A 126,891-nucleotide genomic window follows, 5' to 3' on the forward strand; every position below is an offset into this window, starting at 1 on the left:
TGCTTCACTCTAGGGTGGTATGTAAAGCAATTCCAAGTATGCTTAGTTTTCCAGCAGTCATTTGTAACCCTATAATCAATAAAAGATTTCATAAGTATGAGCGTTCAGCTAGATGTATATGTTTTCATGGTGGCTAGATGGAGAGTTAAAATGAGGAGTGGAGCAGTCACTAGCTTAGTGACATGGATACGTATATTCCAGAAGTTACTAGGCACTTCCAGCAAATGACAGCTGCTCTGGGACGTCTCTTACTATCACCAGTCCATTCCCACTGATTTGCCACCAGGCAGCTGTCATTAACAACCTAAAAAGGCAGGACAGGTGGGTTTACCCATTGCACTAGGGGTGTCTTCTAATATTTTAATTCTAACTACAACTGTTCACTTTGTGTGGAACGTCAACTTATGCAAGGGGGAGCAGCTTGTTGATTTCCCAGTAATATACCATAGTTTGGCACAGACAACTCTAGTCAAAGCAGGTCTAGGCTTTAGTGTGTGCTCAAGTTAAACCCCTTTTCTTCTCTGCTTGTGTGCCATTCCAGAGGACTGGACCATTTCATTGAGATCTATAAATAACTGAGAGGGAGGCTTCATGCCAAGAGACTGCTAAGGAACAGAAGTTTGATTTCAGAGAAGAGGGGACACAGAAGAAAAGAAAGGAGTTCATACTTCCAACTATAAGGTATGCTTATGAAGTGATATGAAGCAGTAAGAGAATGAGATTGTCTTATTTTATATTTTACTTTGTGATTTCTTTGTGATAGGCTAACTGAAGGGCTAGAAAAATGGAGTTGGCATTTATATTCTGATTATGTTATTGTTTTGATTTTTTATGCAATCAAATTGATTTAAAACATATTGATCTGTTGAAGCTCACAAGTGTTTTCCACACCCATGTAGATTTTGTCATTTTACAGCAATTAAGTATGACAGTGTAATATTCAGTATTAGTAAGGGCACCCTGGGCAGCAGATCCAACAGACAGGAAAGTCAGTTCACAGATGTGTTAATAGGTTTTATTTGTCCACACCCTTGCTGCCCAAAGTTGCCTCATGAGGAAACTTCAGGCTACTTTGGAAAACTGATGCGAAGCATCTTCCATCCCACAGACGATTCACATTCTTGGGAGGGCATTTCGGGGAGATTAGTTGCCCAAAGTTGAGAAGATTTGCGGCCAACTAATCTTCCATTGTGCCACCAGCCAGGGTGAAGACACACGGAGCTACTAGTAGCACCTACTTGTCACGGCTACAAAAATAGACAATGCTGATCATTTACTGATAATTGTCTCTAGGTGTTGTTTAGCCGAGGCAGTTCTCAGTATTGTCTATGGCAGGGTATTTTCTGGCCTTTAGTAGAAATGAAAAAGTAGCTGCTACTAAGTAGCTCAGTGTGTCTTCACCGTTAATATTACTTGTTTTCAATTTACCACTTACTGAGATGGGGAAGGAAATTTCCCTTGTATTTACCACTTTCATGTGTGTTCTCTGCTGATAAAGCACATACACTATAGCATTGCTTAAAAAGTAAAAATAAAAGTGTGGGTAAGCTTATGTGGATATAGCTGCATAAATACACATGCAATTCCCTACTCATTTTTTTACTTTTACTTTTTTTTTAAGGTTTTTTTCTTCTTTTCTTCTTACTTCCTACAGGTAATACTAAATAAAAAAAAAAATGTAATTGATTTATTTTTTACAGTTGTCTAAAGTTTTAAGAAAGGAAGGTATGCAGCACATCATAGAGCTAATTAATCCCCTTGTAATGCAGGTTTATCTCCATTGTTTAGTCTCTGCTCTTTCTATGGAGGAGGGGAGTGCAAAGTGAAATTTCAGTGCCATGACTCTGTAACAGGTGACAGTAACACATGTCCCACCATAAGCAGATTGCACTCTATATATGGACGTGAGACACCCAGGCTGATAGACACAACTGTTAAGTGCCACGTGGGAACTTTAAGGGGGTAGAAAACATAGAAAACAGATCACTTAAATCTCATGTTCTTATCTCTGTATACTCAACTGTGCAGTTTTCTGCTGGTGTTTTTCTGAAAAACAGCTTGCTTCTTTAATCAATTAATGACATTTGTTGCCTGTTGTAGTGCTAAAATAAACACACACACACACGCATATTCAGTTTACTAAATAGCATTGAAGCTGTGAATTAGCAAATGTATGCCTACTGTATAGCCTGTAAAGTCTTTGTTGTTTTTATAGTTGCACATATTATATGTGCTAACTTTTAGCCAATTATTCAGGTGGCTGCATTTGTATAAATATAGCTGCATTTGTAAAATATATATTTTTGGATTTAATTGTGACTTCTAAAAAATATACGCATGGTACAAATTAGTCTCAGGCTGTATACACAATTAGCAAGGGCTGTTGATGTCATTTAGCCTGGGTAAACATATTTTGTTGGACCTTATTATTTATTAGAGACCCTGGGGGTGTCAGGCTTTTAGGGAAATCCCCCTTCCCAGTGAATTTAATGGTGAAAGTGGGACCCTTGGCGGGCGATCCTTTTCACTAAAAAAAACACCTTTTGTTTCTTCTCAGCTGTTCCTTTAGTGTCTGGAGACTACGCATTCACAGTAGAGTACATTTCCAATTTTACTGTACAATACATGCACACTGTCCTGGGTAGCTGCAAGGGGCTGCTGGGAAAAAACAGAGGTTGGTAGATGGCACCCCTGGCATAAGCCCCAAGTAGGTGCAATCCAAGGTTAGCAATTGTATTCATTGGGGGTTTCAGTTTCCCTGTCCTTTAAAGTCACATGTCTTTAAATGTTCGCATTGAGCTCTGCTAAACATTAAGCATTTGATTTAAAAAAAAAAAAACAATCCCAAAGAGAATCTTGGATTTGCTGAATACCAGTTATTTATGACCTGTAGTTGTTGTTAAACTATAACTCCCAGAACCCCCTGACATGCATCAGCTGTGGGTGACACAGATAACAGGGTTTCCTTTTAAGACATTAAACTACTGTATTCATACATTACATATAATGCATATAATGTAATATGTAATTTATCATTTCTATTAATGTACATTATTTTTAATCCTAATGTTATGTTGTAATTGTAGGACCATCTTTTTTTCTTAATCAAAAACAATGAAATTTAACAGATTTCCCTCTAAACATTGTTATGCTAAGCAGCCTTATATACATATATATAATGTGTTTTTCTGCAGATGGAAGACCCAGTGCAGCTAAAGGAAGAGGGGAATAAGTATTTCCAATCTAATGAATATGGCCAAGCTATTCAGTGTTACAGCAAAGCCTTGAAGCTTATAACTGATAAGAAGATGCAGGCTGTACTCTATCGGAACAGGTCTGCTTGTTACCTAAAGCAGGTAAGGGAGAAAGCATTGCTGAATATTCACCTTCATGCAAAATACCCTGAAGTAGTAATTTGTATCTGGCCATAGAACATATAACATGGTTATAGAAGATTTCGCAATTGCAAAAGTCGGCACTTTATGCACTACTGGTTTGGCCTAATGGTTAGCACAAAGCACTTTATCTACCAACTATACTATATTAAGTTGTATGTACAATTTTCTCATTTTAATTATTTTTATAGAATTAACTTGACAAACAACTTGACAACCATCACTGCAGTGTTTAGCAGTGAAGATATGGAGTTGATTGTTGCTTCACAGTGAAGCCTGTCAAATGGCTACATAAACACAGACACATACTTATAATATACGTTTGAGGTGTACTGTAGTTCCAGTACAGATTTTACGCTGTTATTCTATGTAAGTTCCAGCGGAAGAAAAAATTCTTTAAAAAATTTTGTTTTAGGCAGTGAAGTCTGCAGATGTGTGCGAATGTTGTTGACGTTTTTTACACAGCATAATAAATAGACCCTTTCATTCTCTTTATAATGTACCATTAATTTTTCACAGAGCTCAACTACATTAAAAGTAGCAAACAGTAGAAAGATTACTCTTTTTTGCATAAACCCAACTGATATTTCTATAGCAAATTTGTGTTTAAACCCTAGAATTCATCTTGCTTACGTGTGTCTTGTTTGTTCTAACAGGATAACTATGTACAAGCAGCTGCAGATGCATCAAAAGGTTAGTTCATAAGAAAATAATTATCTCTTTTGTGAGAATGTCATGCAAAATCTGTCAACTTTTTGTAGTCCCACCCCCACCAAATGCCAAGTACCTGGAGATGTGCAGACATCAGACACTGGGCTTTTGCATATTGTCTACCAGCATGTAGGACTACTCCTGAGATAGTAACATGAAAAATGAGCTGGAGATGCTGTGTGAAACAAGATTTTTTTAATGATTTAGCATTTTCACATCAGTAGGATTTCTTAGAACACCATAAAGTTTTATTGTTTTTTTTTTTACATTTAATTTGTTAATTGAATATTTTCATATATTTTTTCCCTATTTGTAAAGGAAATTGCAATTGAAAGCAGTTTATGTGTCTCCTGTGCCATTATACAGTAATATTTTTGGGCCCATCTCGCCTTGCAGCCAACATCTGTTGTGATTACTGACACAGTACCCTGGTGTTTGTTAGCATGTAAATGAGATGCTTTGGGTGAGCAGTTGGAGACTCCCTCCTGGTGTTTATTTAGGTGCAGAGATTCTTTTGTGCTCAGGCCCTCCTTTTTGTGAATGTGAACCAATGTTTCTTTGGGACATCCCCTTTTCTTATAATAGGGTTCCAGATATATGTTACATTTCATAATAGTCATTCTTTATTGAATGACTATTGTAAATCATGTCCTGCTTGTTTTTGATCTCACTGAAGTCAACGCACTTGTTGTATGACACTAACTATTTTTTTTTTATGTAGCTATCGATGTGGATGCATCAGACATTAAAGCCCTTTTCAGGCGCTGCCAGGCTTTAGAGAAACTGGGCAAGCTGGACCAGGCCTATAAAGATGTTCAGAGATGTGCAACCCTTGAGCCAAAAAACCGAACATTCTTGGAGACGTTACACCGACTAGGCACAAATATCCAAGAAAAGGTTAAGATTATGAAACATTTCTTTCTACGGAATTTCCAGCAGTTGCATTCTATTCTGTGTTTTGTGTTAGTAATGGCACGCAGAATAAGCACAATGTAAAGCCTTTAACCTTAGTAGCCAAATTATTTTAGTAGAAACTCAGCAATAACATTGTATTTAGTTATGTAAGAAGGTTAGGTAAATAGTTATACATGAAAATGTACAGGTAATTTAAAGTCATTGCATACCTCATTTATGGTTTTCTGTTATACCAGAACTATTCCTCTCACTGATTACATTATTACTAATTCATATAGCAGGGCCACAGCACTGTACAACAGCAATACTAGCCAAATAACCACTTAACCACCATGCCACTCAGCAATCTCATTTATTACATGGTCTTACATCTTATTGCTTTAGAGCAATGACACATAAAGGGTGTTGTGTAGATAAAATCTAGAACGTCATAGAGAGATCTGCTTGGTTTTTGTCACTACATAAAACAGCAGTTATCATTTTTAAAATTAGTGGCATAAACTAAAGCAAAATAAAACCATTTCTGTCTGTTTTTTAATGTTTCCTACTCTGCTTCACTCTCCAACAGCTACATGTTCAGTTCTCCACGGACTCCCGGGTTCATAAAATGTTCGAGATCCTATTAGATAAGAACAGTGAAAAAGAAAAGAGAGAGAAGGTAAAATTAAAATGCACTTGTCACAGATTTTAAAAAACCAACTAATAACAAGTAGAAAAAATACACAAAAGTACTATCCAGCTGCCACAGGGTGTCAGTGTGAGAGGAAAAAGCTTGGCGATTCATTTATACTCACAAGGCAACCCTGTAATAAAAGAAAAGTGAAATAAACATTTTAATATTCCAAATGCACAGATTTTTTTCATATCAGAACAATGATGATGCTTACCGAAAACACACAATTTCAAGTACTGTATTTTATACATTTCATGTTGATTCAGGAATGACCCCTGAAATGCTCAAATAAGGAAACAATATACTGCAGTGTAAGATGAGGGATTATCACATTAATAAAGATTCCATAATATATTATGGCACATTTTTTCGTACAGTGTTTTAATAACCATACTTTACTGCATTACTGCTATGGTATTAACTTCATTTTTTCATCTAAAAGTGTAACCTGTCTTGGCTTTATTTGGAAACAAAAACAAGCTTTATTCATTTCACTGTGGCCAATTTCAAGGTGTATCCCTGAAGGTGGAGACACGTCCATGACTTAAACCACCAAAATAATTCTAGGAAGGCAGTGATACTTTGTTTTAATTGAGAAGGGATAACTCTGTAAATGAGTAAGTTGAATCTGTTTTGATGCTGTTTTAATATTCTGCTTGTAGGCAGCAAACAACTTGATAGTTTTGGGCCGAGAGGATGCAGGAGCTGAACAGATCTTTCAGAACAATGGTGTAAATCTTCTTATGCAGCTAATTGAATCGAAGGATCCAGAAATGATCCTCTCAGCAATCAGAACTCTCTCTGGCATGTGCACTGGGCACAGAGCACGGGTAAATCTTTTATGTGCAACCGTACTACCTGTCTTTAGGGCGTTTGTCATTTTTAATAATAGGTTATTTACATGCAGTGGATTTTGGCACATGAATGCATACTTACATGTTTCCCTGCCAATAATTCTCTCTCTCTGTGTCTTCAATCAGGCTGATGCAGTGGCATTCTGTGAATACAGGAGCCAGTGTAGACAAGCAGCTGATTTTTTGCCTTTGTTTTTTATTAAGCTGAAAAATCAGCCCTGTCTGGCATTAGCTTAAGGGTGTTTTAGTTGTCCAACTAATCCCTGCAACAAGAGAAAACAAACAGAACAGAACATAAACTTTACTTGTAAACATCATATGCTTTCCCTTGTCAGTCACATGATTTATTTAATGATAACACATTTCCAACACATATTAAAATGTGTACCCTTGTTAGCATATTCAACTATACAGGTAATCCAGGGTTGCATTTTCACATCCACTCTCTTTAGTAATTACCATTCCAAATATATTCTTATATGTAAACACAGATAGAAAGAATGGTAACTTTGGTAATTTTATTATACCTGTAGTAACAATAATGCCAGTTGCAAGCAAGCTTATGGAGTCTAATACAATTCTTTCTCTGTTATAGGCAACGGCTATTGTGCACCTTGTGGGTATCAATAAGATCTGCAGTATCATGGCAGTAGACAATGAAGAAATTGCTCTAGCAGCATGTAACCTGTTGCAAAACATTGTGGACTCTTTAACCGGAGAGGATAAGAAAGCACATGGGAAACAGGAAGCTCTTGTACTGGGTAAGAATAATGTGTGCTATACTGCATGCGATGCTTTTAGAAGGTTATTTATATTAGGAATCAGAATTTAATCTGCTCTGAACTGCTGTAAACACATGATAAATGGTATTTATTTTGTGGTGGTACATGGGATGTGCAATGCAATACCGGACTGCAATCAGAAGTACAAAAAGTAGCCCTTGAACTACAATAGTCACCCAAGTATGGGGTGTTTCTCTACACAAATGCCCTAACCTTCCACCTCATCTGATACATAAAAATGTATGGATATATAAATGTATATATTTATAAAAATGTGAGATTAGAGATCACTACAGAAAAAAATCACATATTTTCTGGAATTTTTAGAAGCACATTTGTCAATGGGTGAAAGTTAGAGTTCACCATTTGATAAATACACTCCTAACATCCCATAGGAATGAATAGAAATTGGATGCCTTGGTGTGCCTAATGCCCAAACATTCACCCCCCCTTAAAAAAATCAACACAATGCATTTAAAAGTTTTATAAATTGTGTTATTTGAAATTAACATTCATTCTTCATTACCTCTCATTAAATGTATATGTATAGTGATATTTGCCGAGAAGTCAGAATTTAAGTTAGAGGTAGTTTTTAGCATGTTTTCCACCTCCTATTTACAGATACCAAAAAGGATCTGAAGATAATTACCACTCATTTGTTGGATATGCTGGTTAGTAAGAAGGTATCTGGTCACGGCAGGGACCAGGCACTTAATCTGCTGAATAAAAACATCCCACGTTATGATCTTAAGAATAAAGATAACTCCAAGTCTCTCTTTGTGGTGGATGCAGGTGAGTGCAAGTAGAACTTTGTGTGTATCTAGATAATACAAGATTAAAAGCTACTAAGAATTGCCCTCCCCTTAGCTTAAAGGGGTTGTTCACTTTAAGTATCATGTAGAGAGTAATATTTTGAGATAATTTGCAATATGTCTTTATTTTTTATTTGTAGTTTTTCTTAGTTATTTTACTTTTTATTCAGCAGCTCTCTAGTTTGGAATTTCAGTAGGTATCTGGTTGCTAGGATCCAAATTACCTTAGCAACCAGGGTGTGGTTTGAATAAGAGATTGGTATATTAAAAGGAGAAGACTTGAACAGAATAATAAGTTATAAAACGCAACAACAATAAAACTGCAACCTCACTTGGCAATAGCTCTTCACTTGCTGGGGTCAGTGACCCCCATTTGAAAGCTGGAAAGAGTCAGTAGAAGAAGGCAAATAATTAAAAAAAAACACAAAAATAAATCATGACCAACTTAAAAATTGCTTAGAACTGGTCATTCTATAACATACGAAAAGTTAACTTAAAGGTGAAGCACCCCTTTAATGCAAAATAATGGCTGACCAATTAAAATCCTTGCTTGGTCATCTCATAGAAAAACTGTATTTTTACAGATACACATTACTCTTTTAAATTGTAGTTTTTCTTAAAATACAAGCTTAGTTTCTACAATTTTAGAAGAACATGATTTCATGTTTTTATACCATGTTTAACAATAGCTGATCTTCTTTCAACTAGGGCTGAAAAAAATATTAAAGGTTTTAGGACAGGTCCCGGAGCTGCCAAATTGCCTCCCCTTGACACCAAACACACGTTTAAATGCCTCAGTTCTGGTGAATAAACTTTACGATGATTTGCGCTGTGACCCAGAAAGAGACAATTTCAGGATAATCTGTGAAGAATATATCACGTAAGTATTTTTTATCAAGCATTGTACTTTGTATTAAATGATGTACATCTCATCTATTTTACATGAATGACGTCCTGCCTTGAGCCTTTCCCAATCTGACTTGAACATTACTGAAGGCCCCTACATATTTGTTTACCTTAATTCTAATAGGGAAAGCTGCCAGTAATATAAGGATGTTGCTGCATGTCTGCAGTTACTGCCACTTCAAACATCGGAGTGCCAGATCTTTCGCACTAAGAAATACATGCTTGTGATATACCAAAGTTTGTGCTAACTTACATCAATAAATTGTGCACAAGTTGCAGTGCCCCATTTGGCAAAGCACCTCATGCTTATTCTTTAGTTATTCCTTAATTAACTTTTCCAACCAAGTCCCAAATGACAAGGCCCTAGAGTTGTCAGGTCATGCTATTTACAGCCATAAGCACAGTTCTTAATGGAACTTTAGTTACATGAGCATAAACCTAACACATTTTATTTATTGTTAGTTACCATTTTACATGTGCAATGTAATCCTTTTTTTTTACCAGTGGCAGTTTTGACCCTAAGGATATGGAAAAGAATCTGCATGCCATACAGACAGTTTCTGGCATCTTGCAAGGGCCATTTGATCTTGGCAACAAACTCCTTAGCTTACAGGGGGTGATGGAAATGATGGTTGCTTTGACTGGATCAGAGAATGAGGTCGATCAGCTGGTGGCTGTGGAAGCTCTGATTCATGCATCTACAAAGCTTAGTCGGGCATCCTTTATTATTACAAATGGAGTGTCTTTATTAAAAGATATATACAAGAAAACCAAGAATGAGAAAATAAAGATTCGTGCACTTGTGGTAAGCACATTTATAGTTTCCTTTTCAATTAGCATGAAAAACACTTTTAGTATGATGTAGTTAATTACCTCTTTACTGTACAGAACAAGATTTATACCGATTCTGAAACTAGTAGTCATTGTTTTAAAACAAAAATTTTATACTGTTAGCCAGTAGATCACAGATCAACACTAAAGCGGCATTAATGCAATAACTGTAATGGCTAACTATGTAAGTATGATACAAAGCAAGCTTTCTGGAAGTTCCCTTCTATTTTAATTTTAAAACTGTTCCTGTTTTTTGGTCATTATTTTCTATAGTTTGACATTGCTTTAAATGCAACAGTTTATATATGAGCCATCCATTATTTCTAGGCTGTAACTATTATAGAGGTTTTCCTTTTGAGATCCCTATAAAAGAGCTCTTCATTCTGCCCTCACATAAAGGGCTGACGGCAAATTCCAAGTCACTGAAGAATAAAGCAGATTGTTGGGCAGTTTGAATTCTAATGGCCTTTCAGCCTGACCATCATTGTATCTCTGGCCCCCTCTGGAGGCAGTTTTGATAGTCCTTTGATCAGACAGCAGTCTTTCCACTTCTAGTCTTTGACATTGACTGTTTTTGATGATAAGGGCACATCTCCCTCCTTTCAGATCAATGTAGTTTGGCCAGATCAGACAAGATGCAATTTTTTGGACTGCAGGTCAAAATGGGACTTTGGCAACCTTTGGTAGAACATGGCTATAACCTAGTCTGTTTGTCTTTTGCTTTATAGGGTCTGTGTAAACTAGGATCTGCTGGTGGCACAGATTATGCTTTAAGGCAATTTGCAGAGGGATCTACTGATAAACTAGCAAAGCAATGTAGAAAGTAAGTATTAATAAATACAGTGGAATTGGGTGTAAAGATATAATATCCTCAGATGATACAGTAGCTTACCATTTGTAGCATACCTGAAGTGTTTGTGACAGTGTTTGACCTTTCTAAAACCCTGTTCCATACAGCAACATTTGTGGCTGTACAGGTCATAAACAGTACCCCAAAGTCTGGTCATGTATAAGAAGATCTGTCCTATGTATTTTAACAGGTGGCTGTGTAACCCCAGTCTCGACATACAGACCAGGAAATGGGCAGTGGAGGGCTTGGCTTATCTGACACTTGATGCTGACGTAAAAGATGAATTTGTAGAAGATGAGCAATCATTGAAGGCCATGTTTGAGTTATCCAAGGTACACCATGCAGCATGTAACTTGGTATATTGGAGGTGCAAATATCTTCTAGAATGACCAAATTAATACTTTGTAGTACATACCACCATTACAGAAACTCTGGATGGACAATTTAGTGATCAATAAAGAGTGTCCGATAGGTCTTACAGATAAACCATTGTCTGAGGACTGAGGTGTCCAGGACCCCACCAGGGGCCACCACCTTAATGCCCCATCATCCCAGTGGAAGGCCCAGCTACCCAGACCATTGAGGACCCCATCCCTGTTGCAAACATCTCCCACCCAGCCCACTGCCCAGCACTGACAACAACGCAGATCCCTCCACCACAGTCCTGAGTAGGCATAGCCCAACACTGAGATAAACCCAGGAACAGACTTTTCAGTAATCTTTTTTACCAGTTCTTCACTTGTCACAATAGCAGCAATTTTATTAAACAGCAGCAGAAGTTCACAGTACACAATATTGCTCTTCAGACAACCTAAACAACCACTTACTTCCCCATATAAACCTATTCATGCAATCTCCCTCCTTCCTACTTCCAAAACCTTTTAGAGCAGTAGTCCCCAACCTTTTTTGCACCAAGGACTGGTTTCAAGCAAGACAATTTTTCCAAGGACCGGCGGGGGTGGAAGCACATTTCAGGCGCATAATGAAACACAATAAACTAATCAGTGCATAGTATATAAGTATTACACATATAATTATTTTATATTATGCACTTTAGTTAATAAAGTGATTCACATCATGTGCGCGGCGTGTGATCCATGTCATTACTTACGCAACACGTTCGCTCGTGTCAGTATGGATGCAACACGTTCATTTGCTTCATTATGTGTGCATTGTGTTCATTTGTGCCTTTATGTGCGCAATGATTCGTTCGTGACGTCATTGGCACAATTTATAACCACCACAGCAGGGATCAGAGGTGGCCTGGAGCAAAGAGGGCTTTCCCTAGCCTACATTGCCAGATATTTTTTGTGCTTGTCAAATGTTGGGAGGTATGCATATAGACCTGGCACTATACTAAGAAACTTAAACATACCTACAAAACTAGAGAGGAAGAATAAAATAATACAGTGTTTCATTTTATTACGCTAATGCTTATATAAATAGTAAACCACTTCTAACCAAATGCTGTGTTAAAAAGGAATAACTTGATGCAACTGATCAATTGTATTTTGAAAATATTTTTAATGTAGACCTTTTTTATGCTATATAACACTTGAATTCAACTTAGTTTGACATGCTAATGAATTTGACATGGATTGCTTTTAGACAAGTGATAAGACCATCCTTTACTCTGTGGCTACCACACTGGTAAACTGCACAAACAGCTACGATGTTAAAGAAGTCATTCCTGAAATGGTGCAGCTGGCAAAATTCTCCAAGCAGCATGTTCCAGAGCAACATCCTAAGGTAAGGAAATATTTGGGGAACTAAGTGCCCAGTAGAAAAGCATAGGACCTTGTAGCATTTAACCAAAAAAAAACAAAAAAAGATTGGTTTCTGATTTCGTTTACTGACAATATACTCTATTTTGTTTAAAGATTTTGCCCTTTGAAACAAAATGTTCTAATGTTCAAAATGGTCAGTTCTGTGCACATCCTTGTATGTAATAGAAATATTTGTCATACATGAATAATGTCCAAGATGTCTGTTGGTGAGATTGAATTTCTGAGATTGTGGCCTCTATACTGGAAAGTACATGACTGCAGCAAAATTTGTGTCTCACATAGCAATAATTTTTATGACTGATATCAGTGTCTCTTATGTGAAGAGTTACAAAAGGAAGGCAAATATTTAAAAAACTATAAAAAATGGAGACCAATTGGAAAGTTGCTAAGATAAAAAATTGAAGACCAATTGAAAAGTTGCTAAGAATAGGTCAATCTATAACATACTAAAGTAAAAATGAAGGTAAATTAGCCTTTTAAGGTTGAGAACAGTAACTGAATGTCCATAGCAATTTTATTCCTTTCTTCCATATACTGACGTATATGTATAAATTATTATTTTCATTTAGGATAAAAAGGACTTTGTGGAGAAACGTGTCAAGAGGTTGCTAAAGGCAGATGTTATATCTGCTCTATCCTGCATGGTGAAAGCTGATAACTCCATTCTTACAGACCAAACCAAAGAACAATTATCAAGGTGCGTAAATAAAAGAGTACAAGAAATCTTACGTCATTCCACAAATTAACTGATAGTGTAATAAAAACGTAACATTGCCAAGCAGTATGTATTACATGTGTTAGTTACATGTGTAAGTATTATATGTATTGTATATATTAATTCAGATGACTGAATTCAGCTCAAATGTATAGTCATTGGTTTAACCTCTAGTCAGTTTGTAGGACAATTGCCATATGGCCATACAATATGTAGCCAGTATTTTACCAAAACAAACTAAAATCTTCCCAGATAATGTGACAATTGAATGGGACAATAATTTTGCTCAAGACTGAATTAACATATGCATGCAAATGAGGGTTCACATTCAGACAAATCTTTTGTAGAGGATTCAGTATCCAAAATATTATGGATTTGACATATCCAAGCTGAGGGCAACTGAAGGCGCCAGTCTGTCAAACTAGGCGCTATACTGCAAAGAGCCCAGGAAGTATACAATTCATTAGAATGCGACTTATTTTGTTATAAAGGTGACTAGTGATAAACAGCAGTGAGAAAAATATATATTTAAAGAGGCTGGTTTGTCTGTGTTTAGACATAATTATATGAGGCACATTTTCCATAGATTTTTTATACTGATTAGTACAGGGAATTGCAGCAAAAAAAGGTAAAGCCCTAAAGGGTATCTACTGCATTACATACATTTATCCATTTACGTGTTTGCTTGAATTATTTGTACTGAACTAACTTGACTTTTAAACAAACATTACTTCTCACACTATTTTATTACACTGAATTGCCAGTATTTATCTTGCTTTCTGATGAAGTTTTACTGATATTTTACTGATCATTTATTCTGTTTTCATAGAGTTTTCCTGGCACTCTGCGAAGACCCTAAGGATCGAGGTATCATTGTTGCACAAGGAGGAGGCAAGGTAACTGTCCTTTGAATTTTAATTCTAACTTCTGAATCACAATCAGATCAAACATACTAAAGAAGACATTATTTCCAGTATGTACATTTTTATTTATGTGGCTTTACTTTTATACTCATCACTTTACATTAATACATTATTACAACAGACAGGGAACAATAACAAGTAGGTGTTGAGACACAAGTGGAAGGAGGCCCCATCAATGCACATTGCCTGTTCCCATATGTTGTTACTAATTCATTCTTTGTGCATTCATTTTCTATAAGAGATCTTTGTCACAAAATTATTGTCATAAAATGACTAAGCTACCATACCTGTGTCAAGTTAACTGCGTATGCTCTTTCTAGCTATTTACTGCAGTGATATTATTCATAGACTGGCACTCCTTCACAGGTGTCATTATATTAGGAGAATAGAGAGTGTTTCCTGATCAGCAGACTGATCCGCCTCCACTGTAGTTTTTATAGGAGTGAGCTCACCTCGGCCCACACACAGTTTTAAAGGCATAAGACCACCATTAAATGACCAAGTTTGTGGATGCTACAACCACAGTGACAGTTTTCCTGCATGGTAATTTTAAGAAACACAAAGCAATTGTGGGAGCGCTCATTGGAGCTTTCCCAAAAACCTTATATCAAAATCAGATCAAGCCAAAAAGAAATATATCTGAGGAATTTCATTTAAATAGTATTTTGTCTTTTTGCCTAGGCTATGATCCCTCTTGCACTGGAAGGAACAGATGTTGGCAAAATAAAGGCTTCTCATGGGCTGGCTAAAATTGCAGCTGTATCAAATCCTGATATTGCATTTCCTGGAGAGAGGGTAAATAGTCATGATTAATGGCCTACATGATATATGTTGTTCAAGACATGATTATTTTATCATTCAAGGGACCGCAATCAATCAAGTACCAGATAAAAGCACAATGTATTAACTGGTATTTTTTCTCTTTACAGGTGTATGAAGTGGTGCGTCCGCTTGTCAGTCTATTAAATACAGAACGGGATGGAATTCAAAACTTTGAAGCCCTCCTTGCTTTGACCAATCTATCTGGAAAGAACGACAAATTGAGGTTTGTTTTTTCAAAAACAAAAACTATCATTGCTTACAGTGACTTGTACTTTATAAACAGATGAATATTACAATATATGACAGTTACGTCTGGTTCACCAATTCTTTTTATAGGTATAAGGTGCAAAATGCACAAATGCAAAAAAAACATTCACCATATTGTTTTCTTACCTTTTAATGTGATGTGGAGATATACGCTAAATTACCAGTTTCAGAGAGCTATAAGTTATTGAATTTTTTAAACTGTATGAAGCACTTTAGGGAGTAACAGTTTATAAAGGAGGTAATGATTAACCTTATGGATATTCTAGAGAGCCTAACAGATAGTGTTAGAAAGGAGAGTCTCCTCCCAAAAGCAGTTTTTTTTTTTTTGTTTTTTTTTTGCAAAATCATAGAAAATGCATTTACATTACATATACATTTACATTAATTAAAAATATTCAGTGGTTTCACAGTTATTTGTAAATGTAATGGGTATTAAAAGCAGAATCTGAGAGTTCATATTCTCTAAATTATTGCTTCTGACTCCTGAACATTTTAGATACCTGTCAATTAAAAACAATGTAAAATATCTATTTTGAGGGCGCCAGCAATGGCAAGACATGCTATACCACCAGTACCACACTGATGGTCTTGTTAGTGAATAACTGGTTGAATTTTTATTGGTGATAAATACAAATGGGAGTACGTATAATATCTTTTGTAACATATCTACTATTCATTGTTCATTTTGTCTTATTCCAACAGACAAAAAATTATTAAGGAGAAAGCTCTGCCTGAAATTGAAAACTACATGTTTGAAAATCACGAACAGATCAGGCAAGCAGCCACAGAATGTATGTGTAACTTAGCGCTCAACAAAGAGGTAAGAGAAAATACTGACCTACATAATAATCATTTTAAATGTGCACTTGTTCAGTCTAAAAATGATGTGGCATTAAAACAGAAAAAAATATTCTTATGTCTCCAACACTCCAAGTCTACAGAGTCTAACGTGGCATGCTAACATGTAGTTGCTACATTATTACATATAAGTTTTAAATATCATTTGAAATAACACATGACTTTATTCGGCGTTAGCATTCTCTATAACACTTCATGTGGCTTGAATTTATGCAGGTCAAGGAGAGGTTTATGGCAGAGGGCAATGACCGTCTAAAACTGATAATACTGCTTTGCGGTGAGGAAGATGAGGTGAAGCTGCAGAGGGCAGCTGCTGGGACATTAGCAATGTTGACTGGTGCTGAGAAGAAGCTTTGTCACAAGATGACAGAAGTGGTAAGTGTATTTAAATAGTAGATCCAGTGTTAAACATGTAAGCAAAATTCAGTCACAGGCCTCACCATTTTTGTCTGAGAACTGGAGGAAGAACCAACTAATATGAGATAAATGTGATATGCCTCACCTACTATTATTTGCTTCATTAATAATTCAGGTGCCCAATAGGGTGCCACATTACAAGGGTCTGAAACAGAATAGCTGTGCATAGCTAGTATTATTCCATAATACTATTATCATTTACTTTATTAAGCCCGCTCAGTAAACTGCAGTTTAATCTGTAGTTCTCAGTAACTGTGGATAGAAATTAGAAAAACACATTATTTATCATAAAGTGCTATGAAATTTTGCTTAAAACTTTTTCTTCCATACCTGCTGCCACAGCTTGCTATTTCTATGTCTAGGTAAGATAGCAAAATGTCAGTGCTAAGTATGTGGGCAGTGCATTGCTGTGTGGTGACATGAAAATAGTGCTTTTAGACTGGAGATCCAGCTTGCAGAAGTTCAGCCTATGAGAGCCCCTTACCAAGCCCAGACTAGTATTAATCAGTAAAGCACCGCACACAGTGGACTGAAGTTTTGATACTTGATATAAAAATATTTTGCATATGTAACATTTCCACTGTTGAGCAATATTCATCAGTGGTATCCTCTAATCTCCTCAGTAACAATACTGAGCAATGTATTTGTCTTCCTTTTTTAAAGACAACTCAGTGGATGGAGATTCTGCAGAGGCTGTGCCTGAGTGAGGACCTGCAAGTTCAGCATCGTGGAGTCGTGATTGCATATAACCTTATTAACGCAGACAAAGAATTGGCTAAGAAACTGGTGGAATCGGAGATGCTAGAGATCTTAACAGTCATTGGAAAGCAGGCAGATGTTCCCAACAAGCAGCACATCATTAATGCGGCTAGGGAAGCCCTGGTTAAATGCCTAGATTATGGTTTTATCAAGACAGTTTCGTGAATGGTGATAGTGACTCTTATAATGGCTTCTGTCTTGTGCTATGGATCACGTGCATTCCCTTTCATTTGCATTCGTGGTTGCCCGATTATGTATGCATTGGAAAAATAATAATAAGAATATTGTATGAAAAATGTAAATTGAAGACTTTTGTCATGAAGATGAAATTTAAAACTTGTTTCTTTTGACAAAAATGATTTTATTTAGTTTCTGTGATTAAACTTGGTTGATTTAACTTTTTCATACCTGTACCTTTAAAACTGCTTCTCCTTTAACCATTACTGGCATAAAGATGCCACCACCCGAGCCAAATTTTACTTGCAGAAGCCCTACCACTACTAAAAACCCATATTGGTATATATCTAATTGCTGTCAGATTACAGATTACAGGTAGTTTAAGGTAATTCCCATGTTAGTGCCAACAGAACCTCTAACGTATCCCAGTTGATAATAAAATACATTACAGGCTACATTGGAGTTCTGTTAACTTAAGAAAAGGAATGGGTTCCTGTTCTTAAGAAGGATATTAATGAGCTGGAGACAGTGCAGAGACATGCAACTAAACTGGTAAAGGGGATAGAACAATTACACCATGGGGAAAGGTCGTCAAGGTTGGGGTTGTTTTCTCTGTAGAAAAGGTGCTTGCAGGGGGTGTAATTACTATTTACAAGTACATTAGAGGCAATTATAGACAGAAGCAGGGTTTGGAACTGCTTTTCCTAAACGTTATCCTCAAAAGGATGGGGGGGAGCTTTGCCCTCATCATATACAGCAAGGGTCAGATTTATGGAAGTGTGAGATTAGAGCTCAGATTTGGTTTGGCATTCGGCCGAATCTTTCACGAAGGATTCAGTGGGGCTCATTTATCAATGCATCGCAGCACACAAACCGACGCAATTATGATTATGCGCCATTTTGTGGGCACACGCAATTGCATATGCGTTACATTGCGTCGGTTCATTTATTTTTCCGCCAGTTCTTTTTATGCGCATGACGCAAATACTGGACAATAATGTCGCAAACAATGACATGTTTTTTTGGGGTGTGGCTAGGGGCGTGTATTAAATGCTCAATTTTTGCGAGAGTGCGCCCTTTGCGCCTATATATGTGCTATTTGCGCATATATAGGGGCAGATTTGCGCAGGCACGGCTGCATTGAAAGCTTTACGCCTGTTCATTTGTGGCGTATTTCTGACTGCGCGTTCTTCAACATTTGCGCTACAATAAACTGACTAGGTTGTTAGGAAGCATGTAGTTGGTATGGGTTTATTAGAGCATTAGCTTGCGCCATCTATGCACACAATTTATGACAAGTTTTGCGTCGTCATGTGTGCAGTTTTGCGGCATCATATGTGCATGTTTGTATGGCGCAGCAGTTTGCGTCAACACTAGCGCATGAAACTTTAAGTGACCGTGTTTGCACTATACTGTTAAATATGCTTATGCGCAGGGCAAAAGTTTTGCCTCTGCGACTGTTATAGCGCTGCAATGCGTTGGTAAATGAGCCCCAGTGTTCGGCCAAATCTCAAAGTGGATTCGGTGCATCAGTGATGCACCAAATCAGGGTTCAGTTCGGGATTCGCCCAAGATTCTGCCTTTTTCAGCAGGATTTGGATTCAGCAGAATCCACCTGCCTGGCTGAACCTAATCCAAATCCTTAAAATCATGTGACTTTTCGTCATATAAACAGTTTAAAATTTGTAACCATGTGCTGCTCTTGCTGTTCTCGTTAATGCTTCCTTAGGTATTCGGCCTAATCTTTTATGAAGGATGTGGGGTTTTCCCCGTATCCCAAAATATAAAAGCATCAGACCATTGATCCACCTCCACCAAAAAATAAAAAATGTCATTCTGGTGGTGTTCTAATATTCACCTAACCTACAATAATTCCTCTGTTTGCAGTTGTTAAAGGTTCTTCTAGCCCAGTGATCCCCAACCAGTGGCTCAAGAACAACATGTTGCTCACTGCCCCCATTGATGTAACTCTGTGTCCTCAAAGTTGGTTCTTTTTTTTAAATCTCTGGCTTGGGGGCAAGTTTTGGAAGCACAGAAACACAGTTTTACTCCAAGAAGAGCCTCCTGCAGCCCAGCAGTTTTAACACCCCCAAAGAACTTTTTTCATGCTTTTTTTTGTGGCTCCCCAAAGCTTTTTACATCGGAGTGTGGCTCACGAGTAAAAAAACAAGTTGTCTAGAATCTAGACAGATAATACATTGTTCCAGAAAACCAGTGATCCAGAGTTAAATGGTGGCAACATTTGTACATTAACTGTAGCTGCTCCGTAAACAGAAAATAACTTTGACAAGAAACTTGGGATGTAGATTTCTTGTCATTAGAGTTATCCTACTGAGAAAATGGGATTTCAGAAGGCATTTTATGATACTTTTGATCATAAAGGATTTATGAATTATTATTTATGAATGCATGTGCAATGAAAACATCTAGGTCAGACACTAAATTGAATGCAAATAAAAGGGGTCAAGAGTAAAGCGACACAGTGAACTGTGTATGAATTTAACATAGATGCAGAACAGTGGAAACCTGACCATGTTTATAATTATTTAAAAAAATATTACATATATATATATATATTTATATATACTATATATACATACATACATACATATATATACATACATATATACAAAATACAGAGTGAAGAGCACACCAAAATTAAATAGCGATACCTGGGTACCCGAGCAGCAAAATTGAAATACAAATAAAAAGTGTCGGCACTCACAGGATTCTCACGATAGTATTCATGGACGAAAAGTCGTAGGTAGATGCAATAAGGTGAGGTTTTTATTGATCCAACGTTTCAGTTCTTTACTAGAACCTTCGTCTGGGAAGCAAATGTGTATACAAAACACAGTTTAAATGCAGTCTTTGGCGCCAAACGTGTTGCCAGGCAACCATACAGTAAACAGACAGACTCAGAGTGGTGAAACAAAGTAAAAAAGAATAAAGGAAATTTATTTACAAACCTATGCGTGGTGTCATTATTGTGCCCGAAGTCCCACATATTTGTCTTAGCGTTTGCTGTTTATAGTGCGCCCGTGTGTGCGAGTGTATCCTGCAGACAGACCTGTCCATCAAGCGGAGGCGCCACCCACGTAACCCCCTCAGTGTGCTCCTTAGCAACAGCGCGTTTGCCACTGTGCGTATTATCCCTGTGCAGGGAGCCCTTCATGGCACATGTCTTGTGCCGATTCAGGATAAACCCCTTCTCCTGCCGGTGCAGTATGGAACGATAGGTGCTGGCGGCATCGGTCAGGCATCGCTGGTTTTACCCAGGGACGTCGGCCAGCCGCACAAGCACCATGGAGGGGTATCCGTGAGGGTCTGTTAGTAGCACATAGTGGGGCACATATGGAGTATAACGGGAGTGGGTACGCACACGCCCCCCGCGGGGCTGCCCTGCATAAATAAATGCTCGCCACAGACTGTCACATAGGAAATAGTGTTCGTCTTTGCGCAGGCAACACAACAGGTTGTACAGCAGGTCTGGTTGGGGTACGCCTGCTGCCCCTTCAATGCGGAGCGAGTTAGGGTACACCTGCTACCCTTCTCTCCGTCACCAAGGCGGGTGTAATTGGCAAGGGTGATAAACTGGCAAATGAGCACCAAAGGCAGGGAGGTTTGGAAGAGGAACTTGATACTTTGTATACTTGTATATATGTATATATTCTTTCCCCTATACTCTCCCTGCTTTCTCTTCCAAACCTCCCTGCCTTTGGTGCTCATTTGCCAGTTTATCACCCTTGCCAATTACACCCGCCTTGGTGACGGAGACAAGGGTAGCAGGTGTACCCTAACTCGCTCCGCATTGAAGGGGCAGCAGGCGTACCCCAACCAGACCTGCTGTACAACCCGTTGTGTTGCCTGCGCAAAGACGAACACTATTTCCTATGTGACAGTCCGTGGCGAGCATTTATTTATGCAGGGCAGCCCCGCGGGGGGCGTGTGCCACGAAGGGCTCCCTGCACAGGGATAATACGCACAGTGGCAAACGCGCTGTTGCTAAGGAGCACACTGAGGGGGTTACGTGGGTGGCGCCTCCACTTGACGGACAGGTCTGTCTGCAGGATACACTCGCACACACGGGCGCACTATAAACAGCAAACGCTAAGACATATATGTGGGACTTCGGGCACAATAATGACACCACGCATAGGTTTATAAATAAATTTCCTTTATTCTTTTTTACTTTGTTTCACCACTCTGAGTCTGTCTGTTTACTGTATGGTTGCCTAGCAACACGCCGTTTGGCGCCAAAGACTGCATTTAAACTCTGTTTTGTATACACATTTGCTTCCCTGACGAAGGTTCTAGTAAAGAACCGAAGCGTTGGATCAATAAAAACCTCACCTTATTGCATCCAACTACGACTTTTCGTCCATGAATACTATCGTGAGAATCCTGTGAGTGCCGACACTTTTTATTTGTATACATACATTCGGCTACTTCAGTAGCCTTTTTCAAAGTGACTCACACAGCTAAACCAGTGTCTAATTAACATTCAGTGGTGGGAAAAGTGGGGAATGATATCAACACACGTCAATCATTGGGGAAAACATCAAAGTTGTGAATAAACAAAAGAATTTGCAAAAAAGTAAAAATAAAAGGGAATATATACACAGAAAATACGGCATATAACAACTATATACAGGAGATTCTGAAGCACTTGTGTCTCAGGAAAGTGCAACATTGTATGCTGTTAAATGTAACAAAACAGCTCAACTGGTGAAAAAAAACATCAGCTACATCATCATAGATTTGTTGCAAAGTTAATTCAAGTACCTTAGAGTCACTGTTTTGTTACATTTAACAGTATACAATGTTGCGCTTTCCTGAGACACAAGTGCTTCAGAATCTCCTGTATATAGTTGTTATATGCCGTATTTTCTGTGTATATATTCCCTTTTATTTTTACTTTTTTGCAAATTCTTTTGTTTATTCACAACTTTGGTGTTTTCCCCAATGATTGACGTGTGTTGATATCATTCCCCACTTTTCCCGCCCCTGAATGTTAATTAGACACTGGTTTAGCTGTGTGAGTCACTTTGAAAAAGGCTACTGAAGCAGCCGAAACGTTAGTCTTCTCAATAAACACCAGATTAATTCTAAAAGTCCTGTGAGTGCGGATCTCTTCGCTGCTGTATCTAATTCTTCACTTGGACCTGCACCCAGGCTCTTGTGACTCAATTGACGTGAGTGCCGGCTCTCTCCTGATGCATATATATATTATATTTTTGCACATAAGTCCTGTGAGTGCGGATTCCTCGTTGGATGATTTTGGTCTAAATAATTCTTAAGGACTGCACCCAGGCAGCTTAGTTAACTTTATTGTGAGTGCAGACTTTTTATATTTATATATTTAATTATGCCAAAGAAGAGAAAAAGAAGAGAAAAAAAATATCAACCTACGGCAGCTAAACAAAGAATATCCAAGCATTGAAGACCATTTCTCTTTTTTCTTAGTTTTCATTAGGTACCCTGATTTTTTATGGCGGCATATGGATATAATATGTACATTTAGATATATTAATGAAGTGAAAATGCAAAGGATCTGTTTCCAACACAGTTTTTACTAACATTTATTTGATTTGCCATAAAATTAGCAGCAGTGAGTCACAGCAGTATCAATGTCAAATACTTCCTTTTAACACAAAAGGAAATGTACAGGAGGAACTTTACAAGTCACACTTAGAATACAACACTAAATTTGTTATTGCTGTATTGTAAGAAAGCACAATACTTCCAAAACCCTTAGCATCATTCTAAGGTTAAATATAATGTATGTCCACGTTCTCAGTGTAATACTTTTCAATCACTCAACACTCAATTTCTCTAAAACGTTTAACAATTACTATTACAGAATAGTACAAATACTATTACAGAACCACCAAGAGGTGGTTAGGCTCTCTTGCATAAAATGAGATTAGATTTTAATTATCCTTTAAAAAATTGTTTTGTTTTTATCAAATATTATGTGGCACTGGAAAATTATTTTTTTCAGGTTATCATATCACATGAAAAATCAGAGGGACATCTAAAAAATTAGTTACTAGGCTATATTGATTGTGTTTAAATTAAATAAAACCAGAGTAGCCCTCCTACTTGGGTCCCTGGTTTGGTCTGCCAACCTTACATTATATGTCTACAGAGAATATTAGATCTCATTTATCAACATAGGAGTTTAGCTGTAGTTAGCAATAGCTACCAACCAACAACTGGTTTTGATACAAGTTAAAATCAAAGCAAAGATCTGAGTAGCCGCTAAGGGTAACAGCATTAATTATGTTTCTGTTTATGATTTTGTTGTAACCAGTCACATGCATTGTCTTGCAAGTGTGTTCACATTAGAAGCAATGTTCTTTGAATTCATATAAAGCAAATATACTTGATAACAGCGGTCAGTCAAAGCAATGTATTGAAATGCTTCATTGCCAATAAGCTGTTACACATAAAAAAATGTATTTGTATGTTTATGGGTACGAGTATAGAGTGGTGTTTGGTCCAATCTAGTACCACATTATATATCTATAAGTATATTTCTTGCACTTCTGTGCTCTGGTGTCATAACATGCATATAAGCAAATTAAGTCTACAAATAAGAAGAAGCATCGCTTCTGTGATAACCATAGTGAGATACCAGTGAATATACAGTCCAATTTCTAGAATGCACTAAATAACTGCAGTTTTTTTCATAAAAGGTGGATGCCTCACCAGAAGTTAAATATTCTTTAGAGAAAAACTTACAAAAGTCTAGAATTTTTCCTTATGATCACAAAAGTTTGGCAAAACTGGCTTCGAATTCTAGCAGCAACAAAATATTGAAGGGGGATATATACCCCAAACAGAAGAATTCCTTTATGCACATTTCAATTTATATAAAATTTCTAACTTTAGTGGCATCTGAGATATAAACAGATTTAGACTACTAACAAGCTTTTAGCTCAACATATTTTAGAACCACTGTGTCAATGACCCAAAGGTTAATGGACTGTACAGAAAAGAAGATAGGAAACCCCCCTCCCCCAGTCAGCATACCCTCTCTAATTTTCTCTCCTAGTCAAGAATTAATTTCTGGCAGCATTTTAAATGTGAGTATGATTAAACTATAGCCTATAATTCATTAAACACTATTGGTAATTCATAAAATTACATAAAAAGGCTCAATAAAATCATATATTATACTCCAGGCAGGGATCAGTGGCTATTTGAGCAGCACACATGCTGTCTCAGATTATTGGGTCATATAATTTCACTTGCCAAATATTTTTAGACACTTTTTAAATAACAGTACTTTTCAACTGCTATTCCCCAAGATCCTAATAAAGCTTTTATGCAAAATTTTAATCCATATAAATGATATGATATACCCAGCATCCATCCTTTGGTGTATCATTTAATGTGGTTAATAACAAATAATAATAAAAGTTCTAAAAGGCTGTATTTCAAAGATAAATACGTTGAGCTATTGGTTGAAGCAGCAAGTTTACTTGGCTGATGTCCCTGGTGAGGTGTTGGTTTTCCATCTCTTAGGGATAACAACTTTGTGCACAGTTATGTGCTCTTGAGCACACTATTATCATTTTTAGTAAACTCTATAGTTAACCGACTATGCTGGTAGTTCATAATCAGGTTAGCCTATCATTAGCAGTCTATAACTGTCGATATCTCAGAAAACAATAATAAGAAAATTACCTTCAGCTGCAGAGAAACACTGCACTCTACATTTGCATTAATTTAGCATTTCGATTTAGGCTAATGCCAGACGAGGCGTAGGGCGGATATTTTTGGCAAGCGGAAAAGCGCTTGCTGAAAATACCACCCTACGCCTCCTACATGTGCCTGCGCCCAAATGAATGGAATAAGCTCGGGTTACACATGTAGCCGAAATACGCATAAAAATGCAAGACTTTCAAACTCTTGCGTTTTTATGCGTATTTTCGCTACATGTGCCTGCACCCGAGCGTATTCCATTCATTCGGGTGCAGGCACAAGTAGGAGGCTTAGGGTGGAATTTTCGGTAAGCGTTTTTCCGCTTGCTGAAAATATCCGCCCTACACCTTGGCATTGCCTTAGATCCACTTTAACACAATTCAGGCAATCAAACAGGTTAACATGTCCAAGCTGTTTTAGCAATAAAACACTGCAGGCAAATGTCTTCCTTCCTCAGATAGATCTGTGTGTCCCAGTGCTACCTCAGTCTTCCGATCCATTAGATGTAGGCTTAGTGAATGGGAATTCTGCATTGGTTAAGGGTTTGGCTACAGGCTAACCATCAGGTGTATACAGTTTGATAAGATGCTGAAGTTCTGTAGGATAACCACTCACAGGACATCGTTGGTGAGTCTTCACATAGTAATAAGCACAGCGGTAACAGAACACATAGCCTGAGGTGCCCAGTGCTGTATCATTTACCCGCACTTTTCGGCAAAGTGGGCACACTGTCCTTAACTTGGGTAGCAGTGGAGAATAGGTTTCTAGATCAAAATGGATTGGGGGAGGAGGCACAGGCAAGTTACTCAAGGATTTTAGGGTCTCCTGATTTTCTGCTGAATACCACCAATCTAGAAACTGTAGGAAAAAAACCCCAAGTGATAAGCTGGAGGACACGGATAGGGCAACAGCACCAAGAGCTTTCTTCAGGATATCCCTTATGCGATGGCTGATGCTGTAAGAGATAAAGTCTCTGATTATAATCGTACAATTTCATATATACCACTTGCCACCCAGGCACACACTAGACCACACTTTAGGCATTACACAGAAAGTATTTTTTTAAACGGATCAATAAATCAAAAAACTAATTAATGGGAATATTTCTTTTCATAACAGCACTAAACATGATTTGTTCAAAGCCGTAGTTGGAACTATTAATTCTGCTTTGTGTCAGAACAGCATCTGAGTCCTGACCACTTGAACAAAAATATCCACAAGCAAAATCTTCAGGCTCAAAGGATCAAAATATTTTCTGTATTAGGTAAACTCATCATAGCACTGTATGTGATTTCTTTTTTTTTTACCGCTTTGGTGCTCTGTGGTAGTCAAATAACTTATTTTTCCTAAAAAAAAAAATCACATGTAATACTGTGGGGCGGGCATGCTATGTCAGATGAGAGCCGCCAAGCTGCGAGCAGCGGCGGCGCTGCCAGCATTGGATGATCTGACATGCGAGCTGCGTGTCATCCAATGCTGCGTGTCAGCATTGGATGATCTGACATGCGAGCTGCGTGCTGCCAGCATCATCCGATGCTGGCAGCGCCGCCGCTGCTCGCAGCTCGGCGGCTCTCATCTGACATATCATGCCGGCCCCACAGCATTACATGTGATTTTTTTTGGGGGAAAAATAAGCTATTTGTAAGTAAATGGAAACGAATTACAAAAATATTTATGTCTGACAATAGCAAATGCTAACTATGTCAGAAAAGGATTCTTATGAAATGTACAAGGAAACATTCCTGTGCATTACCTCATTTGATGTCGCTAGATTTTTTTTATTACATTTTCCTTTCTTCTGATTGAATAGCAACAGCCGGCAAAGGCCATCATTTTGACAATCACACAGCTCCCCAAAAGAACCACAGAGGTGAAAATATTCTGACATACCACAGGCTTAAAACTTAATTTTAACATAAACTTCCTCTTTAACTCTTTTGAATACTCCCTGCCCTCTGCAAAATAGCCGCCTCTCCTCTTACATCCCCTGTTCATGCCAACTAACAGCAGACTATTACATTTTTCAGACAGCTTGTTTCAAACCAAGTCTGCCACTACCTATTGTGCCCTGCAAATCCTGTCCATACAAGGATAATAGAGGCCTACTGACTGAAAATATACTCTCAGTTTCCTCTCTCCTTCTCACTTCAATTCTAATTCAATGCTTTATTTTTTTTCTAATTTTATTTTTCCCATCTACCCTTCTATTACATGTCCATGGCCTATAACGGAATACTTTTTCTTGTGTCCAACTCCCGCATACACTCTACATGGGGGGGTCATTTCACCAAACTCTAAGGGGCACATTTACTAATCCATGAACGTCCGAAAAGCGCTCGAATGAGTTTTTTTTCGTAATGATCGGTATTTTGTGACTTTTTCGTAAATTGTCGCAACTTTTTTGTAGCCGTTACGACTTTTTCGTAAATTGTCGCGACTTTTTCGTAGCCGTTGCGCCGAGTATGAAAGTTTCGGATTCATTCAAGCTTCAGTATCGTGACTTTCCTTGGGCCAGGTTGGAGCTGCAGAGTGCCATTGAGTCCTATGGTAGGCTTCCAAAATCATGCAAAGTCTGAAAGTTTTGCCCGCCGTTTACGAGCGCTCAATACGAAAAAGTCGCGACAATATACGAGCAAATCATAACGGCTACGAAAAAGTTGCGACAATTCGCGCAAGTCGTAACAGCTACGAAAAAGTTGTGACAATTTACGAAAAAGTCGTAACAGCGGCATAAAAAAATCGCAAAAAATACGAAAAAGTCGCAAAATGTTCGTTTCCAATCTGAATTTTTCCCATTCGGATTCGTGGATTAGTAAATGTGCCCCTATGAATACCCGATATTGGCACTGCAGTTGAGCTTTCCTGTCCAGTAACAGAACTGTGCATTTTTTGTAAGTAGTTTAGAAACAACTTTAGTCCATGACAAAATCTAGAAAATTGTTGATAACCAATGGCATTAATACTGGTCTAGGAGATATTCCAGAAGGAAAAAAGCATCCAATTTACTTTAAATAAATGCAGCTGCTGGGTTTCACTTACTGAATTTTAATAAATTGAAATCAGTGCAGCTCTTCTAACTCAATTTTCTAGAAGTATCCATAATTTTTATCATGTTCTGGTAACCTTAATCTAGTAAGCTTGGTGTATATTGAAAATATATAGTGTCTCTTACCCCTTGACCAAAACTCACCTCACCGCATTAGATACAGTGTTTGTCATCTCTTGTTGTTTCTCCATGGCACGCAGGTCTTCCATAGTTAATCGATTTAGCTGCACCCCAGCTAACCCAAGCAGTGGAGAGTGATGCTTTCCATTCCCGAGGATATACTTCAGCTGGTAAAAGAGAAACCAAGCTTCCCAGCCTAGTTTCACAAAGGGGTAGGATGCCAGGATAGCTTTGTAGCATCTTTTGTGAAATGAGGTTGGATTTTGTATGGAATAATCTTCCTCCTCTCGTAACCTGCTCACTAGTTTCTCTAGTTTAATCCGCAAATAAGGTACAAGCACAAGCAGCAGCAGGGACTTCCAGTATTCTTTTCTTGGCAGGTTTTGTTGCCCCCCTTTCCTCCCCAATGTCACACGTTTTAGTCCATAAAAGTTCTCAGAGAAAGAGGCGCTGGCCCATGACAAAGAGTGCTGTTGCAGAAGCCAATCCAGCAAGGTGTAAAGTTCATCAAACCACCTCCACAAAGTGCCATAGCGAGCAGGATTAGACTCCGCAAGGACCTGTCAGATAAATATATCAATATAAAAGAGGAGATATGCTCTAAATCAGACATTAGCATATAATTTATACATATAACTAAAAGGGGTAGTACATCTTTTTGGCAAAGTCCTACCAAAGTGGTATTTAAATTACAGTGAAGCACTTAACAAATTCCTTTGGTAATGCGTTTATGCAGGGATGGCCACCAGTGATAGATGGTGTCAAAGTAGAGTTAGGGTGGGACTTTTGAAATAACAAAGAGAAATGGAATGTGATAAACAAAAAGAAAATGTTTTAGGGCAGTGCTGTCCAACTTCTGTGGCACCAAGGGCCGGAATTTTTCTTGCCTACATGGTGGAGGGCCGATAATGGAAGCCAGTTTTGACCACTCCCCTTTTTTAAACCACACCCACTTCAAACTACACCCATGCTATCACAAGAGCTTTTAAGACCATCCCCACATTAATGGTGGCAACACAGCAAAAACCCAATGGTTGGTGCTCACTGAAGGGATATCACCCTTCATTTATATATGAAAGAATTATATTATGTCATACACTTAAATCGATATGCCTCCTCCCTTTCTGTGGATAGCACAGCAACCCCCCAGCATATAATTACACCCCTTGGGGACCATATAATGGCTATTTCCAAATGCCAAACTCCAGGAACAAACCGCTGCCAGGTTCACCTTCCACAGGCAGCATAGGGCAGGGAGAGTATGGCACACACAGGCAGCATAGGGAAGGCAGAGTATGGCACACACAGGCAGCATAGGGGAGGCATAGAGCAGGCAGAGTACTGCTTGCCCTACCCCTCCTGTGTGTGCCATACTATGCTTGCCCTCCCCTGCCTATGTGTGCCATACTATGCTTGCCCTCCCCTTCCTATGTGTGCCATACTATGCTTGCCCTCCCCTGCCTATGTGTGCCATACTATGCTTGCCCTCCCCTTCCTATGTGTGCCATACTATGCTTGCCCTCCCCTGCCTATGTGTGCCATACTATGCCTGCCCCCCCGCCTATGTGTGCCATACTATTCCTGCCCACCCCTGCCTATGTGTGCCATACTATTCCTGCCCTCCCCTGCCTATGTGTGCCATACTATTCCTGCCCACCCCTGCCTATGTGTGCCATACTATTCCTGCCCTCCCCTGCCTATGTGTGCCATACTATTCCTGCCCACCCCTGCCTATGTGTGCCATACTATGCCTGCCCTATTGCACACACAGGCAGCATACAGTGACACAATGCTGGATGTGTCAGAGGGAATGTCTGAGGTGTGAACAGGGGAACAATGGGGGTGATTACAGCCAGAGCCTGAGGTGTGAACACTGCAGGGGGAAAACAATGAAGGCATTAAAAGGTGTGAACAGTACAGGGGATTACATGATTAAACAATACTGGGGGATTACAGCCTGAATCTGAGGTGTGAGCAATGCAGGGGGGCAGTTAATCTCAGTACTGATACCATTTAAAGGTAATACACAAAGGTAAGCCATCAAAGCAGTCAGACAGGTGGGGGGCCACACAGAGGGGGGCCGCCAGTTGGACAGCCCTGTTTTAGGGGAATGGCATATTGGGTATTTTGTCACCTGGTCACAAGCAGCAAATCATGTGGGTCACAAAACACCCAGTGTGTTTTTTTTTTTTTCTTAAAGTAGAAGTGAGTCGTTAGAAATGCTCTTATAAAAAGAAGATTACTGCCAAGAGTGAATCAGCTGTCTAAGAACATATAGGTACCTATATTGCAGGGATACTATTACCACCAATTTTTTTTACCCACATCCGAATAGAAATATGTGAATTAGTGTAGCTTTCTTCTTGTTACTCGTGTTTGCACTTCCTTCTTTATCTAAGAAAATTCTAGATAAACAATTATAGCACCTTTCTCAAAAAACAGAGAGCAAGGTCCATTGTTTCTCAAAGGCTGCAGAGGCAGCTGAAACGTTAGATGTGGATTGAATAAACACCTTTTATTTCACCTAAGACCTGTGAGTGTGGGACATCTTCACTTGCTATTATTCCTAAATTCATTGGGACTGCACCCAGGCATCGCTACTCTTTCAGTGACGTGATTGCCTGTCTACAAGCCAAATATATATATATATATACACAAATATAGTTTGAGTGTGTAGATGAAAAGCGTTAGGTATGAATGAGGGTATTAGGTAAAAAAAAATGTGTAATGGTTAAATAAACAATTCAGAAACTTTAGAATGAGTTGAGAAAAAGCTGAATTAAAAGATGGGGAGAAATATCCACTAAAGCATTAATGCTGTTTTTTATACCTAAACATTCTTGTTCTTTTGTATTCTGTCAAATGTGACTCCCCAAATAAGGGACTTGACATTTACTATATTCAAGTAGGGATCTTATCTGGAGAGTTGTATTATACTTTTACTCTCTCCTGTATATTGTCACATGACTGTGTACTTTAGTTAATATTTGTAATTATGCATGTATCTGTATTTTTAAGCCATTTGTAAGGTCTGAGGCAAGTTAAGTGTTATTCCCTATTGACTTCCAGACTATGCAATTAGAAGCTCAGTGTACTGGCACCCCTTTAGACTGCAAATTAATTGATTGTGTTCTCTGTTGAACGGAAGCTTTGTTTCAGTGAACCATTTTATACAAAGAAGCAAAGCACATTTAAATGCCACTGCTAGCCTAATGCTAATTTTATCCTTTTTAACATGAACCCCATGTTGTACAATATAGTGATTCACTGCATGCTGCTAGGCATCTGGATTTAAAGTTGACTATATCCCTGCTGATGCCTAGATTTAATGGTACGGTGTTAAATGAGGTGTTAAATATGTAAATATTTTATTTGCTCTGTTAATATTTAATTATCTACTCAGATGTGGTTTTACACATATAAACCTCTACATTTCTTACCATAAGGATATTAATACTGGGTGGTAACTTTATTATATGGTTGTCACTAGGGATGCACTGAATCCAATATTTTGGTATTTAGCCAAACCCCGAGTCGTTCGTGAAACATTTGGCTGAATACCAAACTGAATCTGAATTCGGATTTGCAAATGAAAATTAGGCTATGAAAGATTCCTGTTAAATCTTGGCAGAATACCAAACTGAATCCTGGATATGGTGCATCCCTAGTTTTCATTTAATTATTTTATTATGCATTTTACATTATTGCTAACTACATTGAAGTCCTCACTTTTTCTAGCAGTAATATAAAAGATATTTTTTGCACAGTTAATTACAATATAAATTGTGCAAAAAAGATCTTACAATCTATTTGAGGTGTTCCTGACTCTTTTCTTCTTTAGTTTACACTACTAGCAGGCTCACAAAAGGGTTGTGTGGGACAGCCATTTACAGGCAGCTAAAATGGCATTGAATAGCCAGATAAAAAAATCCACTATTGCAGGTTTACATAATAAACATTTTTTTAAACAATATAAAGAAAAAAATAAAGCCGGAAAATTGACAATATAAACAATCACAACTATACAGCAACGAAGCTGCAGGAAAAACACAAAGCTGTAAAATCAGACAAAACAAATATGAAATACTTAATTTACTTAAATGTGTAGTTAAAAAGCAATGTAACAATAGAGATTAGTGTTTCCAGTCTGCACTCACCTTCACAATATGGTGCAAAGCAGGCCTCACAGCTGCCATCAAACTCTCCTGAGCCACCACCTCAAAAATACTGGGCCGGTCATCAGACAGCGAAGTGGTGGTAATATGGGCCCCCCGCTCTGCCATTATGGAGGTTTAGTTCCGCTGCCAATATGAAAACTATTGCTGACTGCACCTTTAACCTTTTCCAGAATGTACCTGTTTAATCCAAGAAGACCACAATGTACAGTTACAATGCATTTGGGAAAAGAGGGAATTAGCATTCTTTACACCAGTGATCCCCAACCAGTGGCTCGGGGGCAACATGTTGCTCACCAACCCAGTGCTCCCAAACCAGGTAGTTATTTTTGAATTGCTGACTTGGGGGCAAGTTTTGGTTGAATAAAAACAAGATTTACTACCAAATAAAGCCCCCTGTAAGCTGATAGTGTGCACAGAGGCTACCTAATAGCCAATCTTAGCCCTTATTTGGCACCTCCATTAACTTTTATGTGTTGCTCCCCAAGCTTTTTTACATTTGACTGTGGCTCACGCGTAAGAAAGGTTGGGGATCCCTGCTTTACACAATAGACCAAGTGGAGCTGCATAACGTATGTCAAGCTTTGTGCTTACAAATACAATGTATGTACTTTGACATATATAAACTTAATGCACACTTCGGCAGGTATATAGCAAATATCGAGCAAACCAAAACAACCGAGCGGAGGAGTTCTAGGTTATCTATACCTGTCCCCCACGGCAGGCGATAAAGCAGTAACCGGGCCAAAGCTTGGAGGCCCCTACCATATATCTCTGTGCTCTACAAGAACCTGCATTACTGAGGTGAAAGATCGTATGTGCACACGTGTGCCCGTGCATGCGTTCCAGAGCCCTGCAGCGCACCCTTCTCTTATTGAGCAAACACTGGGAATTGTGCCCCGACCAAAACAATTACCATCTTGTGTGTATGAGAGATTCTGCTCAGTCCGGAGTACTTAATGTTCGAAACCGTCCCGTGGATCAGCCTCTAATAAATCCAATCCCCGCAACGCCAATCACAACATCGCATTCTCAACCTCGCAATTTCACAACCTGGAACGCAAAGTGACAGCAGGGATCACATCTTATTCCGGTTGTTGAGACGCCTTTCGCATTTCCGGTGTATGGAACGCAGATGGTAGTAGCTGTGTGTGAGAGCTGTGCTAGATTTCCGGGGCAGCGACCCGCACAGCGCCTTCTCCTCTCCCTGGGTTTCTCTTCATTCGGACATTTATCTCTCTCGTTCCTAAGCAAGTCTGTATTTTTCTGTACGTTATCGGTAAGTCGAAGCAATAAATCGGTGCTTGCCTTATCTAATAGAATAGCGGTAGAGATAGGGATGGGCAGGGCGCAGGGAGCCGCCTGGCTGCTGTAGGGTGCCTGCTTCGTGAGAATTCTTGTGTTGGGAGGTATGGTTATCGCAGGCATTTACTGCACACATAGAAGGTTGTTAATTCCAGGAGATCCATGAACACGTTTTGATTTCTATAAGCCACGATTTAATTAGCCTAAGTGATCACACGAAGATGATAATGACAATTCCTTGTCATAAAGCAAAATGACGCCTGATTTAATGTGTAAATAAAACAATAAAAGGCCATGTTTTTATCAAAGTCCTTTATTTCTCCATGGCCTTGACAGATCACACAAAATCACTTAAGTCAGACAGTTAAAAAATGCAAGGTTTATGTCAAGTTGCTTGGAATTGTAACTTTAGAATGACCACCTACGTTGCTGTCCGCTTCCCCTTAATGTCACCTACACTCAAGTGAGCATTGTTTGCTTCAGGATTCCCAAATAAAATGTCTTAGTTGTCATTAAGGAGGTGCCAAGTCCACTCTGGCAGAGCCAGATCACACCAAGCCTTCAATAACTTTGGTGGTGGCTTAGTTGATTTGCCTCCTGTGCCAAGCCTGTGCTCCACATGCCCCCCCCCCCCCCCCCCCAGCACTTATTTATGTTGTAATATAGTAGCTTGCCATGACTGGCTCCAATTACATCTTATTGTGTCATGTCACTCTTCTAAAAAATATATTAAATATATAACTGCCAATGTTATTGCCATTGCTCTGCAGGAATGTGAATTAGTATTGGAACATTGCTTTCATTCAAATTCGTTGCTTTTTGTACTGGTCTGAGATAATTGCTGGCTGTATGTGTTGCTGCTCCATAGGAAAATTACACTTGCTATCTGAATTCTCCCAAAGTCATTGGAGAATCCTTTGAAAGACACATTGAAATGAATTATATACTTGCAAGTACAAAACATTCAATATACTCTCTTATTTAACGTAACTTTAATCTTTTAAAGATATATATATATATTTTGTTAAATTTAAATTTTTTATTGATTTTTATAGCATAACAAACCATGACAGCACATACAGGTTAAAGTCATTTCTGACAGTAAAAGAGGATCAGGTTATACAGTATCTGTGTGGATATCAGTCTTAACCAGGTAGCAGTACATGAAAAACTTAAGCTCTTGTTTCAGTATTCAAGAGTTCCCTTTGTAAAGGGCCGTTCCTCGGCCCTGCGATACTGGTGCTACTTCCTGGGTCCCTTTCACCTGTTGTCACATTAAGTATTGATAGTGGCGTGCTGTCCGGTATTATTTAAACAATCAAAGTTAAAAATAGGTATATATAGAAAAAGGGTTTGAGGTAGAGAGGTAGTAGAGCATAGTAACTGGGACAGTAACTGGGTGAGAGAGAAATGGGGGGGGTGGGAGGGATAGGAAGGTCATTCTGCTCAGGAATTCTATGTTATAGTCCATTATTATTCTTTGGTCTCGTTGCTTTGGTACGGATAGGAGCCATCCGGCTACGATTAGTGAAGCTCGTTCTTTCTGTTTGTTGACGCCGGTCCAGGAGGTGTTGACTGTGAAGTTGTTGCTGGTGGAGATTCCCGCATCCCCGGTGCGGCCGTCGGAGGCCGGGGGGGGGGGCCCCGGGTCAGTGTAGTACAGGCTGTGATTGATTTTCATAATAATTTAAGAATCATAGGGGTCTATGCCTGAAGGAGTGGTTCAGGTGCAGAATCTTAGGCTGCAGCTAATTCTAAATATTGCTCTGAGTGTTTGAATTGGTTCCAATAGAACCATTTCTGTGTAAATTTTCTTAACTCTTTTTCAGATGTGGGTTTCAGCTCCTCAAATCTATAGATTTCCGACAGTTTATACAGCCAATCTTTTATCCTAGGGGGTTCAGTTTGGCGCCATTTGGTTGGGATTAGTAACTTGGCTGCATCTAACATAACTGGGAAGTAATTTTCCCATTTATTTTTAAAGCCATCTGAAGGGTTTGGGGATAGGTTTAGAAGGCATTTATAGAGAAGAGAGATTGTTCTAGTTGGTGTTTTTTGTTGATTCCAGATCTGTTCTATTTCTGTGAGGGTAGGTCTGGGAGATTGCATTTGGGCAAGGCTGGAGGAAGTGGCGTATCTGACGGTATCTGAACCTGTCCAAGTCTGTTATAGTACGGTTTGGTATCAGGTCTTCTATTGGTTTGATTTGTTGGCCTGTGTAGAAATAGTTTGCTCCGGAGTGTAATTGTAGTTTCCAGCCTTTAAAGTTGTCCAGATCTAATCCGGGGGGGGAAGTCTGGATTTCCAAAGACTGGGGTGAGTGGGGTAGGTGTATTTTGCCATTTGCCTGTGTTGGTTAAGTTATCCCATATGTTAAGCGTGTATTTTAGTTTACTATCTGATTTGTCTTTAGAGCTGGGCGGTATGACCAAAAATTTATATCACGGTATTTGTCAAAATTATATCGGTGTCACGGTATTTGATGGTATTTTTTTTTTCCATGCATGATTAGGTGTTACCCCAATTCCTAATAAATTAGAGAATAATTACTGCAGTATTGAAAATCAGAGTCAGGCAAGCGAAGGATCGGCAACATAAAGTCGTAAGGTAAATCAGGCAGGCTTAGTTTCCCAGGCAAGGCCGCAGACAACATAGCACAGGAGGAGGCGTTTGATAGCTTTAAATACCCCCCACGCATGCGCAGAACTGGCGCCATCAGCGCGTCGCGGACGTGCACACTTTGACATATACGTGCGCTTTGACGGACGCGTGTGTGCAACGTCCCGCGGACAATGGGACGCACGCGAGACCGGGCTGCGCGGGTGTGTACCCTGACACCCCGGTATTGCGGTATCTGAAAAATGAATATACCGTATATACTAGAGTATAAGCCGAGTTTTTCAGCACCAATAATGTGCTTAAAAAGGCACCCTCGGCGTATACTCGAGTATATACGGTAATGCGGGCTGCGCTCACCCCGTTGATGTGCATTCAGCGCTCAGGCGTTCAGGAGTACGCGCGCAACCACCACTCACCCCCTGCGCCGCTGCGCCAGCACGCACACATGCCGTGCCTTTCGTGTGTGCGCCAACGTTAAGGCTGGAGCAGTGCACCAAGGGGGAATGTCCGTGGCCAGCTCGCACACACGCCATGCCTTTTTGGTGCGTGTCAGGTTTGAGGCTGGAGCAGTGCATCGAGGAGGAATGTCTGTGGCCGGCTCGCACACACGCCGTGCCTTTCCCATGCATGTCAGGTTTGAGGCTGGAGCAGTGCAACGAGGGGGAATGTCCACGGGTCGCGGCTATAGGAGAGCAGGTTTTTAAATGTTATTCTAGTCTGGAATATGGATCAATAAAGGCATCTCATCAAATTATAACTGATGGATCGGTGCCCTTAGCTATATGACTTGGCTGCCTGATCTGTTTTGTAATAACTACTACAGTATATATTGCAGGTGATTCAGACTCTCAGCGCTCCAGTGTCATAAATGCAATATTTGGTTATTTACAGGGACGCACCATTCTCTATGGGGGATGGCCTTTCCGTAATTTGGAGCTAATAATGTTTTTTTCAGATAATGGATTCCATACCTGTATGTCAACTTGGGACAATAACTAAAATAGCTTGGTGATGCAGTAACTAAAGCAGCCTTGTGGATCTTTATCTAAAGCAACTTGGTGGGCAAATGCCTAAAGTAGCTTGGCCATGCAGTATCTCTTTATGATCCAAATCATAATCAGTTTGTTCTGTGCAGAGGAGAATAATTAATAGCAAATTGTTCTAGAATTAAACTTGTCTGAAATATCTCAATAATAGTAGTATGTTTACTAGATCATGTTGTGAGTGAACATTGTACTGTAGTTGCTCTCAATTTACTGCAGACAGCTTGGTTAGAAAACAACCATTTTTACAATTTAGCAATGTAATCGCTTTAAGTCATCAGCAATGTCACCTTACAGTGCCTACATGAAAGTGCCTGGTGCTGAAGAGAGCATCCTATGGGAATATCTGGGCAGACCACATAGATACTGCGCGCAGGTGTGTTAAAAGAAATGAATGCCTAGGCTTATACTCGAGTCAATAAGTTTTTCCAGTTTTCTTAGGTAAAATTAGGTACCTCGGCTTATATCCGGATCGGCTTATACTCGAGTATATACGGTAGTTTAAAAAAAAAAAAAAAACACCGGTATTCGGTATTAAACGGTATATTGCCCAGCCCTATTTGTCTTTATATTCTCTTTTGGTGTTTGGTAGCCACAGGCTGGCCCATAGTGGGGTTACAAGTGATTCTTGTTCAATTCTGATCCAGAGTTTGGTTTGTCTGTGGAAGGACCAGTCTAGACATCTAGTTAATATGGCCGATTTGTGGTATGCTTCCCAGTTTGGCAATCCTAGTCCTCCCTTTTTCGTTGCGGAGAGTTTAATTCGTGCAATTCTGGGGTTTTTGTTAACCCAAACAAATTTGCTTGTAAGGTTATTTAGGTTCTGAAATGTTTTTTGTGGGGGTGGGTATGGAATTGTTTGGGCCAGATATAGAAAGCGTGGTAATGTGTTCATTTTGAGGACATTTATTCTGCCTATCCATGGTATTGTTGGTTTTGCCCATGTGTGTAGATCTAGTTTGAACGTGTTTATGAGGTCGGTATAGTTTCTGTCTACAGTTTGTTTTAGTTCCGGGAAGATTTTTATTCCTAGGTAGGTGAGATGGGAATGTGAGGGTTTAATGGGGAAGTTCTGCATGATGTCGTTAAAATCTGTCGGTGGGATGGATATGTTCAGTGCTACTGATTTTGTGAGGTTTACTTTGAAGTGGCTAATCTTTTGAAATTCCTGTAATTCTAGAAGCAAATTCGGTAGGGTTATTCTGGGGTTTCTTATAAAAAATAGTAAATCGTCAGCGTTTGCTGCCGTAAAGATATTTTTTAAAAGGGTGTTTATTCACCTGTATGCCATAAAGTTATATTCAATATTCTTCGGTGCCAAGAGTCAAAAAGTATAATTCTTACAATAAAGGCTGTATGCATATATAGTTTGCTTTTATTGCTATTGTCAGTTGTAGAAGAAGATTTTACAGTGCTAAAAGGGTTTACAGAGACTCACTTTCGTTTTACATGGGATGTCATATCGGGGAGATTAGCCGCCCGCAACAAGGGAGATTTGTCACGGCCGACTAATCTCCCTATGTACCAGAGCCCTTACAGATAAACATGAATAAGTTAATGGCTTGCCAAGATTCAGCAAACCATTTGCTGTCAAAGGCAGACAAAATGGATTAAACCTGCCGAAATGACTTCCTTGAAACTAAAGACTTATGAGTTCACTGTAACAATAATTTTTTTGGTATTGTATATGTTGAATATATATATGGGATGGCGCCGTGTATGCCATCCCACCGGCGATTTACATACTCGCCGGTGGGATGGTATTTCGGGGAGATTAGTCGCCTGCAACAAATCTCCCCGTGTGCCACAGCCCTTAGATTGTAGGGCAATGTTTGTGAACCATTCTTTTCGTTAAAATATTTGGTGTGCAGGATAAAGCACTAATGGGTTTTACATAAGGTGATTGATCTTATATTAAGTAAGTTATTGAGCAGAATATCCTGTTAATGTTGATATTGTTTCACAGCTTTGGTAGTAAATTTGAAGTAGGGTGCCAATGGCAGTCTGGGCAGGTTTGCCTTTTCTGCTGGTTTTATCTATGTATGGGCATCTTCAGAGCAGCTTTCAAAGGTAGTTCAGCAATCTTTGTTGAAAGAAAATTTAATCTGCTTGTATTTATTCATTGGATGCCACACCTTTTTAGAAGCTGAACATTATATTTATATCTGCTCTTTAGAACATCTGCCAATCAAGTAGATCAGTGCTATTCACTATTTATTGAGGGACAATCTGAACAATATTCATTTTATTAGACTACAGCCCAGTGTTCGCTAACGTGGTTAATTTGAGTTAAATAAGTCCCTCAAGTTTAAACCAATTCAAATGAACTGCAGTGTATACACATATACACATACCTAACTATACACACATTTATAAAACTATATACACATAGCTTTACTAAAGTAATTACCACCTACACTGCTTCAAATGAAAGTTCTATTCCTTTAATCTAAAGGGGCAGACCTCTGGTGCTGTGATGATTGTTTTGGGAAAAAAATCCTATCTGTAATCCCCTCTAATGTACTTGTACAGAGCAATCGTGCCATTGAAAGCACCTTTTTTCCAGAAGAAAACCGGAAAAAGGAATTAGGCCTTGCACTAAGGTTTCGTGACTAAATTTTTTAGGTCTTCTTGTCATGTAAAGTCCTTAAAAAGGTAAAATATGGGATTTGGCTTAGACACAGGTTGTTGGCTTAGACACAGGTTGCCAAGCTGAATTATTCCAGTACTGGGCTTTCCCAGTTGCTGCTTGTGGCACTTTTGCTATTGATGTGAAGTAACCCAGAAATAATGTGCTTTTACTCCTTAACTAAAAGTCTTAATTGTCTTTATTATCCAACAACAGCTTGAGGTTCACAGGTAAGATATTTCTGGTGTAATCAATTAACAAAAATGTGTGAGGTTTTGATAAGTTACATTATAGTATGTACACAGTGTTCCAGTATATTTATTTTTTTATCTCAGAATTATATGTCATAGGCTTTACCTGACTGTATGTAATGTTAATATTGAAATAAATATAATGATTTTAACCAATTTTTTAAAAAAATGTATTTTAGTGTAATCGAAGTTGAAAAGAAACATGACGGATTCAAAGTATTTTACAACTAACAAAAAAGGTACTGTTATTGTGCATTTGATCTTGAATATATATTTCTCTGTGTATCCACGTATGTAGGTGCCATGCCAAGAAATGCACAGAAATCATTCTTCAAAAGTATGCACTTTTCCTACAATAGCTCCAATTAGTAATGTCTCTTTTTCAGACTTTCATACTAGCACCACCTTAAGCACTGTTCCTATAGTCAATGTAGCTGGATGTTGGGAAATTGGGCTTCCTTGGCATTTACATATATGATACCTTAGCATACTGTAATGTAATGAAGGATATTAATTCTGTATGTTTTTTTTTATCTTGTGTTTAAATAGTTTTCATAAAAAGCTTGAGATAATATTAAGAAATGCATCATTTTTTTTTTATACAGGCAGTAGAATTATTGTTAAGCTGAACATTGGCCAGTGTTTCTTTTGAAAAAAATTGTGCGTATGCCCACTTAAAGTTTCCACTTGTTTTTAGGGGAGATCTTTGAGCTGAAAGCTGAACTTAACAATGAGAAGAAAGAGAAACGGAAGGAAGCTGTGAAGAAGGTTATTGCTGCAATGACCGTGGGCAAAGATGTCAGGTATAGTTACGTAGGGTTGAAAAAAGACCTATTTAGTATCATCAGCAAAAATTGGTACAGTACCTTCTATGCCCCCAGGTCATTAATTAGCAAGTTAAAAAGCAAAGGACGAAGGACAGACCCCTGTGGTACTCCCACAACAGCACTGGCACAATTAGAAAATGTCCCATTTACTACCACTCTCTGTAATCCATCCTTCAAGTACAAATATTATGTTCCAAGCCAATATTCCTATATTTTATCATTAACTTTCTGTACAGTACTGGGTCAAATACTTCGGAAAAGTCCAAGTAGATGACATCCACTGCCATTCCATCATCAAGATACATGCTCACCTGATCATAAAAGCAACTAAATTAGTCTGGCATGAAATTCTGGTCTGAGGTCATGAACATCCTAGCAGACAAATTAGAGTTCCCTAGGTTGCTAATGCCCCAAGTGTGTATACTGGGAGTCATAGATAAACTAATAAGTACCAACCATGCCAGAACCAGATACAGATCTCTCTTATACTATGCAAGGAAACTCATTGCAATGATTTGAATGGGACCCAAACCCCCCACAATTCAAAGCTGGATTACTCTGGTAAATCAAACCCTGCCCCTCATTAAGCTCACCCTATTAACCAGAGGTTCCCAAAAGAAATTTGAAAAAATCTGGAGCCCATGGTGGGAGGCAGGTCTAGGTGGACAAGGCTCCTTGATGTAAAAGGTGATGCCCCATCCAGCATATACTGATGACCTTAATCTCCTAAGCAGACCCTTGGCGTAGTAACTGCCTAACTCTAATACTGCTGTATCACCTATAAGACCTACTATAATTGAATAGAAACTGAATAATTGCAATCACAGTCACAGTCGTACCAACCAGATTTACTTTATTACGGCTACAATCAAACTGTAAATATCACCAAAACCAAACAAGTACCTAATTTCACCGCAGACCGGTATTCTGTTTTACTTCTCTTATGTTAATTTTGTTCTTTTGTTTTTGATTTGATGTATTTCGTTTAAAAACAATAAAACATTACCTATTAAAAAAAAAAATTAGTCTGGCATGATCTGTTGCGCATAAAACCATGCTGGCACAAACTTATAGTATTGTGGTTTGCAATGTTTTCAAGTATCCTGTCCCTTATTACCACCTGCCAAAAGCTTCCCTACCACTGATGTTGGACTAACAGGCCTGTAGTTTTCTGGCTGAGAACAGGATTCCTTTTTGAATAACAGAACTACATTAGCAATTCACCAGTCTGTTGGCACCATGCCAGACTTCAATGAATCCTGGAAAATTAATGAAGAGGTTTGCCAATCACAGAGCTACATGTTCAAGTCTCTTTTGAACTTCCTCCAATGCATCAGTAGTTATATTACTAGAATCGGGTCTATTAAAATGGAAGTCTTGATTAGCTGTCTCCTCAGTTGTGCAGGCCTATGAAAATTCAAAGAGTTCAAATTGAATGGATTAAATACATTCATCACCTATAACCTGTGTTTTGCAGAATTGTTTGTTAAATATAGAATTCTGCAGTCTAGTCTGATTTATTGTCACTTCTAATTAAAAGACTGATTTGATGCTAACTAAAATTGGTTAGTACTTTTTTGACTGTTATCTCAGAGTTTGGATTACCACTTTTTAGTAGCAATGATAAAAAGGCATGTTGTCACTTGATTCAGTCAATTTTAGTACTTAAATGTAAATTGATGCATACATCATAGACCCCCTTCACTGGCTCCTCTGCCGAACCACACCTCTAACACTCCCCAGTACAACCTGGCTCCCCCATACCTGGGGCAGCATATCACTACACTATTGTGTAGTGTGGGTTGCATGGTTCAGGACAGGTGCACCATATGATGAATGCGCCATGTTCTTTGCCCTTTAAACCAAAAAAAAAGAAAAGAAAAAATCCTTATTTGAAAGACAATAGAGGAACTAAAGTTCCTTGGACCATGGTGCGCAGTTTGTTACAGGGTCCTGTTGTTATCCCATATCTACAATCACCAACACTTCTTTTAATCCCACCCTTCAACCAGTCATTAATTTCCCTACAAATTACAAATGAGATTGTGCTTTGGCACCTTTACTAGATTATTTGTTTTCTTCTGCCTTAAAAAACATTTCCCTTGATCCCCCCCTTTGGTCCTGGTGCCTGTGTGGTTGCTTCACATGTTATATCCTTAGTTAACATCTAGATTGTAAAAATGCAAACGTGATATTATATGGTGAACAGAACATTTAAAAATTTCCATGTACACCATAGTGAATGTCATAAGTCAAGCACGCTGTGTTTGCTATGAGCTCCACTATTAAAGGTCTTTGCCTTTAGCCTCCTTAAAAAATGAAACCTATTATAAGTGTGAATTGCCCACCTATGCTTATATGTAGTCCCCATTTGTGGTTTTATTTTATTATTGAGTTGGATATACGGTAGTTTAGTTACACTTTGCAGACTGAGAACAGCTAACTGAAATGCCTTTAATGCAGAACTTTAATTCAGTCCTGTGAAAATGATAGACCGGCCTCATACAAAGCACTTCCGTGTATTCTAACTAATTTGTCCCTTTCCCCTTTTCTTTAAAATCCACAGCTCCCTGTTTCCAGATGTGGTGAACTGCATGCAAACAGACAATCTGGAACTGAAGAAACTTGTTTACCTTTACCTGATGAACTATGCTAAAAGCCAACCAGACATGGCAATCATGGCTGTTAACAGCTTTGTCAAGGTGGCTATCATTTTATCCGTCTTGGTTTTTATATGCTATGCTATGATATGGTGTTGATATATTGCTATTAAACAGGATCTTGTACATTTTAATTTAATTTAAAACAGAAATGCGTAGTCAGGTATACTTAAGTGTATTATTAGCCAAGAAGCATGAACAATAGAGTGTATTTATTGTGTAGTGTACTTGGGAAGAGGTTATCCCATATAATATACTGTTATTAGTCTGTCTTACATATTTTGTTTTATATATCAAGTTTTACACGTTAGACTTGGAATTCAGTAGGCCTTGTGACTTACAGTATTATGTAGCTGTAATTAAATGTTGTTTTACTTAGGACTGTGAGGATCCAAACCCTCTGATCCGAGCCCTGGCAGTGCGTACCATGGGTTGTATCCGAGTTGATAAAATCACAGAGTACCTTTGTGAGCCTTTGCGGAAGTGCCTGAAGGATGAGGACCCATACGTGCGCAAGACAGCAGCAGTGTGTGTGGCCAAACTCCATGATATCAATGCCCAGATGGTGGAAGATCAGGGCTTCTTAGATTCACTGAGGGATCTGATTGCTGATTCCAACCCAATGGTAAGATATACAGAATAAAAAGTTGGACTTAAGACTTTTAAATTATATTCTACTTTAAACAGAGAAGCTGGAGTAAAGAAAGCTAACCATGCATTTTTATTAATAAGTACAAACTTTGTAAGAACATTAAGATATCTGACAACACATTCATTAGCAGGTAGAATGTTTCCTTGTTCATTTCCCACAGGAGGAAAAATTTTATTGCGGAAGATAACTTGAGATAGCAGCTGTGATTGGAATATGCAATACAGTATAGCTTATGACTGGTGCTGCCATCACAAAAATCTTTTTTTCCATCAAAATCTCAAAAAAAAAAAAATAATAAACCTTAAACATATTGCATTTGGGGTAATGGCAAACAGGGCGATTTTAAGTATTTTGTTGCACAATCGTTTTTTAGCTGCATAGGAGGGCAGTGTGCCCTTTTTTTCAACATGAGTTCCGTCAATAGGTCTTGTACTGAGTAAAATCTGAAACTGAACGTAAAGTCACATTATACTCGAGGTTCTTCCAAGCACAATTAAAACATATCCATATCCACGAAGAAGCCTCTGTGTAAACAATCCCCTTCTTTACTCTAGCTGCAGCCTTTGTGATATGGAGCAGGTAATTATACAGGAATTTAATGGTGGTTCACGCATTATCAATTTTCTTCCTTTTTATTCTATACAGATATGTAAGCATTTTTCATTACGTGCTTATTTCATTTTTCATTTTCATTTGGCTGCATTTTTATAAAAAATAAGGAGCACATCTAAGAGCCTGTCAGTTTCATGTATGTACCCATGGTCTCTGGTGGAGGAAACAGTTTTTATTTTATAGATGTCTTTTAATCTGGATAAAATCACAAAAATTAGCTTGAAAAAAACAGCAAGTTGCAGCATTATTTTGGATTGTCTCATTATACACCTGTTTACTGTTTTAAATGGATATAAAATGTAATTTAATATTAACATACTGAGAGCTCTTGAGCAATTTTAATTTATTTTTATATTTTCTGTCCTTTCAAAATCATAAAGGAAAATATATACTGAATAAAAACTGAATATGCTGATTGCATCTCCAGTGAGACACTGCTCATATGCAGTCTGCTCTCACTGGACAAAGTGCTAGGTTTTCTTCGTGGTGTTGATATGATAAGAGATGGGGGAAAGAGCCAAAGACTATACACAGGCTCAATTTTAGATGGTGTTGATTCATCCAAGTAGATAGAGCTAGCAATAATGTATCTAAATTTTAAAGTTTAGTAAAGGAGTGGCTAAATATATTTGGATATCATCAGCATACACACTGTAGTAAGGGCAAGGTCACATGGAGCATAGATCCGCTTTTTTTAGTCCTGCATTTTTCAGTCAGGCTGAGAGAAGCAGATCCGCTTCCTACACAGCTCCGAAAACTACAATATCCACCTCAGTGCAGGCACACACAGTGGAATAGATCAGAGATTGGCCTTTAAAAAAAGCCTGCTTTTGTTGGGGGCTTAGGAAAGAGCACATTGTTTGTGTATATGATGGGCATCTGCTTCTGGATGGAATCTTTGTTTTTTAAGTCTGCAAATTCCTGTGTAAGACTGAGGGATGTAGCATTGTGGATTGGATTTATTATTAGATATTATGTTGTTGTTTTAGTGTGCCATAGTAACCTGGCTTGGCCTTAGTAAGGGCAGAATTGAGTAATGACAGCAGACTGTCATGATTTTTATGATATACTTTTCATTTCTAAATTATACTGTTTACATAGAAAATAATTCACTCTACCATTTAACATTTTATTCTTGAACCAACAAATGTATTTTTTTTAGTTGTAATATTGGTGTGTAGGCAGCCATCTCAGTGCATTGTGCCTGATTCGGAGCTTTCAGAAAGAGCCAGCGCTACACTTTACAACCGCTTTTAGGTAACCTATTGTTTCTCCTACTCCCATGTAACTTGAGGAGTTCCAAGCCGGACTTGGATTTCTTACTATTGAGTGCTGTATTGATATCTACTGGGAGCTGCTAACTTGCTACCTTCCTATTGTTCAGCTGATCGGCTGCTGGGGGGTGGAAGGGAGAGGGGAGATATCACTCCAACATGATTGTGGCACCCAGGGAAATGAAGAAAATGGCTAGCCCCATGTGAAATTTTAAAATTAAATATAAAAAAATATGTTTGCTATCTTGAAAAACAGATTTCAATGCAGGGTTCTGCTGGAGAAGCTCTATTAACTGATTTGTTTCGAAAATAAAAATGTTTTTTCTATAACAGTATTCCTTTAACGTGAATGAAGTAATTTTGTGCATCACATATTTTAATAGTCTACAGGTGGTGTACAGCAATACAAGGATTCTTGGCTGTAAACGTGCTGGAATTCTGAAAGTGAACATGGGACAATGGCGGAGGAAAGAGTTTAGTTATGGTCTATGACTAGCATATTGGGATCAGTGAAATACAGGTATAGGACCTGTTACCCAGAATGCTCAGGACCAAGGGTATTCTGGATAAGGGGTCTTTCTGTAAATTGGATCACCATACCTTAGGTCTACTAAAAAATCAATAAAACATTAATTAAGCTCAATAGGATTGTTTTGCATCAAAGGATTATTTATATCTTAGTTGGAGTCAAATATAAGGTACTGTTTTATTACTACAGAGATAAAGGAAATCAGTTTTAAAATTCTGTATTATTTTATTAAAATGGAGTCTATGGGAGATGGGCTTTCCGTAATTCTGAGCTTTCTGGATAATGGGTTTCCGGATAAGGGATCCCATACCTGTACCTTATTTTTAAAATGGGCTTATTCTGGTGGGTGCATGTACAAAGTTGTATAAACAGTTTTTGAGGTTCCAGAAAAAAATATAAATCCTTGCACAAACATTCCCAATTCTACAAATTGAAAAGAAACTATTTCATAGAAGAAATTCTGTTTTTCTAGGGAAGTAAAAAAAAATCTCCTATACCCAAGATAGTTGTTATATCATTATTGGTCCATATTTCTGAACTACAGCTGCCTGACAATTGCGTCCATTAGTAGTTGACATAGCCGATACCATTGACCTGGTAGTAGTTAAACACTCTAATGGGGTTAGGCGGTGGACTTCGGGCGACTTTGGGTGACTTCGCAAATCCCAGCGACGGGTATGCCATCCCACCGGCGATTTACATTCTTGCCGGTGGGATGACATTGCGGGGAGATTAGTCACCTGCAGCAACGAAGATTTGTCGCGGGGAGACTAATCTCCCTGTCTGCCACTGCCCTGTGTAACCAGGGCTGTGGAGTTGGTTTGTAAATTCTTCAACTCCAACTTAGTGCGTAAACTTCAGGTACCCAAAATTGCTTTCAACTTTACAACATTGACTCCACATCTCTGGGCTTTGAATTCTGTGCATAAATCCTTTGATTCTGACTTCTTAGTTTATGGTACCAAGTACGCACTATTGCTCCCGACTCCACAGCTCTGTTAGTAACCCATATCAACCAATCAGCAGGTAGCATTTACTGGTCAGCTGTTTAAAACAGATACCTGATTTGTTGCTATGGGTTATTAGATGAGGACAAACTTAAGACTTTTTATTACATTACCCTATAAGTTTGCCCAGGTTCAGTAACCCATAAAAGCAATTATCTAAATTGGTTGCTATGGGTTACTGTATATGGACAAACATGCCTTTATATAATGGAGGTAAGTGCTCTAGACTGTAGATTCAATGCTGCTGGTCATAAATGCTAAACTGCATGCATGATAGTTTTTTTATGTTTTTTCAGCACACAGTATGGAGAATCAAGTTGAGTCCAATGGTACTCAAATGTTTAAATGTTAAACTGGAAGATAACTGAAAAAAGAACTAGAAAGGGAATTTTGAGAACAAACTTCATGTTGGTTTGAAAAACATGAAGTCACTGAATGAAATCTGATCTGTTGTTGGCTGCACCCAGTTTTTCTAAACTTGGATCACAGTTATATAGTAAAAACCACTGTGCAAAGTTTGGGGACCCTGGTTTTTCCCCACTGAAAGTCATTGAGTGACATATGATTGTCGGTTGGTGGCTCCGCTCACTTTTTCCAACCTAAAACTGCAATTACCCAGTGCAAAATTTAGGGACCCTAGGATTAATAGTTAAAGAACGGCAGCAGTTTAACTTTAAACCAATAAAAGTCAATAGGTGAATTGTGGTTGGTGGGTGTGCGCCCTTTTTATCACCTTGAGTCGAAGTCACCCAGTGACAAACTGCAAAGTTTGGGCACACTGGCATAAATAGTGTGAGAATGACAGCATTTTATATTTAAGGCAATGAAATTCAATGGTTGAAATCTGATTAGAAGCTGTTAGTGGCCCAACCCACTTTTTTTATTTTTGGCGACTCAGGCGTAAAATTGTGGGACTGACAGCAGTTTACATTTCAGCATTGAAAGTAAATAAGGGAATGTGATTGGCTGTTGGGGGCTCTGCCCACTATTTCTAAATTTAAACCGCCGATACCCAATGACTAACTTTGCAAAGTTTAACAACATTAGAATTAATACTTAATGGCATCAGTTTAAATATAAGCCAATGACATTTTATGGGTGGAAATGGATTGGCTGTTGGTGGCTCCATCGACTTTTCCTTACCTTTAACCTTTGTCCCCCAGTGACCAGCTGTGAAAAGTTTGGTGACACTGGCATTAAACGTGTGAGTATGGCGGCAGTTAAAATTTCCCCACTGAAATCAATTAAAGAAATGTGATTGGCTGTTTGTGGCTCCGCCCACTTTTTCTAACCCTGAATAACGTAGTCAGCCAGTGACTGACTGTGCAAATTTTGGGAACCCAGGCATAAATAGTGTGAGACAGGTAGCATTTTAAATTTAAACCAAAAAATCAACAGGTAAAATCTGATTGGCTGTTGGTGGCTCTGCCTACTTTTTAAAAACTAAAAATGCAGTCCCCTAGTGACTCTGGCAATAATACTGTGATAATAGCAGCAGGTTGAATTTCCCCATTAAAAGTCTATAGGTAAAATCTGATTGGCTGTTGGTGGCTCCACCCACTTTTTCTAACTGTGACCGCAGTTACCTGGTGACTAAAGTTTGGTGCATAACTCTGCAAAGTTTGGGGCCCCCGGCGTTATTACTGTGAGAATGGCAGCAGGTTGAATTTCCCGCATTGAATGTCAATAGGTAAAATCTGATTGGCTGTTCACAGCTCCGCCCACTTCTGGGCATCCAACAATTATCATATTTTTATTCAGGCTGACGCCATGACTATGTGATTCAAGTTTGGTGAGTTCGCGGACAGAACAGTAACCCTGCAAGATTTGTGTTGATTTGCATGCAGGAGCAGCAGGTTGCCATAGCAACTTTTTGGTCCCATCTCTGGCAGGCTTTGTGTGAAGTGATGATCTGGATGAGTGCAGTGTTTGTTGGTTGCTATGCAACCTGACCTGTCTTTCTTGGTTCATCCTAGGGTGTTCTGCTCAGATTCTAGTTTCTGATAAAGGAGTTATTACATGTAACTAAGTTTTTTTTTCTTTTGAGATTTCCAAAGTGATTTGATAGAATATTAAATTTCTACTTGCAGAAGTTTTAGCAATGCCCTTTTTATTGTTATTTCTACTTTGTATCATTTTCCAGTCTCTCGTTCAAGCCACTGCCTGGTTGCAGGAATGTTGGACTCTATTAACCAGTTGGCTGCTGAAAATTTGAACTGCGGAGCTGATGAACAAATAGCTAAATAATTTAAAAATAATAATCTAAGGACCAACTGCAAATTGTCCCAGAAAATCACTGTCTACTTCATACTAAAAGTCAAGTTAAAGTTGAATTACCCCTTTAAATGTATGTTTTTGTTCCTCTGGAAAGCTTTTGCTTGCCTTTCAGGATCCAGATTCCTTCTTATTGTAGCCTGTCCTGATGCTTACCAGTAGTAAATTATATAAAACACAAGGAAGGTCATGCTAACCTGAAACATGTGTAAATAAAGCACTGATGCAGTAAATCTGCTTGGTCCAACTTTCTTGTGCTTTATATGATTTAATCTGTGTGCCATTAGAAGTTGGGTTCCCAAATAGTGCAACAATTCAGTGGAACCAATGTAGGGTGCTGCAAACCAACACCTTTGCATGTGTATATTTCACTAAATAATCCCTGGCTGTTTACTACAATAAAGTCAAGTGAAGAAAATATGCAACTCATATAGAGAAAATTATACATGCGTTTGCTCTGTCTGCATAACATAATGAAATCACAAAGCTTTTAGTGTATTATATTTTTGAGCCACAAGGGGGCATTCTAGCACTTGAACATGTTCATTTATTTTGCTACAGATTTTTCACTGGCCAGAAACTAACGTGCTCTTTGTTTCCTTGGTGATGTGTGTGTAGAAACAGTGGAACAAGCATTTTGATGTAATCTTTCTTTGATGACTTTAAAGTAAGCAAGTGGTGTATTCATCCAGTGAGAAGAGCAAACAGAGTATATTGTACAGGGAGAAGTATTAGTCCTAGAAACTAAGGTCTTGTATATTGACGCTTTCTGAAACAGGAACTGAAATTATACATGGCTATGTAACAAAAATCAGTAAAGTTCTGAGACCATAAAGTGAACAAAAATGTGTATATTTATTTCTTATCACATCAACATTTATAAAAGATTTAAATATATTTTATAAAGTTATATTCTCAATGTCATTTACTGTCCAGGCGGCATTGGGTCCAACTGTTCAGTAATAGCATTTGTCCATCCCTGTGTATGGTCAGTCGTGTTTAGCCACTGGATGATCGGTCAGGTAACAAGATCAGTTGTTGTATTACCATCTTGTCCTTGAGAAATTTTGAATTCTGCTCCTATTGAAAAAATGGGAATTATCTTAGTATGTTTATCTCCCTGTCATATTTAACTAAGGAAAGCCTTTCTTACTCCATCTTCTAACCATGAATATGGGCTTAGGTGTCTCATCTATCATGCAGTTATTTTGTGATAGCTGCCGTTTATATTGTTAAGGGTGCAGTGCTCATTTCTTGGGATCAGATTCAGCATTTGCCCCCAGACCTTTCATTTTGATTCTCAGCCTCCTCCCTTATATGTACACCCCCACCTACACCGCTATTGATAATGTCTTAATAGGTTGGTAAGTGGAAGATTCCTATTAATCAGAAGCGCATTACACCTCATTAGCTGCATTACACACTCAGTTAATTTCCCAATTACCCTCTGACAGTAACAAAGCAGTCTGAGGCCCAGCTCTTATTCATGTTGCTGTCTCAGCTCTCCTTACCAGTGCTTGCCTCGTAGGCTCATTCCGGTCTCCCGCAGAGTACAGTCAGGACCAGCATCTGATGAATGAAGGAAATGAAGAATAATTGGAAATGTAGAAGTTGCCGAATCAATACCCACTCTGTGCCCTCTCTCCATTTTATAACCGAGCAGAAGTTTAGATTACAGATATGCCTTGATAAAAATGATCATTGCAATTCCTTTGTGGTTTGCTGAAATAAATGCCTATGACTTTTTGTCTGCTTTTTCTTTTCTTGATTAGACATAGTGTGAATATTTTGAATTTCCCTTGTTCCCTTTGAGAAATACGGACTACAAAGCTCCAATCCGAGAATGTTCTGTCCAATTTTGTATTTGAAGCTTGAAGGGATTGATCCAGTATGTTGTTCTTGATTGAAGCATACTGATCTTAAACTCGGCGGCTGATTTGATGAATTATAACTCCTTTGCATTTGTTATGCTGTAAAGATTCAAATGTTACTGAGGCAATGGACCTAATTTACTCTTTTAGAACATCTATTCGGTCTTCCTTTTGTCACACCAGCAGTCAGCTTTAGAGACATCGCCTGGCTAGACCAGGAATTTGGGAGCATTTAATAGATACATCAATTACTATCTGCTTTTATGAGCTGATAGCTTCTTTGCAAGTTTAATTGAAATGTTAATTTACAGTTCATATATTAATTTTTTACTGTTTATTAAGTGTCATTTCCGAACGAGTGCTTGTCAAAGTACTTCTTTGCATTCTTGAACTGAGGTTGTATGCTGCAAAACCTACCTACTCAGTATAAACAGACATGTACTGACTTGGCTGTGTTGGGCCAGAGCAGAGCAGATGCCAAATAAAGCTAAATGAGTTGGAAATTGTTTCTAGAACGCAATAAAATATATGGGTTTTTTTTCCTACAAAGAATTCTTGAGCAAGGATAGCATTAGCTTATGAAACTTACCCAGGTGTACATGTCTGAATTGTTTGATTCCACCAGAAATTGTATTTCTTGCCTTGCTGTAACATACTGTGTTTACACATCTACCAGTCAGAACCCACTCTCCAAATCCTGTATAACTGCAGTTTTTAACAATTATTTGACAGACTTGTTATCTATATATGTTTGACCACAACCCTAATCCTTCAAAAACAAACAGTTATACTGTCAGTACTAAACGCAATTCTCTAGAGGTTTAACCTAGTGTGATGGCATCACAGATGGTGTGAGTACATGACCAATAGGAAGGTAATCTTAATTTTGGCCCATCACCCATTAGAATCTGTTTTTGGCCCAGTCCACCAGTAACTAGTAACTACTAAATCTCCTTCAGACAAGTTCCAGACAAGTAGTGTTTTATTTTTCGCTAACTGTAAGCACCCCTTCTCCTTAGCTTATTTTGCTTTATTTTTATAACATTATAGACAATAAGGCTAGAATGCATCCAACACAAGAAGGCAAAACTGCAAATGGCTCTAGCCACCCAGACTTCAAGAACATGTGATCAGGTGTCGGGCAGGTTTCAAATCTCCACAGGGGCTGTTAGCAGACTCCCAAATTATTCTCAGTTATGCCTGTATAGGACTGTTTACATAAGTTCTTTTTCTTTTCTGAAAATGTTATACAGTGGATTGTGTCCTCAAGTTAATTTATTAATCTTACTTATCACTTGCAATAATGCTTCTAATTTTTTCCTTGCTGTCAGGTGGTAGCCAATGCAGTAGCTGCACTGTCAGAGATCAGCGAGTCACACCCAAACAGTAATCTGTTGGACCTGAATCCCCAGAACATCAACAAACTGCTGACTGCTCTGAATGAATGCACTGAGTGGGGCCAGATCTTCATCTTGGACTGTTTATCTAATTATAATCCTAAGGATGAGAGGGAGGCGCAGAGGTATGTATCATCCCCTCTGGCATATGGATGAATTTGCCCACTCATCGTAGTTTCAGTGGGACTGTCTCTCATGTACCCCCTGACTGCGTTGTCCCCTTTTTTTAAAAAAAAAAAAAAAAGGCTTGACAAAAGATCTGTTAAAAGAATAGGAGCACCATGTCCTAGGTTAGTGATCAAAATCACTAGATGCGTACCTAACAAATTCCAACCCTCCACTGATCTTGGGTTTAATTCTTCTTTTAAAGGCCAGTTTACATTTTTACTATTTCCATAGTTCACTATATATTTGTTACTCAATATAAAATAAATAGTGTTTTAATAAAATGACCCTGTATTTACTGTCTCATTTTTTTTTGCATTTCTTTATTGTTCCTTTTAACTTTTGTTTATGCAGTATCTGTGAACGTGTCACTCCTCGGTTGTCTCATGCCAACTCTGCTGTGGTGCTGTCTGCTGTCAAAGTCTTAATGAAATTCCTAGAGTTGCTGCCTAAAGACTCTGATTACTATACTATGCTGTTGAAAAAACTGGCTCCCCCTTTGGTTACTTTGCTGTCTGGCGAGCCTGAGGTGCAGTATGTAGCACTTCGGAACATCAACCTTATTGTACAGAAAAGGTAAATTTTAGGGAAATACTCTTTCTTATTTATTTTTATTACTCATATAACATAAAGTACATATTTGAAACTGCTATTGATTTTTTAGCAAAAGAAGAATGCCCTTACTGACTATGCCATTCAGGTATCATTTGAGTAAAGTATTAGTGATAAACAGGAGACAATGGAGTAAATCTATTAAGAATCATGGATGAAATTAGTTAAGTATGTAAGGTGTCCAAACAGCATATCAACAAAGCAGTTGTTGTGGTCATATATATTTAATTAGCATATAGACCTTCATGACAGGTGAATATTGTTTTATCAAGTGTACTATGTCCTTATAGACAATTTAATTGTGGGGCAACATTGATTGTTTTTTCTTATCTGCCCAATGAGCTAGGTGGAGGAAAAGTTCAAAATTGCCTGTGTGCCATTGCTCCATTCAGCAATTGTATCCACAAATTTTTCAGATGGCTGACCTGGGAAGCATGCACATGTAACATACTGGGGCTTGGATGGGATACATTTTGACAGAGCTGAGCTATACACGTAGTTTTACTCCTTTCTGTACAATTTACCTTGATAACTGTTTCTTTTTAAGCTGCACTGCTAACCTGTTACTGACATTTTATTCTGCAACATTTCCCCTTCTGCAAGGTCTGTTAGCATTAATCTGCCATCATAAACTAGAAAAGCAAGGGTTGCAGTGTTTAATTTACTTAAATCATGGATTATTAAACAGGCATAATAGTAAGTGACAATAAAGCATCTCTGACATTTGAAAATATCTAGGGAGGGGGCAGTGTATTTTAAATATGCTGCTAAGTCTCAGCCTTCCTGCCATCTGTTTATATTGGAAAACAGAATAATGGCCTGCAAAATGATTACAAACCATAGGCCTGCATGCTAAGCATTATGTCGTTAGCAAAATGAAAAGCAGTGTGATGTTGACTAAAAATACAGTACAGTTATGTATGTTTAATTTAGCTGTGGTGTTAAGAAATCACAAATAGTATTTAAAGCTAAAAAGTATATTTTATGAGAAAGATATCCTTAAAAGATCATTATTTCATACTACTTATACACCAAAGGTAGACTTTTGACCTTAAGCTGTGAGTCAATATTCAGATCAGTCCCTGTCCCAATGAAGCTTAGTACAGTGGCTTGCAAAAGTATTCGGCCCCCTTGAACTTTTCCACATTTTGTCACATTACAGCCACAAACATGAATCAATTTTATTGGAATTCCACGTGAAAGACCAATACAAAGTGGTGTACATGTGAGAAGTGGAACGAAAATCATACATATTTCCAAACATTTTTTACAAATAAATAACTGCAAAGTGGTGTGTGCATAATTATTCAGCCCCCTGAGTCAATACTTAGTAGAACCACCTTTTGCTGCAATTACAGCTGCCAGGCTTTTAGGGTATGTCTCTACCAGCTTTGCACATCTACAGACTGAAATCCTTGCCCATTCTTCTTTGCAAAACAGCTCCAGCTCAGTCAGATTAGATGGACAGCGTTTGTGAACAGCAGTTTTCAGATCTTGCCACAGATTCTCCATTGGATTTAGATCTGGACTTTGCCTGGGCCATTCTAACACATGGATATGTTTTGTTTTAAACCATTCCATTGTTGCCCTGGCTTTATGTTTAGGGTTGTTGTCCTGCTGGAAGGTGAACCTCCGCCCCAGTCTCAAGTCTTTTGCAGACTCCAAGAGGTTTTCTTCCAAGATTGCCCTGTATTTGGCTCCATCCATCTTCCCATCAACTCTGACCAGCTTCCCTGTCCCTGCTGAAGAGAAGCTCCCCCAGAGCATGATGCTGCCACCACCATATTTGACAGTGGGGATGGTGTGTTCAGAGTGATGTGCAGTGTTAGTTTTCCGCCACACATAGCGTTTTGCATTTTGGCCAAAAAGTTCCATTTTGGTCTCATCTGACCAGAGCACCTTCTTCCACATGTTTGCTGTGTCCCCCACATGGCTTGTGGCAAACTGCAAACGGGACTTCTTATGGTTTTCTGTTAACAATGGCTTTCTTCTTGCCACTCTTCCATAAAGGCCAACTTTGTGCAGTGCACGACTAATAGTTGTCCTATGGACAGATTCCCCCACCTGAGCTGTAGATCTCTGCAGCTCGTCCAGAGTCACCATGGGCCTCTTGGCTGCATTTCTGATCATCGCTCTCCTTGTTCGGCCTGTGAGTTTAGGTGGACGGCCTTGTCTTGGTAGGTTTACAGTTGTGCCATACTCCTTCCATTTCTGAATGATCGCTTGAACAGTGCTCCGTGGGATGTTCAAGGCTTTGGAAATCTTTTTGTAGCCTTAGCCTGCTTTAAATTTCTCAATAACTTTATCCCTGACCTGTCTGGTGTGTTCTTTGGACTTCATGGTGTTGTTGCTCCCAATATTCTCTTAGACAACCTCTGAGGCCGTCACAGAGCAGCTGTATTTGTACTGACATTAGATTACACACAGGTGCACTCTATTTAGTCATTAGCACTCATCAGGCAATGTCTATGGGCAACTGACTGCACTCAGACCAAAGGGGGCTGAATAATTACGCACACCCCACTTTGCAGTTATTTATTTGTAAAAAATGTTCGGAATCATGTATGATTTTCATTCCACTTCTCACGCGTACACCACTTTGTATTGGTCTTTCACATGGAATTCCAATAAAATTGATTCATGTTTGTGGCTGTAATGTGACAAAATGTGGAAAAGTTCATGGGGGCCGAATACTTTTGCAAGCCACTGTATAAGTAACTATAAAGAGCCAGTTAATTTAATGTTTTTTGAGTGAGGGAGGAAACCCAGGCAGACACGAGAACATTCAAACCCTTTGGAGATAGAGCAAGACGATTCAAACTCCAACTAAACATAGTTATTCCTACATATACAGTGAAACTGTACCATCTCCTAAATACCAGTACATGCTTATTCATACACTACATGCTGTTTCACTTTCATGTATATTGTCTCCTCATATAAGACACTGAAACACCCCTTACCTGCATCCTAACTGCTTACTATGATCCATATTAGTCACTTAGAATGGTCTCACACATGCTATAGTAGCTGGCCAATTTATTAACAAAGTGAGTTTGCCAACCATCATGTTTCTTGTCTGCCTAACTGTAATGGCCCACTTTTTGTCCTGCTTAAAGCAAAGAGACCAATAACGATTTGGATCGGGTAATAGGGTTTTATATATGTATAATAGACGTAATCTACAATAATATTGTGAACCCAGTTCCAAACAGATTAACCCTAGTGCATAAATTCACACGAAAGTCAAAGCAGACATGTATGGCATGTGAGCTTCATCTTAACCCAGACTTGTGGGGGCCCCATGGGAATATATGATTATATTTTTTACATAAAATGGAGCAACAAATGAAGTGTGAATTGGCCAAATATAGAGTTGAGTAGTATGTATGTAAGCAAAATAAACAATCTATGACTGTGTTGGTCCCTGGATCATATGATGTACATGGGCTCTTGGGTCCTTTTGCATTTGTGTATATAAATTGTTAAAGGGACATTATACACACCTATTCACCATGACCTTAATGAATAGTACATGTTCTGAACATATTTTTCCCTATTGTTTTAATTAAGAAATATCTATGGTTTCTGGGTTGTTTTTTTTTGGCAAAACAAAAATATGAAGCCAGTTTCACTTTAGCACTTTTTCAGTTTAGCACTTCCTGTGACTTACTATTACTTCCTGATCCCAAAGAACTTCAGAGGAGCTGATAAAACTAATTATAAAGCTGGCCATACACGTGGCGATCCGACGATGTTTCGTACGACCATCGGTCGCACGAAACATCGTCAGATCCGCCACACACCATTCAGGGCTGAATCGGCAGGTAAGGAGGTAGAAACAATAGGATTTCTACCTCCTTCTGCCGATTCAGCTCTGAAGGGAGAATTTTGGTCAGGCGCCTTCTATGGCGCCCGATCAAAATTTTCTAACCTGGCCGATCGACAAGCCGACCGATTTCAGCAGCTTCCTGCGACATCGGTCGGCTCGCTGACATACCATACACGCACCGATTATCGTACGAAACGAGGTTTCGTACGATAATATCGGTGCGTGTATGGCCACCTTTAGTCCACTAAGAAGCCCCTGATAATGAAATGTTGGAATGCTGCTGCTTAGAAAAGGGAGGGGGTTGTTTGTTAGATAGTTAGGGAACTCTGAACAAATTGCCCTGTTTATGAAGGAAGGGGTGAAAATAGCCCAACTTTACAATGACAAAAAATAGTTAGTCCTGATTAGTCCTGATCCCTGGTAGAGAAGCTCACAGCTGGGTGGGGGACTCCCCACCCCAAGTCTGACACTGCTGAAGGAGAAAATGCTCACCTGCACCCTGTTCAGTAGCCATTGACTACTATACTAGCATAGATGGGATACTAGCATTCACACAGGTCCACAGTTTTTACCTGCCATCCATTCTTTAACTTGTACTATGATGTTTGTGCTTTTGGTAAGTGCACCTATGAGTTAATTTTGTGAATCTCCTAATGGTGTGTACTTGCTTTTATATACATTATATATGTAAAGGTAAGCTGGGTTCTGGTTAACCATGTGCACTGCCTCTTTCTACAGACCTGAAATTCTAAAACAAGAAATTAAAGTTTTCTTTGTAAAGTACAATGATCCGATTTATGTCAAACTGGAGAAACTGGATATAATGATTCGCCTGGCATCACAGGCTAACATTGCTCAGGTCAGTAGCTTGTGCTTTATGATCCTTTTTATGAAACTAAATATGTTTTCTGAACCTGTTGCCATTTCTTAAAAATATTTTAGGGTTTTTAAAACCTGACATTTGACACCATATGTATATTTGTTTGTCATTTTTCTTTCATGTTGTAGGTCTTGGCTGAGCTGAAGGAATATGCCACAGAGGTGGATGTTGATTTTGTTAGAAAGGCTGTTCGTGCCATAGGACGCTGTGCCATTAAAGTTGAGGTGAGATTATTTAGTGAGAATGGATCAGCTGAAGTTTTGTGAAGTCTTTAGAGGATGTTTATTTATATGGTGGCTTTAAAGGGATACTAACACCAGAAATGAACCCTTTTTTACATCTTTCATAACACTGTCTTTTGCATTTTATTTATAATTTTGCCATAAGTATTTGTCAGATGCTTTGACATTCCCTATCTGATCCCCCATGTTCCTCTATGAGGGGGCGGCCATATTTGTGCAGCAGTAGGCCGTTAGCATTAGAAGCTATAACTGACAGGCTGAGAAGGGACAGTCAGGTTGGCAAAACAGTCAGGTTTAGGAACTTCAAGTAACAATTACTTACAGAAGCAGGTCTATCAGCAACAAATGGTCAACATGAACTATAGGGAACTTTTTATGTAGATTCATATTTTAAAAAGTAGTTTTTTTGTGTTAGTATCACTATCAGTAAAATTACTCTAAACACCCTCCAGAATTACCTACCTTTGTCCCAGCATTCTGTCTGACCTGGTTCCTCAGTTAGACTCTAATCCTTTCCTTTGCTTCCTTTTGCAGAGTGAAGCCCTGCCCCCACTTCCCGTTCAGTTCTCTCTTCAATTCAACAACGTTGTCGGAGTGAAGAGCCTTCTGCGCATACCTGGAGGCAGCAGGAGCCAGTCTGTGCATTAGCAAAGGTTTTTTTTTTTTTTTTTCATGAGAGACCTGAACAGGAAGTGGGGGCGGGGCTTCACTCTGCACAAGGAAGCAAAGGAAAGGATTAAAGTCTAACTGAGGAACCAGGTCAGACAGAATGCTGGGACAAAGGTAGGTAATTCTGGAGGCTGTTTAGAGTAATTTTTTTAAATGTTATGCTTCCTATTAGTATTATTTGCCCAGAGTGGCATTTTCTGCTATTACAACTTCATTATTGTGTTCTCTTTTTCAATATCAGGTGAGCACTTAATCCACTTTACTTTATTCTGTGCATCCCTAGTATATATTATTTAGGCAATCCTAAAGGACAGTGCGTATCCCTGAGGCTACTTATTTCTTAAGTGAATACATCAATTTATGCACACACCAGTCATGGATGCAATGCATTTCAATTAATGTTTTAATCGTTCAACTTTTATTGAATCAGCATAAAATGCTAAAAACATGTCCATACAAAAAGTGCATAGTACATAGTAACATAGAGCTGATAATACTGTTAAAGGAACAGTAACACCAAAAATTGAAAGTGTATAAAAGTAATAACAATATAATGTACTGTTGCCCTGCATTGCTACAACTGATGTGTTTGCCTCAGAAAGACTACTATGGTTTATATAAGTATGCTACTGTGTAGCCATGGGGGCAGCCATTCAAAGGAGAAAAGGCACAGGTTACTTAGCAGATAACAGATAAACCCCCATAATATGGGGCTTAGCTACTAGTTATCTGCTATGTAACCTGTGCCTTTTCTCCTTTTTTCCACCCTGAATGGCTGCCCCCATGGCTACACAGCAGATTATTTATATAGTAGCTTTTCTGTAGCAAAAACACCAGTTTTTTGCAGAGCAACAGCACATTATATTTTAATTACTTTAATTTTTTGATGTTACTGTTCCTTTAAGTGGTGCCTTTGTCTTTTGTGTTTCTGGAAAATTAGCAATCTGCAGAGCGCTGTGTGAGCACTCTCTTGGACCTCATCCAGACCAAGGTTAACTACGTTGTTCAAGAAGCCATTGTTGTCATCAGAGACATCTTCCGCAAGTATCCTAACAAGTAGGTGTTCTATCCATCTTGTAAAAATATTACTTCTTGCCTTCTGACAGTACAGATCCCAGGAACACACCTTACAGATACAATTGAACATGCTCAATAAACAGTGTCAGTAAATGTTGCTGACATTATCTTCAGATGACCCACAAGGATTTTAATTGACATTAAGTGAAAGGTTTGCCCATCAGTATTTTCTAATTGATTTTATAAAACTGTTTTGCTGATATTAGCATTTCAAGCACTGCCAGGTACATTACTTATGTACCTAAAAGTGTGCAGTTACAACATTCCATAATATGGGTGCTGGGGTTTGCTTAAAGTGTTTCCCTTTTTACAAATGACTTCCACTGAAATTAAGAACCTTCCTTAAAAATTTCCTTAAAATTAAGGACCTTGAAATGCTACCTTATCTATGTTTTTCCCAGGTATGAAAGTATAATTGCCACACTGTGTGAGAATCTGGATTCCTTGGATGAGCCAGATGCCCGTGGTGCCATGATCTGGATTGTTGGTGAATATGCAGAACGTATTGACAATGCTGATGAACTACTGGAGAGCTTCTTGGAGGGATTTCACGATGAGAGTACACAGGTAATTTTTGGGGGCTGGCCATTTAAAGCCCTAGTGGCCAAATATGATTTTTCTAAGGTGAGACTGCTTCTATGGAGGGTAATACTGTAGATGCTATGGTTCAAGACAATTTTAACTCAGGCATCTAATTATTACTATTGCATTTTTATCACTAAATCCATGATCTTTAGATTTGCCAAATAAAAAATTAAAAGTTCAGTTGTTTGCTTTTTTCCCCCTCTAAGTTTATTATATCGGTAACAGGTGAGATACGGTTGGGTTACTGGGGCATATTTATTAACACTGGGCAGATTTGGCTGGGGGCAGTAACCTTTAGCAACCAGTCAGCGATTGGCTTTTTTTTTAGCCAGCTGCAGGTAAAACAATGAACCCAACATTTTGATTGGTTGCCATGGGTTACTGCCAATGGGCAAATTTGCCCAGTGTTGATAAATGACCCCTAACGATCTTTGTTTCTGTTGCTACTCAGCCCAGTAGGATTTAACAACAAACTTACTTTTAAAAGAAACATGAGGAAAAGTACTATGGCAAACATGACACTGTTGTAGTGGCGTTTTCAGCCCTTAAATGGCCCCTAAAGTGCTTTTTGGCTGAAAACCACCATTACCAAAGCTGTCATATAGTTCCCATTAAAATGTTATCATTTTTAGGCCTATGGCACATGTAAAATATGCTCTTTGGTCATATTCAGTTTCTAGTCCTGTCAGTGTGCACAGATGTGGAGGGAGTCAGTGTTCTTTACACCAGTGGAGAAAAAGTCCTTATGGCCCTCTGCCCAGTATGTGTGTGCACTGCCAATGTACATACAGAAGTTTTCAGCTAGAAAATGCTCATGTGTGCATATTGTGCCCAAGGTCTGTTCTGTGTGCAGTAACAGTCAGAATCCTTGCTATTCACACACATAAGGGGTAAAGGGGCACTGAATCGTCAAAATGCCATGCAGAGAAAATCCCATATGTGCCATAAGCTTTTAAACAAGAGGATGGTTAATGATCAGTGCTGGAGGTACTTTCAGAATAGGTTTTATTAAATGCCTGTACATCTTCCAAATGCAATGCACAATAATACAATTGTTTCAGATTAGATTGTGTGCAAGAAAAGGATTATGGCTTGTCGTGGGAGTAATTTAACTGTAAGTTAGTGAAGCAGATCATAACAGAGATTTATTAGTCAGCCCTTTCTGCTTCATCATTAGAACGCAATTGACATGATTGTTCAAGCAGTCATGGAAATGAAGATGTGATTTATTAAGTGGTAATAAGCTATGCAGAGGCAATTTAATAAGAGATCTCTAACAGTTTTGAACTGTACTGTATTAATGCAATGATTCCTTTCCTATGAAGGATAACATATGGTTCATATAACTTTGGTGTAAAAAAAAAAAAAAAAAAAACATTTGGATTGGGTGCTAAACTGTACTTACAGTAGGGCCTGAATACCTCTATAGGGTTGTTATGAAGTATGCACTATTTACTGCATGTCATTGGGGTAAATTAATTTCATGTTTGTCATAAGGATCAGTATTGGTTTTAGGTGCTGAAGTTTAAACTAAAATCGCTCCTCAGCATTTTGGTGCACAGGAATTTTCTTCTTAAAAAGTCAACACACTGGGGGTCATTTGTCAACATTGGTTAATCACTGATTGGTTGGTATGGGTAACTCAAACGTGCAAATTTGCCCAGTATTGATAAATGGCTTCTAGTACTGTTAGCATCTTTTAAAAGATGTAAGGGTTAAATAAACCCAGTAGGATTGTTTTGCTTCTATCGAGGATTAATCACATCTTAGTTTAGAACAAGGAATTGTTTTATTATTACAGAGAAAAAGGAAATCATTTTTAAAAATTGTAATTATTTGATTAAAATGGAGTCTATTGGCGGTGGCCTTCCCGTAATTTGGAGCTTTCTGGATAACACATTTCCAGGTTAGGGATCCCATACCTGTATTTAAAATATAGATGTTCAAAAACTGTACTCATGTTTATTCTCATTTATATGTTTTCCTTCTTTGGCTTTTAGGTTCAACTTACTCTACTTACGGCTATTGTCAAACTCTTTCTGAAGAAGCCATCAGAAACCCAAGAGCTGGTTCAACAAGTTCTCAGCCTGGCTACACAGGTATTGATAAGTTAACATTGGAAAATAGGAATATAGTTGTTAGCCCTTTTTTTAAAAAAATATCTGCTTCATACTGCTTCCAGTAGGCTTTCTAGTCTCTTGTATTATCCAACTTCTCCAGCAGAATCCTGCATTTAAATTCGTTTTTCAGAAACTGATTTTTTTTATATTTAAAATTTCACATGGTGCTAGCCATATTCTTCATTTTCCAGGGTCCCAGATATGTGACCTGTGCTCTGACTTCAGTCACACTTTGCTGCTGAGCTGCAAGTTGGAGTGATATCAACCTCTCCCTGTAATGACAATAAAGTTGAATCTAATATAATCTAATGTATTCTCCCAAACCATGAAATAGATTATTTTGACCCATCCTTTTTTAGTTTGGCAACAGTCTTGCGATAATCAACTTTGTACACAGTTGTAAATTAATTGGAGATATAGACACAATACCTAATTAGAAGTTTCTTCCAAAGGAAGTTTGCTAGAACATCTTTTACTCGCTGAACTTTGGGCGATTCGTCTGCTTGTACAGAATCAGCCTGTCAGGCACACACACACAGCGTGCACAAAAATAGATACTTTGCCGTCTCTGCAGCAAAATTTGCTCTGTCAGACACATGTCTGTTAGTTCTACTAAGGTTCTACTGCAGGGGAAAATAGCAATGGCTATAATGGGCACCCTTTCTGTGTGCCTGTGTGTGGATTTGTTTATTAGTACTTTTTATTCTAAAAATCACACTAGGACTCATTTACCAAGCTGGGCAAAAATCCATGCCAACCAATCAAATGTTTGCTTTCATTGTTTAACTTGCCACTAGATGGAAACATTGGTTTTGCTATGGGTTACTGTCCAGGTGCACATTTGTCCAGTGTTAATAAATGAGTCCCACTGTGTTTCACAAAACCATTTTAGTGTTTTTCTTTACTTTGAATTTGGGGCTTTTGAGACACTATCAAGAATTTTCTACAACTGGGTCACTTTAATCTGTTGTCAGTAACAGAACATAGAATAAGTCTATTGTCAGAGGCTAGACAGTGACATATTCAGAACAAAGCAGATTGTGTTTAAGTATTCCTAGAAGTGCTGTTTTTTATTATTATTTATGAAAAAAATCCATTCACAAAGCTCAGTGCTAGCTTCCTGAGGACTATAATGTATACTTTCAAATGTCATGGTTATATTTAAGGGTTGAAGAATATTTTAAGTGACTTTTTGTGTTCATAAATTTTTCTTCCATCTTACAGGATTCTGATAACCCAGACCTGCGAGACAGAGGCTATATTTACTGGCGATTGCTCTCTACTGATCCAGTAACTGCCAAAGAAGTTGTGCTTTCAGAGAAGCCACTGATATCTGAAGAGACAGACCTAATTGAACCCACTCTTCTGGATGAATTAATTTGCCATATTGGCTCACTGGCGTCGGTCTACCACAAGCCACCTAACGCCTTTGTGGAAGGGAGTCATGGAGTGCATCGCAAGCACCTTCCAATTCAGCATGGAAGGTGAGCATAATTTATTTATTTATTTATATACATGTCTTCCGCCACCATTTTTGTGGTGTTCGCAACTAAAGGCCAATGTCTTTTGATTTAACCTAGTTAAAGCAATTTGTTGACACGCTAACCTTAAACCTTTTCTTTTGTTGTACCTAGTACAGGTGGCTGAATATTGTTGGCATGCTTAGGATATAAGCCTGCTTTGTATCTTTCCAAAGTTATACACATATACACATAGTGGTGAAAATGTGTCTGTATTTCAAGGTCTATTAGGACTGTAGGGACACTAGGGGGGTAACTTGGGGGGCCTGTTCCCTTGCACAAGATTACGGCAGGTACACCACTGAGGGAAAAGTGGCATAGCAGATACCAGATACGCTGTTTGTTATATAGTGGTTTTAATACTGTAGTCCTACACTTGTAAAATAATATATTCATAATATATAAATCAGGTATTTACATTTTTCACCCATTGGGCCCCATTTTTACTAGACAGTCGCAACAAAGGGTGAGGGGGGTTGTATATTTGTATTCTAAATTAGTAGTTTCCCTATTTGCTCTATTTAGTGGAATAATTCATAAAAAAAACACATTTATGTTGAATACTGCATTTTTAGGCTGACAAAACACATATACTTGTTTATCAAAAGGTGAAACTGGTAGTTAGTTTTTTTCATCTGCTAATGTACAATTTCTGTCCAAGATATGACCGGTAAGTTGCTGATTCAGAAGACTATATGAACACATCAGTGGCCACCTCATTGGTATCCCTTAATTGCCAATGCCATGTGTAGGAGGTAACTAACCAAAATGTGTATATATATATATATATATATATATATATATATACAGAAAAGAACAGAGCACACCCTAATAATAATCAAATGCCCCGGGTGCTTGCAAGAACCATGTGTATAGCAAAACAATGAGCCGCACACACAGGGACTTTGTTAGAAAACAAAAAAATATTTAATGAAAAAGATCCAACGTTTCGAGCACCAACTGTGCTCCTCCTCAGGGACAAACCAAAAGACAGTGTAAACCTTATTTATTTATATATATATATATATATATATATATATATATATATATATATATATATATATATATATATATATATATATATATGACAATGAGCCGCACACACAGGGACTTTGTTAGAAAACAAAAAAATATTTAATGAAAAAGATCCAACGTTTCGAGCACCAACTGTGCTCTGTTCAGGATTTCCTTGTAAAGCTGAATTACACACACTGTGCATCCAGTTTATCAATTTCATTAGAACATTCCTATTATAGTGAACAATAGTGGTTGGATACTAGGATATGAGTGACTGTTTTGGATGTTAAATGCAATGTTCTATGACCTCTATTTTTTATGGTAAAATGGTATGGTATGGAAACTGACCCTAAACTATGCCCTTATGTTTTCGGAATTACTAGCTTTAGTTTTAATTTGAAGCTACACTGGATGCAGAATGAGTTTGCATTTTTGCCGAGAATCTTCTTAGATCATAAGAAATGTATTTTTACACTGGAGGTTCTACTTGTTAAATAGGGTTTCTAGTTTTAGGTCATTGTATAGGTGAAGCTGTCTATTATCCTCCCCACAGGAAACCGTGACATTAGTCAACAAGAAATTGTAACCCTTTATATATAATACAGTTAAAGGAACAGTAACACCAAAAAGAAATTCCAATATAATGTACTGTTGCCCTGCACTGGTACAACTGGTGTGTTTGCCTCAGAAACACTACTATGGTTTATATAAAGAATGCAGCTGTGTAGCCATGGGGGCAGCCATTCAAAGGAGAAAAGACACAGGCACTTAGCAGATAACAGATAAAACACTATTGTATTCTACAGAGCTTATCTGTTATCTGCTATGTAACCTGTGCCTTTTCTCCTTTTTTCCAGCTTGAATGGCTGCCCCGGGGCTACACAGCAGCTTATTATATATAAACTATAGTAGTGTTACTGTAGCAAACACACAACTTTTACCAGTGCAAGGCAACAGTTCATTATATTTAATTTACTGTTCCTTTAAGTAGTAAACTTAACTATGAAAGAAAGATGCCTTCATTTTGGTTAGATACCTAGTGGTTGTGCACTGATGATGTTAATGTATGTAAAAAAGGAAAATCTGCTCTTCAAGCTAAGCTGCTTAGGGGAGCAAAGTGTCAGCACTTTGATAAAATCAGAAGCCTCATGCCTTGTGGTGTCCTTATTTGACAGCACTATCAAAATACTAAGGTAATCCTTTCACCACTAATATTACTATATCACTTATCTGTATGAAAAGGCTATGTAACTTTGTATTAATATAATTGGGTTACTCTCAACTGGTTAATTCATATAAGCTACCAGTTCACTGTAAAAATGATGTTACACTGTGTATCAGCATGTTTCATAGGATTTAAAACCAGTTATTCACCATAGATCTCTGGGATTTTTCATTTTGAAGAATGATTTTGAAGATCCAATTGCAGTAATTTTTGTAAAGGGGAGGTGAACTCCCACGCTTGTGTTTTTTCTCCCCCACTTAGATGTTCCCCTGTTGTGCCTCAAATTACTGCAAAGCTGTGCAGTAGTGTTGGCAGCTCCATCACTTCAGTTTACAGCCTTGGTCTCAGTGATGCCTGTTAACCAGAATGGAAACTGAATGTACACCTACATTATTATTATTACTATTATTATTATTATTAGAAAGGGGAACTCCACCCAAACACAACACAAGCCTTTTGAAAAGTAAACATACTTTCAAGAAGCTTTACAATATACATGGATTCAAATATATGGAGACTTTTCATAATAATAATTTTTTATGTAATAATATGGTTTGGAACAATTACCTAAGCCTGGCCCCCTGTTCTCCTGCTGATCTGGCTGACTCAAATAACATTTAACAGTAAGTTATATGTTACTAAGTATGATAGGGGCTTCTGTGTCGTGTTGGTTCGGAAGCCAGAGTTCCCCTTTAATAAAGAAATATCAGCTCACGTTTTAAGTATACAGGTTTGGAATCCATTATACAGAAACCCATTGTTTAGAAAGATCTAAATTAAGGGAAGGCCATCATACATAGACTCCATTTAATCAAATAAGTCAAACTTTAAAAACTGATTTCCTTTTTCTCTGTAATAATAAAACAATACCATGTACTTGATCACAGATATAATATAATTAATCAGAACAATCCTATTGGGTTAAATTAATGTTTATTACTGGAAAACCCCAGGTCTCAAACATTCTTACATTCTCTTTCAAACCAATGCCTGATTTGCCAAGCTGTTTTTTACTATACCATGAATGTGTTAGTATTACTTACTTGCCTAATTACTCCCACTCAAATGAAGATAAACTAGAGTCACTTTATGACATTACGTTCATCATCGTATCAGCTCAGTTAATATTTGCACAACACTTTACTACCTCACCTGATTATAGTTAATATATTCTGTACCTAGCATTGATATTGGAGACAGCCCTGTTGGTCCCACTCCATCTGCTGGGCTCGAACAGCCCCAGGTTATTCCATCACAAGGTGACCTCCTTGGAGATCTTCTTAATCTCGATCTGGGCCCTCCAGGAAATGTGCCACAAGTGTCCACCATGCAGATGGGAGCAGTGGACCTTCTTGGTGGAGGTCTGGATAGCTTGGTAAGTAAATTATTTTCCAAACCATTATCACTAAATAAACTTAAGCTAGTGGAGACTGAAGAAAACATTGCTTATGTGTTTTTAACTGGTCAACCTTTGACTGAGTACTGAGGATGTGCTAAAGGCTATTATGTTCCGATCCCTTTTTTTTCTGTAATTGGTCTGTTGGGGGTAATGTAGTAAAAGGCACTAAGTTTGCTCAGGTGAAGTAAACTATAGCAGTCAATGAGCAGGTAGCATTTACAGGTCACCTGTTTAACAGCAAACATCTTATTGGTTGCCATGGGTTACTGTATGTGGGCAAACTTAGTGCCTTTAATTACATTTGTCTGCAGTTTGGTGACAAAGGACACTCTGCTTATGTACAGAGTAACCTTTTCCCAGCTGTCAAGGTTATATTGCTTGTATTTAATTAAACATCAGTCTTCCTCTGTTTATATATGAGCAATTTTACTCAAGTCCTCATTGGCTGACCTTATTAATCAACCCCAAGGCCTCTAGAGACTGTTTGTAGTCATCATAAATTGTATACGGTTGAATGGTCTTGTATTTTGTATTAGTCAGAATCATAACCGAGAAAGCAGGCAGATGGGTATTTTGCCATTTTACAACAGATTCTTGCACACTGCTTAAAATAACCTTCCCAGGCAGATCGTTCTCCCATTCACTACATGGTCTTTTAAGAGGTAGAATGCTTTATTGTTTGAGCCCACATGGGGTCTCCAAGGCTGAAGAAGTTAAACAATGATTTTTGCAACCTGCTATGTCATAAGACATTTCTTGCTTTTTTTGTGCCTGGAACATCCTGTTCTCACCCAAACACTATAAGCAGCACTCACGCTGATGTGATGAGCACAGCAACTACTTGTTTGCAGTTGGTAATTGTCAGGCTTGGAAGAATAACTGTTGTAGGCACTGACTTTGTTTTCTATAGTTGAGCTGTCTCTGACAGTAACCTCTCTGCTTCTTTCCTTCTGCGTCCCGCCTACCCCTGCAGATGGGAGAGGATACGCAATGGGTAACTGGTTCTCACTCAGTAGTTTTGTGATTGACTCATGATATTTTTTACTTCCCCCTTCATTACAGAGCCACTATTCTCATCAGGTGGCCTCCGTGCATGGTCATTAACATCTAGATATGAACATTGGTTTATAAACATCCAGTTCTACTTTGTGAATGAGAGCAAATTCCTTCCCTTGTTCAGTTCCTGTCAGTTGGGCAGCGTGCTCGACCATTCTTCCTTTGTTACCCCAGAGTGCTAGATCTAAACATGCCATTTACTTTGTATGTTAAATGTTTATTATGGAGTTCCATATAGCGCAGCCTTTAGGCCCAGTTATTTCCCTGCTGACTACTGAGTGTTCCATTGAATCATAATAAGACCAGTTAAGAGGAGAGCTTTTCATTCTGACTTTCCAAAGTGCACCCTCTGTGTTTCTCTAATGATGGCTCCTTCCTAGCTGCTTTGAAATCTATCATTAGCTAAGTTTAGTATAGCTTTAATGCTGCTATCTATGCTGTGTTTAAAAATAGCTGGGAAATCATGTTTAAGCAAGCACTTACTTACACAAAAACATAGTTTGTTTTCTACTTTATACTGTGGTCTGTTTTGCTCTTTGTTTTTAGCAGGCTATAAGGGATCATCTTTGCCAGGTTCTGTGCTTTTTCTGACTATGCTCACTTATCAAGTGAAAATGTACAATGAGGATTGTGTGAATAGTTGGCAACCACAGCTGCTTATAAAGCCCACACTCTTTATATCCTGTCCCATCATTAATTACAGTGTAATTTGGTCAGGCATATTCAGCCTGAGGCTTTCCAAATTTTTTTTTTTTAACTACAACACCAAGCATCCCACCAACAGCTGGTTAGGGAGGGATTCCTAGAGTTGCAGTTCATATACCCTCTTTAAATTTCAGTTTACTTTGATTTTATCAGTGAAACACGTTGGCACAACTTATTCAGGACAAAGAGACTAAACTGCATGTTTTTGTTTATTTGTATGACTGAAAGCTCCCCTACTTGTTCTGATGTAGTAGCAGTATCCAATAACAATAATGAAATCTGTTAGTGAAGTGGAGAGAAGCAATACCAAGATGGTAGTTTTGAAGGAAAAACCGAGAAGAATATATACAGATTTTTGGACGTTTTGGGGATGAGAAATTTGATTTTTAAGCAGTGTTCTTACACCTGAATTTTACTTTAGGATCAAAAAGTGGTAGGAAGTAGGTGCTGCAGGTATTTCTCTTTTTTCCTAAATTCCCTGGGAGGGTTATTGGAGAAGTATGATGAAAACCACAGTCAAAAAGAAATTTGTTTTCATTATTTTGTTATGATTACATACAAGCTAGACATTATGTTCTGGCAGTACAGCCAGGAGAGCCCACTATATGGTACAGTACAGGTTTAGTTTTTCACAACTATTACATATTATGCATAGTGTTTTGCTGTGCACTTTCCAAGAGAACTGTGGGTAGAAACATACATGAAAGGAATTTTGGTAGATTGATATGGGGCTTCATTTACTAACACCGGGCAGAATTATCCCAGTATTAGCAATTGGCTTAGGTTAGTTTGGTAGAAGGTAGAAGATGAAAACTTATATCTATTTATACCCAATGCTATCTTGAATACTGCGATATCTACCCAATATTATAAATTGTGTCGGGATCTGACTTCTCTATGTAAAGTCTCTTCCTGAGGGTCAGCTATAATATATTTTTCCTTTAAGATACACCAGTATGGGACCCGTTATCCAGAATGTTCGGAACCTGGGGTTTTCCAAATAAGGGGTCTTTCCATAATTTGGATCTCCATACCTTAAGTCTACTCAAAACTCATTTAAACATTATATGAACCCAAGAGGGTTGTTTGCATCTGATGAGGATTAATTATATCTTAGTTGGGATCAAGTACAAGGTCCTGTTTTATTATTACAGAGGAAATAATTTCTAAAAACTGACAACGGTCCCTTACCTGTACCACAATATGCCTTTATAACCAACTGTTTGCACTTTTGGATTCTCCCATCCCAATTAAAACCATTTTTAATAAGCAAGACATTAGAGTGCAGCTGGCCATGGGGGTGGTGGAGCTTGGGCTACTTCATAATGGATGTAATGGATGTAATGGAAATAGCAATTTAGAAGGCATGAGAGATGCACTTTTGCAGCTATAAATAAATTGACACTTGTCCCTCTACTGAGATAGAGATTTATATGTAGCACTATGCTAATTTACACAGTCCTTAACTGGTCTTTCTTCTCTATTCTGGTGGGTATCCTCTCCACCCCTTCTCAATATCACATTTGAAATGTTATTGGAACCGACAACTTGTACAATAAAGCCAAAGCTAAATAGATTTATGGTAAACGGAACTAAATGATTGTGTCAGTCAAAAGGTAAATTGTTGCAGACAACTGAATTATACCTTGTGCTTTACTCTGAACTGGATGTTTATACTGAGGCAAGGATGTGCCATTATTATGTTGAATGTAAATAAAGTAATTATAGCAGCTTGTAGTACTGATATGCTGTATAGGCAATACATACACAGGATACAAAAGACAAAGATGTCATCGCTGAATAAGAGGAATAGACAGCATGATAAATATCCTTTTAAAGGCATCACTGCTCATCTATACAGATTGGTACACAATAATAAAATACAGAGAACTTGAACTCCTCTTTTTATATTGCAGAACTAATAATTGAATTTGCACCTTTCTTCATCATTCATTTGCAGATATTATGCAAGTTAAGACTTCACCTGACGAAATATTAAATATAGCATTTAAAGGAAAAATAATGGATCAATGGAAAAAACTAATTCTGTAGGCTATTATGAACAGTATATTGTGCTGGTTTAACTTTGGGCTTAAACTGAATGAGTCGGCAAAAATGGCCACTGGGAACTCCCTATAGATCCTATCAGGTCTCTGGCCCTGTTTCAAATGAAGGGTGGGTGCGTCCTAACAGTCCCTGCCAGAAGCACAGCAGGAGGGGGATAGCCAATCACAGCCTTGCACTCACAAAAGCAAAGACAGGCTTCAGTTCCCTATCAGGTCTGCCTAGTTGCTGATTGGTTCCTATCCTACAGTGCCGTGAACTGAGAGCCGCCGGCTCCCCTGCAATTCAGCCAGCAGGAAGTGGAACAGATGGGTGGGACTTGAAAGATTTTGGTGGAATTTCTCAATAAATAAGTCCAAAACACAACTTTTTTTTAAGCACAATCCTTCTATATTTAGAGGAGTATAATTCACTGGTATATTCTTAATTTTTATATGATATGTCTCCTTTAAAAACTTAAGCGGCTTAAAGTGAAAGGGTTTTTATTGGTAGCTCATCACATATTTTGACAACTATTACTGCACAGACAGTTAATCTGGGCTGCGCCTTGTTCATGAAATATATCTTTTATGAAAGTTGTCAGTAGCTTAGGAATAGGCAGGTAAAGACCTAGGCTTTAAACTGATGTTTCCCTAAAATGTAGAATGATTTGTTGAGCCTTTTGCCTTCAGAGCTCTCGGGGTGTGCTTCACAGTTGCCCACTGCACATTATTCTACAAGTATTGTCAATGACTTTACTGTCTTTTCTGGGAAGGAAACCGTTAACTAAATGTCAGTGGGTTGCTCAGTATGGAGCCATAATATTTTATATTTCTCTTTCCTTATTTGTTGCATTCCCTCCAAGCAGTGCGCGTAACAGCAGTGTACACAAACACTTGTCAACCACACAGAAAACTTTGTATGCAGGCTCACAGTACTCACTGCTCTGCACACACAGTTTTAAAATTCACACAGAAATTGATTTTTGCACTTAGGTGGCACATGAAATGAGAATAAATGCTTCTCTGGGGGATTTAGGTACAGAATCCCTGGCTGTCTTAAGAATTGGTTGTATTTAGAATTAATGTATGCTGATTCTGTTTGTGTTTTTTTCCTAGCTGGGAAGTGACCTTGGTGGCGGCATTGGTGGGAGTCCAGCGGTAAGTGCATTTAAAATGCATGGTCACACAGTACTTATGCCTCCATGTTCCCTTCAATACAAATTTGATGTCAGGAACAGTTGTACAGAATGTCAAAGAAACCACAGTATGTACAGGAAAGCAAGAACAAACAGGAAAATCTAAAAGTGCCATAGTAATTTGATCATTGTATAAATATAGAACATATATTAAACAGAACAGGACTAATGCTTCTAAGTTAAATTCCTTAGATCACAGAGCATTATTATATTGGTTCCCCATTTGTAGGTCCATTCCAGCTTGGGTTTTTGTTTTAATGTAGAATAACACTAAGTAACCGTGGCCAGAAGTACAGACAAGTAAGCACTAAACTAGAATACTGCACAGAAAATGTATTAAAATTGCAAGGACTAACGTTGCCCTTAAATTATAGGAAGGCCATATAACTCAGCAGGTTACAGCATGTGTCAGTATACCTTACTACTGTCCATGACCACCTCAACTCTCCCTTGTAAGAGCTTTCCAGTGGAGAACAATGGTTTACTTAAAGTGCTGCCTAGAAAGCATTGCTATTCATATAAACGAGTTGCTAAAAGGAAGGTATCTGTTCTGCAGGTAAAAAGATGAGGCATTAAACTGTACAGAGCTATTTGCAATTCTTTGAACTGAAAAAAATATAAACTCCCTGAGGTTCATTTAGTTATATTATAACGTAGTTGGAGCAGAGTTAAAGTAAACTTTAACTCAAAAAATGTTCATTCTTTGTATTTGTAAGTAACCGCACAGCGCATGAGAAAGCTGTAATCTACACCCAATTGGCAGTTATAAGGTTGTTTTGCTATTTTGTTGTATCCCAGGTTGGGCAAACCTTCATTCCCTCCTCCGTTCCAGCAACATTTGCTCCGTCCCCTACACCAGCGGTGGTTAGCAGTGGACTGAATGATTTGTTTGAACTGTCTTCTGGTATTGGGATGGCGCCTGGAGGATATGTATCACAAAAAGCTGTATGTTGGTTCTATACATTTATTTCTGTAGACTGTTACTGAGCAGTATTGTTATTGGCTGTATAGCAAATAAACATGCAATCTAACTAGATGAAGCTGCCCAGTTGTATTCCCTCTCTGCCTCAGTACATTTCTCATTCCAGAAACCTGTTTTCCAATGCCTACCAATCTTTCCCAGTCCCCAGCTGATCACACTCCTATTTACTTTTGTTCCTCCTTATACTTTGCTACAGTCTTAGCTGTCAGACCAGAATAGTTAAGGCTAATGCCAAAAGGGCCTGATTCTCAACCTGTGGAAAAACACAGGCCTAGAATCAGCCCCTACACTGGCATCAATTTTTCCCTGTGCCTCCACCGGGAAGCCGACATTATGTTTATCCACAGGCCAAGAATTGGCCCTGTGTGGCATTAGCCTTAGATATAAACATAAAGTGGCGGTGGTGGTAAAACCAGTAAAATTCTGCATTTGGTTTATAATCTGCTTTGAAAAAAGTTTTTTTATAAATAAGCCCACACTTTCATAGAATATAACAAGAAAATTCTTTATGACAAAATTATTTTGGTACTGTCATTATGCTTTCTGTAAAACACTGGGAATCTTCAGATGTACTGAAGCACATAAAAGCAGGTTGTATTGTATATTTGCAAATTCACAGGCCTACACTTATTTCAAAGCAGTCTGAGCTAATTTAAAGTGCATTTAACTACCTTCTGAGTGCAGATCTATGTTGTATGGCTGTGTATTTTTGGAAGAAATAAATTCTAATTATATTTATTGAATTGCAGTTAATGCATTTACAGCTATTGGTACACACTGCTGGTAAATGTATGAGGGTTTATGAACTTGTGATGTAAATAATACCTCTTAAAACTCATGGTTCCCTGGAATTTTTCTCCCAGGTCTGGTTACCTGCTGTAAAAGCCAAAGGCTTGGAGATCTCTGGTACATTCTCCCACAGGCAAGCACACATCTACATGGATATGAGTTTCACCAACAAAGCTTTGCAGCACATGACTGACTTTGCAATACAGTTTAATAAGAACAGGTAAGACACTTAGAATTTTTTATTATCTGTTATGTATATAGGGCTACCATGTTTATGCAGTGCTTTACACGGATTGTTTGTCATTCATATCTGTCCCTGCCCCTGTGTATAAGCTTATAGCCTACGGTCCCTCATCACATTCACCCACAAAGATTAGCTTCTAGATCAGTCCACTGGGTTCTTCAGAATTGCAGTCATTTTTCATATTTTATTACTTTATCTTTCTGGGCTCTTTGTTTCCTTGTGTCCAATTCTATATGCCCCATGGCATATAAATAAAATATAATACAGATATAATGTTAATATTTAACAATATTGTTAGAAAAGGACAAACATATGAGAAATCCACCCAATGGTAACTGATCATTCTTACTAATGCTTCTTCCCATGAAATATTCACATTTAAATAACATTTAGCATAAATGAACTGTTCTGTAGATCTCTGATCTGTGAGCCAGTTTTGAAGTATTTATAAAACACTGATATTTAACACAAAATTGTACAGTTCTGAAGGGGCATTTCAGTACATGCAAACTAGGAACAAATATTGACTAATATAAAGGGTAAAGAAGACCCACAAAGATTGTGGGAAAGAGGACAGACAAACATTTGCATGTTCTGTTTAGTTGAGACTGGACCACTGCTTTTCTTGCCTACCTTAATAGGTGTTGTGATAGATTCATTTTCTTAATGTAATGTCAACTGAAGGTTGCTGTATGCGTGGACCCTGGACAGTTGGATTATGAAGCACACATTATGTCATCTAATTGGCTGATTTACATTCTCTGTGTAGTGCACTGCTTTTCACAGTCTAGCCACTTTTATCCCATGCTTTGGTACTTGTACTACATGGAAGCAGTTGGATTTTGGCTGTATAGCCACTGTAGGGCAGAGTGGTGAGAACCACTTGCTTTCCCTAGTGCTTTATTTACTGCAGGTTCTGAGCTGTTTTCTGTAGCATGCCGACTTCTCAGCACATTTTGGTACAGTAGTTGGCTTAAAGGAGAAGGATTTTACTGCCAATAGATTCACCATATTAGTGCCACCTAGAACACTATTTATTCTGCAGAAAGCATTACCATACCTGAGTAAAGAGCCTTATGGGATGAGGAATCAGGAGAGGGGCGAGAGAAGAGAACGGCGCTGACTCTAAAGTCAGATACCAGAAGAACATATTTACAAAAAAGGAGACAAGAAATACTGTGTTTCTTTTGATAGAGGACTATCTGTATTTACATAGACATTTCTGTTAAAGCTTAATTAGTTTTAACCTTTCCTTCTCCTCTAAGGAATGTTACCCTAATAATTATTTCATGGCATTTGGACTGTTCAGAAGTGTCTAATTTCTTTCTATTTTCCCTTAGCTTTGGTGTCATTCCCAGTGCCCCTCTGGCGATTCATACTCCCCTCATGCCCAACCAAAGTATTGACATTTCTCTTCCTCTAAACACCCTTGGGCCTGTTATGAAAATGGAGCCCCTTAACAATCTCCAGGTAATATATATCTCTTTTTTTACATTACAGTAGTGGTTGTGATCATGAAGTTAATTAGTAGGGGCTGAAGATCTTTATTACCATTCATAACATAAACAGTGTGTGCGTGCATGTATGCAAATGTTTGTGGATAGATGATATTTAACTTGGGATTTAAATAGCTTCTGTAGAATTAATAAAAGTTTTTCATGGAAACCCAGGACCAGGACGAATCATGATTTTTAAAACAATGGAGTTGCCACTTTAAATTGCCGCAACAAAAACCTTTAAGACCATGGATTTTATCACCTATGTAGTGGCATCCAACATTTTTGCATACCAGCCAACACTTTGCTCATAAGCTTGATTGTATTGAAGTTATGATGGGGGGACATGTCATAAAAATCATGTTTCGGTTGTCAGACAACCCTGACCTACATTACTGCCCAACAACAACCTTGGTAGAGCCAGATAGCAGTAGACACAACAATAAAGAACTGTAATATGTGTATAAAGCCGAGGCTGACATTAATTGAAGCAAATTTACTGAATATCCATTTAGAAATCTATGTATTCTCATAGATCCACTTGCTTACTCTATTGATTTTTACTGAGGCATCTACAGAAATCAAGTACCCATGACAGACCTGCAACTCTATTATTGCTTTTTATTTATATTATAGCTTTTACAGTTTGAGACAAAATTTGTATTCGTTGTTTTTTTGGGATTTGATTTTGCAGCCTAGATTGTATGCCTTTTTTTAAACCTACATTTTATGTATATCTTTCGAAATTCATAAGCTACTGGGGGGTCCTTTATAAACATTGGGCATATTTGCACCTAGGCATTAACCCATGACAACCAATCAGATGATTTTTTTCAGTGTTTAACCTGTAGCTGGCTATAAAAACATAATAACTGATAGGTTGCTATGGGTTACTGCTGAGGTGCAGATTTGCCTAGTGTCCATACATGTAGTGGTGCTCCTTCTGCTTATAGATGAAATGTATAACTCCAGTCAACTAATAAAGAGCACTTTATTGGTGCTGAGATCTTTATAAATAAGACCCACTGTCTGTCTAAGGTGAAATTAGAATAATCACACATCACTTATTCTGGCTAATTATGCTTTAAAAAGAAAGCAAAGATGCTACTGGTGTATAATCTAGGTCTGCAGCTACATACTGTTATTAGTAACTTAGACCTGAGGTGTTTAATTTACAGTTTATTAGATAAGGAGTGGGGGCACAACACTGTCTCCTTGACCTCTAACACTTCTGTAAAAGTATCCCCAAATAAAGAAGTATTATAGGGAAGATGTTTTTTTAAAGAAGATGACATTTATTTACATGGATATTGATTAATGCATGTTGAATGCATGTTACTTTTGGAGCACTGCTGTACTGTACATGGGTGTGGAATAAAACAGAACCATAGCACACTTTCATATAACTCAGTGGATAGGAGATGTGTCATTGAAGCTGCCACTTGATGTACTATAATTCAGTTAGATGTAGCTAGAAAATTGACTTGGCTAAGGCCATACTGAGGCAGTGTCCTGTCTCTTGGGTATTAGCTGGCTGTCAGGGTTTCTTTTATTTATGAGTACTCTGGGGAGCACATCAAAAGCTGCTTTCTAAGTATAGTTTGGATGGAGTTAGCAGTGTATTCAGAGTAAATGCTAAATCAAGCAAGCTTCAGGACATTTCTTATCTAAACACATATATGTACACGTGACCCCAGAAGGTTATGTAATGTTTATATTTATTAGCCAATAGTTGTATCATAGTGCAAACATATGATGCGTCAAAAAGAACCTACACACAATACATTTGGATTCTAGCACACACAAAAATACTCAACTGTAATTAAAAAGCCATCCACTTATTTATAAAACTGTAGACAGTTGTTGGTTTTGTGCATGTAGCTGAGAAGGTGAATTCTAAAAGACTGAAAGGCTGCTTTGAACGTGTTAATGGCTGTTGTGAAGCCTGTACATTAGGTTAGGGATTGCTGTGAACCTGCCATAATTCTTACGTTTCACACTACTCTTTTGTGTATTCTAGGTGGCTGTGAAAAATAACATCGACGTGTTCTACTTCAGTTGTCTTATCCCTCTACATGTGCTCTTTGTGGAGGATGGCAAAATGGGTAAGGAAAGATCTGATATGTAAGGTTTAAAGGGACTTCTTCTGTAGGGTGCACATCAGTTTGCAATATTGTAAATTTATCATCGTTTGTTTGGTATTGCATCAATTTCTATTATATTGTACAGCCTATTGTAATGGAGCGTGGTATATTCTGCTCAACTGTAATGATTGTGTTAGTGTCCTCACTAGCTGCTACCTTCTCTACCAAGGACTTGATTGGAGTTTAAAACTCAACAGAGGAGCTATAAAAAGGTATGGCAGCAGCGCTTAGAGATTATAGCCAAGATTTATTGGATTGTATCCTGTGCTGAAGGACATCTTAAAGTTCAACAGCTAGAAAAAGCTGTAAAATGTCCCTAGTAGTAATTTATCCTAATGGATTCCTAGTGTAACAATGCCAGTGGTTAAATCATGACTTATGACAACAGAACCTCTTGCATCTCTTGGACTGTATGTAAAAATCCTGTTATGTGCAAATGAAAAGCATGTTATTCATTATGTCTACCTTCTTTACTGACACTGGAATTTTTGCTCTGTTGGCTTGTGCCATCTATACCAATGGTATTCCTGTTTAGAAAATGAATTAAAAAGAGCTTATAAGGCACAGATCCCACATAAGTCCGAACTCTATTCCTTGAGGTTCCTCTCTCCATGTTAGCGACCCTCACTCCTAGTTTTCCAGAGTCCCTCAAAGGTCCTGGGAGTGGAGTTCTTTGTGTCTTGCACACAACACAGAGGATGCCTTTACCATTAAATGGCTTCTTCCTAAGCAATGGCACCTTGTATTTTCAAAATTGTAAAGCATAATTGGCATTCTTGCCCTCTAGCTTTATTGTCCATTTACAAAGTCCACAGGAGAAACATCTTTTATTTTTCTCTTACTAACTCTTCTATTGTCCTTTTGCACCATCCCAAATGCTTTTTACTTATAATAAACAGGTAAATGAATTGCTTTTAAAAACATCAACCAAAGAGAAATATGTTGCTAAAATAAAGGGAAACCCATTTTAAAAAACTGTTACTCCTGTAAAAATGCTCTCAAATTATAATCTGTCCATCAACTCTTTTTTTAATGTAGTGTTTATTATATCTCCCCCCCCCCCCCCCATTCCAATCTGGGGTTATAGATTCTATACCATAACATTTTATGTATAGATGGTTGGTCTGAGAGCAGTCAGTCTGTAGCCTGAATAGGCCACATTTGCCTTTCTTATAGTTTAGTGAATGTTTTCCCTTATTAACTAGTATGAGCATTTTCTTTATATAATAAATATGCATGTGTTGTCTCATAGAACGTCAAGTCTTCCTGGCCACATGGAAGGACATCCCCAATGAGAATGAGCTGCAGTTTCAGATCAAAGATTGCCATTTGAATGCAGGTAAGAAAGTCCAATAAAGCAGGTTTTGCGTTGGCTTACTTCTAAAATGTTTTTTTGGTTTTTTTTTTATGAATTTTGGATGTTTGCTCCCCTTTTATGGAGAGAGTGAGCAGCACTAAATAGTGGTAGGACTCTTGCCACGCTATCCTTTTTACATAAGCTCACTTACTAATGTAAGCTTTAGGGTTAACACAGTACACAAGCCAATATGATGACAGGTCAGACTAGCATATTTAGGGGTTAAATAAACTTGCATAATCGGGGTAACCTTGAGTTTCTGCTATGGACGACACAGATTTTGTAGCTATGACGTGTTCCCCACTTGGATTCCTTTGATCAGACCTCACTGACATATTCACATGGGAACAATATATATATGAAGGCAGAGTGGCCATGAGCTGCTGTTCTTACCATTTTTCACTGTGATGACTATTTAGCAGCTGCCTGCAAGGGAACTGGATGTTCTATTGTCTAAGTCTGTGCCAGAAGGGAATTCTGCTGAGACCATAGGTGAAACTCAGAGGGTTTACAGATTAGGTTTAGGTTTTTTTTGTAAATTGCTTTAGCCATTTCAGTAGAATAAGTAAGACTGGCCTTATCTATTCTGCTCATTTTTCTGCCAGCAATGATTTATTAGTTGCTTTATTATCCATATGATTTGCTAGTATGGACACTATTTTCAAAAATACTATACTAATACACAGTTGTTCTGTGTTAGGATATTGGTAAATAATATTAGAAATAACTGTATATATATATATATATATATATATATATATATATATATATATATATATATATATATATATATATATATATATAAAATAAAGGGGCACTTTGCAGAGAATGTTTATTCAAGGGTATAATGCCCTCTCCCAGTGAATTCGCTTTGTAATTTCCCAGAGTACATTAACCTGCTCTTTGTGTTTTTGTGCTGTTTGAGAAAACCCATGCACACAGGGGGGAAACATACAGACCATATGGAATTGGTTGGGACTTAGTACCCCAGTGCTGGGTAACACAGCCAGATGATGTAGAGGGCCTTACCTGAAAGGTCTGTGTCTTAATAGTGTTTGTGGAAGGCAGCATGATATTTGGGCAGGTATATGTAATACTCGGTTCGGGATTCGGCCGAATCCAGGCGTTCTTTTTAAGGATTTGGTTTCGGCCGGGTCTGCGGTCCCGGACAAACCAAATCTGAATCCTAAATAGCATACATTTGCATATGCTAATTAGAATTCGGAAAAGGGGCCGTGGAAAAAAAATTTGGCGCGCGCACCTCGATTTTTAACCCCTTGCAATCCTAATGAAGTACATCATGTATAGCTGCTTCTGTCTAAATGCTAATGCTTGACACCAAGCCTTGCATAACCTTGATGTAGTGACCCACAGCAGGGCAGTGGTTAAAGTGTAAATGGCACAGAGAGCCAAGGGGTCATTCCCCATTTCATTTGTTCCCCCCGGGGAGTGCCTTTTGCTTCTTGCCTCTGGAGAAAGAAGCCCAGGTGATATCCTGAGAAGCACAGGGAGCCAATAGCCAAAGCCAATACTGTGCATTAACAGTGATCTAGTTATTCCATGTATCCCTAGTGATTATCTTAGCCCCCTGCACTCACACACCCAGGCCACCTATCCCCCCAGCCCTTGTCTCTCTCCTCCTGCAAAGAGATGGGGATAACATTTTGGAGAGCATTGCTCTTGATTTCAGTTCAGCAGCCTAGCACTGAGAGTGATGCTTGCTAAAAATAGCACCGGGTCATGTGACCATCTGCAGGAATAACATTGTGTGAGATGGAACGTTAACCCATAGGTGCCTGGGGAATACCACTGATTGCTGCAGCTAAAAGCACAACAAAGCGCAATATTCGCTGTAGCAGATCACTGAAGAGTGCGTGTCATTATTTCCCAACATAAGCAAATCAAATCTTTCTGCATTCAGTGTATTCAGCACTTATTATTTCGCAACATAAGAAGCAAATCAAATTTTTCTGCATTCAGTGTATTCAGCGCTGTGTGTTATACATCAGCGCCGTGATGCTTTAGCTGTCTGTAACATCTGTGTGCCCGTGGCAGGGGGAATGACACGGCCTGGTAGTATCTCCTTGGAAATGCTGGCCTGGCTCTTACAGTCTGGATATGTGCAGACATCTGCTTTATCTGCCTATGGCACTCGCTTGCCCAGCCATGTGAAAGATACTTAGTAAATGGGAACATGTTTCCTTTTAAAGGGAAAGTACATCCTAAGCTAGCTGTACTGAAATGATGTGACAAAACACCTCACAGGTGTAGTGTTTTGCTTCACTAAATAGTCCTATTGCTAAAACTCAGCCCACAACACTGCTATTAAGCTATTATTTCTGTTCCGTTACATTTTGATTTTTATGGCTTTCATATTCCTCCCTTATTATACTCCCCATATTAGTATGTAGTAAAACCAAAAAGGACTTTTGTATTTAATGATAATGGTATTAGAATTGTGCTTTTGTTGCACTGTAGAAACCATCACGTGTATCTGTGGTTATTCCAACATGCTCTTTAACATGAGAGCAATTTCTGTTCTATTGTTATGTGCCCTTTGCTGTTATACTTGAATAATCATTTTTTTTTTCTCCAAGCAAAGTATGGCAATTGGCACTGCACTGATTGGTTTGACAATCATGAAAGCAAATCTAGCAAATGAACCGTGTTCTATACATTCCCCTGCTTAAATAGGAGAGGCTTGTATTTCCTATTTAGGAATTTGTATCTCCCTTATTTTATGTAAATGCAAGCTTTTGAAGTAGTTTCTAGATTTCTCATCAGTAAATTTTGGGATATTTGTCTATACCTATGCACCGAGAAAGCCATGTAAGAGGTAACCACTCTGACTTTGTAATAGTTAAGTAAGTGGATAAGGGCTGTATACAGCACGGGGACAAAGATGTTCTCTCTGCACACTGTCTGTATTCACTGTATACAGTGGCACTGACAATAGTCTTTGCTCTTACACAGCTTGTACAGCAATAATGCAACAAACAGAACACACAGGAGAGCACAGCTGTCACCATAGAATTTGTCCTGAATGTGTCTTTTTGGAAGCTGCCACTCTAGTTATAAAATCTTCCCCATAGACTTCAGTGAACTGGAATGTAGTGTGCAAAAACAGTGCCTTCTAGGCTATATTAATCCGTTGCATAAACCTCTCAAACATAGGGATACCAGGGTTAGTTAGGGTGCTGGCTGGTGGGCCCCTGATATCGGGTTCTCTGGTGGGCCCCTGATATCGGGTTCTCTGGTGGGCCCCTGATATCGGGTTCTCTGGTGGGCCCCTGATATCGGGTTCTCTGGTGGGCCCCTGATATCGGGTTCTCTGGTGGGCCCCTGATATCGGGTTCTCTGGTGGGCCCCTGATATCGGGTTCTCTGGTGGGCCCTTATAGTCCCACTCCGACACTGTGTCCATTGACTTCAATTCATTTTGCAAGTTTTTACGTTTTTCTCTTCAAAAAAATTTATGAAAAGGCAAAAATTAGAGGAGTAGATTGAAGTCAATCGGCATTTTTTGCCATGTTTTTTTTTCATACAAAATGTATTTGAGTCAATGGCCGTTTCGCTGATCATTAGTGCCCTTCTTTTAAATGCACTCTTTGTCATTACACCCCTTGTCTTTAGACGTCTAAATGAAAGTTATACTATATCTATTAACTAAGTGATCTGTTTCTTTTGGTATAGACACAGTTTCCAGCAAGCTTCAGAATAACAATGTTTATACCATTGCCAAGCGGAATGTGGAAGGGCAGGACATGCTGTACCAATCCCTCAAACTTACCAATGGTATCTGGATTCTAGCAGAGCTGAGGATCCAGCCTGGAAATCCCAATTATACGGTAAGGCAAGACAAAGCACTGCTGAATTCAGATAAGCTATACAGTTTGTGCTATTTGTGGTATCATCTATATTTAACTGATGGAGCAGACATCTTGAACATTCCTCAGTTCATTAAAGACCAACTTTCTGTGTGTTTTAAAAAAAAAAAGTTTAAACATTTTGAGTAAAAGAATAATGTCTAAAGGCAGTCAGTCACTTGCCTGAGTTTCACCTGGACAGAGGAACATTATAGAAGCCATCATGGTATTAAAACATCTAAAGGTGGTCAAGTCAGGGACAACGGATATGAGTCTAATAATGAAAGCTTTAATATAAATTAATACATTTGTAGTTGGCCTAGTAACCCATAACAACCATGCACATCACTCGCATGGTGAATGCTGGAATTGACATCAGCAGGATTAGGTGCAATTGCATCCAATTTGCAAGCGCAGTTGCCTTAATCTTGATGCATTGACTGCAGTTGTATTACACGCAACATCCTCTGGCAAGCACAACAATGCTGGAATTTTGGGGAAAAACACATGCCAACTGCACTTTAATTTGCACTTTGCTCACTACACTAGCAGTTGTAAATGTACTCTGTAATGTATGTTTCCCCATAATGAAATACTTCTGCTGTAAAGGAAAATAGGTGTATATGAGCTGTACATTAGTGCAGCTCATTAAATAATAAGTTACACTTATCTGGAAGTCTGCAGGTATGTAAGTGCTCCAATTTACAGGCTGCACTTGTGTTTCTGCAAATATATGTGATTTAGTCGTAAATGTAGAGTACTCATGTTCCATGCTGGGTCCATGTTAATAGGGTAGTCTGTTACTGCCAGGTGTGGGGCCAGTTTGTACTAAGTAGAGCTGGTAGGTTAGTTTTCAGGACTTCATTGATGACAGGCTTATTCTGATTGGCTGGTAGCAGCCATTTCTTGACCTTGAAAAAAAAAACTCCACTGACAAAATATTAGGGAAAACAGATGGAGATTCTCTGATATGTATATAGTTCCAAACATCTATTTTAGAGGCTTTCAATGTTTTTACAAGAAGGTCCTAAAATCCACCTCAAAGCCTGTTTAGTCTCCAATTTGGACAGGGCAACTACACTAAAGACCCAAACACATTGTAGCCCCAACAAAATAAGAACATTTTTATATTATGACAATTGAAAACCTGTATGTGATAGCAAAGTAGAGAGAGTGAAGGAATATGTTATATTGTGAACCCCCAGCTAGATAAACATATGTGCATGGTGTGGTACTTTGAAATAGGTCATTGTCTTCCATCAACCTGCTTGCAGAACCTTTTTCAACTATAAAACATTTATGAAGAATTTACAGTTTAAAACAAAAAACCTTCACAATGCATGCATTCTAGGCTTTACTGTTCTGCGGATAAAGGGAATAAATGAAGTATTTTCATTTTCCTTTCAGCTTTCCTTGAAGTGCCGTGCACCAGAGGTCTGTAACTATGTTTACCAAGTGTATGACTCTATACTGAAGAACTGAATGCGAAACTCCTCAAATGAACCTGGTCCTACATATACACTAACTCTGTCTCTATGTAATCTGACTCAGCTATACCAATGACTTCTTATTTTTTGTTGGAAAATGCAGTCCATGGCTGTTTCAACAGGAAACCAGCCTTTAACATCTTGATTTTTGGACCATTTCAAGCACTTCTGATTTAGTTATCTATTGGTCTCCAATGTGACGTGGGTCCACTTAACTTTTAATGCTATGAGATGATTAAGCCTGTTTGGGTTATTGTTAGACACCTATCAACTGCAGCCCATCAACTGTATTCATTAAGATTGGAAATCCAACATTATTCAGGTGTTTGTCTTGTATCCCATTTAGCTGACTGCACAATGGGTAAATGATTTATTCCGCAGTGCTAGATGTTTCCTGACCAAGACATTTCCATATGACCCAGGTTAAGAACCAGTTATTGTGATTGTGTGGAGTTGCTTAATGTATTATACTGGACGCAGTAGTAGCTAATAGCTCCCTTTACCTGATGTTAGATGAAATGTTATATGCAAATTGGTTCCAACCTTTTTAATTAGCCTAACCACATATTATGTAAGTACATAGTGTCTATCTTGTAACTTAGTCACTTTTTAGAACTTGGTAAACGTAAGCAGTCTTTACATGTGTTTGTGCCACTTATATACCCACCTCTTCTGTGACACTGCTTCTCAGCATTGCCATGCATACATTTACATTCCGTGCCAATGCTGAAGGTATTCCGAGCTGAATAAATATGTTATATGTGTATTGTAAGCAAAGAAAAAGATCCAATAAAACGGAATATGTTTCAGGAAAAAGACTGTGCTGGTTTTCAATTTGCATGAAAATTGCGGCTTATGTTTGTCTATGAAGATTGTCATTCATCCAGGTCATGATATACAGCAGCTAGTAGAAATTCGTCTAAAGCAACTGGACTGAGTTTTCTTGAAAACTTTCAGCACTCATGAATGCCTTTTTTAGTTTGGCTGAGTGGCAGGGAATATTTTGAAATGAAGGGATAATATTTTGGGGAAAAGATTTCAAATAAAGTAAGCTGGTTTAGTAGCATCATTCTGCTACAGTAAAGGATGTGTGTGATCCTTGATCCTGTTTGATTGTGTGTGTGTGTTCATTGGTTTATAATGTGGCAACATATTCTGCCACCTAATACAAAGATTACACCTCATTCCCTACCCCAGTGGAGTTTACCATCTAAGTATACATGCACCAAATCCTGGATTCAATTCTGAATTCATCTGAATCCAGGCCTTTTTCAGCTGGATTTAGATTCAGCCAAATCCACGTGCCTGAATTTACCAAATCCAAGCTCTTAAAATAGTGACTTTGGCCACACGAACAAGGAAATTGGATTTTTGTTCCTTACCCTATCTTGCCTATGTAAATTCAGTTCAGGATTTGGACAAATCATTAAATCCCTAAATCTAAGATCCTATCCCAATCAAGCACACCATTAACCTGCCTGAATGGTTTTTTGAGTGTGGGAACCCATAGTGTTACCAGTAGAAAATCCACACAGACACAAGGAGAACATTCAAATTGCTTGCAGATCTATATATATATATATATATAGCACAATCCAAATTAGATGCCGCACTCACAGGACTTAGTAGAAATAAAGAAAAATTTATTTGATGGAAACACGTCAAACTAACGTTTCGGCCGTATCCACAGCCTTTCTTTGAGAAAGGCTGTGGATACGGCCGAAACGTTAGTTTGACGTGTTTCCATCAAATAAATTTTTCTTTATTTCTACTAAGTCCTGTGAGTGCGGCATCTAATTTGGATTGTGCTACATTTCTTCATACTGCACCCAGGCATACTTTGACCTGGATAAACGTGAGTGCCTACTTGCATGCATTCTTTATATATATATATATATATATATATATCAACAGTAAGTAGACTATGTAATAACTGTGGTTTGAGTTTGAATGCCAGAGAGCCTCATGTCACCCCATCTTGTGAGAACATCATTAAACTATGCTTCAAAGTAGGAGTCACACAGTAAGCCCTGTCTCTGCATTAGAAACATTATTGTTCTCGTAGCTTTATTACACTTTAAAATGGATTGCATATCACTTTTATTAAGCTGTAATGCGGGCCAAGACAAAAGGTAGTTAATCTAAAGGGAATGTTCATCCTCCCTGAATAAAGCCACTCGGCAAAAATATCTGAAAAACCATCAAGCAGGACGTCAATGTTCATCCATGCTGTGTAATGAAGGCTGCAAATGGCAAAGGCCTTTTGTCCCTGTGTATAATGAGGACTGAAACAGATTGGTGGTCTTGTCAGTCTCAGTGGGTTAGTTACAGGTTCTTATAAGCTTCTGGGAAGTGCAACTCTTCCTGCAGGTAAATGACAAAAAGGAAAAAATCAGATGGTTGATTCCCTTATGCTGCTTGCCAAAGCGCCTCAAATTAACCCTTGCAAGTAAGTGCCCGTGTGCCATTATCTTACCCTGTAATGTGGATTCTGTAACTACAAGAATTCTTACAGCTATATACTGATTTGAATATCATCCAGCTTTAATGTAAGAAGTAAGGCTGAGGAGTAATCTCAAAATAATGAAATGTTCCTTCATATTAATACAGGTTACATTCCAGGAATATTTTCCACTAAATCAGCAGCCTCCTCTATCTTTAACTATGGATCACTTTTAAACTCGATCCCAATCCTAATTCATTTTGCCTCTTTATAGGTCCCTGGTAAGGCCTCACCTTGAGTATGCAGTGCAGTTTTGGGCTCCAGTCCTTAAGAGGGATATTAATGAGCTGGAGAGAGTGCAGAGACGTGCAACTAAACTGGTAAAGGGGATGGAAGATTTAAACTATGAGGTGAGACTGTCGAGGTTGAGGTTGTTTTCTCTGAAAAAGAGGCGCTTGCGAGGGGACATGATTACTGTGTACAAGTACATTAGAGGGGATTATAGGCAGTTGGGGGATGTTCTTTTTTCCCATAAAAACAATCAGCGCACCAGAGGTCACCCCTTTAGATTAGAAGAACGGACCTTCCATTTGAAGCAGCGTAGGTGGTTTTTCACGGTGAGGGCAGTGAGGTTGTGGAATGCCCTTCCTAGTGATGTCGTAATGGCAGATTCTGTTAATGCCTTTAAGAGGGGCTTGGATGAGTTCTTAAACAAGCATAGTATCCAAGGCTATTGTGATACTAATATCTACAGTTAGTATTGATGTTGGTATATATAATTTATGTATGTGAGTGTATAGATAGGTCAGTATAGGTTTGTGTGTGCTGGGTTTACTTGGAAGGGTTGAACTTGATGGACTCTGGTCTTTTTTCAACCCCATGTAACTATGTTCAACACACAAATGTTGATTATATTTTTCAGCTGCCACACTTACTAACTAATTCACAAGTTTTACTATGTGTCAAAACGGCTAAAAATCTGAATCTGCCAATGTACCAGCTAAAACTTGCCAAGATCATGTAGAAGTTAATGGCAAATGTCCCTTCCCTTCCCTGGAGAATCCTTCTTTTGCTTCAAAACATTTTCAAAACAATTCATGGATGCCAGTGGTAAATTTTAAGGAACAACAGGGTTTTAGGACATTAGCATATTCTTGAAAGTATTTTAATCAGTAAATAATTTTGTTTTTGCACCCACATGTGAGAACTGTCTTAAACTGAGATATATTAAAGTGAATAACCACAGCAAGCAATTCCAGGTTTCAAGCAGTCAGCAGGATATCTTGTATTAAAAGACATATAGACCAGTGGGAGAAGAGCATCATTCGGTTTCTTTATTACACATTTTAAGTATTGTACAATTTTGTACAATACTTTTGTGTGCCATACTCTGCCTGCCCTATGCTGCCTGTGCGTGCCATACTCTGCCTGCCCTATGCTGCCAGTGCGTGCCATACTCTGCCTGCCCTATGCTGCCTGTGCGTGCTATACTCTGCCTGCCCTACCCTGCCTGTGCGTGCCATACTCTGCCTGCCCTATGCTGCCTGTGCGTGCTATACTCTGCCTGCCCTACCCTGCCTGTGTGTGCCATACTCTGCCTGCCCTATGCTGCCTGTGCGTGCCATACTCTGCCTGCCCTATGCTGCCTGTGTGCCATACTCTGCCTGCCCTTTGCTGCCTGTGTGCCATACTCTGCCTGCCCTTTGCTGCCTGTGTGTGAACAGTACAGGGGATTACATACATAAAAAATACAGGGGGTTTACAGCCTGAATTTGAGGTGTGAACAATGCAGGGGGCCAGTTAATCTACTGATTAGTAGTACTAACAACATTTAAAGTTTACACAAAGGTAAGCAGTCACAGCAACCTGACAGGTGAGGCCACACAGAGCCTCCAGTTGAACAGACCTGCTCTAGACAATGTGTATTACATTAAAATTGGCTTAAATTTAATTTATTTGTACCGTGTTTACTATAAGTAAATCCCAAAGTCAATGTTTATCATAAACTATGGATATATACCAGTTTGGCACCGTATAGGGAATCGGTTTAGGGTACAGAATGAAATAATTACGACAAATTGCTGAGCCTACTACCTTTGCATTATCTGTAGCCCTGCATAGCAGGGTTTAGAACTGGCCGAAAGAATAAAATTAGAAGAGCAGACACTTGTTTTGGTAAAGCTTTGCTCACGCACATCAAGATTCTCAGCATTCTCTATGGAAATTATTAATAATCTTACCAACAGTTTGTGACTTTACTTCATTCCAAAGACAACTCTTTTGAGAGAAGTTTCTTGGACAATTAAGATGACAAAACCAATCATTGTGGCAGATGACAGCTCTGGTTAGTTGCACTCTGATAGCTAATCCGTCTGCCTCCATTGCCAATTATAATAAAGATTTTATTATATCACATATCACTATCCATATTGCGAGATACCTCTCTGCTTTTTCCATTCTTTGTCATCTCCCTATTGCGATCTAATCCAAAAGTGTTCTTGTTATCTTTGTTATATTGGTGGAATACTGTTAAAATACTGGCATTTTGCAGTTTGTATATAGACACACATATTGCAACATACCTGTACTTCAACAGCATTCCTTAATTTGTCACCTCATCCACGTATGACTGTAGTGTTATAGTCTATTCTAGCTTGGCTGCAATCAGTTCATGCCTAATAAACTTTCACTAAACCTACAGAAATGTATTTTTATAACAGTGAAAGGAGATCAAAAGCTTAAAAAGGAAGTAGGGCAGAAATGTTGTACATTATATTCTGGGCTTCTGTACCAGCCCAAGGCACCCACAGCCCTTTAGCAGGAAAGATCTGTGGCTCCAAATATGCCCCAGTAGCTCCCCATCTTCTTTTCTGCTGATGCTCTGTGCTGCTGTCACTTATCTGAGCTTAGGGACCCACAATATGTGCATATATATGTATATGAGTATAAAAATTACATTACATTAAATGACAGCTCAGCAAACCAGGATTTAATCAGCAGCTTATATGGCAGATGAACTTAATTTTCTGCATGTTGATCTTTGACAATCCCTAAGCTTAGTTTCTCAGCAGCTTACACACATGCACTTATGGGGTTGATAAACCTCTTTGCTGATACAGTAAGATTGGTATATAAAATACAGCATTTCTAGCAATATTAGGCTTTCGTTTTCCACACCTTTTATAACCAAGTAATTGTATGATATGATGTATTGACACTGTGTAGACTGCAAATACTTAATTCTACTATTCACAAGTTTATTAATAGTAATACATGTATTTTTTTCATTGTAATATTGTTGTGTAGGCAGCCGTCTCCTGTCATTGAGTCTAATCCCAAGTCTTTAGAAAGAGCCAGCACAAGGAAACTGCTTACTGATAGGCTATTGTTTTCAATATAAATGGAGGAGTCATGACTTGGCTTAGCTGGACTTGGATTTTTACTATTGAGTGCTTTTCTACCACTAGATGGTGCATTTTTTTTTTTAGCAATACAGTTGCCAGGGAGCTGCTATATTACTACCTATTGTTCTGCTGATCGGAAAGGGAGGGAATTGATATAATTCCAACTTGCGGCGCAGCAGTAAAGAGAGACTAAAGTTTATCAGAGCACACATGGCTGTGGCACCCTGGGAAATGAAGAATATGGCTAGCCCCATGTCAAATTTAAAAATTAAATATAAAAAAATGTTTCCTTTTTTTGAAAAATGGATTTCAGTGCAGGATTCTGCTGGAGGAACGCTATTACCTAAAGCATTTTTTAAAAAGAAACGTGTTTCCGTGGCAGAATCCCTTTAAGATTATGATCTGATTGCACAACTAGTCAATAACTGTCAACTTTTCACTGTATTTTTTAATATCGTGGGCTATAGATAATTTTTAGTAATCCATTTTCAATGCTATGCTATGTTTCTAATGCTGACACTATAGTTATACATGGATTAGGTGACAATACAGGTATTATGAATTAGGAATTTATCAATAACTTGAAGATCATGAAGTGGTACAATACCAAGGAGGTAGATAGGTTGGCAATCGCAGTGTAAATATGTGCAATGCCATAATGCAAGACACTCCCCTCTGAAGAGTTGAATGTAGAATGGAGGGGAGACATGGATGGCTCTTACTGCAGCTGATTTAATTTCTCACAAGCAAAACATGCATCAGAGTTTCTAATTTTGTTCTTCTTCCCATTAGTTCTTAACCCTGCTGTGATAAGGAAAAAGAAAATGGAGGATAGTAAGCCCACAAAGGGTAGTTAGCAATTCATCATAATTATTTAGTCCTATATCCGAAGAAAATAAGGATTCAGAAATCGAAAACTCTAATACTTTACTCCCATAAAAGATCACTACCAGAAATGTACACATGAGTAATTAATACTACGCCACTACTAATACTGGAGGGCTGAAGCTCAACATTTCAGTGTAAAAGGTAACTTTTTAACCATTGCACAGTAAAATTTGTTGTAACAGTAGAAATTTCCCCAATTAAAGTTTTTCTCTTCTTTCTTTCTGTCAGTACAAATTCTTACACCGAGCACCCAAAGGAGCACTTGTAGCCCTAGTGGCAGGAGTAATGCAGTTTTCTCTGCACAACAATTCACTTTTTCCAAACAAACCTTACTTATTGTTTCCCCTCGATGATGCTGCTGTACACCTTGAATGAAGGGCAATAAAAGCTCATAAAATTCACATTTCATCAATTTGTTCCCCACTTTTTCTTACCAGTAAGAAGGACCAAGGAAAGAATTGCAGCTCTGCAAACAGTATTCTGTCTCTAAGAAATATTGGCAAACTTTTTTCCCTTATGACAAGTATTTTCTTTCTAAGTCCCTTACCCTCCTCCATACTAGCTGGCTATCATTGCCATTGAAAGATTAGAGAAAGTAGAAGTTGCACCCTCTCCGCCTGCTTCACAGGATGAGCAACAAGCACACTCACCACATTCATAAACACCTTCTATTTATATCCGTGCTGTGAACGGTTACATCCTAACAAGCTGTCTCTGACATGTGCCTTATACTATGGTGTCCCATGGGCACATCCGCCTGGCAGAATCCACACTGTTGCACTGTGATTTAAGCCACAGATTCATGTAATGCACTTGGTCTTTCTGAAGATATATTAAAGGAAATTAAACGTCTATAAAGTTTATTTGTCATTTCTGTAGAAATATTTTTTATATACTGAGTGTATGGTAAATCCAGTATAAGCTAGTGGAACTTGGACTGTATGAAAAGGTTACTAGATCAGCTGAAAATGCAGGGGCACATCTACAAAATCCAACTAGAAGATGTGCCTGAATTTGCAACTTATCCAGTTAACCTTACTTTATGGACTGATTAGTTTAGTGATTAGTCATAGACGAAGTTGTGAAGAGAAGATGTGGTTTGATCCCTGTTTAAATGCCTTGCAATCAAGGTAACATGGAAAGATCATTGTTTTCATTGCTTTTGTTTGGGGGAATTAGCAATGGTAGGCAGGTATGCAGAGAATTAGGAGAGTAAGAGATAGGGACACCACATATGACATCACCTTTTTCTCTCAAAAACATAAGTTTATTTGGGGCACACTCCTCCCAACCTAAACATAACAGTTCACAGTTCATCAGCAAACAATTCATTAAACTCTCACACACTGGAATCTTTTCCTGGGGCTTCTCACCATCCCCAATGGCTTTAACACATCCACGGTGTATCTCACACAAGTGAACACTCTGGGCTACTCACTCAGCCCTGCTGTCTTTCCCCTCCTGGGTTACCAGCTCACCAGCTTCTGGCACACATTAGCTTCTCACCAAGCCTCAGCATTCCGGCACTCAAACACGTGGTCATGGCTCCCTCTGCTCCTTGCAATGGCAGGCAGCACCCCCAGCCCTCACGTAGTCAGGCAACCTTCATGCCCTGTGCCTTACTCCTAGAGACCTTTCTCTGTGACTTCTCTGTGACTCTTTACTTGTCTGGGGGACTCCTCACTTGTCTGGGTGACTCCTCACTTGGTTACAGCTCCCTCTGCTCCTTGCAGTGGCAGGCAGCACCCCCAGCCCCTGTGGGAGTTTTTCACACAGACAAGCAGCCTTCCTGCTCTGTTTCCCTGCTCTGAGAGACCTTTCTCAGTGACTCCTGGAACTTTTTTGGGTGACTTGTCACTTGGTTTCTGCTCCTTGCAGTGGCAGGCGGCACCCCCAGCCCCTCTTGGAGTTCCTCACGTAGTCAGGCAACCTTCATGCCCTGTGCCCTACTCTGAGAGACCTTTCTCTGTGACTTCTCTGTGACTCTTTACTTGTCTGGGGGACTCCTCACTTGTCTGGGTGACTCCTCACTTGGTTACAGCTCCCTCTACTCGTTGCAGTGGCAGGCAGCACCCCCAGCCCCTGTGGGAGTTCCTCACACAGACAAGCAGCCTTCCTGCTCTGTTTCCCTGCTCTGAGAGACCTTTCTCAGTGACTCCTGGAACTTTTTTGGGTGACTTGTCACTTGGTTTCTGCTCCCTCTGCTCCTTGCAGTGGCAGGTGGCACCCCCAGCCCCTCTGGGAGGTCCTAACACAGGCAGGCAGCCTTCCTGCCCTGTACCCCGTTCTGAGAGCGAACCCCTCACTCTGAGTCTCCAATCTTAATCACCAGTCACCCCTGCTGTGTAATCCCACAGCTCTTTTATTTGCTTCTCACCTGCAGCCTAATCAGGCAGCTACTTACAGCTGGCCAAGTAAAAATACTAAACTGGAGTATGGAATAGAGGACCTATTCTATTAACCCTCCATTTACTCCAGGGACTCACCTATCTGGCTTTTTCTAAGCCGCTTCCATGGTTAACAGCATTAGCTGTTGCACAGCCAGGCATTTTACCTGGTGCTAACTTTATCCCACCTTTAACAATGGTGAAAAATACACCAACCAGTGCTCTTACTGCTTGCATCCCTCACAATATATATATATATATATTGCACTTTGAGAAAGGCTGGGGAGCCAGCCGAAACGTTAGTCTGCCTGAATAAATTTTCTTTATTTTTGCACTAAGACCTGTGAGTGCGGTATTTCTTCTTTGTTTTATATATATATTGCGAGGTCACAGGCAGGGTAGGTGGTGGAAGATAAAAATAGACCCTGCCACAAAGAGCATGTGAATGCCGAACGGAACCTGCCCAACCCATGGGTAAACCCACAGGATTCGGCTGCCCCACACATTTGTTAACATTTTTTTAATTGTGACTAGATAACCAGTAGTGAAGTGCTAAAAAAAACTTGTTCAACCCCCAAAAAAACTTTTGATAATGGCAAAAAAATATTTTGACTTTTGTGAAAAATGGCATTTATAGTAACAGAGCAAGGTAAACAAACAATTCTCCTTTAGTACACCTCCCCCTAACGTAGCAACTCTCATTAATAAAATCAGAAACCCTTTTCAACATATCCATCCCATTCTATGATGCATATCCTGTTTATACACCTTTAATACAATCTTATTATATAAACGTTATATACAAGTGTTCTTTAAAAAAATGCTGTTAGATTTTAATTAATTAGAATTAGTTATCCATAAATCCATCTACTTTTTTCCCCTCACGCTGCACACTATGTTTATCTGTTCCTTTCTTAATGTTTCCAATATGTTCCCTTATGCTATGACTCAAAATCCTATTGGTCTTTTCTGTACGACTGCAAATGCATGCAAACACTTACAGTAACTTGCAAAAATATTAGACGCAAAAAACTCTTTAATATTGCTAGCGAGAAGCTGTTTCTGCTAAAACCTGAATCTTGGTAGAAGTTTCTTTTTACTGAAGTTACAGCATGGCATGTCTGGTGTTGATGGAGTGCTCAATGGCCATTTTTACAGTGATCTTACTGCCAAGTCTGGGGTTAATGAATTGGTCAGTGGCAATTCTGCAGTGATCTTACTGGCAAGTCCGGGGTTAATGGAGTGCTCATTGGCCATTTCTGCAGTGATCTTACTGGCAAGTCTGGGATTAATGAAGTGCTCATTGGGCATTTATGCAGTGGTTTTACTGGCATGAAATGCATGTGCTGCTGTGTGTCGTGGAATGCTTAGGACCACAATATATCACAAAATGGTGGGGGCCACTGAGTCTGTCTTCTGGTGCAATTTGTGCTTCTACTACTGACATTCCAAATTGTAAAGTAAAATATATTGAGGGATTGGTAATTGACTATAACCTTGTAACCGTAGAACCACTATCCTGGGAGAGACGTTTTATATGGAAGAATTATGACAGTAGCCATTAGCATCCTAAAGCAATGACAACTAGAGGACAAAAGATAGGTAATAGATACAGAAGATAATATAAAATCTGAAGTTAGATCTTTCTTAAGAGGACCTGGGAAATGTAACATGTAACAGATATGTCTACACAACTGTACTGCCAGATTTATTATGGTGAAAGGAAAGTAAAGGAACGTTTGGTGTGTGTGTAGAGAAGTCTTATGTAAGTTAATTAGGAGAAAGCTATTTATCTTTACAAAGACTACGCAAAAAGTGTAATCAGCTCTGCAAAGGCAGCAGACATACAAAGGAAAATTGAAAATAAAAAGTGATCTTTCAGCTTGGTCAGAAGTAGGTTGTAACACACATTTGTCTGCACTGTCATGGATGAAAAGCAAAGTGGTAGGTAACATTTGTAGAAATTTCAGTACAACACAGGGAAGGTGAGTCAAAAACAACTTTTCACTAAAGATTTTCTGCTGCTGCTGCTGCTTTTAAATAAGAGCCTAATGTCCCATGTTATAAGTATCATATCTTAAGTACCAAATCTGTATAAATAAAGTCCATATCTGACAAATATTGTTACAGGTTCAACCATATGTAGGGTCCAGTTAAATAATGAAAGAGTAGCAGGTTCTTGGTCGGTGTCTCCCATTGTCTGCCTTTCATTTCTACAAATATCTTTGGACCCAGGTTAACCCCAAGCAGGGTGAAAACATCCGATTCAGAATTTGGCAGTTAGGCAAGCCTTGTTTCAATGAAAAAAACATATTGGCTTTTATATAAACTGGTGTGATTTTTTTTAATGAGGGAGCTAGGGATTTTTGTGTTAATTGTGTGTAGTGACCCATAGGGTTAATATGCCCCTATGACTTTAAATTCCTACACTTAATTATTTCCTGGTTACTTGGCAGATGCCCATGTATCTATTTTGCTATTAGCATATAGCTTAATTATTGGTTTTAGACCTTATGACCATTTCCTGCCACACTTTAATATAGTGTTTGCTTAGGGGTGAATCTTCCTCTTTTGGCCTGCATCTGTTGAACCAGGTGGACGTTCCAGGGAGCCTGAGATCAACAAGTCCCCAGAAGTGTTCTTGTTGTACCCTAAAGGGACTTGTACCTCTAGTGAAGGGGGGAGCAGGGACCCCATGAACGAGGAATAGTAAGAACAGGTAAACTCTTTAATAGTACTTTACAGGAAATAGTCAGCTTTATTAAGTAAGAGCAGATTTTTTGTGCTCCAACCAGGATACACAGCAGTAAGTAGTCTCCAAAAAGGCTCTGCTGTCTTAGTGAAATGACTGCAGTAGTGACAAGGGAATCAGACTTAGGGTATTCTCCCTGATCAAGTCTGCTGTTCTGCATCTTGTGAGTATTAAACTTGCATTGCTATTGTCTCAGAAAATAAAGTTGTTAGTTCCAGTTTGCTGCAAAAGAACTCCTGGAGTCTATTTTGGCAGTGGGAGGTGTAGTTTAACAACACAATCCATATATACTCTTTCACTTAGCGGAGGCTGGACAAGGTCTGTTACAGCCAAAAAAGGGGTTACAAGTGATTTTGTTTCCAAACAATTTCTGAAATCTTTGTTTGAAATAGATCACTTTGTTGGTTTCTGCAGAGTGTGGCGCTGTGTTCCTTCACAGATAGATCAGCGGTTCTCAACCTGTGAGTCGGGACCCCTTTCACAGGGGTTGCCTAAAGGTCCCCATACAGGGGCCGATAGTAGCTGCCGATATCAGCAGCTTATCGGCCCGTGTAGGGGCAGAAACGAGGGGCCTGGTCGATCGGCCAGGTTAGAATTTTTTTTTTTAACCTAAACGCTCCCCGATATCACCCACCCGTAGTGAGCAGATCTGCTCGTGTATGGGGACCTTAAGACCATCGGAAAACACATATTTCTGATGGTCTTAGGAATAATTTTATGGTTGGGGTCACCACAACATGAGGAACTGTATTAAAGGGTTGCGGCATTAGGAAGGTTGAGAACCACTGAGATGATAGATAGATAGATAGATAGATAGATAGATAGATAGATAGATGATAGATAGATAGATAGATAGATAGATAGATAGATAGATGATAGATAGATAGATAGATAGATAGATGATAGATAGATAGATGACAGATAGATAGATAGATAGATAGATAGATAGATAGATAGATAGATAGATAGATAGATAGATGATAGATAGATAGATAGATAGATAGATGACAGATAGATATATAAATAGATAGATAGATAGATAGATAGATAGATAGATAGATAGGTGATAGTTGTTTAACAGTTGCATAATTCGATGTTACTAGGCTCCACAGCAAATTTAATTTGGGGCCATTCTATCTGGAAATTGCTTATTACTTATGGCATCACTGGGCCTTTCCTCTGTAGTTATGCCCCTGATGTGTATGTACTGTATATGTATATACAGGTCAGTGAGAGGCAAAGCATGGAGAAGAACATATTTGAGGCTAGTTGTATACATCCTATCAACTCTACATACTCACTAAAGGGTACTGTATCACTGATGTTTTGGTAAATATACCTTACATAGCTAAAAAGCTACCTGGATAGTCTATTGAATGCCAGCTCTTTGTAACATCCCTAGGCTACATTTTGAAGAGAGTTGATAGGGTGACAGTGCCCCCCCACCACATACACATATAATATTTCAGGTATATGCCTCATTCTTACTACATATCTCACCCCTAGACTCAATTCATATGCTAATAACACAGCAGGGATTCTTGCTAATGCATTCTTTTAAGTAATATCATTATCATCATTTTTTAACCTAATTCCATAGCTGCCCTAATTTAAAAAATGCATAATGGTGTTTTTCTTTGTGTCTTTAAGTCAGTCTAATGGTATGTGAAAGACTTACTTTAGTCATTTCAGTATCTATCTAACAAGTGGTTTGGATTCCTTGTCTGTAAATTTGATGTAAGATGCTAGGCCACAAAATTATACCGATTTTACTCCTTTTTTTATCCTGCGAAGCCTGTCGATGTGTGGCGTATTTTGTCGCTGTTTTTTACACTGCATAATAAATCTGCCCCTAAGTGTGTACTCATACAGCCCCATTTACTCTAGCAGCCAGCACTGAGAGGCTTTAATCCTCTCCTACTCAGCTTGATGAGAAGCCAGGTGGCAGAAAAAAGATGGAGGGGTAAAGTTTATGGCCCTATATTTAAAAAGAGGTCTGTAATAGTGATGAGCCAATCTGCTCTGTTTCGAAACGCTGAAAAATTCATGCAACGTCAAAACAACTTTTTGACAGGCACAAGTTTTTTTGAGGCAACTTATTTGATGTGACCGCAACTTTTTTGATACAACTACAACAGTTTTGCAAAAATTTTGCCAATGGTGAAATGCGGAATTTTGCAGCAAATCCATTCTTGCCAGAAAAATTTGATTATCACTAGTCTGTAAAATTTTGGGTTTTCTGACTGGAAACTGTGTTGTCGTGACACTATAAGTGTAACTTTGTGTTATAGTATGAGTGGGTATGTGAATCACTGTTACTGGAGTGTCAGTTTTATTTATAATTAATGATTATACAGTGTGTCTGTATGGCACTAAGTGCAAAGGTGTGGAACAGCGTAAATAGGAGTTGCTAAGTCGGAATGATTGTAAGGTGTAATTGGTCGAACATGTAAAGTGTAAATAGGAAACTAATGGTTTGGCACACTCGTAACTTGTTTCTTCCTTTCATAGAAGTAACTGCTGCGCAACAATATGTATTTACAGTAACATGTATGCCATAAGCATTCTGCAGCTGTCAGAACAAAAGTGACATAAATAAAATGCTGAAGAATCAGTATGTGCCTGTCACATACAGCTTTAATTGGTTTCAATTGTTTGTCTACAGCTTATGTTTATTTACAACTATTGCACAAAAGAACTGATCCTATTATAGTCAATGGCAGCTAGGCTTGTTCTTGCATACTTTTTCATTCCAATTCACTATAATAAAAGTGATCAGCAGCAGCTGTGATGTGATATTAGTTTGAATAGGCTTCATGTCTGCATACAATTCTGGTAGCAAAAATGAGGCTTTCTTAAAAGCCAGTTTATTGGTTTTACTAGTTAAAGATTGAGGTATGAACAAGAAAATCTTTGTAGGGTAAAAAGAAGCCCTTGGTATTGTGGAATGAGCTATAGCCTCAAGAGGCAAAGGATACTATTTGCCTATCTGACACCAAACTGGGTGTCAGGCCCGGACTAGCAATTTATAGATTCTGGCGAATGCCAGAGGAGCTGCTGTAAGCGGCCATAGACAGTCACTATTTATTGGGCTGGTTGGGGTGCTGTTTGGGCTGCTGTGTACTTGAAATTTCAGACTTTATCTTGAAGTCCAGACCTGCTTTGTGTTATGGTGTATGCTAATGTAAGAGTTTTAGGCAGTAATTTGTTTTGACTGTATATGATATGTGACAACAAGTAATAACGAGTGTATATGTGTAACTAGCTGTAGATTTTATAATCCACCACTGGAATGCTGTTAAATTGAATGTATGTGGGACTGGTAGAATGTATGAAGCTAAGGAAAAATATTTGGGTGTGTGCGATGGGGTCTGTTACATCATAAATATGTAGGTATTAGTCCAGTTTTGAAGATTTGTAATTTTGTCTCACTATGTACTTTTGTATGCAGCTGTGATGAAAATAAATCAAAATCTGAATTAGCCTAGGAGAACGGGGAGTATCACAGGGAGTGTGACGGGAAGTGAATATGTAATTGTATGTGGCAAGCAGTGACGATTAGAACATACCAATCAATATAAAGAAGAATCCTAAAGACTTTGCAGCAGTTCCAATTTCCAACACTATCCTTTGTATGGAGTGTTAAAAATGCTGAATTCTAACACCCCATGGAACCCTATAGTTCTGGCATCCCATTCTATCATAAATTCAGAAAAGTTTTATACATTCCTGCCTTTACTGCTGGTGAGTTTTTTCTGTGTTGAGAGTTTATTGCCCTAAAATATTGCCCTAAAATATGTTTTTATAGCATGAGTGCTAATAATAATGAGTAATTGCTTTTTTAATTTATTGCATTTATCACTATTTTTATTGCATTTAGAGTCTAGTATTGCAGCTGATTGCATGGGAAATTTAAATTGCACAGTGTGACTAGTGAATCTGGGATTTAAAAACAATTCTCACTCTGCGATATTTGTGATGCTTTTTTTTGCTTGTAAATGTTTTGTTTGCAATATTTGAATTCCGAGGTCTCTCCGTGCCACAGAGGTTTGTGGTCTTATCAGTGTTGGTTATTAAATCTGTTCATCAGACTTCTGGCATTCATATTTACACACTTTTAACACAACATTTTACATATTGCAGGTTTCCTGCAAGTGCTTTTGATCTCACATGACGTTCCTAGGCCATCTTTTACGTGATGAAATGGCCTGATATTTAACTGAAAACAAAAGGATTAATCTCTTGTCAAAACAGATTAGTGGATTACAGACAGAGGAAATCAGGATTTCACTAGCAATAACAATGATTGAAAAAAAAAAACTCAGGCGTTTTATACAATGTTTTTAAGGTATATTACAAGAGCGGCTTTTATTTGCATTTTCATTTCCAGAGCAATGTTCATAATTCTACTTGTTCAGCTTGAAGCCAATATGATCAACCTCTGCATGGTCAAAACTGATTGGTGATTTTCTCTATCACATCTACAACACTGCAAACAAGGTCTGAGTATAACAAATTGAGTTACTAGCATATCAGATATTCAAAATGTTCCATATCTTCTGCTTAGAATTAAAAAAGGTAGGCTGAAATGTGTGGGACACTGTATGATGATATAAATTATATTCTCATTATTTTATCCTTGATAGGTAGGTTAAGGCTTAGAACAGAAGGCAAATTGAGTTTATAGTTTTATAGAGGCAATCGCTAATGTTTGTATTCCTTTTTTTTTCACAATTTGTGCTAACATTTTTCATGTAAAAAAATCACTAACTTTTCATGATTTATTATATGTAAAAACAACTAAAACCACTGCTGAGGGCCTGTAAAAGTCAATTGGAGCTGTCCAAGACAAATTATAGCAATATTTATTTAATTTGTGCTTTTATAAGTCCATAAAGATTTGTGGAAAAACGTAAAAACCATGAGAAATTTGTGGTTTTCGTGTTCTTTCTATTTTCAATTAGTTTGTGCTTTTTTAAACTTGGATCTTTTAATAAATTACATTCGTCATTTTAGTGGAAATGAGTTTATTCGTGGCTTCAAAAACTTCTAAAACCAGTAAAATCAGAATGTCCTTAAGGATCATTTATGTTGGCAGAAGCGGTGAGCAAAGTGCAATTTTGAGTGCATTCGACTTTTTTTTTTTTTTTACATAATGTGGCCATAACAACATACTCCATGCATATTATAAGAATTGCATAAAGGTCCCCATACACGGTAAGATCTGCTCGCTTGGCGAGATCACCAAGCGAGCGGATCTTCCCCCGATATCCCCACCTAGCTGTTAAATTATATTATTGCAGCAGACTTTTAGGTGAGGATTAAAGTATCTTTTGTTTATCACTGCAGTGAGCCAACACTAAAAAAAGCTCAGAAGAACTGACCTTCATAAAAGTGTTTGTGCTCCACTGGAGCAGGTGGCAACTTACTTTGGACAATAAAACAATCTTTATTGGATGTGATTTGCAATGTGTGCATCAGGGAAAGTATCATACAAAGCCTGGAAAGAAGAGAAATCTCTACTTTGGTAGAAATAATATAAACGCGAGTTATACACTAAGGGGCTGATTTACTAATCCATGAACGGTCCGAAGGTGTCCGAATGCGTTTTTTTCGTAATGATCGGTATTTTGCGATTTTTTCGTAAATTGTCACGACTTTTTCGTAGCCATTACAACTGTTTCGCAAATTGTCGCAACTTTTTCGTAGCAATACGACTTGCGCAAATTGTCGCGACTTTTTCGTAGCCTTCGCGCCGAGTACGAAAGTTTCGGATTCATTCAAGCTTCAGTATCGTGACTTTCCTTGGGCCAGGTTGGAGCTGCAGCGTGCCATTGAGTCCTATGGGAGGCTTCCAAAATCATGCAAAGTCTGAAAGTTTTGCCCGCCGTTTACGAGCGCTCAATACAAAAAAGTCGCGACAATGTAAGAGCAAATCGTAACGGCTACGAAAAAGTCGCAACTTTTCGCACAAGTCGTAATGGCTACGAAAAAGTCGCGACAATTTACGATAAAGTCGTAACGGCGACGAAAAAATCGCAAAAAATATGAAAAAGTTGCAAAATGTTCGTTTCCAATCCGAATTTTTCCCATTCGGATTCAAATTCGTGGATTAGTAAATCAGCCCCTAAATGTGTTGGGGGTATCCTTAATTGAGAAGGATGTTGGGGTTTTTGTAGATAACAAGCTGTCTAATTCCAGGCAGTGTCATTCTGTGGCTACTAAAGCAAATAAAGTGCTCTCTTGTATAAAAAAGGGCATTGACTCAAGGGATGAAAACATCATTTTGCCTCTTTATAGGTCCCTGGTAAGGCCTCACCTTGAGTATGCAGTGCAGTTTTGGGCTCCAGTCCTTAAGAAGGATATTAATGAGCTGGAGAGAGTGCAGAGACGTGCAACTAAACTGGTAAAGGGGATGGAAGAATTAAGCTATGAGGTTAGACTGCCAAGGTTGGGGGTGTTTTTTTCTGGAATAGAGGCGCTTGCGAGGGGACATGATTACTCTATACAAGTACATTAGAGGGGATTATAGGCAGATGGGGCATGTTCTTTTTTCCCATAAAAACCATCAGTGCACCAGTGGCCACCTCTTAAATTAGAGGAATGGAACTTCCATTTGAAGCAGTGTAGGCGGTTTTTCACGGTGAGGGCAGTGAGGTTGGGGAATGCCCTTGTGAGTGAAGTTGTAATGGCAGATTCTGTTAATGCCTTTAAGAAGGGCTTGTATGATTTCTTGAACAAGCAACCAAGGCTATTAATAAAATCTACAGTTAGTATTGATGTTGGTATATATAGTTTATATATGTGAGTGTATAGATAGGTCAGTATAGGTTTGTGTGTGCTAGGTTTACTTGAAGGGGTTGAACTTGATGGTCTTTTTTAAACCCTTTGTAACTATGTAAGTGTGTGGAAGACTGCAGCTACATAATAACTCAGCAGCAAACCCTCTTTTATAAGTATGTGCTTTGGTTAATATGTAGTCTGTCATCTATCTAGTTGCACCTTAGCTGAGGACAGAGCTGTGAGATCAATAACATTGCTGGAGTTTCTGTTTTTCTTGTTTTCCCTTGGACCAGTGATATGATTATACAACAGGACCTACATATAACCTATCAGACAAGGACTGCTTTAACAAGCCAATGTTGTTCTAACCTAATGGGGTATTTATACCTGCTTATATACATCTGACTGATTTTTGGGCAGATATCGGTCAGCAGGCCCTCCTGAGTGCTGATAGGGGCTGAAAATATGCAATGGCTGTTATCCTTTGGTTGTTTAAACATTAAAACCTGGGGCCATTGCCCCTACTTGGATGCCTGTGTTGGGAGGCAATGGTATTATACATATATCAAGTTCTGTAAAGATATGCAAGTAATCAACATTGCAGGTAATTATTTATCTTTAAAAATCCATTGCAATAAGATGAATATGTATTTTTATTCTCTAAATGTCTAATTAAACCTTTAATACCATACTTTATGATTCTGATTTATACACTCTCATTTAATTTCTTTATGTTAATTAACCAAGTGATTTTTTTCTTTTCTATTTAGATTTTTCCTTATGACAAAGGATTCAGAACAATGTTGAGCAGCACATGGCAAAGCCTATTTATCTTTTTCCAACAAACACAGCAGAAGTAACAAAGTTAACTAGAAATGAAAGGCTGGAGGGGTGTTGATCCAGGCATACATTTTATTGAGCCCTGTCCCCAGAAGATGATATAAAGCATAATGCCTGCACTGCAAGAAATGCAATACATTTTCAGGAAATACTCTCAGCAAAAAAACTGAATGAAAACACAGTGGGGTCATTTATCAACACTGGGAAAATTTGCCCATGGGCAGTAACCTATGGCAACCAATCAAATTGTTGCATTCATTGTTCTACCTGCATCTAGCTGAGAAAAGCCAATCACTGATTGGTTGCTATAGGTTACTGCCCATGGGCAAATTTGCCCAGTGTTGATAAATGACCCTCAGTAACTAAGGCTAATTAAACCAGCACCACATGCACCATTTGCCATTTTTTTTAAACAAACAGTAATACCCATGTCCTTGAACAAGGACAAGGGCCTTTTTTTGTCTTTCTTTCAACTTGCTCCCCCCAAACCCCTTCAGCTTTTCTGTTTATGTAATTAGTTAAGCTTCCATGTTGGATTGACGAGTATTATGTTTCTAATTAAACACTGGGCTGCAGCTATATGTAGCAGGCACTGCTGCAGTTAAACTTTTTGCACCCCTAGACCTCTCTGTTGCTCACAACCGCCCACTGCTCACACCTCCATGACACTCACACCCCATCTCACCAACCTGCTGGTCCCTCAAGCTGCCACTGTTCCGGCATGATCACTTCCACTGGGGGCTGGGCCAACGGGAGAATTCAAACAACTGCCAACATTTTCTGCCCAGTCCCTAAAGAAGATTCAGCTAAAGGGCGGCATGTCGCCTCCTGATATTTGCCGCCCTAGGCCTGGGCCTTTGTGGCCTGCCCACAAATCCAGACCTGACTGCAGTACATGTATGGGATCTGTTATCTAGAAAATTAATATCCACAAAGCTCCAAATTATGGGCATCTCTCATAGAATCCATTTAAAGGAAAAAGAAAGTCAAAGTCACTTGGGGGTGCCAAAATGTTAGGCACCCCCAAGTGACTTTGACCACCTACCTTTTACCCCGGGCTGGTGCCCCTGTGAGGAGGGAACAGCACCAGCCCGGGGTAGCTGCCGGCACTTCCTTCCTAACATTTTGGCACCCCCAAGTGATTTTGCCTTTCGTTTTCCTTTAAAGCAAATCATTCTAATTAGCAAAGTTCCTTGGTGGCAAAAAAATGTATTAACAGGTTTATGCAGTGGTTTGTTTTATCAAACCTAAACCCAACCAATGCACCCACGTTCTGATCCTGGACCTTTGTGTTTTCTCTGTAGCTACTGCCTACCTGAAGAAATAGCATTAGTAGAAACACAGTGAAACTTCCCTGTGTGTAAGTCAAGTGTGTAAGTCTTGTTTTTATTCCATGAGTAACCAGTAACATCATGCTGATTATCCATATCTTACGTTCCAAGTGCTTCAGGAGGCAATGAGGCAGGTGAAAGTCCCATGCAGTTATTTCAGAAGTACCAGCAGGCCCAGACTGGCAATCTGTGGATTCTAGCAAATGCCAGAGGGGCTGCTGTAAGATGCCATAGACAGTCACTATTAGTGATGAGCGAATCTGTCTCATTTCACTTCGCCGAAGTGAAACGAAACTGCAAAAAATTTGCGAAACGGCAAAAATGTTGCACATCAAAAAAAATTGTCACCCGCGACTATTTTTTTGTTGCCCATGGCTATTCTTTTGTTACACGGCTATTCTTTTGTCACCCGCGGCTATTCTTTTGTCACTGGTGGCTATTCTTTTGTCTCCCGCGGCTATTCATTTGTCTCCCGCGGCTATTCTTTTGTTGCGGGTGACAATTTTTGGACGCTCAGCGAATTTTTCCGCGGTGAATTTTTTCATCCATTTCGCAAATCAGTCAGCCAATGGCTAAACGAGGAAATTTGCCGCAAATCCATGCCTGGCGAAACATTTCGCCCATCACTAGTCACTATTTATTGGGCTGGTGGGGGCCTGTTCAGGCCTGTATTTGAAATACCAGGGTCTATTTTGAATCTCATTCTGGGCCTAAGTACCAGTAAGAAAGCAAACTAAAATACTGTCATACAAAGAAAAATACAAAGAAAAATAATTTATTTAAATGTGTTAAAACTCATAAATTGTGAGGCAAAATATGAAATGACATTGATGTATAGACAATGTGAAAGACATAAAACTTAACCATATTGCTGTAGCTGTAACATACTGTTCCTGAGATCATAGACGAGACTGCAGATTAAAGGCTTAATGGAAAGAGGACAGAGGAAATATCAGTAAATTATGAAAGGATTAAAGGTGCCAGCCATTAATGTAAATGTTTTTTTATCTATTGTAGACAGGATGATCGATCCCACCATATCCATCTCAACACCTACAGAGTTCAATATGCAGCCATGTTAGGCTTGCACATTTATTGCAAATCAATATACTGCCTGGTTGCTTGATTATTAAACACTGTTGCTAAAATGCACACTGTAATAATCTACCTACTTTTTCCCGCAGTCATTTCCAGTTCTGTTCCACTTGGGTGCTCACCTTCTCATATCCAAGTGCACACAAGGCTCTGTGCTGGTACTAGGTAGCCTCTATGCACACTATCAGCTTAGAGGAGGCTTTATTTGGTAGTAAATCTTGTTTTTATTCAACCAAAACTTGCCACCAAGTGAGGAATTCAAAAATAACTACCTGGTTTGGGGGCACTGGGAGCAACATCCAAGGGGTTGGTGAGCAACATGTTGCTCACGAGCCACTGGTTGGGGATCACTGAACTAAGTGGTGCAACTATAGGGAAGTGCAAAGAGCACATTTTGACCCCAGAACCATTAATGAACGGCAACGGCACTTGTGGCGTTATGCCCTGGTAGCTCCAGGGTCCCCTTAGCACTCTGTGTCAATTGCCACAGTTGAGTTGTACCTAAAGAATAGCGCACATATGTCACTTGCATGCTGCACACTGAATATTATTCCAGCAAACACCAGAAATTATGCCAGACAGACTCTATTTGGGCCAATTACTATTTGCAACAAAGAGCAAAAACACAGATGCATCCATTTTGCCAAATCAGACACAATTTTGGTAGGCGTAGCAGAATTGCATCAATAGAATCTCCATTTGCGACCACAATAACACTGAAATTCTCAGGAAAAAGGCTGCATTGTGGGAAAAAAACATAATTATTGTACTCAACACTGCACTTTTCTTAATGCACTTGGGGACTTAAATGATTTGCAAACATTTTAAAATAAATGAGGTAGATGCCAATAATACTTTTGCTTTTATATAGATGTCATTAAACTTAGGATTGTATTTTTACATCTGCTTGTAAATTCTTATGTGGTTAATATAAACAAATGTAAGTACTTTATGAAGTGAATTCAGAATGTGTTTGTTTTGCTGCAGAACATACAAACCAATAACAGAATACACAACATATTTGCTATTTTCAAGTGAATAATATTAATTTAATACATGGCCGATTACACAGGATTTTCATAGTGCCTACTGTTTCAGCCTCAGTGAGCGGTTGCTCTTCGGAGCTGAGAATTACATTCTAGCGCCTCGGGCAGAGTGAGGCAGGATCCTCATATGTGATTGTTCTGTCTAATATGCAGAATCCGCATTAATATATTTCTTTATTGTTTTGTTAACCCATGTAATTCTGTGCATTTTGCTGCTCTCTAGTCAGGTAAATGAGAGTTTATAGTGCACAGTAAAAATATATATATATTTTAGTCATTATTCTGTTAAATAAAAATAAACATTTTCTCCTGTTTTATCTCATGAAAATTCCATTTTAAGGTGGCCATACACGTGGCGATCCGACGATGTTTCGCACGACCATCGGTCGCACGAAACATCGTAAGATCCGCCACACACCATTCAGGGCTGAATCGGCAGGTAAGGAGGTAGAAACAATAGGATTTCTACCTCCTTCTGCCGATTCAGCTCTGAAAGGAGAATTTTGGTCAGGCGCCTTCTATGGCGCCCGATCAAAATTTTCAAACTTGTCCGATCGGCGAGTCGTCCGATATCAGCAGCTTCCTGCGATATCGGTCGACTCGCCGACATGCCATACACGCACCGATTATCGTACGAAACGAGGTTTCGTACGATAATATCGGTGCGTGTATGGCCACCTTTATTCTAAGGAAAGAATATGAATGCAGATACCGTTTTATCTAGCCCAGTTTTACTATGAGCTACAGTAAAATATTAACCTACCATATGCATATCAGGCACCCTTTTAGCATGAATAGATATTAGGACCACAACATCTGTGGTGTTAAATCTAAAGTGGGGACAAAACAGAAGGGGACATGGAGGCAGCTAAGTCATACCTTATATGGCCTGTCCGCATACAGAAGATATGTTAAATGTATGTACACTTATTAAATATTACACATAGACTATTGTTTAGTTTGTTATAGTATTTTCAGCACAGTAAAACAATTCCCCTGTCATCATTTCCCCCAATGAGTTGTAAAATAAAAATAAGCTTAATCACAGGGGTGCCACCATTGGCCTTGAAAAAAACTGGATAGGGGATGGATCACTGACATTGGGGGGGAGGCAAATCATATCGGGGGCAGAGCAGGAGCATTAGCAGGAGATTGTTGATGTATATGAGGGGGGTCATAAATTGTGGTGAGGGGTTTGTGAGAACTTACCGTTGGGACTGTGACACTGGAGTATTGAACAAATTTATTTTACAGTTTCAAAATGCTAAAAATCCAGACAGATGATTCTTGTTCAAAACCAGGTGAGTCAACCCTACCTCATTACCATTAGAATAATTTAATAATATAGAAGAACAAAGACCAGCAGTCTTTTACTAGTAGAATAGCCCTACCTTAATATCCCTTTACTTATTCAAGCAAATGCAGCAACCTTTCCTTTCATTTCCACTTTGAGACTGCAACATTGCAAATGTATTTTTCCTTTCTTCATAAAAAAAAGAATTTGCCCCCTTTGCATTAAAGTTGCATTTTAGAGTTCTTTTAGTCAACGCAAAAAGGTCTGAAGTTTTGGGGGAACGCTTTGTTCAAAAGTAATCAGAATTTGGTTCTGCTGGAATTTTAAGCATAATGGTAATCTGCTTTGAGAATGTAATAAATAACTGGAAAAAAAAATCCACAATGTGAACAGTTGTGAACAATTGTTTTTTTCGAAGTGCAAATTTAATATAGATTAGGTGGACCCACAAAAGTATTTAGTGATCCATCCACAAGTGGAAAAAAGCTGTACTGTATATTTTATTTATAAGGCACTTGTGCACACAGTGTGTACAGGATACTTCTATTGGAGCACCAGGTTGTGCTCTTCCACTTTTTTGTTATTCTGTGAAGCCTGGTGTGCATGTGCAGTAGAGTGAAATATGTGTTTTTTTTCAAATATTGTCTTCTCACACTGCTGCACATATGCCCCAGAATTTAGAGAAGATCCTGAAAAAAAGAAGATGCCAATGCTATTCTCTTAGGCTAGTACCCTGGTTCAGTGCATAAGGATCAAATTAAAAGCCTTGGTACCCCCTTTTCCCTCATACGACTGGCTGATCTAATGGCATCCATCATGCTTAAGCACCTCTTTCTTACAACTGCTCCATTAAGTCTTTGTCACTTCTAATTAAATAGACCAATTGGTGTGGACGGTGCAGCATTCTTATTTTTTTTTTTATTTCTGCAAAAATAAGCAAAGTCTATGTCATTGATACATTTGGCGCTGATAAACCTTATCTAATCTGGCAGTAATCATAATGGAGACAAATGAAAGAAGTAAAGCTACAAATGCTCGCTGCGCTGTTATATGATTCAAATCAGACACGCTAGCAAGAGCAGCTCACTTGCTGAAGATTTATTTAATTGGTTCAAAAATGAAAAATGATAATAAGACACAGATAATATTTTAGCATACATTGTTAAAAGGCATCCGATTACAAAAATAAATTCCATCCCAAAGGGAGTTTGTGATTGGGTTATTTTTTATACATTCCACAATGGCAGAATATTTCTGTCCCTCAAATACAAAAGGGAACATACAATAAATTACAGGCCCAGTTTATAAGCTGACAAAAGGCTGTAGCTTAGTTATGGGTGGGGTTTGTTTGCTTAAAGGCAGATAAGAAGCGCTGAACAAATTGCTTTTTATAACAGGAGAGAGGGGAGAAAGGGGAGGTTTAGTCAAAAAACAAATTCCCAATTCATGCTTTGTAATAGCAGAAAAATATGGATTTTTTTTAAATAAAAACAATAGGTAGAATGCATTTTTCAACACAGTCCTATTTATTGTGTTTTCTTTAGCAAAGGTGTTTTTAGGTGTATACTGTCCCTTTAAAATGGCAGTTTTTCTATAAGTTATTATCCAGTGGCACATACCACTAGAAAAATATGTATTTTATGAAAAGTCTTTATCTACAGTATGTAAAACTGGATAGTTTAATGTGAGAAACATGCTTTGTTTAACGGTATAGTTCCCCTTTAATATACACCAGCAATGCTTATGTCAGAGCTTTGTATATATTAGGCGTGGCTTGTAGCCAAACCAGGTTTAATTAGCATTGCTTTTTTTCTTTGATTAGGTATTGGGTTTAAGGCCAAGTAAGGCAGAGTGTGTATGCTTCCCCTTTATATATATGATTTCTGTCAAATGTACCAGTTTCCTCCCGTCTCTCTCTCTCTCTCAATATATATATATCCAGTAGTATATACGCACATACAAGTCATTAGGTGGTGCAACCCACCATGTACACTTAGTATGCACGAATACTATTCAGAATATAGACTTGATCACATATAAAATATATTAGATCATGTATTCTGTTGTCAAGGATAGAAGTGAGTTGACTGCTGATTGAACATACAAGAGATATCCATACAGAGAACACAGAAAAAAAGATAGAAAAGTATTCCCCTGAGAGTGTTCATCCGTATGAACTGGAAAAGCAGGATGTTCTGCAATCAAAGTAATGTGGGGATAAAAGACAATCCTCTAGGGGGAAGGCTAATTCAGTTATGGGCTCCCAGGAGTGTAGGTAGGGCTTTTAAAACACATCAAAATCTAGGTATATCTCCCAGTTGGGAGTGCATTGGTGTTAGACAGAGTGCAGGTTACTAGCCCCACAAAATAGAACTCTGGTGTCATTTGGCCATGATAGAAGGACTCATGTCTTCTTATTAATTTAACTTAAACGGTGAAAAGAAGTTATATTTTTATATTTAGTTGTTAAAATATTGTCTCTGGAACATTAAAATCTGAATCTTGTATTATATTTGAATCTAAATATTATTTTAAATATTAGCATTAGCAGATGTGTAGATGGAATTTAGATACAGGATTTTGGGTTGTGCATGTGTGTTTGTATAATGCCATGTGTAATTCTAAATACTTTACTTTTATAGTGATATATCCGCTCATATATCGGGGCTCATAAACGACCACAAGTGCAGTAAGAAAAGTGCAGTTTTGGCAGCTGTACTTCCAAGCAATTTGCCCCCCCACCTAAATGGCCTCATTTGTACTGCATATATCCCCTCCTCTTGCCAGCACCATCACATTTTCCTAAAACAAATAGCAGCTTTCACCCGGTGGCCATTTTTCCTCTGATACATATTTGGATACATTTAAATCTGCAAACAGCATACACACACAGACCCTTATTCAGCATACATTTCATCAAGAATACAGGCTCACACATAAATAAATAGATAAAAATTCTGCTTTGTTTGAGCACTGTAATGGTAAAGCTGAGCTCAGGAGAAAAAAACTGAAGCAGACAGCTAGAGCTGAGTTTCTATGGGAACCAGCAATGCCATCTCTTTACTGGCTGCTAGACTGGGGGGCGTGTTTAGTAATCTGAGCTTAGAACAACTGAGCATGCCCACAAGCCAACAGCCAAAGCCAATTCCTGAGGGAGGGGGCCGAGTGGGTTACAGGAGGAGAAGGAAATCTAAGTGATTAAGGGGATGTTGCAGCCTTACTATTAACCTCTGGACAACCAGTGTGGCAGGTACTGAAAGATTTGAAAGAGGCTGTTCACTGATTACATTTTTGTGTGTGGGGCTTACATGTCCTTTAAGTCAAATGGCAGCACCACTCAGTTCAGAACAGGAGGCAGGAAGAAAACAGCAGCTGCAACTGCAACTACATGGAAGTGCAGGGAGCACATTTTGGTGCATGTACCTTAATTAAATATGGTTTTGGCCACCATGAGGTGTCCTACAGGAGCCGCATTGCTAAATTGTTTAATGCAATAATTTTCCTAACTCTTTGAAATAAACAAATATACAGATATATGAAAAGGTCATATCAGCTGTCCTGCTATAGTTTTAAATATATCTAAGAAAACAAATAATTGTTCAAAACCCTGACCTTTAGAGAGTCCACATTCACCTTGCTTTTGGCCCCTCCTAGGAGGGCCAGCCCCATAACTGTGACACCTACTACATATTGAAATGCACATATACAGATTCTTGTACAGTTTTCTCTTTATTTAGTCACTGTAGATTTTGTTTAATAAAACAGAAGTTCATTCTTACTGGAGATAATTGCAATTTGGACCATTAAATAGCATCAGAATATGCCAGGAACAAATGACAGTGCAAGCATGCCAGTAGAGACAATAGTAATGTAATCTGGCATGCTTGTGACAGCTCCTGCTTGCCGTGTTACCATAAGAGCAAAATTGTACCAGCCTATAGCTGTGAAATGCTTGATTAAAATTATAGATCATATGTACACAGTGTCACACTTCTGGCATTCTGAAATGTGTTTTAAGCAGCTATAGACATGCAGCAGTTCTGTGTATTTACTGCTAATCTTTCTGCTACAATGATGCTGTGCCTATATGCAGCTTTATTAATTACATTTCTGCAAGATAATATATGCTGTTCCACTTCATTAGTTCATTTAGTGCAGAGAATCTCTTTAGCATTAGGTGCAAATCAAGAACAATCATATTAATATCCTATTGAGAATAGTTGTTCACATTGCCCTATACTGTCTTTTATATATCGTTAGTGTCAGCAAAGGATACCTAGTAATTACAGGGAGGTATTGCACTGTACCTAATATATTAGGTTCTCTATTGTTTCCTTTACTAACCTTGCATTTTCTTCCTTTTTTGAGTATGAAATCATTTGACAAGTTTGTTAACTAAATCTGACTTTTCTGATGTGCCAGAGCAGGACAAAAGGGAAACACAAAGAAAGTTATTTGCAACCAACATATTTATACCTTTTCTGTGAAGGGTTAAAGCTGTGATCATAATAAAGTCAGGTCGTGGTGAGGGCCTTTTAATAAATTAATAAAAATATCATTTTCCAAGGACCTCCAGAGCAGAGGTCCCACTTCCAACTTTTATAACTTCTGTATAAATGTATTTTGAACTTTCAATTTAAGTACCTGTCACAATGACACATACAATGGTCAGTTTTATCAGAAGTCAATTTACCTGCCTGTATGTATTGAGGACCCAAGCCAGGCTCGGACTGGGAATAAAAATATGCTTGGCATTTCAAGTACTCAAAGGCCCAAACAGCTCCCCACCAGCCCAATAAATAGTGACTGTCTATGGCACCTTACAGCAGCCCCTCTGGCATTTGTCAGAATCCACATTTTGCCAGTCCAGGCCTGACCTCAAAATACAAGGCAATAATGCAAACCACTGTACCACCAAGCTGTTCATATACATGAAAAGAATACATTATTAAAGGAAAACTATACCTCCAGAATGACTACTTAATGGACAGATGGCCTATTAACAGTTTAAGTCCCATCATTTCAGTTCCTTGAAATGCCAAACTTTTTATTGAATATTTTGTGCTCTCTCATTTTAGGGGCATTTCCTGGGGAGGGGCTTTAATATAGGTAAGAAAACTATACATCGTCTTTTTAAAGGAGAACCTGAGATTTTGTGTATTTCCACTTCTTTAACAGGATGCTGCTATTTTTTATGATATAGTGATTCACACCAGAAAAGTATTTTATTTTATGGACAAAAATTCAACTGATTCATGCCTCAAGTCTCTTGAACATGCCAATACCAGATATGTATAGTTTTATGGAGATTTCTGACCTCTATAGATTAAAAACTCCCAGCAGTAAATTACCAAATTTTCAAAGCTTTACAGCAGAATATAGCATATTTTAGATTCCAAAGCCAAAAATCCTGGAACATTAGGTTTACCCCAGGAAACCATATATTTTTGTAAGTACACATTCTGCCGAATCTGAAATAGGTAACCATGTCTTCCAACTCCTAAGTACCAGACAGCAATGCTTTTCTGAACTTAGAAGTTTCTATAAAAAAAATCTGCAAATTTTACACATTTGGGTGAATTAATAATGGACATCCATGTCTTTCTATTCCACATTATGGAGTCGCAATGCTTTCTCAAAATTAGCGGTTTTAATGAAAAATCACCTCAAAGCTTCCACTTTCAAGCATCTTATTTCCCACATAACATTGGGTACCAAGAAAACACATCCTAAATATGAAAGCCAAGGGTCCACTGAACAGTTTGATGCCCATTGTGCATAGGATCGTGGGTATATTTATATTAAGGCATCTGAGGGCCAGTGCCTAGGGTGGCACATTTTTTAAATGTAAGAAAAAAAAGCCCCCAGCCTCCGCTGTGGATTTCCCTAGGAAATCCCGCAACAGAGCTTGGGGGTTGCAGGTTTTGGGGGAAGTGATGTCACGTGTGCTCTGCACGTGACATCACTTCCGTGATGTCAGTGTATGTGCTGTCACATGCATGAGGTAAATGTGTATTTAGGTCTGGTGCCTAGGGCAGATATCTGGCATTTAAGAGACCCCAAAAGGGTTAGTGCATCTATATTTCACGGAATATATTTCTACTACCGTAAAATACCAACTGATTTATGTGTGGTTAAAGTGGCAAAAAAGCAAGTTGACGGCCCATATTTTCAAAAATACACATTCTGCCAAATATAAAGTGGGTAAATGTGTTTTTGTATGGCAAAGCACCAAACAGCAAAGCTCAGTTAATGTAATATTAATTAATTTTTGAAAATTGTCTCAAAGCTTGCAATTTAGCCCATTATATACCCCACATTCATAATGTTCCAGTATAAAACATCCTAAATATGAGTGTCACAGGCCCACTGAACAGTTTGATGCTCGGTGCATAGATTTACGCCATTATATACCCTACATTTTGTAACATTCCAGCATAAACCATCCTAAATATGAATGCCATGGGCCTACTTAACAGTTTGATGCCCAGTGTGCATAGATTTACCCCATTATACACCCCACATTTTGTAACGTTCCAGCATAAAACATCCTAAATATGAATGTCACAGGCCTACTGAACAGTTTTATGCCCAATATGCATAGATTTACCACACTATTGAGTAGAGAGGCACCCAAATGAAAATAGTGCATATGATTTTTCACATTTGAGACTTTGGCTGCAATATAAGCACTGGTATGTTTTTTGTGTTCCGTAAGACCCCTTAACGGTATGCAGTCCCTAGCAAACCATATATTTTCCGAAAGTACACATTCTGACATAAAAAAAATGGGTAAATACCTCTTTCTACTGCAAACTACACAGCTATGCTAAATGTAGCCATTTTTATGAAATTTCTGAAAATCCTCACAAAGCTTGCATTTTACCCCACATTTTTTAACATATCAAAACATTCTAAATATGAATGACAGGGGTCTGCTGAACAGTTTAAATGACAATGAAAGGTTAATATAAATTAGCAGCCTACAGCAGTGTGAAGACTACAGTGACATCATTGAAATCTCTCTGTCCTTCCTGTAGGCTGACAGCGGCAGCCTTCCTATTCTCTGAGCATGTGTGTAACTTGATCCTGTCTGCTGTTCTGAGCTACACATACCCACCAGCCAATCAGAAGCGGATCTGTCAGAGGGGAGGGGGGGGAGGAAATGAAACACATGTGCAGTATGAAGCAAAGAGGGAAAGGAAGGGAGAATACCTTTTTAGAGATGGCTGCCTGTTCTAGAAAATGTGAAGTAAGTGTGACTGAGTAAATATTTGATTAGATGTGTCAGGATCCAGGAAGCGATGTTGTTGGAAGAACTCGTAGAGGAAGGACCTCTCCTACACCTCCCACTAAGGAACACAGCCGCTGGAGCTGGAGACAGGACTGGACCAAGTGGAGGAGTGGCAGGAGTGCCGAACCAGGCGTCAGATCAGAATCGGGAGACAAACGGATAGTCAGGCAGGCAAGAGGTCGGTACAGGCAGCAGGATTCGTAGTCAAAAGGAAAGCCGGATCAAGAACTAGTCTTTCAGAAGGATAATAACGCTCAGTGTCTTCCAGGAGGAAAATGATCACTTCGCAGTGATCCTAGGCCTCTGGCGTCTTTTAAAACGCAAGGCGCATGCGCCAGGACGCACGCTGGCGTCAGAGCGTGCGCCGGTGTCATGACGCACGCCGGCGTCAAGGCGCGCGCCGGCGTCATTGCGCGCGCCGGCGTCATTGCGCGTGCAGGCAACGGTACGCGCCCCCTTGTGGCCAGGCGGGCGGCCGCGCTGCTGCCGTTGGGCCTTACATTGCCCCCTCCCAAGGCGCGGCCTCCGGACGTGCACCGGAGCAGGTTTGCCAGGAAATCTTTTATGGAAGGATTGAATCAACCGAGGAGCGTGGATATTGGTCACGGATTCCCAGGAATTATCCTCAGGCGAATAGCCTTTCCATTGGACCAGGTATTGTAAACGTCCTCTACGGAATCTGGAGTCAAGGATAGCCTGGACCTCGAATTCCTCTGCACCTTGCACAGTTACCGGTTCTGGAGGTACCTCAGTCCGACCTGGAAACGGATTTCTTACCACTTCCTTTAACAGAAAGACGTGAAAGACAGGATGAACCCGAAGATTAGTAGGTAGTCCCAACTTAAAAGCCACAGGATTGATCTGTTCGATAATGGGGAAGGGCCCCATAAATCTTTGACCTAGCTTCTTAGATGGACACGAAAGCTTAAGGTTACGGGTGGACAACCAGACGAGGTCACCGACCTTAAATCCGGGATTTTTCCTTCGTTTCTTGTCAGCCAGTCTTTTATAATTAAGTTGTGCTTCTTGTATAGTTTGCTGAAGAAACTTGAAATTATGGTTTAAAAATTGAAGTCTGTCTTGAGCTGCGGGAACCGAGACTTCTGATAGCCCCGGCAAGGAAGTAAGGTGAAAGCCATAATTGGAGAAAAAGGGAGTCTGTTTAGAGGAGGAATGTACAGCATTATTATAAGAAAACTCTGCTAAAGGCAAGAGCATAGACCAATCCTCTTGAGAGTAGGAGGAAAAACATCTTATATACTGCTCCAAAGTCTGGTTGGTACGCTCGGTTTGTCCGTTCGTCTGTGGATGGAAAGCAGAGGACAGGGCGAGCTTAATATGAAGCCCCTTGCACAGTGATCTCCAAAAACGTGAAGTAAACTGAGATCCTCTGTCAGAAACTACCACTTTGGGTAAGCCGTGAAGTCGAAAAATCTCCCTGATGAATACTTCCGCCGTGATAGCAGCAGATGGTAGACCAGACAAAGGTATAAAATGAGCCATCTTAGTAAGTCCGTCAACCACTACCAGGATCGTGTTAAAACCAGCAGACTTAGGAAGATCCACGATGAAATCAATAGAGATCCTCTCCCAAGGTTTCTCAGGGACCGGAAGGGGCTGCAGCAGGCCCATCGGGCGTGAGTGCGTATCTTTGAACCGGGCGCACGTTTGACAAGAAGTGACATATTTAACACAGTCCCTTGTCATGCCAGGCCAAAAAAAATGTCTCTTAGCCAGTGCCTGTGTTTTGCGAACCCCCAAATGGCCAGACACAGGATGGTCATGAACAAACCTGAGTACCTCAAGTCGTAAAGCTTCGGGAACAAAAATCTTATTATGAGCTATGAGGTAATTGTCTTGGCGAATAACATTTACTGGCGGGTTGATGATAGATTCGGAAGCACATTGGATCTTGTAGAGCAACTCAGACTGAAGGAGGAGAAAATTGGAGGCCTGAAGGATCGTACTGGGCGGGTCAGTTTCAGAGGCGGAAAACAAGCGGGATAAGGCGTCTGCTTTCCCGTTCTTGGAGCCAGGTCTGAAAGTCACATGAAAGTTGAATCTGGAAAAGAAGAGTGCCCATCTGGCTTGGCGAGGTCGAAGTCTCCTTGCAGAGCGTAAATACTCCAGATTCTTATGGTCGGAGAACACCAAAATAGGATGAGCGGCCCCCTCCAGAAGATGTCGCCATTCCTGGAAAGCAGATTTAATAGCGAGTAATTCTCTATCCCCCACATCATAATTTTGTTCGGAAGAGGAAAGTTTCTTAGAGAAAAAGGCAACAGGGTGGAGCAAACCTTGAACTTCATTTCTTTGTGACAACACAGCCCCGATGGCATACTCAGAGGCGTCCACTTCTAGAACAAATGGACGAGTAGGATCTGGATGCTTCAATATAGGTGCTGACGTAAAGCGATTCTTGAGATCGGAAAAAGCTTGTTGAGCTTCAGGAGTCCAACAAAATTTCTTTAGTGAACTGGTAAGGGCGGTAATAGGAGCAATAGTCTTGGAAAAGTCCTTGATGAATTTCCGATAAAAATTGGCAAAACCAACAAATCTCTGCACTGCCTTGCGATTATTTGGAACGGGCCAATCTAACACAGCAGAGACTTTACGAGAGTCCATAGACATTCCCTCTGGGGAAATGACAAAACCAAGGAACTCTATTGTCGACTTCTCGAATTCACATTTCTCTAGCTTGGCGAACAGTTTGTGAGTGCGTAAGCGTGAAAAAACCTGTTTGACATGAAGACGATGTTCTTCCAAGGAGGAGGAAAAAATTAGAATATCATCTAGATATACGATCACAAAAAGGTCCAGAAAGTCCCTAAAAATGTCATTTACAAAGTGTTGGAAGGTTGCAGGCGCGTTACAAAGGCCAAAGGGCATGACCAAATATTCAAAGTGCCCATAGCGAGTACGAAACGCTGTCTTCCATTCGTCCCCTTGCCGAATGCGAACCAGGTTATATGCCCCCCGAAGGTCTAGCTTCGTAAAGACATGCGCCGAGCGTAGTCTTAGGAAGAGTTCTGATATGAGGGGCAAGGGGTACCGATTCTTAATGGTAACTTTGTTCAGCTCTCGGTAGTCAATACAGGGACGTAGGGACTGATCCTTCTTCTCAACAAAGAAAATACCTGCGCCAGCGGGAGAAGTAGATGGACGAATAAATCCTTTCTGGAGGTTTTCCTCAATATAGTCTTTAAGAACAGTAAGTTCAGGTTCAGATAGAGGGTAAATTCGCCCAAATGGAATAGCTGCTCCAGGGAAAAGATCTATAGGGCAGTCGTAAACCCGATGAGGAGGCAGTACATCAGCCCCTCTTTCATCAAAAACGTCTAGAAATCCATGGTAAGGCTTTGGAATGAACTTAAGTCAGGGATCAGAGGAGAGAACCAGCAGTTTCTTCAAGGTCACCCCATGATGGGAGCTTCGGTCAGAAGGAAATGTCAATTGCTTGGTATCCCAATCGATGAGAGGATTATGTGCCCTCAACCATGGAAACCCCAAAATAAGAGGATACAGAGGAGAAGTAACCACGTCAAACGAGAGGTTTTCACTATGCTGTTGAATCTTTATTAACAAAGGAAGGGTTTCGAAAAGAACTGGACCAGAAGAAATATCAGACCCATCGGCCAACTTCACCATCAGTGGGCAGGATCTTGGTTTCAAAGGAACATCATGGGAGCGGGCGAAGTTTCGATCAATGAAGCAACCGCACGCCCCGGAGTCAATCAGTACTGGGACTTGGAGCGTCTTTCCGGGCCACTGTAAAACAGCAATAACAGACATAAGTGAAAGTCCATTGACAGCTCCAGCACTAAGAAGAACGGGTGCTGACCCCTTACTTGTCGGTCGCACAGGGCAGTTGCGAAGGAGATGGCCAGAACCCCCACAGTAGAGACACAGATTCAAACGACGTCTGCGTAGCCTTTCCTCAGGAGTCAATGGAGAACGGATGAGGCCAATCTGCATTGGTTCAGATTCCCCAAAGGACGAAGAAGCGGAGGCGGACTGTGTAGAGATGGGTTTAGGGAACAGGGGCGCTTTAGGAAGCAGCCAACTTGGTTGGGACAACCCAGACTTCTCCAATTTCCTCTCTCTTAAACGCCGATCTATTTGGATCGCGGTATCAATGAGAGAGTCCAATTCCTCCGGAACCCCAACACGAGCTAGCTCATCCTTTAAGCCTTCCGACAAGCCAATTCGAAATTGATGTTTCAGAGCCGCTTGGTTCCATTGGGTATCAGCAGCATAATTACGAAAGTCCGTAACGTACTCCTCTACTGGGCGTTTTCCCTGGAACAGGGATCTGAGTGCGGCCTCAGCTGAAGCTTCCCTTTGAGGATCATCGTAAAGTACAGCCATTGCCTGAAAGAAAGCAGTAGAGTCACCAAACAATGGACTGTCCTGTTCTAGAAGACGATGGGCCCAAGTCTGAGGCTCCCCGGATAGGAGTGAGATAGCAAACCCCACCTTAGACTGTTCCGTCACATAAATGTGGGGGTTCAAAGTAAACTCCAACTTGCAGCTGTTCATAAAAGCCCGAAACTTCTTGCGGTTCCCCGAAAAACGTTCAGGTAGGGACAGCTTAAGCTTGGTCGCCGGTGGCTGAACAACAATAGGTGGAGGAGCAGCAAGTACCTCAACAGGGTCTCCCGGCAGGGGTTGTAACTGGGCCTGGACAGAATGAAGCCCCGCTTGCAGTTCACGTACCACTTGAGTAAGGGTGGCCATCTGTTGGGTGAGTAGTTGCATGGCCGAGACTTCCTCAGATTCTTCCATACTGGCGAAGTGATACTGTCAGGATCCAGGAAGCGATGTTGTTGGAAGAACTCGTAGAGGAAGGACCTCTCCTACACCTCCCACTAAGGAACACAGCCGCTGGAGCTGGAGACAGGACTGGACCAAGTGGAGGAGTGCCGAACCAGGCGTCAGATCAGAATCGGGAGACAAACGGATAGTCAGGCAGGCAAGAGGTCGGTACAGGCAACAGGATTCGTAGTCAAAAGGAAAGCCGGATCAAGAACTAGTCTTTCAGAAGGATAATAACGCTCAGTGTCTTCCAGGAGGAAAATGATCACTTCGCAGTGATCCTAGGCCTCGGGCGTCTTTTTAAATGCAAGGCGCATGCGCCAGGACGCACGCTGGCATCAGAGCGTGCGCCGGCATCATGACGCACGCCGGCGTCAAGTCGCGCGCTGGCGTCAAGGCGCGTGCAGGCAACGGTACGCGCCCCCTTGTGGCCAGGCGGGCGGCCGCGCTGCTGCCGTTGGGCCTTACAAGATGAGACAAAAGTGTGGCATTTTTACTAAACAATAGGAGGACTATTGGGCAGTATGCTTTTTAAATTTTGACTTGCATTCTCCTTTAATGCCCAATATGCATAGTTTTACCAAACTATGTGGCGTACAGAGGCTGCTTCAATATAAGCACCCAGTATGTGTATTATGTGCCATAAGAACCACCCCTAACAGTATGGAGACCCTACCCTAGAAAACCATATATGTTTCAGTACACATTCTGGCAAAACACAAATGGGTAAATACATCTTTCTACTGCAAACAAAAAGCTATGCTAAATGTACCAGTTTTTATGAAATTTCTGAAAATCGTCACAAAGCTTGCATTTTGCCCCACATTTTGTAACATATCAAAATATTCTAAATATGAACGTCAGGGGTCTGCTGAACAGTTTAATACCCAATATGCATAGATTTACCAAACTATGTGGCATACAGAGGCACCCAAATAAATAGTGTATATGAATTTTTAAATCTGACACTCTGGTTGCTGCAATACAATAATAATAATAAAAATAATAGTATGTGCCATAAGAACCCCTAACAGTATAGAGACCCTACCCTAGAAAACCATATATTTTTTTGAACATGTTATGGCAAAACAAAAATGGGTAAATACATCTTTCTACTGCAAACTACCAAACTAGCACTTTTTATAAAAATTTCTAAATATCGTGACAAAGCTTGCATGTTACCCCATTATATATCACACATTTTATAACATACCAACATCAAACAATCTTAATATGAACACCAATATGCATAGATTTACCAATCTATTTGGTGTACAGAGGCACCCAAATGAAAATGGGTAAATACATCTTTGTACTGCAAACTACGAAACTACAAAGCTATGCTAAATGCAGCAGCTTTTATGACATTTCTGACAATCATCACAAAGCTCGCATTTTACCCCATTATGTACCCCACATATTATAACATACCAACATCAAACATTCTAAATATGAGCACCAATATGCATAGAATTACCTATTTGGTGTACAGAGGCAGCCAAATGAATACATAGCAGACAAAATTTCCATGGGCACAAACAATTAACAAGGAACAATAAACCACTAAAATCAATGGTTTTTTTGCCTAGTGTAATCAGCAGTCACAGTTTAAATATTATAGTTTAGCTAAACACATTTTATGGACAGAAACAAATCAACATCTATGCAGAACTGAAAATACAATAAAATGACTAAAAATGCAATAAAATCACAAAAAATGCACCAAAATCACTAAAAATGTAATATAATCTCTGAAATAACATACAAAAGGTATTGCACCATGAGGTTAGCAAATACACTATTTGCTATGGCAATAATAAAATGTTTTCAGGCAAAAAAATCCACAATGTGATAAAAAATAAAAACAGCCACAAAATTGTGGAGTGGGCAGAAGGGACTCAAGAACAGAAGGTGGTGGTCTTCTGTCTTGATCGGGTGAGTGCCCACGTGGCGGGGGGCAGAAAGTAAAAGCAACAACAGGCATGTAGTTTGCATGTGCCTGCTATTGCCTAGGGGCCCCCGGGGCAATCAAACCCAAGGGCCTGCTCAATCCCCCCCTATGCTAGTTGCCTATGGGGCTGGGAAATGAGCAGGGAGCGAAGGAGGGGCTGTAAAAGCCACTCCTTTTCTATGTTCTATTGCACTTAAAAGGTTAAAGAATCTCACCAAGCTGGAATATATATATATATCTGTAAATATTACCCATATACATATTTTCCCGTAAGCCACCATTTTGTCATAGTCTGTGTGCTCCCTCTACATAAAGAAGTGTGGAAGTAAAAGACAGAACTTTGTCCATTTATTTGCTCATTTGCCCTAACATGTATGGGTGCTACTGGCTTGTTTGTATGCACTGTGAATCATATCTTCCCTGGGGAGCAGCACGTAGTACTTAGTAAATTGCAATTTTTTATTTAGGAGTACCCAATAGCACATACTAGTAAAAAAGTATATTTTTATGTAAATAGTTTATTTAAATAAAGCAAGGTTTTACATATGAGCTCTTTTATGTTATATATTTCTATAGAGATCTACACTGTTCCAGGAGATAGTTTTCCTTTAACAAACTCCACAGCAGTCAGTTGACAGAACTCCACAAGTTTATTAAAACATTGAAGATTTTTAACCTCATTTAAAACGAAAAAATAAAAAACAATTTAATTCTGACTTGTGTGAGAATTGACTCCAAATATTCTATCACATTTTTTTTCTTCACTAAGCTGGTGCTCGAAATCAGGTACAGGTATCGGACCCCTTATCTGGAAACCCATTATCCAGAAAGTTCTGAATTACGGAAAGGCCATCTTCTATAGACTCCATTTTAATCAAATAATTCACATTTTTAATTTGTAAATGTAATTGCTATTGAAAACAGCATGTATTTAACTCCTGGTTGTTACTTTTTAAACAATGTTGCAAAGGTCAGTCTCTTTCTGCAACCCAGGTCTGTCAGTCTGCTGCCTTGTGTTACATTGTTTAAAAAGTCAGAGCCACCAGAGCAGAGAAAAAAGAAGGACTGGCAATCACTGCTTTTAATAGCAATTATATATATGACTTAAACCTTTACAAATTTATAATGAATGTATACATGCAAAGTTGCTTAGAATTATGTTTTCTTTTATTAGGCAAAATTCTATTTTTGATTGACTACCTTTTCAGTCTGTTCTTGGTCTGTAGTGGCTGAGCCAGTGGCAGGTTGGCATATGCCTGTCTACCAGATTAGACCCTCTCAGGTCTCTTTTCTGGATACCTAAAATGGAGATACTGTAAGAAAACTTACAGGCTTGATAAGCACATAACAACAAGAGACTGTTATTAACATATCGGTGAACCTTTATTTCCTGTTAGAATTCTGTAGCCTCTAAAATTCTTCACTAAAAGGCTATAACACTTTATTTTTCAGGAAATTTGCTGTATCTTTATCCCTTTTACATGGTCATTGTTTTGGTTGCAGTTCTGTCAACCATACAATTTAACAATGCTACAAACCTTACGGCAGTGATCCCCAACCAGTGGCTCGGGGGCAACATGTTGCTCACCAACCCCTTGGATGTTGCTCTCACTGCCCCCAAAACAGGTAGTTATTTTTGAATTCCTGACTTGGTTGCAAAATTTGGTTGAATAAAAACAAGATTTACTACCAAATAAAGCCCCTGTAAGCTGATAGTGTGCATAGCAGGGCTGGAACTAGGGGTAGGCAGAAGAGGCAGCTGCCTAGGGTGCAACGATTGAGAGGCGCCAGGCAGGAGCCTCTCCTGCCTACCCCTAGTGCTACTTTGTCATTGCCTCCGCCGCTTGTCATTAGCGGCGGAGGCAATGACCGATCTAATCGCCCCTCCCCCCCTGCACCGCCTCCTGTGCTTTGCCACGCATGCGCCGTTCGGGGGGGCGGGGAGGTGGGCGGAGTTGGCCGACCGGGTTGCCTAGGGCGCCCGGTCGGCTTGGCCCGCCCCTGGTGCATAGAGGCTGCCTAGTAGCCAATCTTAGCCCTTATTTGGCACCTCCATTAACTTTTATGATGCTTGTGTTGCTCTTTAAGTGTTTTTACATTTGACTGTTGCTCACAAGTAAGAAAGGTTGGGGATCCCTGCCTTAGGGAATAATATACTGTATGTGTCTGAACCAATACCAAGTCAGCCTCTTGAGGTATTTTGGGTGGAGTGGGCGCAGGAAGTCTTTACATATTGCCAACAAATCATAATCAAAATTCCCTGCTCCAGTTCTAGTACTGGTACCCACATAGGTGCCACGTTCATCACAAGACACAGAGCCTGCTAGAATGTATAAGTGGTGCAGATACAATCACATGCGAATATGGAGAGAATCCACAAACTTCACCAAATTATGACCCG

General features: G+C 39.0%; 3 protein-coding genes across 5 annotated transcripts; 2 read left to right on the top strand and 1 right to left on the bottom strand.

Annotated features, from left to right (window-relative positions):
• Nucleotides 1-446: 446 nt before the first annotated feature.
• unc45b (unc-45 myosin chaperone B) lies at nucleotides 447-17,674 on the top strand. The gene is given in 20 exon segments (NM_001185128.1): nucleotides 447-681; nucleotides 3,195-3,356; nucleotides 4,052-4,088; nucleotides 4,828-5,003; nucleotides 5,590-5,679; nucleotides 6,357-6,524; nucleotides 7,144-7,309; nucleotides 7,952-8,122; nucleotides 8,851-9,022; nucleotides 9,553-9,853; nucleotides 10,608-10,702; nucleotides 10,920-11,061; nucleotides 12,338-12,478; nucleotides 13,086-13,213; nucleotides 14,061-14,127; nucleotides 14,836-14,949; nucleotides 15,084-15,199; nucleotides 15,946-16,063; nucleotides 16,318-16,476; nucleotides 17,182-17,674. Coding segments are annotated over 19 exon segments (2,784 nt in total). The 5' UTR covers nucleotides 447-681; the 3' UTR covers nucleotides 17,443-17,674.
• A 5,333-nt stretch (nucleotides 17,675-23,007) lies between these two features.
• pex12 (peroxisomal biogenesis factor 12) lies at nucleotides 23,008-33,565 on the bottom strand. 2 transcript variants are annotated; one of them, XM_002933819.4, is made up of 4 exons: nucleotides 33,425-33,565; nucleotides 32,491-32,688; nucleotides 28,358-28,893; nucleotides 23,008-26,122 (listed from the first exon to the last, which is right to left on the bottom strand). In XM_002933819.4, exons 2-4 carry the CDS (start codon nucleotides 32,614-32,616, stop codon nucleotides 25,723-25,725), a joined length of 1,062 nt encoding a protein of 353 aa, XP_002933865.1. In that variant the 5' UTR covers nucleotides 32,617-32,688; nucleotides 33,425-33,565; the 3' UTR covers nucleotides 23,008-25,722. The 2 variants fall into 2 exon arrangements, with proteins under 2 accessions (XP_002933865.1, XP_004911685.1); XM_004911628.4 differs by lacking the exon at nucleotides 33,425-33,565 and adding an exon at nucleotides 33,217-33,411.
• A 28-nt stretch (nucleotides 33,566-33,593) lies between these two features.
• ap2b1 (adaptor related protein complex 2 subunit beta 1) lies at nucleotides 33,594-86,983 on the top strand. Of its 2 annotated transcripts, XM_012956660.1 has the most exons (23): nucleotides 33,599-33,787; nucleotides 40,535-40,594; nucleotides 41,053-41,158; nucleotides 43,749-43,884; nucleotides 44,222-44,467; nucleotides 53,393-53,583; nucleotides 53,978-54,199; nucleotides 58,806-58,926; nucleotides 59,076-59,171; nucleotides 60,799-60,914; nucleotides 61,337-61,502; nucleotides 63,521-63,619; nucleotides 64,865-65,124; nucleotides 68,585-68,777; nucleotides 69,775-69,795; nucleotides 73,724-73,765; nucleotides 74,602-74,748; nucleotides 75,649-75,794; nucleotides 77,159-77,288; nucleotides 79,335-79,419; nucleotides 80,711-80,797; nucleotides 84,508-84,662; nucleotides 86,088-86,983. In XM_012956660.1, exons 2-23 carry the CDS (start codon nucleotides 40,558-40,560, stop codon nucleotides 86,160-86,162), a joined length of 2,877 nt encoding a protein of 958 aa, XP_012812114.1. In that variant the 5' UTR covers nucleotides 33,599-33,787; nucleotides 40,535-40,557; the 3' UTR covers nucleotides 86,163-86,983.
• Nucleotides 86,984-126,891: the final 39,908 nt, after the last annotated feature.

This window comes from Xenopus tropicalis, chromosome 2 (genome assembly GCF_000004195.4).
Source record: "Xenopus tropicalis strain Nigerian chromosome 2, UCB_Xtro_10.0, whole genome shotgun sequence".
NCBI lineage: Eukaryota > Metazoa > Chordata > Amphibia > Anura > Pipidae > Xenopus > Xenopus tropicalis.

Bases quoted from the DNA above. Each gene is read 5' to 3' on its own strand.
- pex12 (XM_002933819.4), bottom strand. From the start codon at position 32,616: ATGGCAGAGCGGGGGGCCCATATTACCACCACTTCGCTGTCTGATGAC. The intron at 28,894-32,490 runs GTGAGTGCAGAC...TTTATCTGACAG, and splicing joins CTTTGCACCATATTGTGAAG to GTCCTTGCGGAGTCTAATCC. The intron at 26,123-28,357 runs GTGAGTTTTGGT...TATCTCTTACAG, and splicing joins ACTGTATCTAATGCGGTGAG to CATCAGCCATCGCATAAGGG.
- ap2b1 (XM_012956660.1), top strand. From the start codon at position 40,558: ATGACGGATTCAAAGTATTTTACAACTAACAAAAAAG. The intron at 77,289-79,334 runs GTAATATATATC...TGTGTATTCTAG, and splicing joins AGCCCCTTAACAATCTCCAG to GTGGCTGTGAAAAATAACAT. The intron at 80,798-84,507 runs GTAAGAAAGTCC...CTTTTGGTATAG, and splicing joins AGATTGCCATTTGAATGCAG to ACACAGTTTCCAGCAAGCTT.